The sequence below is a fragment of the Amphibalanus amphitrite genome, unplaced genomic scaffold, assembly GCF_019059575.1.
Source record: "Amphibalanus amphitrite isolate SeventyFive unplaced genomic scaffold, NRLGWU_Aamphi_draft 000092F_arrow, whole genome shotgun sequence".
Classification (NCBI taxonomy): domain Eukaryota; kingdom Metazoa; phylum Arthropoda; class Thecostraca; order Balanomorpha; family Balanidae; genus Amphibalanus; species Amphibalanus amphitrite.
The window spans coordinates 127,308-270,956 of record NW_024881588.1 but is presented as its reverse complement, the minus strand read 5'-3'; the positions used below and the strand labels follow the sequence as shown (position 1 = coordinate 270,956).

Genomic DNA, 143,649 nt, shown 5'->3' with positions numbered 1-143,649 from the left:
AATTTGCCAAATGTCCATAAAAATGTGACCTGAGCAATGAGCATACCTAGTACTGAGGAACTGGCTCATTGGGTGGCTGGTGTGAGTCTGTGCATTTAAAGTGTTTCTTCTCTGAAGCTGCTCTGCACTGCTGTATGTCATGTTAGATGCTCAGAAAATGTGGGAAATGATTACTAAGCTACTTTAGTGCTTTGTTAATGCTCGAGACATGAACAAGTACAGATCCTGCAGGGTATGCAGCTATGAGTTAGGTGCTAGGTGAGTATGTTATGTGAATGTGCTGTTCCCTGATTGACCATAAGTATACAAACAAGCACAGGGTCACAGTTATATTCAATCTCCACATAGGTAAACATACAACAAAAACGGCCATATAGCCTAACTCCGAAGTGTCCGAACACACCACAGATAACTTAAGCCTTTGAAGGCACAAAAATGTTTTGATTAACAGGACAGGTTTACAATATATCCTCTATCCTTGGGGGATCTTGCTGCCAAGTTGAGGTATGATGACTGTACTTCAGGATTGATCAACCTTTTCTTAGCTGCACTGCTTATATACGAGAAAGACCAAATGCTTGTTTGTTTTGATTTACAGGACATGTATACAATATATCCTCTGTCCTTGGGGGATCTTGCTGCCAAGTTGAGGTACGATGACTGAACTTCAGGATTGATCAACCTTTTCTTAGCCACTGCTTATAAACGAGAAAGACCAAATGCTTGTTTGTAAACTGCGTTGAAAATTTAATGATCCACCTTCAATTCTGACATGAAGGCACAAATGAAATAGTTTCCTCTCCTTTTGGGATACAAAAAGCATTAATAAATTTTAGTGGATGGACAAGAGCAATTAGCATAGCTCAGCTTGTTTTGATGAATTACACTGACGCTTATTCGCTTCATATTTTGTAACAAACGCGCTAAAACTGCAATATAACAGCACTATATGCTTCTTGACAAAATGCAATAGTATTAAAAAATTTAGCCCTGATGGCATTCATTCTTGGTGGAAACGTAATTACAAAATATTTTGTAGTAACTATTAAATTTTGGCCGAAAACAGTGCAAGGTTTAAAAAAGAATCATTCCAATGACGGTCCATTCTTGCGGTCCTGAAATCGCCACTATTTCCGGCCTCTCCAACGCAACTCGTTGTCCAGACGTAAATATGCTTTCTGATCAATATCCACCCAAAATATTTTCAAAAGGACGCGTGTATATCACACCACGGTGAGATTTACATAATGCATCGCACTGTAGTGTAAACCTCACCCGGGTGTGATTTACACAATACACTACTCCTGTGTATATCACACCACGCGGAGTGTGATTTACACAGTGGGCCGGCAATGCGTAAATCACACCGGGGTGTGATATACACAATGTGCTCCTAGTGTGTAAATCACACCCGGGTGTCAGACCACGCAGCACCTGGGTGTGATTTACACAGTAGGCCCGGCAAATGCGTAAATCACACCTGGGTGTGATTTACACAGTAGGCCTAGCCAATCACTGGCGGATCCAGGGGGGGGCCACGGGGGCCATGGCCCCCCCCAAAGGCCTAAAGTGGCCTGTTTGGCCCCCCCCCAAAACGTAAGAAAAATTGCTAAGAAAATATACCTTGATGGAGGTTTTTAGCCACTTGGTGAAGTAAAGCTTTCCACAGCATAATATGGAAGCAATATGGTAGCAGTGAGGGTCAGTCAAAAGTTGCGCGAGTGGAGTCGACCTTCAAAAAAGACTTGTTGGCACGTGTTTATGGCGCGGTAGCTGGGAGTTGGCGGTGTTTCGCGTGGTGTGGCATCACTGGCGGATCCGGGGGGGGGGGGGGGGGCACGGGAGCCTGAGGTGCCCCTGACAGACCCGTGGTGCCCTTGGTAGGTCTGTGGTGCCCCTGGACCCTGGCAGGCCTGTGGTGCCTCTGGCGGGCCTAGGGTGCCCCTGCTAGGCTGCTGATGCCCCTGGGACCTGACAGGACTGTGGTGCCCCTGACAAGCCTAAAGTGCCCCCAACAGGCCCGTGATGCCCCCGACAGGCCCAAGGTGCCCCTGCGTGATGCCGTGATGCCTGCGAGGCCGGTGGTGCCCCTGCGAGGTCGGTGGGGCCCCTGACAGGCCCATGGTGCCCCTGCGAGGCCGGTGGTGCCCCTGCTAGACCGGTGGTGCCCCTGGCAGGCCTGTGGTGCCCCTGCTAGACCGCTGGTGCCCCTGGGCCCTGACAGGACTGTGGTGCCCCTGACAGGCCCAAGGTGCCCCTGTAAGGCCTGTGGTACACCTGCTAGGCCTCTGGTGCCCCTGACAGGCCCATGGTGCCCCTGCGAGGCCGGCGGCGCCCCTGGCAGGTCTCTGGTGTCCCTGACAGACCTGGGGTGCCCCTGACAAGCCTAGCCTGTGGGGCCCCTCACAGGCCCGTGGTGCCCTTGTTAGGCCTGTGGTGCCCCTGGCGGGCTGGTGGTGCCCCTGCTAGGCCGGTGGTGCCCCTGACAGGCCTGTGGTGCCCCCGGGCACCAAGGGGGGTCATGACCCATGTGGCCCCCCTTGGATCTGCCACTGGTACATATTCTATTGATTTGTAATGGCGTTATGGCTTATGCAATATGCAATTGCAGGCACTTGGTATCCCTCACTTATCCCTCATTGGGGGCTCTGGCGGGCTCCTGAGGGCCCACATCTATCTCCGGGAGCCCTAGACAGGCTCCTTTGGGTCCTTTCAGTCCACTATAGCATAAGAGGTCTCCATGCGAGTCCTATAAATCTGAGGACGTACCCTGACGTCTGAGGTACTCAACTGCAGCTCCAATGGTCTCTTACACTGGCGGATCCAGGGAGGGGGCATTTAGGGCCATGCCCCCTTCCCAGAGCGCTGTTCGGCGGCCGGCTAGCGCGCTAGCCCGCGCACACATACGTGCACGTTGCCCCGGCAACGGGCTATTGACCAATGAGAAGCGCGCTACGGGGGGCACAGGTATATGAAAAATCGCAGTGACGTTGCACTTTCCTCGCTTCTCATTGGTCAATAGCCCGTTGCCGGGGCAACCAGCACGTATGTGAGCGCCGGCAAGAGTACTAGCCGGCCGCCGATCAGGGCTCTGAGGCCTAAAGTGGCCCGTTTGCCCCCTCCCCCAAGCGATAATGAAGCACAGTTCAATCAGTGCCTGGCCCAGGAGCCGAGTTAGACCACCTCCCGTTTTACCACCTCCCGGCCCGCAAAGGGACCCATGCACTGACTCGAAGCGGGTTAACTGGTCGACAAAAGCAATAGTAAGTGTTTACAAAGTAATATAAAGGCATGGGTCGGGTGGGCTACCATTTATATATTTTTATTTTTAGTTAAAAAAAAATATTCATAGTGTCAGGGCTGTGACGAAAAATAAGTGGCCTAAATCCGACGAGAAAACAGGATTTGGGGGTACCCTAGGTTTGGCTCCTGCATGAGTTGGCCCCCCCCAAAACGCAAGTCTGGATCCGCCAGTGTAGCCAATGTGTAAATCTCACCAGGGTGTGATATACACTGTGTGCTCGGTAGTGGGTAAATCACACCTGGGTGTCAAACCACGCAGCACCTGGGTGAGATTTACACAGTAGGCACGGTAACAAGACACTTAACCAAACCTTAGACCTGACCTGACCTGACCTAACCTAACCTAACCTAACCTAACCTAACCTAACCTAACCTAACCTAACCTAACCTAACCTGACCTACTGATTTTTGCCTACCCGTGGATGAGGAAGAAGGTACTCGCATGAAGAGATTGCAAGCAATGGTAAGTCAAATATTTTTAGGTTAGGTGGTTGTGCATCAGGCTTCAGGCCTTCGGCCTGAAGCCAGATACACAACCACTTAACCTAAAAATATTTGACTTACCATTGCCTGTAATCTCTCCTAAGGCATTGCCTTCGGCACTGCACCGCTTCGCCACGAGCATTCAGACGTCGCTTTCCATATTGTATTGGTGCTTTTAAACTTGTCGGTCGGCAGCGAACCCACCGCTACCAAGGAAAAGCGAAAATGCGGGAAAAAGCGCCCGCACCGACGGGACTCGAACCCGCAACATTCGTATCATGGTGCAAGCACCTTCACCACTAGGCCAGGCGGTCAGCTGATTCCGAGAGAGAGGACGCCGGGAATACCGCCGGAATATTCGTAGTGCTTAGTCTGATCTGACCAATGGGCGAGCGGAGTCACTGCTCTGACCAATGGACGTTCAGCGTTGCTATGACGTCACATCGTGGTGAGATATACACACAGCTGCCCTCTCTGTGTATTCCTCACCCGGGTGTGATTTACACTACGTAGTAGATTTTGTGTATATCACACCGGGGTGGGTGTGATTTACACAAATGGCCGGTATTGTGTAAATCTCACCGTGGTGTGATATACACGGTCATCAAGGGCTCTAAGAAACAGAGCAATGATTATACCGTTTTCGACGCATTTTTTACCGGTTGAGCGGCGGCGGCCGGCCTTGAACGCGGCACCGGCGCAGTAATATTACCGTGTGCTTTATATTTGTCTAATACTCGCCATTCATCCGCTGACGGCGCGGCCGAGTGGATAAGACATCAGGCTCCTAATCCGAAGGTGGATGGTTCGCGGCCGGTCAGCGGCAAAGTTTTTCGCCCGAATTCGTCCCTAGGTAGCATTCGGCCAGCCGGCAACCGCCGAGAGGGCTGCGAATGTGCTGGCGTACCGTAAGGCATCGACTCAGCAACAAAGCATTCTTACTCTCAGATCAATATACCGAAAGCTGGCCATCTAGGGCATGAGTACTAAGTAGTGTATGGGCAGAGTAGGTATGGGCAGGGTAGGGTATGGTTAGGTGACTGGTAGGATAGGGTAGAAGTTGGGTATGGGCCGGGTAGGGTATGGGCAGGGTAGGATAATGGCAGTGTTAGAGTATGGGCAGGGCAGGGTATGGGCAGGGCAGGGTATGGGCAGTGCAGAGTATGGTTAGGTGATGGGTAGGATAGGATAGAAGTTGGGTATGGGCAGGATAGGGTATGGGCAGGTAGGGTATGGGCAGGTAGGGTATGGGCAGGGTAGGGTATGGGTAAGGACCCAAATAATACAAGTAAAACGATTTTTAACCCAGCATAATGCATCCGTAAAACCAATTTAATCAAAAGATAAAGTTATAGCGCAAAACATGCCATCTAGTACCTACTTAATTATAAGCAGGCAGTTTCCGCTAAACCACTTGGCGAGGGCGATTGCGGCGTCCACCCGGTCCTGGTTTGTATAACTATTCCATTTTTTGGAACCATTTGCTCTAATGGTACGTACCTGAAAAAGAGATTAATTGGTTTAATTTACATTGCATGTTTGCTTGAAAAATAACTTATTGATGCATTAATACTGTAAAAGCACTTCTCATTGATCCGTATAAAATGTTCATTTGATTTTAAATGCGGACAGAGAATGAGCGTGCTCGGTGATAAGTAGATAAATATTTGTATTTTGTATTTCATTTTCCTGGGTCAGAAGTGCTGGTATTTCACAAAGATATAAAGGCACGGAATGCAGCTTTTCTGAGCGAGGGTATAAGTCGCCAGGCTGAACAGCTATTCAGCTTCATGTTTGATGGCGTCAAACTCAGTCAAAATCATGACGTTTACATACGATCAAGCGCACCATTCAATACACTTACCTACCGCAAAACTCCATGCCAGTCCACTTGATAAGAGCAGTGAGCACTATCCCTTCTTCGCGCTGTCACACGCGCCCAAACATCAACCACCAAATGCCCCAACACCGGTGTGTCGTTTCGTCGCACAGCGCGCAGACTGTCACAAACGCTGCACATGATTGGCGCAGAACTGCGCATGCGCGAACAGCCGAACAAGTATGGCTAAGCTCCGGCTTTACTCCAGTTAGCCGAAGGACACAGCCAGCTTGATCAGCCCGCGCTCCGCCCAAGTTAAGCCTGTTTTGGATGCGCGGGCAGATGTCGGGCTGAGCTACTGCTATCCGCACGCGGGTTTAGCTGCGGCATGCCCCAGCTCAGCCCTAGTAAAAAATACATTGGTTTTGATCAAAGTGGGCGAACCCAAGGTAAGCCCAAGCTGCCCGACGCTTGCCACAGTTCAGCCCAAGCGAATTGCTGGCTGGGTAATTACTACGGCCCATAGGGGCACCGCCGGAGCTGTTGTTTTGCCATCGGTCCCAGGCAACTCCAGGGAGCTGCAGTACCCGGCGGCCAAAGCGGTCACCTCGTCGACTCGCAGGTCCTCTGGGATTCCGTGATGCTTTAGTGCTTCACCCACAGAAGCACGGGCATAGCAGTAGGATGTGAGGCTAGGTGTCTGTCCACCTCTTCATTCAAAGAACAACGTGTACAGCGCCTGGTCCCGCCGAAGCTCGGTATCGACCGTGACTTATTCACAACTGGCGGATCCAGGAAGCGGTATTGGACACTGCGGGGGCTTACCCCAAAAAGGTTTCTCGGAATTAATTTAAAAAACTCGGTTTTCGATTCCTTGCGCACTGCTGTGCGGTGTGATTAACCAACATTTCCTCAGAAAAGTTGTGAAGTTTTCATTTATTCTCGAAAATCGATTTCGGGCGCTGCACTGGTTGTTGGGGAAGACATTTGCCCCAAATGCCTTCCCCTGGATCCGCCAGTGGCCGTTGCCCCACTCCGAGCTTGACTAAAGACGTCTTCAAACCTCACCAGAAACCGATGGTAAGGTGAATTTAAATCCAATAACTCATCTGTCTGCCCGCCTAAATATACTACACATGGTACAGCACCCGACCCTGTCGGAGCTATGAGCCGATCGTGCAATATTTTCGGCTTTCCCCATCCCAAGCTCGATTAGAACCGTTCTCCTTCCCCACCCGATTGCTGATGTCAATTCAAATTCAATGCCTCTCTGTCTGCCCGACCATAACCCATTCATTGCACACCGTTCAGCGCCCGGCCCCGCCAGAAGTATCCTAGCGCACTGTGCAGTTGCCTCCAGCCGCGTCATCGCGAGGCCCCGCGCGGCCCATAAATGAATACATTGCGCGAATAGCCGTGTCGCCCCCCTGGTTTTGCCGGCTTTTGCGATTCCCTGTGCAGGGAGTGCGCGAGAGAGCCTTGTGTGAGAGTCGACGATTCGCGTCCGAGCCGTGATCGGGATAGGTTCTCGCCGTGGTTCTCGCCGTTGAAGGTCCGATCGGTTTGAGATCTTGGGATCTTTGGACAAGAATCTTGCTTTGGACTGTTGGAAGATTTGCACTTGTTTTTCTCGGGATTTTGCTTTCTTTGTGTTGGTTGTCTTTGGTTTCTGTGGTTACATACGGTAAGGGGGTGAGAAGGGCGTTGGCCTTCTTTCCCGATGTGTGGGACTAATGCCGTGAGGCACAGGGTGCAACATGTCGGGGACTAGGGTTAAAGGGACCCTCCCACCTTAACATTAGTTTTGAGTTGAGATAGCCAAGTTTGCGGCCAGGCTCAGAAACCACCATTTATCCTGGTCGCAACCCCCGCAGCTTTATGGTGTTCAAGAAATTTCTTCCCTTTACTTGCAGGGTGGGACCAGCGTGGTCCCTATCTCTTAACCATTACGGGAATCTGATGACGTCATCAGGCTTTCGAACGTCCGTTAAATGTTTGACTAAAACGTTTTGTAGCACGCGGTGGTATATGCTGCTTTGCGCGCAACAAATGCCGCACTTTCAAATAAAGTCGCTAGGAACAGCGGAGATCCCAAAAAGTAAACAAAAGTAAAAGTCTAATATCTTGAAAACCGGTGAATATTTTTCGATGAAATTTGGTAGATATTCGTTTTTGCTCTTTCTGAACCGAGTGACATCAATTTCATGCCAATTCATTAACTTTTTTGAAGGTGGGAGGGTCCCTTTAAGCGTCCGCGGGGGGAAGACATAACTGAGGAATTTCTGAGACGGCAAGGTAGTTTAGGGTCATATGTCAAACTTAGCCTGAAAAGTGGCAACCCTCTTCGTTCCAAGGGCTGGCCATGGGTTCAGTCTGCACTTCGAACAATTCTTGGTAGTGAGAAGGTTGAGAAAGCCAGCTTTCTAAGAGATGGTAGCCTGCTGGCTAAGACCAAACATGTTCAGCAGACTGAGAAACTGTTATCTGTAACGTCACTGATGGGTGAGGACTGTGAGGTGACACGAGAGGCCAGACTCAACACCAGTCGAGGCACTATCCATGCCTATGACCTCCAGGATCTGTCTGAGGATGATGTGGTTAAGTGGCTCGGTGTCTTCGGGGTTGTCGGGGCCAAGAGGTTCACAAGGCGTGTGGATGGCAGGACTGAACAGACTCCCACCCTCCTACTAACGTTCAACATGCCAACCTGTCCGGACAAATTACAGCTTGACTATGCTACCTATCATGTGAAGGTCCACATCCCAAACCCACTGATGTGTTACCAGTGTGGCCAGTTCGGCCATCCAGCAGCGAGATGCAGAAACCCTCAACGGTGTCTCCAGTGTGGGGAACGCCACCATGAGGGGGACTGTGAGGTCCGATGTCTGAGCTGTGGCAGCGGGGAGCACACCTGTCGCTCTCGTGACTGCCCTTTCTGGCAGAGGGAAAAGGAGATTTGTAGGATGAAGGTAACCCAGGAGATTTCCTATGCAGAGGCCAGACGTCAATACGAGGTCTCCAGTCGACCCCCAGTCCTCCATTCATATGCAGAGGTGAGCCGTGCCCCACTTCCCAGTGACGGGCCCACAGACGGTGACCTCAAGGAAAGGGTATACAAACTCGAGAAGAAAATTGATGAGCTGACCACACTTCTCACAGGAATCGCCAGCCGGATGGCTCCCCGGCAGGAGCCCGAACCGGTGCCTCCTGTCCTGGGGGACAGATCAGCTGCCCCAGAGCCAGACGACACAGACAATGATGGAGAGGACATGGAGGCTCTGCCTGCCCCGGACAAAGACAGTGACCCATTGACATGTGACGCTGGAGGTGCTGGGTCTAAGCCCGGTGTCTCTAACCAGGGAGGGAAGATTGTGCCGCCCAAGAACAGGAATGCAGTGGTAAAATCTGGGGCTTTGCCCCCTGGTTCCATCTTTTCAGACGATGACCCCGAGTGTGCCTCCCAGCCCCTCAACAGGAAGAGCAGGTCTCGAGGACCTTCCAAAGGTCGTAAAGTAAACCAAACACCTCAATCGACCCCACCTACTGGCCCAGCTCTTAAGAAGTGCTGGGAAAAGCCAGCCTAGTAACCTCACCTTTAGTAGAGCTCAACATTCTAACTGCTACGGCAGTTTGTAGCACTTTGAAGTTGCTCAAAATTATATCTGTGTCTACTATTATTTGTTGCATGCTTCATCATGCTCTGTTAGTTTTTGTACTCTAGGGGAAAGTGGGGTAAGACGGTCAAGGTAGGTAAGACGGGCACCCCCTCTGCAGACCAAACCAATAGCGCTACGAGCGAGAAAAATTAGGACCAGAATAGCCTTTCCCACTACACACCGCCATTGAAGTCTGGTGAATTTGTGTTCGGTCAATAATCTTTTATTTTGATTTCTTTAAAACACTCATTTCATTGAAAACATTCATAATGTATTGTGCAAGCTTTTGTGTGCAGCACTATAGAGTTAAAAACTGGCAATCACTTGTGGCACACTCATATGCCTCCAGTGTTCATTCACCGCGGATTTGCTTTGTCTGCATCAAATTGTCCACAGAGAAAAATCGTGCTGAACTTCTGACATTGAGTTTGGGGTAAGACGGGCAACTATGAATCCGATGGGTCTGTAATGGTAAAAATATTTTTGTTGCTGTAGGAAAAAAGAAGCATTTCTGATAAGAATATGTTCGATTCCGATACTCACAGACATGTTAGCAATATTCCTTCGGCACAGTTTATTCTCGAATAATGAATGTGAAAAACGGCTCTACATGGCTTCTGAACTAGGGCCTATATACGAGTATACGCCTTCTGCACGAATCTCGTATACTGCCATTTCCGAAGCACTTGAGACCAACGAGCGACTGTATCAATGCGGCTAATCTCGGGCATTTGCTGCGAGCTGTGCTGGTCGGTGAAAGAAGCTGGCCGTCTTGCCCTACCCATGTGACCGTCTTACCCCATGGAGTGGGGTAAGATGGGTTTTTGCAAGGTTTTGCAAAAATAGCTGCAGTTTATTTGTTGAGTCAGGTCTAAGTCTCATCTTCTGGCAAATGGAAGTAAAATGTCTGTAAAAGGTTTTCACTCAGTTTCCCGTTTCTATGATGTTTCTAACCGGCCGAAAAATGGCTCCAAAGTTAAGGTGCCCGTCTTACCCCACTTTCCCCTACAAGGTTCTGTTTAGTATAGATAAATCATTCATTGTTCATCATTCTGTTCATCAATGCTCCCCAACTGTATTCAATGCATACCCCCAAGCACCGATTTCAATTTTCCATTGGCAAGGGACGAGCGGTGGCCGGTTTGTTTTTCTACAGAGGACACGTGGCGGTGACCTTCGCCGCCCCGGTCACGTGTTTAGCCTCCGGCGGTGTGCGGTGACCCGCCGGACGGGTCGCTGCGCGGGGATTGGTTACCGAATCTGGACCGGGCGGGCCGCCTGGGGCGCTTTGTCTAGACGTCTGGTAAACAAGTGCGTCCGTACTGGACCGTGTAGGATGGACCAGCTGTTCGTTTTCACTCTTATGGAGTGGAAACCGTATGTTACGCGTATTTTCCCTTTTGTTCCGGATTTCATGGTGTGTCCCGAGCTGAATATTATTTTGCACCGGACTGGCCGAACCTCCGTTTTAGGTTGGGAACGGTTTCAGTGGAGCTTAATTGTTGTTCAAAATGTTTAAGATCATGCAATGGAATTGCCGTGGTTTGATTTCAAAATGGGCCGAGATTAAGCCACTGCTTGCGTGCGGTGATAATGACCTCATATGTTTGCAGGAAACGCATTTTCTTCCTGCAGATCGTTATGACTTTAGTTTACAAAATTATACTCTGTATAATTGTTACTCCGTCGCTGATCGCAGGCAAGGAGGTGCTTGCGTATATGTGTCTAACAACAGCCCTCATTTCCGGATAGAACTGAATACTGAACTGCAGGCTGTCGCTTGCTCGATTCGTGCTGGTGCCAGCCGTTTATGTGTTTGCTCCCTGTATTTACCCCCGACTGATCGATTGACTTTCCAGGACCTAAACGCCCTCATATCACAATTGCCCAAACCTTTTTTGATTTGCGCAGACGCAAACAGCCGACATTTCCTTTGGGGAGCAGATCGTTGCGACTCCCGAGGTAACATATGGGAGAAGGTGATACAGGATAACGCCCTCAATGTTGTGAATAATGGTTGCCCTACACGGCTAGACGAATACACTGGTCTGTGGTCCCACATCGATATTACCATCAGTTCTAGTTCGCTCGGTCCTGACTTGGATTGGCGAACTGATGATGATCTTTATTCGAGTGATCACTGTCCAATTTACATTACTTACCAATGCGCTCGAGCGAGGGAGTCAAACGAACAAACTCACATAAGGTGGAACCTGCCCAAAGCCAATTGGACAGAATTTAGTGAGAAGTGTGATATTGTTTTTGACGATGCGGAGGGACCACGGAACTGTGAGCTTATGACACAAAATATTATGAATGCAGCCCATGAAACAATACCCAAGAAATCGGGGAAAGGGAAATATAACTGTCCCTGGTGGACTGACGAATGTAAGGAGGCGATGCAGGAACGAGAACGGGCACTTAACCGTTTTCGACGTTCACGGCAATTCATGTTACTGCTCGAGTATAAACGGGCCAAGGCCAAGGCTAGACAGGTAATTAGGAAGGCTAAGAAGGACTCTTGGCAAAAACTACTGGAGCAATTTAACCATACAACTCCCGTCAATTATCTATGGGAGGTTATTCGACGTTTCACCATGAAAGAACGGTTTCAGAGGCCATTGCCTGTTCTGACAGTGAATGGCCACGTTGTCGACGATCCACTCGAAGTTGGTAATATGATGGGAAGGTTCTTCTCGGGCATTTGCTCGTCTGATAATTACCGACCAGTATTTAGAGACCACGTTTCCGAGATGACTAACCAACTGCCTGATTTCTTCTCAAACAATGATGAAGCGTACAATGCCGAATTTTCTCTCAATGAGTTACGCACGGCAATCACTAGCAGTGGTAACACGTCTGTGGGCCCGGACTTTCTGCATTACGCTTTTTTTAAACACATGTCTGAACACCAGGTTGCAGAGATACTGAAACTTATGAACCATTTATGGTGCAATGGCACCTACCCGATGGCATGGCGCCACTCCATTCTGGTACCTATACCGAAACCTGGGAAACCGAGGGACAAGGTGGAATCGTATCGTCCAATTCAGCTAACATCGTGTCTTAGCAAACTTATGGAGAGGATGATTGCAAACAGGTTGACGTGGTGCATCGAGGATCGTGACCTTCTATCGCGGTACCAGTCTGCATTTAGGAAGGGACGGTGCACAACCGACCACCTGATACGGCTGGACTCTGACGTTAGAAGAGGATTCCTTTCCAATAAATACACTCTGGCTGTTTTTCTCGACTTAAAGAACGCGTACAATCTGACATCCACCGTAGCACTCCTAACTAAACTGAATGGACTAGGTTTTAAGGGACGGATGATGAATTTTATCCGGGAATACCTTCGTGGCCGAACATTCCAAGTTAGCTGTGGTGGCTTATCAGATGTTTTTGAACAAGAGAATGGTCTTGTCCAAGGTGGCGTTCTTTCCCCAATTTTGTTCAACCTCATGATTGACGATATCTTTGCCGACCTCCCCGATGAAGTGAAATACGCCATATATGCTGACGATTGTTCCTTGTGGGTCCAAGGCCGACAGATACAGCCACTAATCACCTCCATACAGGATTCACTGGATCGCATCAGCAGGTGGGCTGACCGCTGGGGTTTCATTTTTTCCCCACCCAAATGCAGTGCAATAATATTCCGTCGTTATATGAGGGCACAAGAACTACGTGACATTCCTGCCATACGACTCTATGATCAGACTATTCCTTACCAGGAGGAAGTGAAGTTCCTGGGGGTTCTTTTGGATTCGCGATTGAATTTACATAAACACGTACAATATGTGAAAGCCAAGGCACTCCGACGTATGTCTATTCTTAAATGTCTCTCCGGTCGTAGCTGTGGCGCAGACCGTTCCACTCTCATTCGTCTGTATAAGGCCATGGTGCGACCTATTCTCGAGTATGCTTGTCATATACTTGATGGTCCAGGCAATTCCATGGTCGAAACACTTGAGAGCGTGCAAAATGCGTGTTTACGAATAGCCACAGGCGCCTTCAGGACATCCCCTGTGATTCCTATGTTAATAGAAGCGGATGTATATCCACTTCGTCTGAGACGTATGGATTTGACCCTTCGTTACTGTATGAAAGTGAGAGGAATCCATGACCATCCGTGTCACCCCCTACTGACTGGCACAGTTCGGCTACATAACGTTGACAGACAGTATATGAAGCGGATGTCTGGATTTCCTTTATACGAACGTATACAAAACATGAGTGATGAGCTTGGATTTGTAATCCCTGCAGGTATAGTTGCAAAACGCTCACGAGTTGAACCGTGGCGACGGTCATTCTGTGAAGTCCATCAACTTATACATGGAACAGGAAAGAAAGCTGACATAATTCACGTGCAAAGTGCCTTTCATGACTTTAGAACTGCGTATGCGGGTGCTTCATTTATTTATACGGACGGTTCCAAGACGTCAGACGGAGTTGGCTGCGCATATATTCACAATCATGTACGTCGACGGTATAGACTTCCAGAACAGTGTTCCATTTTCACTGCAGAGGCCTTTGCAATACTGCAGGCTCTCGCTTACATTAGAACAAATGACATCCGGCGTTCTGTTATATGTACCGATTCCTTATCTGTGGTGATGGCCATCACCAATGCGTCGTCTGATGTTCCTACAGTGATCGATATAATCGACTACATCGACCGATTAACAACATCTGGACACCATGTCTGTGTACTTTGGATCCCTGGTCACAGCAACATCGCAGGGAACGAGATAGCTGACGCTGAGGCCAAGCGGGCCATATCGTCTCCTTACACAGATGAAGTTGAGATGCATTATAAGGACTTTCTCCCTACTCTACGACGTCTATTACGTAGTCGCTTCGATGATATTTGGGCGAGTTACCGTCACACCACTACACTGAAATCGATTAAGGAAGTATCTGGCAGATGGGAAACCAGTCTTCGCTCCAACAGACGTGAGGAGGTGATACTCTGCCGCCTCCGACTTGGACATACGCGACTGACCCACTCGTACCTGTTAGAGCATAACGAAAGGCCAGAATGTGAACTGTGTGACTGCCCTATGACTGTCGAACACATCCTAGTTGAATGTCCGGAGTTTGCAGTGGAGCGATTGTCACTGATAGACATTTGCGACCGACATAGGATGACATTCGATCTTAAGTCGCTCCTCGGTAATGACCAGAGCGACATTATCGATGAATTGTTTGCCTTTCTACATCACTGCGACCTGATGCGCCGTTTGTAATGCTGTGTTCCCATGTATTACCTATTATGTTTTATGCGATTTTTGGGGACCATGTTCCCGACCTTCAGCGTATTCGCCTGATATTTCCTTTGGTTGTATTATGTTCCATAAGTTTGTTACCGCCCAATGCAGTTTACGCGATGTCCGTCGATTGACATGTAAATGACCGTAACATGTATTGCGTCCTGTCCTTGTTTGCTCGTGTGTGTTACAATGTTTCTGTCCGGTCCACTGTATGAAGGGATGAGAGTATGAGACTGAGAAAGAGGGATGTGTGTGTATGTGTGAGTTAGGGAATGAATGAAAACGACAGTAGCTGAGCTGCATGCAACGTAGTGTCTCCCTTCTTTTTCCTTTACCTGTTTAGTTCAGCCACACCACACTTAGGCGCAAGACATGAACTATGGTCGACTATACCGACCTACACACTATACTGTCAACTACTTGATGTCAGAGTTGGCCGGGGTTACGAGCTCTGCGTAGCTCAGGGTGCCTACAGAATGTGGACCGATCATGTGACTATTACACATTCAATTGGGATACTATGGTGGCCTACATGGCCCTGCTACTATGATGTTTGTGTCATGTCCCCATTCGCCTTTATCTTATTTTTCTTAACCCAGTTCTTTTTGTTTGCAGCTAGAAAACTAACACTAACACCCTCTCAACTACCTCAAGATCAACCTCACCTGTCCTTCCAGTCCTAGCAATCCTGTTCCCTATACTAGCCCCCACTGCTCTACATCAAGTCACAAGACGTGAAGGAACGACTTTACGAGGAACGACAATTCAACTGGACGTTCTGGGCCCAACGAGGCTATACGTCCTACACCACAAGTAACCACAAGTAAAGTGAGAGTCGAAGAGGTTGAGGTAGTCGGTACTCGGTAGCAAGGGAGTTTGGTAGGTAGGTATTGTAAGTGATGGATTTACTTTTTACACGCATGCTTAAGACATAAAATAAGGAGTGTGAGATTGGAAATATGCAGTTGTTGCATCAACAACACGTAGGTATAATAGGTACTGGAGTGGTAGGTACCTATAGTTTTTGGATATTTAGTTGGGTCTGGGGAACATTTGCCGAATCCAAATTAAGATCTAACTTTCGCATTGAACAAAAAATACAGACAGAAGTTTTGTCTTAAAGGGACCCTCCCACCTTCAAAAAAGTTAATGAATTGGCATGAAAGCAAATTTCATCGAAAAATATTCACCGGTTTTCAAGATATTAGACTTTTACTTTTGTTTACTTTTTGGGATCTTCGCTTTTCCTAGCGACTTTATTTGAAAGTGCGGCATTTGTTGCGCGCAAAGCAGCATATACCACCGCGTGCTACCAAACGTTTTAGTAAAAGATTTAAAATCGTTAGATCTCCGCTGACGTCACAAATTCTAAGGGGGCATACCAATGCATTAGCCCCTTAGAATCCGAAAACTGCAAGTTTGAAATTTGATATGTCCGAATTAAAGCATTTTTCGATGTTGTGAGTGCCCAAACCGGTATTTTCAGGCCATGGCCACCAATTTGGCTATCTCAACTCAAATCTAATGTTAAGGTGGGAGAGTCCCTTTAAAGGGACCCTCCCTGCTCCCACCTTCAAAAAAGTCAATGAATTGATACCTACCAAAGACCCAAAGTGGTGTCACTTTGTTCAGAAAGAGCGAAAACGAATATCTACCAAATTTCACCATTTTCACTCAGATATTCACCTGTTTTCAAGATATTAGACTTTTACTTTTGTTTAATTTTTGGGATATCCGCTGTTCCAGCGACTTTTTTGGAAGCAATAGTTTGATAGCTGAAAGTGCGGCATTTGTTGAGCTCAAAGCTGAAAGCAGCACATACCACCGCCTGCTACCAACCGTCTTAGTAAAAGACGGTTGGTCTTTTCTAATAGTTCACTTTCCTGAAATTAGTATTTTGCTATGGATTTATGTTTTTTTATGCTCAAAATGATCAGAAAATAAAACAAAACGCTTTTGTAAAAAGGATTATTTTCTATATTTTAGTATAAGAAGAACTATATTCTATATAAAATAATGTTTGACGCGGAAGCTTATTACGCGTTGACCAATCATATTGCGTAGGACAAACCCATCGGCTGTAAGCAGCATTCTGATTGGCTGACGATGACGTGACTGCATTCCTCAGCAAGGCACGCATTCCTCTGCAAGGCACTCTTTTCGGAACGAAAAATGGAATATCTTCGTCTAGGGTGATCGTTGGGCCGTAAAAGCTTCTGATTTGTGCTAGTCTCAGCGCAAGCAACAAAACTGCTATTCCAGTTTCAAACCCCATGTTAAAAGTGAACTATTTCCTTTAAAATCGTCAGATCTGTGTTTACATCGCACATTTAGAGGGGGCATCCTAATGCATTAGCCCCTCAGAATCCAAAGTGCAACAACTTTGAAATTCAATCTATATTACTATTTGAGGAGGGCGTAGTTTCTGTCTATTACGAAGGTCGCGACATGGTGCTACGTAGCGCGGGTTACAGATCACACCGTTGCACCTACCGCGCTGAAATTTGCGCAACTCATAGAACAAGTGGACAACGTGCCTTTGAGCGGTCTCGGCTCGATCGGATCGATAGCGAGCGCGTGGCGCGTGCCCAAAAAGTGCAAATTCGCGTCATAGACTTTACATGTATAAATCGGCTGGCAAAAACGGGCGAAAATGGCTAAATTTGCCCGACACGGGTCCGTTCCCCGTGCAATATCTCGGTAGCCGTGCGCCCGATCGGCACGGGGAAAACAGCATCGTGTAGAGAATCGAACGGGCTATCGAATAGTGTGCGGTGCAGGGGTGGCACGCGCCACGTGCAAGTGTGAGGGCATTTTCATTTCAAAAAGTGCCATTTTAAACGGATTTTGGATTTTATTTTATTTTCCCGTGACCATCAGACTGAGAGAGTTGAAACAACGTCAATTGCCAAGAGAAATGTACCGCCTCTCATGGAAAAATTGTGAAAAGCTAATTGATCAAAAACAATGTGGAAAAAATCGCTGAATTAAAATGGTATTTGTCCATAATGTGCCACTAAAAAGATACACGGGATTTGCTGCTTAACCTGATACGCTTGACAATTGAAAATGCTATCATTAGAAAGAGCATTCAATTCTCTCCAAGATCCAATCATCACGTTTGCATGACAAGCAACAGTATTCTTTAAAAGATAAATGTTTTAAACCTCTGCAAAACGATTTTTAGCGAAAATTATCTACGCCTTTCATTTGTCTTAAAACTACGCACCTCAATTATAAAGCACATTTGACAGATTCTGAAGTGGAAAGCATGCTTATCAGACACGGGCACCTCGATGCGGTGGATATTTTTTCCACAAACCAAAACGTTTAGCCGTCAAAAAGCAATCGACCGAAATGGATAGATAACCCAACCGACACAAGAACAACCGAACACCCGCCGATCGAAAATATCCCTTTTCGCGTTGCGGAGCACGCGGGTCACCCTAGTATTTTCTATTTGAGGCATTTCTCAATGTTGTGAGTGCTCAAACCAGTAAATGCAAGCCAGGGACCCCATTTTGGCTATCTCAACTCAAAACTAATATTAATGGGCTGTCTGAAATTTCCACGGCTCCGCATACCTGCTATAAACCTACAACTTGCCAATGTGCAACCCACAGCAAAAAATCTGTGTAAATATCTCAAGAACTGGAGAGTAGCTACTTTTCACAAATGGGTGGTACTGGTGGTAGCATGTGAGACACCTGCTATATGATTGCCGCCTGTAGCCTGTAAGTCAGTCTGAAAAGCTTGGCAGGCAGATCAGCAAGGTGTATTGGGCAGCATGAATACAGCCCCACTCCCAAATGGGAGAGCTGACTTCCAGGTAGCTCAGTTTTTGCCCTAAATGGGCCAAGCCAAACTGGCTAAGAGTACTTATTTAAGTTAGTACTATACTTATTAAGTTAGTACTAAGTAAATACTTAAGTTGGCTGCAAAATTTCCATGAAATAAGGCTTGTTTTCAAAAGGAAAAAATTCTAACAAATGTCGTTTTTGATAAGGTATTGAACATAAACCTTTGGTTACAATAGGACATCTCTGCCTTGTAACCTTATCGTGAAGTTAATTGGCATTTGTATGTTAATGGTTTGACAGCCTGTTTTTCCTTTCAGATATTTTTGCAAGTCTATCATGTTTAGCTTCAATGATACATTCACAGACTTTTTGGTAAGTACTGAACTTTGGAGTTATGAACGTGCCATCATTTTGCTTTTCTCATGTGAAAAGATGCATGGTCCTTGTGGAACCTGTTCAACTGCCACAGGAAGTTATCAACATTGTTTCAGTAGTGTGTTGACTACTGATTATATTTTTTTTTCTCCAAAAACAGAGTATCCTACCCACCAACTATGTATCTACCTGTAATAACCAGCCCTCATAGTTGAAACTTGTTGGATACTATACCAGTCCTTTGAATATGCTTCATCTTTTGTTTGTCCATCCTCTCTGACTGCCACCATTGCAAAGTCAAATAGCTACTGAAGGTTCTTACAGTGGCCACTCAGTCTGCCACCAACTGTTCCTCCCAACAGACCAGGAGATGAAGAAATGGCTCAACACTGACAGAGACAGTGCTGTATGATGTTGGGCAACAGCAGAAGGGCTCAAATAGCTATCTGGCAGTCATGCAGGACACCAAAGTGGGCTTTGTTGATTGCACACCGTACACCAGCTGCATTGCATTTAGTGTCAGCTCACTGGCAGCTGTTCACGGAGGGCTTGTGCAAGTCAGAACTACCTTCTTATCCAGTGGAATTATTTTGCAAGAGCCCGGCCAGTGACCAACGCGGAGTCAGATTCGGTATAACTATGTCAGCGACTGTGGACCCCCCCCCCCCCTGCTTGCGGTGGCGGCAGCTGGTTTTCCAGCTGTAGCACGGAATTCAGACCTGTACCAGCTGTCTGATCTAGCAGCTGACATCGGTATCGCAGACTGTTGTGGCACACGGCAGTCACGCGGTGGACGATACCTACGTCTACCGGGATTCACGCCAGAGGGAGCGCTGCCGTCCTTATGTATGGTCGGGGAGTCTGCGGAGACGACGTTAGAGAAGTTCTTTTGCGGTGGTCTCACATGTCTGCCAGTGCCGACCGGTGCAGCTTTTTCACGCTCAAAACTTAATCGGATTTAGTTTCGTCTGATTTCTAAATTCCACTGCCTGCTGTGTATTTTTATTGTTTCTCTGCTAATGAGTTGTACTCTTGTTTTCGCAGTCCGACCTGTCCGGTTGTGAAAAGGATGGAGACATTGAGGAGACGATCTTTCGGCTTGAAGCTGACTTCTCAGGAAAAGAAGGAGGGTGAGTTTTTCTTCTTTCGTTAGTTTGCCATTCTTTTTTGTTTTATTTTTAGCTACTCTTCATTGGCCAGTGATTTGTCGCTAAGTCGTAAACCTTTTTTGTGGGCCACCATTCACACCCTCTCTGTTCCGCAGAGAGAGTGACAAGCGCGCCTGTCTGGACCACGCGCTGCGACTGACCCCGCCTCCCTCCACCCCTCACACCCTCTCTGTCCCGCAGGGAGAGCGACAAGCGCGCCTGTCTGGACCACGCGCTGCGGCGGCGCGTGGCCTCCGTGGCCGAGGAGGCGCCGACCGGTCAGGCCGAGCGGCAGCTGCGCGCCGTGCTGCAGCTGTCGGTGAGGCTGGCCCGCTCCGACCGCTGCTCCCCCACCACCCCGATCGTGCTGCTCTCGGACAGCTTCGACGCGCTGCCGCTGGACGGCGCCCAGGCGCTGTTCGCCTTCGTGGAGGATAATGTGGCCACTTGGAAGGAGGAGATGTTCTTCAACGCCTGCAAGAATAACCTGCTGCGGATGTGCAATGGTGAGTGGATTTCACGTACTTGCTGTGACTGGTTGTTCTCTGTCTGACTTCAAGTCATTATATTCGTAGCCATACTGGGTCCACTGCTGTCATGAATGTATTAGCTGCGATCTCCAGGAACCGTTGGCGACTCCTCACGGTGTGTCTCTGCCGCCTGCCTTCAGATCTGTTGCGGCGCCTGTCGCGCTCACAGAACACTGTCTTCTGTGGCCGCATCCTGCTCTTCCTGGCCAAGTTCTTCCCGCTCTCGGAGCGCAGTGGCCTGAACGTCATCAGTGAGTTCAACCTGGACAACCTGACGGCGTTCGGTGACGGAGACGGCGGAGAGGATGTGGTCGAGATGACCGAGGACGGCGAGGAACCCTCGGCGCCCGCGCCGACGGCCGACGCGCCAGATGTGCCCGGGTGAGAGAGGGGGAGTAGGTGGGAGGGTGTTGGTGAAGGGCTGATCTATTTTAGAGGGAGTTGGAGAAACCGTGGTGGGATGGCCGGGTAAGGGTTATTTTTGCTTATTTGTTCAAACATTTTCTCCTCGGTCTGTGCAGTTTTCTGTTCGTGTTCTCAATTTAACCGTTCAGCTCCACGTGTGTTTTGCAGCCCGCCGCTGGACTACAACCTCTACCGCAAGTTCTGGGCGCTGCAGGACTTCTTCAGAAACCCCAACCAGTGCTACTCCAAGGTCCCCTGGAAGGCATTCAACTCGGTACGGTGCCTCCCTTAGTTTCATTAGTATTATTGTTGCCGGTTCGTACTGGTCATACGCAACACCACCATCTATAGCATGCAGGGTTCTTTCAAAATATTGTATATCGTTTTTCACTCAAACGGAAGAGTTGTGCGGTTGTCGTGAAAGCGCGAAACGGTTATGATCGAGTAGTGATTCTGAATGCTGGTTCAGTGTAAGCTTATATCATTGCATGTCTGATGCCAAATATGTGTTTGTGCATTTGCAGTACACTACAGACGTGCTGGCGGCATTCACGGGGTTCAAGCTGGATGAATCTTCTAGCTCACATCTGAGTAAGGTACGTGTAATTCTATCTAAGCACCTTCCCTGGGAATGGGGCGTTCGATTGCCGAATCAGTTATATACGGAGAGCCACGTGAAGACCTTATCGAATTCTGTTTAGTACCTATAAAATATGTTCATGCTAGCTCTGCCGTCCAAAGCCAAAACACCGTATGGGCCATTTTTTCCGAAATATGTTTTTTGATACCAGGACAATCCATTTTTGACGCTGCGTTTAGCTGTACCATTTATAGTTTTATATAGAAAATATATTTTTTATTATATCCGATAAGGTATTATGGCTTTTGTGTATAAACCACGATTTAGCTACTTGGTTCCACCAAAATGCCGGTGTGGAGTGCGATTGTGAAATTACCCAGTTGTTTCAAGTCGTCAACTCATGCCAAAACACCGTATCACAGCGATGTGGTCTTTTGGCCTTGGCGGACGCTGAACCTATGCCACTCTCATGCCACTGTTTCACGTGCGATGCGGTCTTCTGGCTTTGATTTCGAACGAAGTTTCCGACAAAACCAGTGACAAAAACACCGTATTGACTGATATGCGGTATTTTGGCATCGGTTGGTGTCGGTAACTCTCGATCACCTTGAAATGCCCTCTTTTGGCACGAATGATTCAACGTGTTTAGGAAATAAGCTACCCAATATGGAATTCATGACAAAATTGACGGCTAATAATGATAACAACATAATTTTTAGAGGAATAATATTTAAAGATGTAAGCTGTTAGAGCAATACCTGCCAGACTGTCGTGTGGGCGAAGTGGCTCAGATGGAGGCTGCTTTGAGTGCAGCCACCTCACTTCAGGCGGGCGGTCCACCTCACTTCAGGCAAGGAAGCCAGTGGCGAATATCGAAGAGAGGCCGATAGTGAGTGGCTTGACGACGGGGTGACGGTGTCAGTATGATGAAAGAGGTGATGATACATACGATTAGGTCTAGCCATGCTCCTTCGTCCCTGGGTTACGGGTCTTACTATTCAACTGAACAGTGTGGCAATGCCTGAGAACACCGGCAGCGTCAGAAAGGACTGTTATCATGTGGTGTCCGTTTGCATCGTCTGGGACGATGGATGTAGCCGGACGTTGAACTGGTGGAGGTATCTGGTATTTACTTTTTGCTTGCAACTTGGGTCTTTCACACAGTCCAAAAGTGGACGCTGATGAATGCTGTTCAGTGTTCAGTGTGCAATCGAACCACCTCACAATCCAGACTGACGCTAAAGTCGATCTAACCTGAAAACACCGGCATGGACGCCGATGTCGTAGCCGTGCCAGGTAAGTTAACCCAAAACTGAATCAGAAATCAGTTGTTTTCGGAGCATGTGAAGGCGGCCGGTGAACGCTTGAATATGCGTGGAACTCAGACTTTCATATAACTAGAAGATGGCAAAACCTGCGTTGCTTCATTTAATTATTTCTAGCGCCGTCTTTTTCTTGTAGCAAATTTGTAGAAAAACCCGATGTATGCAACAAACATTCGCCCCCTCGCCTGCCTTCAGTCTCCGACTCTCCGGCATCACACATTCTGCTCTCCCCTTTGTAGACTGTGTGAAAGTCCTAAGTTTCAAGCAAAAAAAGTGATACAGCCACGTCCAGATACCTCCACCAGTTCAACGTCCGGCTACACCCATCGTCCCAGACGATGCAAACGGACACCACATGATAACAGTCCTTTCTGACGCTGCCGGTGTTCTCAGGTATTGCCACACTGTTCAGTTGAGAAGTAAGACCCGTAACCCAGGGACGAAGGAGCATGGCTAGACCTAATCGTATGTATCATCACCTCTTTCATCATACTGACACCGTCACCCCGTCGTCAAGCCACTCACGATCGGCCTCTCTTCGATATTCGCCACTGGCTTCCTTGCCTGAAGTGAGGTGGACCGCCTGTTTGCTGCACTCACAGCAGCCTCCATCTGAGCCACTTCGCCCACACGACAGTCTGGCAGGTATTGCTGAAATGCCTTAGACCCTAAAACATTCCCCTAATAATTCGTGAGTTTTGTCGTGAACTCCATATAGACCCGCCTATTTCCTATACATGATGCAGCATCGATGATTCTGAATGCTGGCAATTGTCGATGGATCATTTCATCATGTAAACTGCATGCTTCAGCTTAACCGTAACTTGGAGGTCATCCAAGCCAAAACACCGTATTGGGGCATAAAACGCGATACGGTGTTTTTGCTTCGCGAAAAGGCACAAAATTTACATACAAACCAGGCCAAAACACCATATCGAATGCTAAGTAAAATGATAATGATTATTATGAAATTTGAATAAATGTATCAATTCTGCAAGATCAGACAATTCTAATGGTATTTTTCCTATCACGGAATGTTGATTCCTTCACATAGAAATCACACCTCAAAGTAACAAAGTTTAAAATCGTTCTCCTGTAAAATTTGAAAAACCTTGGATACTGTGTTTTGGCTTTGGACGGCAGAGCTAGTAAAATCATCTTTCAGTTTCTGTTATGTAACGATGAAATATGAGCAATAATTAACCTCTAGCGTATATTAGCGGCAGATTGCTATCGATGTAGCCATCTCGCTGACCCTGCTCCGTTCTCCCTCGGCAGCTGGAGTCGGACACCCAGGAGTACTTTGCCAAGTACCTGACGTCCCAGAAGCTGCTGCAGCTGCAGCTCAGCGACTCCATGTTCCGCCGCTTCGTGCTGGTCCAGTTCCTCATCCTGTTCCAGTACCTCGCGTCGCCGGTCAAGTTCAAAAGGTGAGACGAGGAGTGGTGGGGGACGGTGCTTGGGGCACTACGGGGTTGTAGGCTTCGGGAAACGATCGGCTCGTAATACTTATCAGCGTTACGGTGGAAGACGAAAAGATCGGAGTACGTTGCAACTTGCAATGCTATATTTAATTACACTCATAGTCCTTGTTTCTATTGTTCTGCTTTCCATCACCAGACTCTGCCAGCCAACACACGGCACATTCAATCATGTGTTTTTCCAAAGCTCAGCAGTCCGTTGTCTCTCAACTGACCCAGTCTGTCGGCTGGCTGTGTTTCAGCGAGGGTCAGGTGCTGACGGAGGCTCAGCAGACCTGGCTGCAGGAGACTCAACAGACTGTCTACAGCCTGATCGCGGAAACGCCGCCACACGGCAAACAGTTTGCTGAAACGATCCGCACCATTCTCAAGGCATGTATGCGCTTCATTTTACCACTGGCTCTAGTGATAAACGGTTTTTTGCCTTAGCGTTAATTGACCTTGAAGATGTACTATGTTTCCCAGTTTGAATGATAATGTTCATACTTCATACTACGTTAGTGACAGCCGTAACATTGCTGTTGCCTTTTGAGTGGCTATTGTCAGTCTTAAATGCCCTGGGATATTCATTCTGCGTGAATTAGGTATTGCGGGAATTCGGGCATGATTATCGAGTGTCATGTCCTTACCCCTCCTCTGCCCCCTCTCGCCTTCAGCGTGAGGAGAGCTGGAACACGTGGAAGAACGACGGCTGTCCGGCGTTCAAACCTCCCGTGGCGCCGGAGGAGAAGGCGGAACCGGCGGCGGACCGGGCTGCCGGCCGGCCCGCGCCCCGCCGCAGACAGAAACGGAAAGTCGGCGACGTGCTGAGGACCGCAGAGGCCAAGAAGAAATTCCTGATGGGACAGTGAGTGCGGGAGAATGGGGAGGGAGAGGCACTTGGTTGGGATTGGCGTGGTGCTGGTGGACTAAGAGTCTAAGAAGCTTTGAAGATTGTCTTGTTGGTTGTCTGTATACTTCAGGAAAAGCATTAAAGGTGGCGGGCATTCCGTAAGCTTGCATTTCTTTACTTATTCAAAAAAGTTGTTTTTAGTTGATGTCTGTTGTTTGGCGTACGCCCTCGGTAAATGTCATACTGGTACCATTCTGACGGGTTTCCGTCTCCATCGCCTGACAGCCCGGAGCTAACCCGTCTCTGGAACGTCTGCCCTGACAACATGGAGGCGTGCAAGTCGACCAAGCGCGACTTCCTGCCGGCGCTGGACACGTTCTTTGACGAGGCCATCACCCAGATGGACCCGGCCAGCTGCGTGGAGGAACAGTACAAGTGAATGAGGGAGAGAAATATAAGGCGCAGCGGTTATGACAATAATACAGGAGGGAGGGCTCAGAAGCCAGTGAGAATAGCGTGGAAACGTTACGATGGTATATTTATGTTTGGAAATTGAGATAATGCATTGTTACCATAAGACAGAGTAGTACAAAATACCCTACTCGTTGCCATTCATACAAAATGCACCGGGCGAAAATATACAAAAGCGCGCATACTTGGAACACACATGCTTGTTTTCATCGTTGGCTATGTCGTCTCACAGCTTGGCTTCCGACATCCCTCCTGACATCCCACTTCGTTATCTGCAGGGTGATCAACAACGGCGACTACGGGTGGCGCGCGCTGCGTCTGCTGGCGCGCCGCTCGCCGCACTTTTTTGCGGCGGCCCAGAAGATCCCCAACTCGCTGCCCGACTACTTGGACACAATCCTGAAGAAGGTGGCCAGCGACATACCGGTGGGTGCTCGGGGATGGGACAGAGTTGTATCTGGTATCGGGAGCTGTTAGGGACAGGGCCGACTGGTATCAGGTCTAGGGAAGCTGCTTCATGAACAACATAGAGCTCTAACTTAGAGGCCCGCTGCTAAAAATAGACTAACCTGAGATAGAAAGTAAAGTCCTGGCGGCTAGAATAGTGAGTGTAGCGAGGAACTCGCCACAAACCCCTGCCTTGCCCTAGAGGAGCCCGTCTTCCCTGACCCTCCGAGTCTCCTTCGTTTTTAATCCGCTGACTCTCCCCTCTCCCCGTGTGCAGAAGTTCAGCGGCAGTGCCGGCGGCCCGGGCGGTGAGCCGGCCGCTGCTGCGGCCGAGGAGGCCGTAGCGGAGGGCGGAGCGGAGGCCGAGGAGCTCCGCGCCGCAGAGGAGGCCTCTGAGGAGGCGCCGGCCGCACGCCGCGTGCACCCCGTCACCGAGGCGCTCACTCAGAAGATCGCCGCCGGTCTGGGTGCGGAGTGGGAGCGGCTGGCCTCCAAACTGGGCTTCCAGTCCGATGAGGTAAGTATCGTCCGTGGGCGGGGGAGGTGGAGAGATGGGTGGGAAGTGGAGGACGGAGAGTGGAGATGGATGGATAAATAGTGTGAAGAATTGGTGAGTCGAGGATACGGAAAGAACGAAAATATCGTTGATTTTCTTGGTTCGTGGAACTGGAGGCCATGGTGAGATATGAGGGGTAACCGATCAATTTAAGACACCCGAAAGGGCTTGCCCGTGATTTTGTACCGTGCCGAACCCCATCAGGTTGACCAGTACCACGTCTTTCTTCCCCCAGGTGGACTACTTTATCAGCGAGCAGAGCACGCCGGAGGCGCGAGCAGCGATGATGTTCCGCCAGTGGCTGGACAACGAGCGTGAGGAGGCCACGCAGGAAGAGCTGCTGTACGCCCTGGAGGCCGTCAAGCTGGACACCCGGGTGCGTCACCTGTTCGACCCGGAGGTGCGCGGAGACGAGGAGCCACCGCCGGCCGAGAGCTAGCCGAGGAACTCACCCGAGGATGACACACATTAGTGGTGGGGAGGGAAATATCCACTCAGCTAGAGGTGGTGAAATTCACCAGCTGCTGTCGGCTGTATGTTGGGTAGCCGCCAGGCAGACGCCGATGCCCACTAGCTATCGCCGTCGCCTACTAGCTAACGCCGGTAGCTGCTAGCCTATGGAGCGATACGGTACGTCATGCGATGGCTAACCATCAATAAACTGAGTTGTGCCACACGGACCATGATCCGGCCTGGCACCGGTCGAGCACGGTCAGCATGAGCCTTGAATGTGAGATACGCACCTCGTTCTGTCATGGGACTGAGGGTTTGGACTCTGGACGGCTGGGCGGCATTGGACTGAATGGACGGCTGAAAGGAGAATGCGATGCAGACCTAATGGGAGTTGACTGAACTACCGATGTTATCATAAATTGCGCTCAGTGGACTGATTCGAGAGGTGGCCTGGCCACGCTGACTGGCCAACCTGTTTGTTCATCGTAGTTTTGACATTGACTCTCACATCACTTCTCACTGTCACTATCTCACTGTCACTCTCCACGCTAGGAGCCGACTGAAATCGTCGGCTTCGAAACGCCTCACGAATTTTGTGGCACGTTTAGGTGCCGGCCTGTGCTGTGCCCCGATGTTTGCTGGATCTCGCTACAATCATCGAGCTATGAACAGGGAGTCGTTTTAAGGTTCTGTCAAGCCGTGCGTCACAATGTACAAAAATACATTTGTTGGCCTGTCTGTGATCGAAAAGTTTGGGAGTGGTATTTGTGCGTTATGGATGTGAAAATGGTTTGCTGTATCGTATTGACTGACAAGGACCATATGACACGACAATGAACTTGGTACAGCTTTAAAACGATGGTGCTACGCTACGTTCAGAAACGGGGTAGAGCGACGCTCACACCGTTTGAACTTGGTTTAGACATGGTAGACCTTGAAAATGGATGGCGTAAGCGTGGTCCTCCGTTCCGTCGTTTCCATCCTCAGGATAGTCAAATCCTTCTCTTCATCCACGCTTTGAATGGACGGGCAACTTTGTTACATCTGGGTAGCCCCACCTCAGGGGCGGGCCCGTAGCCGGGAGCGGTGATCGTCAAGAGACTTGGTTACTTGTCCTTGAGATTGGCTCAGCCCCGTCGGGTCACCAGGGTGCCCACCAAAACCAATATCTCCTAATTCCTGGCGCCCTTCCTGCTTTATCTCTGAAATGGTCTAATTAGACCCAACGAGCGTAACCCAACAGCAGGAAAGCTTTATTCTGGATTCCGGTACTTTTTCTCGCGAACGTATAAAGAAAACACTTCATATGGTAGCGAACTGAACTTCCGCTTCCAAATCATTTCGTGAGCAGAAGAGGCGCAGTTGATACGTTTGTGGCATACACAGAAAATCTGCTGGACGCGGTGTTCGAGGTGCGTATATTTTTATTTTATTTGTTTTTTTTTTCTCACTATTTTGAATTTTTACAATCATATGCACCTTCCTAATTGACCAGAGAAGATATTGATGCGCTTTTGTGTTGCTTTGGCTTGTCAAAAAGTGTTTGGAAAGGTATGCAATGTCAGTTTTAAACTCAAACTGAAGTCCGGTGTAATGCTTATGTTGTAAATTTTGTGCATATTTTCACATTAAATCAATATTTCCATTATTTATTGATGAATTTGATCACTGATGTTAGGTTCAATGCACAAAGCTCAGAGGTTATTTAACAAATTAATGGCAGCCAATCGTGGGCTGGATAAACGGCAACCGCCTGTAGTTTTGTTTTACCTACCCGATTTTGCCTTCAGCCCTCCATAATTTGTTCCCCACCATATTGTCTTGCACTTAGGGTAATTTTGATTTATTTATTGCTGAATAATGAACAGCCATAACCTGAAGTTGTCAAGTAACATAATTAAGTTGTTTTAAATTTAAAATTACTTTTACATACCTACCTGCATATCAATGTAGCAAAAGTAAAATTTCATAATCTGTTTATGAACAGAAATCAGTTGATGAGCTAAGAGATTGTCAACAGTAATACATAGATAGACAGAATAAACAGCCACAGGTAGTGTGCCAGATGATGGAACATTTCAAATAATGTTTGGGATAGGTAAAAGCAGTCAGCATTAAAGGAAAAGGGCCACCTTCGTGAAATATGAAGATATCGTTGTTTTTCATTTTGACATAATTATTTTTCATTTTCTTTTTAAAACTGGTGCCAGAAGTGCACAATTCGCGAAAAAGTATTTAAAACTATTTAACATATTGGTACTATGTTGATACTCTCTACGGCACCTACTGTATGATGGCATAGCGATGACGTCACACTCAAGCCAATCAGCGTTCAGAAGACAGACTCGTCGGATTGTGTCAGATAAGCTGATTGGTTAAAGCTGAGCTGGTTGGAGCTGATTGGTAAAAAACCAAAGCCTCGCCGCGGGTGGCTGTATTGTCGGATAAGAACGCATTCCTGGGATAAGGACGCATTCCTGGCGTATTTTCTTTTAAAATTGCCGATAACTACGAATGGAGGCCGAAATCGGCCGTAAGGAGGTAGACAGATAGGTTTTCGGACACGGGCTACAAGATGGCTATCTCAGTTTCAATCCCCATGTTAAAGGTGGCCCTTTTCCTTTTAAGTGTTTGCTAGTCAGAAACATTTTAACTTTCCATATCAATTTATTTGTATGCACACAATGCTGTAGAAGTTGGTCCTGCTTTGAAGCTGGTTTAACTTCAAAATCACCTCCTTCCCCTTGGCTTTTGTTTTGGCTAACATTGTTATGTACTACATACCTACTTAGGAGAGATATGTTACAGGTTCATGATTTTAGAATGCATTCCACATTCTCCCATGCCAATATGTGAAGCATAACCCACTGTCTCTCCACTCAGCTGCAGAATGAGCACCGTCAACTCCTCCGATCCGCGGCGTCCGGCGCGCGTGACGCGCTACAAGTCGCCACTGGCGGTGAACCCCAACTCGAGCGCCCCGGTGCCCGGCGAGGACCCCACCGCCGACTACATGAACGTCCTAGGCATGATCTTCAGCATGGTCGGCCTCATGATGCGCGTCAAGTGGTGCGCCTGGGTGGCCATCATGTGCTCCTGTGTCAGCTTCGCCAACTCGCGCATCAACGACGACACCAAGCAGATCCTGAGCAGCTTCATGCTCTCCATCTCTGCGGTGGTGATGTCGTACCTGCAGAATCCGGAGCCGATGAAGCTGCCCTGGGAGATGCTCTCGTGAGGACGTGTCTGCCCTGTCGTCCGGAAGCTTCCCCGGACGGCGGGGTTTGGGGACGGTGACTGGCGCGTGCGTTTCGTGCGGTGACATGAGAGTGGGGACTGGGGAGTGGGACTCCGTTTTGAGTGGATGCGTGCATGAAAATCGTCATCCGATTGTTCTCGTCTCTCTGCCGTAACGATCCGATCTTGTTTGAAAATGTCAGTGTCGTTTGCAGATGCTGAACGAATGACTCATTTACGTTCGACCCTAGACCAGTCGACCAGACCAGACAAGTCTCCACCTCAATTTCTTTACCAGTTATTGTCGACGTTGAACATTGGACTAGAACCCGCCTATCAAATATCTAGCGAGTGTCGTAGTGTTCTTCCATGACTTCAGCTGAATGCACCCTGGAAACGATTTTAATGGCGATTATATATTGTTAACGTGTTTATTTGTCATATGTGGCTAGTTGTTATCGGAGATAAAATTTGCACTAGATATGATTTCATGATTGTGGCATGTTTATTGTTCAGTGTTTACCGAATAGAGAAACGTCAGCTGTCATAATTGTTTTACGTTTTTTTTATGTGTTTGCATGTTTGCCTTGCGATATTCCCAAGCATTGCATTGAACGATTTATCCATACATGGTGAAATAAATATCCTCAACACTTTATTTTTATTGTCGTGTGACGACTTGAGTACTTTTTTCTCGAGTTTTCGAGATGCCTTTACGAATGGTTGACTAATCATTATAATGATTAATTTGTGTCGTAGTGATCCTAAGCTGTGGACTGAAGCCAGAGAACTGCAAACGACGAGTGCCGTCTCACACTAGGTGGCTCCTCGTTTGCGCTCGAAGCTTCCATGCCGATACGGCGGGCACTGTCCGATTGCTGGCCGTTCTCTCAGAGCCCTGGATAGACGGTATCGGTCGTACCGCCGCGGGGCCGGTACTCCAATCGGAGATAGCCCACGGCCCGTGACCCGTGGTCCGTGCTTCGTCTGTGGACGGTATGCGGCGCCACGCTCTGCGGGGTTCGGGCGTGCCGTTCACCAGCAGATGGGGCTTGTTAGTAGAACGAACACTACGAACTCTCTTGTCTGAGTAATGAGTTCCGACTACCCGCATCCAAACTCCGCTACAAACCGGTAAAAGCCGGGATCGGGCCACCTCCAACCGACGCGGCGGTGCGGTGTTTGACAAGTAGGTTTGTTTGACAAGTGACCCACCCGTCCACGATCTGGCATCTGGATAGGTATAATATATAGCATCACATGTCAACCGGGTCTGCGAACAGCTGCGGAAAGCCCTGAAAGGGCAACTTCTCTAATGTGAACATTTGTAGCTGTAAGATATTCACATTTAGATTTCCCTGAGGAATGCCGATACGGCTCCGGGCTCACAACTTGTGGTGATTGTGGTGATTGTTGATTGTGGGATTGTGGCGATTTCAGCTTCATAAGAGTACACTGGCTTCCAGCTTTCCCACGTCTGTACTCGGTGTCATGAGTCATGACCCATGCTGCCGCCTATTTTTATCTTCGTATCGCTTACGCACAAACAGCAATCCCATCCGCCCACGTTCAATCGATGTGACAATCCCCGTGACCCTTGGACCGATTAGTCCAGCCGCGCGCGGCATCGTATCCCCCGGGGTTAGCTACCAATCGCTGCCACCGGTCGGCGCGCGCAGGGCAGGAGCCAGCCTCCCTCCCCCCTCCCACCGGTAGAGGCTGGAGCGCGACGGCGCGCCGGCCGGCTGGGCTCACTGGAGGGGAGGGGAGGGGGAGCCTGGGACGCGGCCGGCCCGACCGGCCCGCGCCGGGCAGTTGCCGGCTGCCGCGTGGTGTGGTTGGTTGCGCGGTGCTGCGTGGCTGTGTGGCAGATCCCGGTGGTGAACTGAACTAGCGAATGGTTGATCCCGGGTGAGAGGAGCGTCTGAGGAGGGAGTTACCACAGCCGGTGAGTGTCGTGTCACACGGAGTTGTTCCGTAAACTGGAATGACCTTGAACTGTGGTCTGCCGGCCGGCGCTGTCTGGGGACTGGAGACGCCGGCTTTTGTGACCGACCACACTGACACTGACACAGGCGCCGGATTAGGAATGGAAAACAGGGTGTCGGTGGCGTGTGGCTACTTTTTACTTCAAGATTCCAGTTATGTTAGGCTGATTTCAGGATGCATGTTGTTGATGCTGCTACGCTACTTCAATTTGGGGATCTCGCGTTATTGTTATCACATGTGCGCCTCGCCAACGGACCACGGAAGACATTTCAGTCCCATTTGCAGTAAGTTATCTTATGTCATGTTTATTTCCTAAAATAAAAAATATAACTGCCGATATTTTATTCAGTACCTATCTAGTATTCACTGACTACTCCAGAAGTACCAGTGCATGGCGACAAAATCATTATAAAATTACGGCCATTTATAATATGAAAAATAATTATTTATGAAATAAATTGGCCTTGTCCCGCTCCCGCTCCTGATCCCGGCATTTCTGCAGCGCCTAACGGTTTTAGATGCCATCACAACTCGCCGGATATTTGGCGTCGGAGATTTGAGACTGGCCATTTTGAGCCGCCCGGGAGAAAAAGCAACGTGAGCAGAGCACACAACAGGCCTCGGTTTCGGTCTCAGATGGCAGGCAACCTCCGAGAATAGAGTCCACCTGCATTCGCTAGACCCGAGCCGGAGCCAAGACGGCGGCCGCCGCCCGGGGGCAAATCCAGGTCGCCGGGGCTAATCGATGCCTGACGCATGACACAGTGGGGTTTGCTTGCCGCCTTCCCTCGCATCGTCCGACCAGGGGCCGCACGAACGGGCAAATGGGCTGTTTGATTACGGGGAGGGGCGGGGGGAGGGCGTCGGCCTGCGCCCTGCGGCCGGCTCAATGACAGAGTGGGGAGGGGTGGCGGCGACGGGCGACTCCTGGCGCCGCTCAGGTGCACGCCCTCTGTACTCCCCACCCCCCACCCTCCCCCTCCGGCTGCACGGTGGGAAATGACGGCCCAGCGTTCCATGAATGCTGTCACCGACTGCCGCATACCGGGCTCGGGAGCAGGATCGCCCACGCAGCCGGTTTGTGGTGGTGGGCGGCTTTATTCACCGGCATGTGACCGCACCGACTCTGTCACCGTTTCCGTTTCCGTAGCAGTGACAGTTTCAGCCGCAGTGACAGTCACGGTCACAGTTGCCATTACTGTTGTCACTATTTGCTGTCACAACCATCCGGTCATCGACAGTCAAACGTCGATGTCAAAATTGCAATAATTATCACCTTTGGTTCTGTGGTCCTTTTTCGTTTACCGTCAGCGACATCTTCACTGTCACGTGCCACATGGGCTGTCAACACGGTCAGTCACCGACACCGACAGTCCGACAGTCAACACAATGACCGTCACAGTGACCGTCAGTGACCCAACACCGTTACCATGGTACATGTCACCATTGACATTATGTCGTCGTTACCATTAGGTCACCGCTGCCGTTTCAGTTTCCATTATCTTCATACGCCGTCGCCGACTCGTCAACATAGGCCATAGTCAACAGTAACACAGTTAAATTCACCGACACAAACACTCAACATGTTTACCGTCACAATCACCGCAGCCGTTACCGTCACGATGCCTGACATATCCACCGTCATATTCACCGTCGGTGAATCATAGACGGTTGCCGACGGTTTTCATCACATTCGTTGTTTCCGTCATCGACCTAATTCACTATCAGCGCCCTGTGTATATTTTTAGGCCACTGGCCGACTCAGCTGCGCATTCTCCAGCACACAGGCCGTGTTTGTTTTGAACGTCTTCTACATGTTCACACACGCAGAGCGCACGTGCCAGCGGGCTCGTGTCAGTCACCGCTGTCGACCGCCGCGGTTGGCCGGCTCTGCACGATCAGCTGACGGGCGGTTCCAGCCGGGGGCGGTGACGGCATGACGTCATATCCCGACCGCTGGAGAGGGCAGGGGAGGGGAGGGGGAAGCCGTGCGACCGCCGCTGGCCCAACACTGCTGCGGTCGCCGTACCAGGCAGCCGCCGACACGGCCCGAGACACCGACAGGCAATGGAGGTGTAAATTTGTTTTATGTTTTGCATTGCTCCTCAGCCTGTGGAAGACGAGGCCGAACTGTTGACATCGTGTTATTGTGGACCTTTTCACCTCACGATTTATTTATTTTCTTATACACATTCCTTCATCCGCATCAATACAAATTGTCACACTCACAAATCTTTTAAGTCGTGCACTAGGGTATGGAGGCCAGAGAATGATCAGTGCAAGACTGGCCCGTGTATTTTACGTGTCTTCAACTGCTACTTCTGCTAACAGCCACATCTCAATGCACCGACTGAATAATCGATAGTGCCCGCCAGCTTTCCTCTGTAAAGCTAGTTTACGAGCTCTATCGATAAATCACGCAGCTGCGGCGCATATGTCAGCGCTGGCTTCTGATCGAAGATCGTCCGGAGTATGTTTGATTTGCGCAATAAATCTAACTAACTGATTATCTAACTAACTGATGCGGCACCGTTCTTCTTACTCGCAAAACGGAACCAGGCTGTGGAATCTGCTCCTGCCAAGAGAGCATCACCATCGTCCGCAGCCCTGAGATGACCAAGTCCTTCGATCCGCCTCTCCTGCAATGTGAAGTGCAGTGTGCCCTTTACCTGCCCGTGTGCTTCTAAGCTGAATGCGGCGTCAGCGAGAAGCCTTTGAACTGTGCCATCAGGTTACTGAGAGAACAGCGACAGGTAACCCTGGCAACGGTATCGTCGGATCCCGATCTCGTCTGGAAATATGTGCGTCGTCGTCAGTGTGGGCCCGTCGTCGGTGGAGCCCTCCTTAGATCGGAGCTAGCCCGGCGGTGATTTATGTTAGTCGATTCATGAAGGAGGGCTCTCATGTGATTGGAGAAGAATCGGGATCCTGGATCTACATATGATGATTTATGGGAAATTGAGCTCTTTATTTCTCTACACATAATATTTCATTATAATAAGTGAAATGCTATTCTTTCTTGTATTTTTATTTATTTAGTCTGATGATGCACAGTTAATCCGTCTTCACCATAAGTCTTCAATGACTTATGAAACGATAGAATTGGAACCTTGTAATCTAAACACGTCAGCGCATTATTTCATCAAAGGGCACATTTCTGAAACAAACTAACCCAATAACTAGCGGCGCGAGTAAACAATGGTCTACGTTTTGACTGAACGTAGGTAAGTTTGTTTTGAAATGGAAAACTTACAATGTCGTGTCATTTATATCGTATGTTAGTGGCATCTGTTCGACAACTGGCTGAAATGCGCCGTGAAATGCAATGCTGTAGCATTGCGTGGCATATATGCCGCACATACCACACGGCACACACCATGACTGGCGACTGCACACACCTCAGTGCATGCCTGCAGTCCTGTATGATGGCGAAGCACTATAGTGTGCGTTTGAGACGGCACGAACCCCGCTGCTAAGGCTGCACATGAACCTGCAGACGTGCCTAGTGCCTACATACGTGGGTGCTACATTGAGTGCGGTCCATTGTTAAACACCCAGACAAGTGAAAGCGTTGTATTTTTGCAGCAACTACACGCATTTCTCTCAAGTTCGATAGTTCCTTACCTCGTAAAACCTTTCAGTGTCACAATCAAAAGCTCAGGTGACTACACTTTGCACCACGCTTTAGAAGCACTCTGACGCCAGAGATGGCTTTCGACGTGGTTACAAACATGCTGGTGAATTTGCACGGCTTGTGTGCAGTAGAGCGTGTGTCGAGTCAAGCATCAGTTACCAACTTGTATGCCATTACACCGAAATAACAGTAGCTCCCGGCGGTAGCACCTATACATTACATGCAGTGTAACACTGGCTGCATTTTACAGCGAGCAGCAGCGCAACTCCAGCGCTCGGGCACACCGTTTATTTACCGACACCGTATCCGTCTGGATAGGGTGCTGGTCTGGACAGGAACTGCTTACTGCAGACGGCTCCCAGTAGATCTGACTGAGCTGCCTGTCTCATGAATGCAGGAGTCCTGTGGATGAAGATAGGATGTCCGTATTCAATGCTATCAGACAGGACGTGTTTCCGGCTTCGGCATCCCAGCAGACGAATCAAGCGGGATGTTATTGGCCGATTGCGGCTGGGTATTGTTTATTGGTGGTGCAGACTGTGGGACATGTTACTTGTGGACGTCAGGTTGGTTCAGTTTTTGGAACGTTTTTTTTTTTTGGTGGGGAGGGGAGGAGAGCGATGGTCATTCTAACAATGTTTTTTTTTTTTTTGCTGCCGTCTTTGTCAGTTTGCTAATTTTACTTTTAATCTATTTTTCATAAAGATACCTTTTGCATTTCGTTAACCATCATCCCGTGAGAATTAGAAATTCCAAGGCGAAGTTGGAGACAAAGGGGCGGACCATTTTTCATTGGACGGCCTTCTCATTTGCCGAAAAAGCAAATACTGCTGACAAAATTGGCACCGTTTCAACAGTCAATTAGCTGGAGCTATTAGACCTTACGTCGCCCGTGAGGTCTAATGACAATGCCTGGGTGGTCCACTGATTCGAAGAGCTCCAAAATCGACGGCGAGTTTGTTTATATGAGTGATGGTGCAATGACTGATGAGCATGTGACTGGCGAGTGGTGACTCATATGTCTCCGGTACTGAGATAAATTTTTGATGACGTCCGTCGTTTGGTGCATTGGCACGCACAACTGCTCTGCATGCAAAACACCCTCCAGAGCATGTTGGAAATAAGAGACGCATATATAGCTCATGGTAGACGCGACTTCGCTTTTGACGCCTCAAACTCAATGTTTGACGGCTCATATCGTCAATGCAAACTAATTGAAGAATGCACGTCAAAGGTCAAGACAACAGCACCCTCGGTGAAATCACCGATGGTCAGTATGTCGCCGAAACCAGGCGCTGTCGGTTGTTGACCCTAGTTGACCTCACATAAACTGGGGAAATGTGCATCGTAACTCTCGGCGGGACATTGACTGTCATGCGATGATGGGACTCAGACTAGCGCTGCGCTCAACATGATCGTTTTGGGAAGGGGTCAATCAATTCTTCGTGGAGTTACTTTTACGCGGTAACAACTTTTGTTGAGACGGCAGGGATCAATATTCTTTTCAGTTTTCTGTTCGCACATTTTCCAATAACATTAATGCTTTAAATGTGAGTATTAGAGATGTGAATCGGATACCATCTTTTTGGTATACCGATACCAAACCGATACCGATTTGATATTTGGTATTTCAATCCGAATATGTTTCGTATTTTGTTGGTATTATAAGCCCTCACTTTTGTATAAAAGGCTGAGAAATTGGTAAAACGTTGGTATTTCCCTCATGTTTGCAAGTTGGTTCGGTTTCGGTATTTCCTAACGGTCTTGGCTGGCATTTGCTTTGGTATCGGTATTCCGATTTTTTTTTGTAATTGACATCACTAGTGAGTATATCTTAGGTCATAAGTCAGAACATCAATACTTTTAATTCCAGTTCAGCGTGTGATCTGATTTGATTTCGGCTGATGAAAGTATTTATTGGTGGACAAAGGGCTTGAAGGGCTTCAGCGGTCTTCAAAGATCTATAGTCCAGTCTTCAAAAGTTTGCACGTTACAGTGCGGCAGCTTTTACTTGTGATGACTGCTTCGTGATCGAGGAACTTGAAACTTTTCTGCACTTTTAATCGCGGCGTTTTGCACCGCAAAGCTACACGGTATGTGAATTAGCCATTTACATTGGCACTTCCGCCGCTCGTTTCTGGCAGCCGTGCGGGATGCTCTGACCTTCTCTCTCCTCCGGGGCGGGGGCGGGGGCGGGGGCGGCGGTCACCGCCAACGGCCACGGTGACCGATTGTGACTGATTGCTGGTAAGAGGGCGAGCCTGCAGGGTATTTGTGTATAGCGGCGAATGGATTGATGAAGCGTCTGCACCTCTGCCGACGGCGGCGGAACGGATCGGTAGTCAGAACGTTGGTCGGCCGACCGTGGCATCGGATTATACATGGGGAACATGTATCTGGAATGGCCCTGACAACGAGAATGACCTGTTGAATGAACCGTTTACTTGGTAGATTCCGTAACAAAAGCTTAAATTAGGAAAACAGTTTGGAATGTGACGATTGGAAGGTAGGTATATCCTACGCTGTAACATATTTTAGGCTGCGTGGTTGACATTTTTATGTCGATAAGATTTATGTGAAATGGATATCCGAAAAGTAAAAAGGCAATCAAAATATACAGCGCTGATTTTTTTGCGTTTAGCGAGTATTTTAGCCTGTGAATTTGGTAAAGTAGTGCTCCTGTTGTATTGAATTATATTGCCGCCGCTAGATGGCACTAAAGTTAGCGCCTGAAGTTAGCCTGCGCCGCAAAGCCCTTACTCTTGGCTTGCGTATGGCCGCGCGCTCGGGGATTCGGCGATAAGCTAAAACGTTATTCGTCATTGCTAGATGATACGCTTAAAATGCTCTGGCAGATATTCGATAAGTAATAAGCTGCTTATTTTTACATTTGTTTTAGCGTTTGTTTTAGCTGAAAGCTTCAGTTCGGGCCTTCTTGACTGTGAGAGATATCAATCAGGCTACTGAAGAAATTGTTCGAACTACACATTTGTTTTTGAGCTCTGCTAAAGGTTACACTAGACATTCCTCTAGGACTAATACTAACTCTATAGTAATCTGTTTAGATATGTGTTAAAGACGCGTAGGAATCCGCCGCTGATCTTGATCTTTTTTTTTTTGCTCCGCGAGTTTTTTTTCGTTATCCTTTACCACACAGGATGAGACTTTTTGGACGAGCGTGCACCTCGACTCGGGTCTGTTTGCTGTCATTCTGGCCGCTCGGCGACCCTGCAGCGACAGCCAGCTGTCCTCTCTCCCACTGTTTATATCGGGCTGACCACTCACACGGTTTGCCTGTGATGACGTCACTCGTCTGGCGATGTTGGCCGGGCGGTACAGCTGCTGTCGTTAAGCTGAGACACAAGTATGTTTTATCCATTACAGGTATTCATTTTACTTATTATTTGACGGAACTGAGCCTAGAAAATCCCATCCGCACTCCACTACATACACACTTGTCATTTAGCATACAAGTATTCTGTATTCTGTATTTATTAGATCGCCAACAGGCCCATCGCCCTTTTACTGACGAAGTCAGTTACACACAAGCAATACACAAGATGACAGTACCTACATAAGAATAAACGTAAGAAAATGTGATAAATACGGTAAATTTATAATCGGCAGGAGTATATAGTTATTGAGTACAAGATAAAATCACAGGAACAGTAGACATAAAATCGGTTCATGAGAAAGAACTACCTATGACTAAGGAGTAAGAGGTCACACTATGACTAATAGGTAAGAAGTCTCATAGACGGTACCTACATACAAGATCGATAAAAGTAAAGCACGTGAGTATGATGTAAAAGATCACATGAAAGTGCCTTGCGTAATTGTGAAGCCGATAGCGCGTGTTTTAAATGAGTATGAACTACCAGTAAAGAAGTCGGTGGTCGGGTCATGGAGCAAGAATGAGTTGCATGCAGCTGGGATCCTGACAAACAAACATCGTTGCACAGTGTTCACTCGCGCGCGCGGTGTGTTCCACAGAACCGTGCTCCTCGTCCTCCGTGCCGGTACGGCAAGACCGAACGCACCGACTAACACATCATTGTCCAGCTTCCCACGATGAATGTGGAATAAAAACATGATATCGTACTGTATGAATCTGGACTTGATGGAGCGCACTTTAAAATGTGAGAGTAAAACCAAGTAGTCCAGGTGCCGGTCAGCATCAGCTCGTACACCACAAGTGAGGCGTCCCTCGTCAGACCGTGTCGGGGAACTAGCACAATCCAGCTCGAAGCGGTTCCTGGCCGAAGTGAGTGGTTCACACAGATGCCAAGTCAACACCCTAATATATTTGTTTTACATTATAACTCGCTATTTTGACCATCCCTCAGCTGCGCAATCAGTACTCTCATTCTGTGCCCTGCTTTAGTTTTTGCACAGATTACAGTAGTACTACTGTTATCTGTGGTTTTCGGTTGTTACAGGACGCTTATTAGCGATTCTTTGGTAGGTGTCACGCACAAATTTCGTAAATCGTGGGATGGGTACAAACAAAAATACAGTATGATCATTTATTTGAAGGGAATATTTCCACGTTTTCGATTTAAGCCCTTACGTGCGCACATTCTACTTTCTGGCAACTTAATCATCTGCTTGTGGCAACTAACCTGTAAATATTGTGTATTACGTTTGTTTTGGAAGCGGTGTTACCTACCACAGAGAAGAAGCGGTGTTACCTACCAAAGAGAAATACCAGGCCTCAGGGTTTTCATAACAAGGTATTATGTTACATCCAAGCAAAGCAAACTTGAACGGTTGGGGTGCGAGGCGCTTGAATATATTGCCAGACAAATCATAGACGTTTTTGGTGCCGTCACTTAAACAATTTTAACACATTTACAAATTAAATTAGGCGTCTTTGTCTCGACTCTTAAAAATAGAAGGATAAATAGTTTGGCTTTCTGAATTATAACCGTCCCAATTTTAACTGAATAAGGTGATGCCTTTTATTTTTAAATGTGTAACAACGAAAGAAAGCCCGTTCGATGTGTTAGCGCAAATATCCATGTGACAGACAACTGTAGGTAATAAAAGTATTTATCCGTGAATCCAACAAACCGTATAGGACGTCAGTTACCTGTCGGTAAGGAACAATGACGAACATTTGAAAAGGACCACAGATCACATTTACAAATTAAATTAGGCGCGCTATCATGCCATTACCTTCCTGCATTGCTCACCCTGTTGGGGCTTTGTCGTATGACGTCATCATTATATGACGTATGATGCCATTGAATGTATAACGTCACCTATGACGTCACCTCTGACTGTGGTTGCGCACAGCGCCCTCTCGCGTACCGTCGCACGGAGAGCGTCTCCATTATCGGTCAGCTGTTATGTCGCCCGGCGCGAGCCAGTTCACCGCACGTCGCGACAGCGGCCGGCCCAGTTCGGCTGTGACGTGGCGCCGCACACATACAGCCTCACACAGCCGTGCATACACACACAGGTGCGCCAGTGAGGCGGGCGACCTTCCCCTGAGAGGCACGTGTCGAGCGGCGACGGCACTTGGCAGCGAGCCGCCCCTGTCGCGACGCCGTCGACGGTGCCGTGTGCGGCGACCCGACGACGGTGGCGACGAGGATACTGTGGATTCTGAGACTGTGAAGGTGGTGCGAGCAGTGACGGTTACTTGAGCGGTGGCAGTGGTGGGAGTAAGTGAGGACACTACGAAAGACGGCGTTTTAATGTTGTGACGGTGGGGAATTTTGTGCAGTAGCCGCGATATCACGGTAACTAGCCACGTTTTAGAATGAAGCGATAGCGACTGAAAAGGTGATTGTGGTCGATCATAAGGTGGAAGCAGCAGCGAAACAAGTGGGAGAATATTTGGTGAAATAGGTGGTGGAAGAGGAACACTTTATTCGAGCGCGGTACCCCAAAGTTGAACATTGTGAAACAAACAGGCAGGGGTGGCAGGGCACTTATCAGTGACTTGCTATCAGGATATGAACTCGGCCGTCTCCCTCGCCCTCCCTCTCGCTCAGTGCTGAAGCTGTGTGCCAACTGTGTGCTGTGAACGTGCTGTGTATCGGGGACAGAAACATCACCAGAGCACAAGTGTTGGTGAGGCGTGTATCCTGACTCAGGGATTTTTATTGGCGAGGCAGCGAGGCTTGTATCTTCACCCAGACTGGTGAAGCGTGGATGATCCGGCTCACCGTTCAGGGATATTCAATTTTGAATTGACAACCAACAAGTGTGGTGAATAAGTGAATGCGATTTTTCTGAAGCATAAGTGACGGGCGTGGCATACAGCCGTAAGTGACGCTAATGTGACAGTCGTTGGCATGACTTGGCACCCACCTGTTCACAATTACAAGCCCTCTGCCACAATCAAGTGGTGAGCGGTATCCCGCTTTGCGCCGGAAGTGAAGACACCTCAGAGATGATGGCTCACCAGCGTCTGCAGGAGCTAGACGAGGACTGGAGGAGTGACGGCAGGCCCAGCCTGACCTCGGAGACAGACATGCTGACCGCGGACGCCGACGGCGCCGAGCTGACCTCGGCAGTAGACTGGATATCTCAGAAGGGACGCTCCGCCCCGACCTCGCGGGGAGGGGGACCCGAGAGTCGCGCCTCATCCACCAGAAATCGACACGCGTCCGGGCTGTCGACCGGCATGCAGTCGCGACTGGGCAGTCTGCGGCGAGGAGTGGCCTCTGTTCGACGAAGGTGAGGGTTGGCGTGATGGAAACTTCCACACTGTACCGAAGAGAGGAGGAATGTGTGTTTACTATCGGACTGCCCTTCTAAATCTCCAAAGACCTTGGCTAACACTAAACATTGTCCTTAACAAGTAAATATTTTACCAGTCTCACTCTATTACAGTTATTTTATTTATTTCTATTTCATTGCCATGGTGTCATCAAATCACGAGCATGGTCATAGTATAGGATTGAGAGCTGCGTCTTTTCATTTACTGTGACGGCTAGTACCTATCTCATCGCTATAACATGGTGAGATAGGACGCATATACGAAGTTTTAATGGCCCCGTGCCCTGGTATATATCAAATCCCTATCATCAAAGGTAGCATTCATTGGAGACCTGAGACGTCTGCCAAAGCAGCTAGTGTCAGCGATCGAAGGAGATAGCGCGTTTATTTACTCACACTTATGTGACGAATGACGACAGGATAGTTTTCAATGAAAAAGATATAGGTACGAGTACACGATAGAATGAAATGGTTTACATGTGCTGTTTGTTGGAGCCCGTTGCCATATTACAAGCGTGACTCTACATAGGCTTGGAATACATGGTGTCCGCCGCATGCAATGTAAGAATCTTGCATGCAACTGTTCCAAGATATAGCTATCCTTTGATACGGTGTAGGACGAGTTTTGCTACTGTATAAATAGTCGCCAGACGGTCAATGGATAAGCTTTGTTTGAATCTGATCACATTTTGAAGCGCTGCGTGTTTGCATTACTGCTGATAAGATTGAAATTAAGAGCTACCTTAAAAAGTGATTGCCCCTTGCGCAGTCCTTAATTATGTTCCTATTTTCCTACAATCTTCTTATCTCCGATATTTTCCTCCCAAACGCACTGCTGGCTCCACCCCACCCGCCAGAGCGTATAGACACAATCGATTGTCACCCGCGACCCGTCCGCTGTGCGTGTGTGTGCGTGTGCATGTGCGTGTGCCCCAGGACATCTGGGAATCCTAGCCGAGAAATGGAAGAAAGTACGTACCTTATATGAACCTGGTGGATGATTCCATAATGCCTCGCTGCTTCTAAAACGTTATATGCTTTTGCTCCTTTGAAATTAATTGCTGATAGCGATTAAAATGAATAAAAAGTAAAAACCATGTGATTGAGATAGTCACTTTGAAATTTTATAAATGAAAGTAAGCGATCGACCTAAATACTGCTATTTATGTCCAAAGTTGAGTCACTGAAGTATTTTCTTCACAAGCCTTTGATGTTCAAATTCTATGTTCAAATTTACAAAGTCATTGGGAGGAAGCCATAAGTTGCTCAGGTCGATGGCTATGTCCCTGGATTAATTCAGCTCGGCGTCTCGCATGTCACCATCAGTGTCGTCCTAAATAATGGACATCAAAACACAGCATGCTCTTTGCAACTCCTCGTGCATGTTTTTACTATTTATTGGCAGCCTTTGTATTATAAGATGAAAGCGTTCCGAAATGACAAAAATGATGTGCAATGGTTTTCGTCACCTATGCTTCGAATCCCGAATGCGTTTAATTTCTTTTTTTTCCTATCTCCATAACTCACTGGCGCTTGTGTGTCTACATTTTTCTTTATCTGGTCACAGACATCATAACTCGCTGATTGGCAAATTTCTGGTATGCTGAGCTGCGACCATTGGGCCAGAGCTCAAAGACAGGTCCTATCGTGACTAGATTCGGGGTTGAAACTGCAGAGCTGAGCTGCGGTGGGGTTCGGGCCGGGGCTGGGAACTGCGGCCGAGCTGCGGATGGGGTCGGGCCGAGGCTGTGATCGGTGCTGGTCTCGGGTTGGGCTTGGGTCGGGGTGAGACTGGAGCTGGAGCTAGAGCTGGGGCTGGGTTGTGATTGGGGGTGAGACTGGACTGGGGCTCCGCCCGGACTAGGCGTAGGCTGGGACTCCGTACCAGCGGGGCTCGGTTTGGGACTCTGAGCCGCGGCCGAACCCGCTCCCCCGTGACACCCGATCCGGCTCGGCTCGCCAGGAGGGCCTCCGACGGGCGATCGAACCACGGCGCCCGCTGAGCGCGGCCCGACCGCAGCCCGCTGAGCGCGGCCCGACCGCAGCCCGCCGCTCCCAGCTGCCGGAGCGGGTCGCCGCTTCGTGCCAGTGCAGCTCCTGGTTGCCAAAGCAGCCATCGCTGGTGTACTTATCTGTTGCCGGTTCAGTTCTTTGTCAGTGAAAATCCCTGTGTTCAGCTCAGTTCTTTCGTTAGAGGCCTTGTTCGCTGCATGCTGTCGTTGCAGCTCTGTTTACTGACGCCTTGGGTGTCAGGACAGCTATCTGCAGTTATTGCAGTCATCTGTAGGTATCTGCTGTTATTGCATTTATCTGCAGCTATCTGCTCCTGTTGCAGCTTTCTGACGGCACTCGGGCCGCTGGCTTTCCACTTATAGATGCTGTATCACTGATAGCAATGGAATTGTGCAACATAAATGCATATGCCAATAAAAATAAAAGTGCACAAAGACAAGCAAATACGTTTATGGGTAAAGCAGCTCCACAAAGTCCCTCGACACATCCGGTGTCACTGGCCAATCCCGTGACTGGACACACTTCCCTGATAGAATACGGCGGCTCTGCACTTGCAGTGCCGCTGTGACTGGGCGCCCCACGGGAGTCGGCCTCAGCCATTAGAGGTCACGCAGGGGGTGCAGAACACCGGCACAGCGTACCCAGCCCCGACACATTCTGCCGACATAATGTGCAAAGCCGCCACGATGAATTTCTGGCAATGCTATTTCATGCATGCAAATGGATTGCGATTAGTGTCGCTGAAGCACAGATCGCTTAGTTCCGCTTTGAGGAGTGTCGTTAGGAAGCCAGCGTACCCGGATGTTGTCTTTGGGTCCAGCTATTTTTGTTTTCATTGCACAATAAGCACGTGTTCCACCACAGTTGTCTGTGATTCCACGCATGAGTGCTGAGTGAGTAAAAGTATGTTTTTGGTAATCCTCTAAAATAAACAAGATTTTAAAATGACTGCTCTCAGTTTTGCTGTAATCTAGGTAAATGCTTTGAGAGGACCACGTTCAGTCCAACGCATGGCGCAAAAACTGACCCACAAAGTCTCAAAGGAAGTTGCCCCAGTTCGCGCTCTTCAGTGACCGTGTCAGTTGTGTCCGGAGCGGCCATTCTGAGGGGCGGTGCTCCGGGCTGGTGTGTTAGCACTTCCGAGTGCTGTCTGCGTCTGAATGACGGGCGTGTCGCCCGTATCGACCCTGATGAGCGTCATCGCGCTGGGCGACTCGGCTGGTTGGCTCGGAGCGAGCTGCAGTGGCTGGCCGGCGCCCACATACCCACCCACAGGACATCCGCTCACTCGCCTCAGTTTAGTCAAAGCAGCAGGAACCCTCTCGCGTTAGAGTGAATGTCAAACTTATAAAATATAACGAGCATTGGAATGCTGGCACGTGGTTAAATCGGCTCAGTCACAGTATTTCGTTTTTATATTTTTTATGCTGGGAGCTCATGTGTTCATGTCTCGCCCATAATCGGCACTATTTTGTACCGTGTCGCTTATCGGGATTACTTACCCCGCAAAGACGCTACCTTCTTCAGGTCATAACGGTGTTTCTCCAAGCACAGTATAACTGCCGCATTTATTGCCACCAATCAACGGCATTGTGGTATGTTTTATGCATGACAGACGGGTAAATGCTGATCCACATATAAATGGGTTAGGCTACTCACTGACAGTTGTCTTCCAAGGATAAGGAAGTATAGTGGTGTCATGAGAATTATGTCCAGGTATTGCTTTTGAAGCGAGTCTGCTTAGCACGCGGTCTTTGCGGCTTGCAACTTATTAGCCCATGTGGAAGCTTGTACCCGCCAATTGATCACCAAGTATGCGTTTGAACTTTGCCTAATGATTCTTACCTGGACGTCTTTGTCTAGTAAATTGCTCCTCGGTACCCCTCAAGTGACATTGATGGATTTGGTCTCCTTGAAACCCAAACAATAGGCATTCATCCGTAGTTAAACTCGCTGCTCCTTGCACACTAACGTCTTTTCCCGTCCCAACTGAAGATAGTTAGTGCCCGGTAGCTGAAGAGCAGGATGTTTGACTGGTTTATCTGACTCTGGTTTCGTTTCTGGTTTCAGAGTGGGCCACCTAAGAGCAGGCACCATGGCTGGCGAGGGCGTTTGCTGGTGTCTCGTCCGAATCCTTTTACCATTGGGCTTCATCATAGGTAAGTCCAACTGCCTAAAATCCAACCTCAGCATAGGCAAGGCAAGTTCAACGTATGGCTGCATCTCTATTTTACAATAGCGTCCCGAGATGTCGTCACTGTCAGTAGTCAGCGCCTGCAGCTATGCTGCGCCGCAATGCAAGCTTATATTCTTCACGTTAGATGTCGCTAATAGTAGGCGCCTGAAGTTATGCTGTTCCGCAATACACGATAATGCGCGCAGTGAGTAAATACCGTTACAATTGAGTTTTGAATTTTGATCGAACATTTTTTATTATAATGAAGTGGTTTTTGGAATTGGTTACTGAAGCCTTTTCACATAAACTCTTGGAAATTCCTCGTACCTTGTGCATTTCTTGTACATACCTGCTGTAAACGCAGCAACGCTCCATGAATTATACCCATGGGCCATGAAATCAAAGTTATTAAAACAAAAAGGCGTGGAAGCACATAAAATAACATATTTTTACTGTTTTAATTATCACACTTCTCATAGCTCCACACCAGATTCAGGTAGGCGCGTGCCTGATGATCTCATTTCATCCAGGCCCTTACAACTCTGCCAATACCTTACTTCCGGCTATCTGCCCCAGGGCAGGGGAGGGGCAGTGTTGCCTTTAGTGCGGACATCCCGGCGGGTGAGTCGGTCGTTTTCGGGCGCCGACCGCAGAGGGCCTGATTGGCCGCCACACGGTCCCCAGGTGGGCCCGCCATACATTCTCATATAATGAGAGCGCGGAAGTTGGCGCATCGATTCGCCCGGCGCCGCGCTGTGGAGTCAGGTTATTGGTCCACTGGCGCCGCGGCGGCGGGGGAGGGCTGATCTGCCGAGTAGGGGGCATAGGGGCTGTCAGCATCGCTGCAGGCCGTGTGGACGCCGAACAGCGGGAGGTTTGTCTTCGGGCGGCGGACTGTTTTCAATCGGTCATTGGGCATTCATGGTTTGCTAGCGAACGATAACGCGAAGACTGTTTGGTCAAGGGTTTTGGACAATTTGCGAGTGAATGAATGCTTTTCGTTGAGGTGTATGACGTGGTATCCGTATGGCTTTACTCCGCCACGTTTGTATGACTTATAAAGGATGATTACCCATCATAATGTAATAGCTGCCTTGTGTTCTGATGTCTATCGATATTATGACTGGTCAACAATTTCCAGGCTAATGGTACTCTGTTAGTTCCGGGACCTGGACCCATTTATTTGTGGGCTCCTTTTGGTATTTTTGTGCGTTTTTTATTGAAAGATTTTTTTAGCTCGAATATTTGAATGGACGGATTGACTGGTCCGGAGCTCACGCTAGGCGGCTAAGCAGAGCTTGTTGCGTAGACTCGCACATCAACCGTTCGATCACGTAATTTCGGGTAACGGGGGGATTTAGATGCCAAAGTTTAAAGGGACTGTCCCACCTTCAAAAAATTGCTTTGATATACTGTTCTTGTGTTGCAAGACATAGATTATGGGCCCCTTTACACGAAATTGGCAAACATTCGGCCCATAGTTGGCTAATTGTTTAAAAATTCCAATTTAAAGCTTTTGGATCGATTACGTCATATGATTGTTTTTTTATCGGGCAAAGTTTTTTTCCTAGCTGCCAAATCGGTGGCACAAAGTTTTGTTACGCTTCTGCCGCGAATAGTACAAACATTGCGCATAAACTCAGGAAATTGGTAAACATGTTCAATGTTCATGGAAAGGATTGAAATGAATTTTGGAAAATTGAAGCTTGAACTTTGTCCAGAAGAAGGTCGCAAACTGCAAAGAATATCAACAAGGCCTTATTTATCATTTTTAAAAAGTTATAGAATGCTCCTTAATAAGCAAAAGCAAGATATTGATGTTTGATTATTGATGCTGCCCACAATGTCTTGGGCACATGGATGATGGAAGTGAGCTCAACTTCAATAATCAGACCTAAGAATCACAATGGATATAGCCATGAGCCAGACTGCAAAGTGGGGCAATTTTGTCTAGATTATGTCAGTGCGGACTCCTTCGTCTGGTGCGGATTTAAGTGTGGTGCGGTGCGGATTTGGTCTAGTGTGGTGCGGATGTAGTGTAGCGGGGTGCGAATTTGGCTTGCTGTGGTGCAGATGTGTAGCATTGTGGGGATTTGAGGTCAGTGCAGATTTTGACTGGCCATTTTGGGGTTTGGTGCATTTTTTGTGTTCTCTCAGGCCTCAGCCCCCTTTGGTGTGAATTTTCGGGCTCTGTTTGAAGGGTTTGTGTCAATTTTGAGCTTGGGAGTTGGGCCAGTGCTCCTTGGCGACCTGCGAGCCATACTCTGCAGTACTGGCCTGGGCCCATGAGCAAAGTAATATAATATAGTCTGTTCAAGATTCAGTATAATAAGTCTGCAAAACACATTCCAGCATTTGTAATTGAAGCAGAATGAATTGTAGTGAACTGCATTTGTATTTTTGTTGTGTCTGTGAAAAATAATAAATATACCTACCTATTGGAAAAATTGTGGCCTTTCAGCACATTTGGCAGAGTTGTGTGACTCTGATTTAGTGGCTCAGGTGGAACGCAACGAGCTGCGGAACAAGCTTGAATAGCATTTTGCCTCAGGGCTATCTGCCAGAAACATTTCATCTGCATAAATTTGCCTACAGGCAAGTCTGACAAATTTGTGGATTAACTGGGGTCCTTGTAAGCCTGCATATTAAATTCTAGCCCACCAGCTCAGCCCTATTCTCAGTTTCAGCATTCAGCATGATAAGTGATAACAGTTCTGATCAAGTTCTGATTGTCACCACTGAGACACCAATGGAGTCCTCTGAAATTTTGCCTTTCTATTAGATTATTTGTAAGAGTTTCAGCTACCTTTACATTGACCAAACGTTTCACTCTCAAAGATCTGCGACCCACCCCACTCGTCCAGTAGGATGCCTGGCGCGCAAACAGTCCAGCAGTGAGCTGCCAGCCGGTGCGCAGGGCAGCAGCAGGCGGCGGCAGCAACAGCAACTAGTGAACATGTCTTGGACTGCAGCCACGACATGATCTAGGCCTATTCAATTTGTCCATGTACAAGTACCACAGCTCATGCCCGAGGTCGCGCAAGTCAGGGAACTGACCACCTCCAGCCCAGGCGTGGTTCACTGACTCAAGACATTTCAACTGACCAGTCAGAGTTCATGTTTTGCAACTTTTATCCAAGTTATTTGTAATTGTAATATTCTAAACTGAATTTTAGGCATGACTTCATTTTTCAAGAGCTACACAGAACACGCCTTCCCTGTACAGCACGTCTATTGTCCTAACATTAGTCAAATAGTTGCAAGAAGCGACTTGAATGCGGAACCTGCCTGTTTTGAAGCCCCGTTGTCTGTTGGGTGACACTGCACAGAGGTAAGGATGGGGTGTGATTTTGCTGCTGTTTGTCAGGTGCAATATGTGTGTCAATGATCACAAAGTAGTTACTCTTAAAGGTTTAAAAAATGCACAGCATGGCCTAACAAGGCACATTACCTAGGTTTTGACAAGCAGCGCAGCGACTGTGGTACAAAGGCCCAGTCCCATGCTCATGTTAGTAGCTGGATCTGCTCCCAGGAAACAAAGGTAAAACACTATTGACAGCTTTAAGATGAAATCTGCAGGAAAACTAAGCCATCTATAAAATCTAACATAAGCTTAAAAGCACAACAGAGCATTTCTTATTCAACATGCAGCACTTCCGCTTTCATCCGCCATCAGCAACTCAGTTCAAAGAATGATACATTACATCACTAAAATTTATTTCAAAACACCTCTGCATGGTGTTTACACAAACAACAGTTCTTTACTAGGCATGGTCGACCTCAGGCCACCCACACTTCAGCATACAGGGTATTATCAATGTTTAACGGCTCAAGGTTAGTCGTCTTGGATGCTCAGAAATAAAAAGGTGAACATTCATCGTCTCTTCCTTAGTTGTCACCATCAATAGATTGTGGACTTCTCAGAGCATGTCTTGATTATGGAGTTGAAAGTTGAAACAGCAGTGAGCAAATCATTTATCATTTTGATACTATGATTAATTTTAGAGAGTTGCACACTTGAACTTGACACCTGCCATTGATAAGTTCATGGCTCTTGCATTCTTCAGTCACATTTAGGACGGCCTCTTAACTATTTAAATACAAAAATAAAAATACTACAAGAATTAGAAGACTATTAGAATTAGTTTGGCATATCAATTTATTTCTCCACCCGGAACGAATGGGCGCTGTTCAAGGAGGCGTTGTTATTTTTCAAGGTTTCGATAAAAACAAGTCGACAGATACAGAAACTTCGGAAAAGGCGGAAACGTCACAGGTTTTAAGTGCCAATACCAATACATTGTGGCACTTATTTGCACAGATGTCAAAATCAAACACAAATTTCTTTGCGATGAAGTAATTGCTGGAGAAACGGTTTTCACGGCTCTGATTTTCAAAGAACGCCCATCAAGATGGCTATCTCAACTCAATTCTAATGTTAAGGTGGGACAGTCCCTTTAACGTGCCTTTTAAAGCCGGACACGGCCTGTCCCACTCCATTGACTTCAACCGGCTGCGGTCGCTCCCACCAACCGCAGACTATCCCCGTCAGGAGTCTCAAATATCGAGCGCCAGAGAGACTCGATCCCGGGCTCTCACTACCGGGAGTCCAGCGCTCTAAGGAATTGTACCACTGTATTAATTGTTATTGATTACAATGCACATTCTAAGACTTTTTGGCTGTTGGGAACAAATTGTGGTTGTAACAGGTGTTATCCGTACATTTTAAGTATTTTTTATCAATAAAGACGGCTACAAATCACGATGCTAAGCTGTTTTGCCGTCATTATGTTGCTATGCTAGGAGAGTGGATTGGTGTAGGTGAGGCGTCCGTCAGCTTAGCTGCTACATATGATGTGCCCTATAAATATTTATGTTCTGGCGGTGGACACTCAAGGTGTAACTTTAGTGCCTTCTGTAAACTCACCAAGTTAATCTGAAGTTGGTTCAATCCACTGACAGCCGCGGGGGGGGGGGGCATGGGCTCATGTCCTCTCCCAGACACATGGGCACGACCGACAAGTCTCCTTCAAGACCCAATTTTTAACATTAACCCTATGACATTGCATGGAACGAAATAGTAGACCGACATCATCTCTTCCCTGCTCTCCCCTCTTTTCAGCCGTGGCTGAGGCTGCCATTGGCTCACACACTCTTCTCCTCAGCTCCCGCTCATCCTTAGCGATGTGTCGCCCTACCATTGGTTTGTCATCAATTTGGATTTGGCACCAACTCAGCAGCGGGAAGGGTCAATGCATATATGCACTGCGCCGGGTCTTTGGCCCAGTTTTTATGGATTGTGCCGCTTGCCGACAGGCCTCAGCGTTCGCCACTCGTTGGCGGCGGGCCAGAGGGCTTGTGAGGTTAATGTCACTGCCTGGCCGGGGTGATGGGGTGCTGACTGTTATTCCTCTGTTCGGGTAGGGTGGGTCGGTGGTGTCGCCTGTCGTAGCTGGATTTGAGTCGGTCCCTGGTCGTTCGGGAATGTCAAAAAGTCAGAGAAGGATTTATTTATGTTGGCGATGTTGGTAAAGGTAAACTAAACCATTAATCAGCTTCAAACAGTGTGACGCTGTCCCATCAGCTGAGATAAACGAAATTTCAGGTTTCTTTCAAACCTTTATTAATGCCTACCTGCTTCAGGGTAAAAGGGTTCTTAAATTCTTTCTTTCTTTCTGACACACTGCGGGGCGGCCATGTTTCATGTTTGTTCTACATTTATTATAACAAATGAACGCTAACAACAACTTCTCATCATTTTAAGCATGATTGAATAATTACAACATTTAGCACAATTCACAAACCCTCCTCGCTCTATTTCCGTTTTGGACGGCAGTCCTGCCTCCCACTCGCCCCCGGTCACCCTCACTGAAAGAAAAAAATACCACCCTAGTTAGTTTTTGGGTGGTGGTCATATTTTGAACAGCCTTTTACTTATGGTAAACCAGTTTACGATCCAAATACTAGGCCCAATATCAAAGGAATACTATGCAACTACCAATGCTCATCAAAATACCATGGTCTTAGTACGGTAATATTTTTTCATCATACTACCTTGAAACTAAAGCATAACTAATAAGAAACCAAAGCTCTACTAACGCTAGTATTATCCTGGTACCGCCTACTAAGAAAAATACCACCCTAGTTAGTTTTCGAGTGGTGGTCATATTTTGAACAGCCTCTTACCTATGGTAAACTAACTTACGACCCAAATACTAGGCCTAATATGAATGTAAAACCATGTGAATACCAATGCCAGTAAAAATTACCATGGTATTAACACGGTAACTATATGTCGTCATACCATGCCCAAAAACCCACGTGATACTAGCACGAAACTAGGACTTTACTATCGTTAGCTACTCCCTGGTAATGCTTACTAATGACTTATCATGGTAAAACCATCCTTTTGTCATCTGGATACCAGCTTTGCTTTGCTGGCCAACCATCGTAAAACAATAGTTTACTATGTGACATTTATTGTGATATTACCAGTCGGTTAACAGGATCTTACTAGTCATCAACCAGCATGCTTCATATGCTGTGCTTTAGCCTATCCATGCCAAATTTGTTTATCATTACGACAGCCACTTACTGATGCACAACAGCATGCATGACAGTATCTACCTAGCAGTCGACAAAGCAGCTCTTCACTTTTCCAAAGCATCTACCTAGTAACCTACATGAAATATTTCACACATAAAAAGCATTTGGCCACAAACAAAGTTACGTCTGCACATAACCAAACAACGCGCATGAACAACAATTATTACAGTTCACTTTATCATCACAATGCAATCGGTCTCTTTTCACACAATCGTTGAATGTCGCCCTTCCAGCGATTTATCACGCAACACCTTCTCCAAGGGCATTGGTAGCCATATACCGAAGGTTCGAACTTCGAAAGCCAGCTCTGGAAAAGAGCAGGCATTGATATAAGATAAACCAATGGAAAGATTGATTGTGTGTGCTGCAGTGACACTCTATCTCCTACCCCTCCCACCTTGACTCGCAGTGTCCCGTGACCTAGCTCCCAGTTTGATGAAACAAGGATTTAAGATAAGTTGTTTTAAAAAAATGGCAGCATCTAATAGAACAGGGGATTTGTAGGGTGAGGAATTTAGCAAATTTGGGACATTAGGCCAGAGGCTGGTTCAGGTAAAATGCCCTATAATGAATTAATTGCCATGAGGTGCAGTGTTGAGTGTTGGCAATAATTCAAAAATTCTACTCTTAACCAGCGCCCCACTGGGGTATGTTCTGTAACGCACTCCACTGGGGGAGGCGGGGGCTATTTATAGAACCCCCCCCCCCCCCGCTCCAACTCCGAAACTACTGGGCCGATTGTCAAAACTGAAACGGCGTCTGATAGCCCTGGAAAAACTGTCGAGCAAAACCTAATTTTATTGACCTCGAGATCACCGTTGACGTCACAGGTCAGATCAAAATAAAAATTAGCAACGTTTTGGCTTGTTAACCCTCCCCCGTATAGGGGGGGGGGGGTCGAACGGACTCCCCCTCGGTTTTTCGCGAATACCTCGCGTAAAAAGCGGCCGACCGCAACGAAGCTTTCAGTACCCTCGAGTTATAATCAATTTTACACCTACCCTAAAAAATGTAATGGCCCTGACTAATGACCTTTGACCTGTGACCTACTTTTCGAGACCATGTTTGGCCGGAATCGCGATTCGGCGTATGTCGGCTCGCATTTGCCGCGCGTTTGCAGTCCTTTCGTGGTTTCAAGCGTTCAAACATGGGATATGATGCTGCTCCCATGCATTAGGGTGGATGTCAAGGTCACCAGAAGGTCAGGTCAGTTCATTGACCTTTGATGACCTCGGTTTACTTTTTCGAGTTTTATCAGCATCTTTCTAGGCTAGTTTTTTTAGCTGATTTCGAATTTAACAACCATATATGAACATTTACGAAGTAGTTTTGGTGCCTTCGTAACATGTTACGAAGCTGTCAGAGGCGGTTGCCACCTAGTGCACCTACTACGAATACCCGGCAAAACCCTTACTGGTTGACCTGACCTGACCTGACCCGACCTGGCCTAAATGCATGAAGACATCATCTATGATCATAGCTAACATGATATTCGTGATCAGTTCCCTAAAAAACCCAATAGTAGCCACGTTTTACGACGTTCTAACAGGTCCCAGTTTTCCCCACTTTTGGGTCATTGACCTGACCTGGAAGGTCAACCGATGACCTAGGACCGACGACCTAGGATAAAATTGGGTACCATCGGCTTTCTCTCGTCACGGGCAGCACGCTCGTTTTTTCCGCGAAGCTCTAGCTCAATCAGGGGCGAAACGGCAAGGAGGGGGTTCAACGGACCCCCCCTTAAACGTTCGTGGCTGAAAAACACCAATACGGGCGAGGGTTAACCCCCACCCTACTGTGGGGAGGGCTATTCATAGCCCCTCTCGTGTTTACGCAATATCTTTAAAACCGCTGGACGTATCAAAACAAAGCTTTTAGGACCTTCGGCTGCATCAATTTATTTGACACCTTGTGCACTAATAAAATTTTCGTAGCTACTATAGATCGGCCGGAAATGACGCCAGAGTGACATCATGTTCGGCCGATTTTGATGCAAAGCATTGAACAACGGTAATCGCTCTCAAGATCTGAGTTTTAACCCGGCAAGCGGTGGGCCTCCCGGCTACCTTCCGCGCGGTGGGAGGGGGGGGGGATTTTTGACCCCCCCCCCCCCGAATCTCCGAAGCTACTATGACGGATCGGTAAAATTTAAATGGCGTTCGATAGCCTTGTTAAATTTGTCGAGGGAACTTCAATTTCATTGACCTCGGGGTCACCGATGACATCACAGGCCAAGTCAAAGATAAAATGTTTCACCGTTCACGGGTCTTTTAAGGAATGCGCTGCAACATCGAGTAAAGGGCATTTTGTCAAAAATCAGCGATAGGGCGTGAGTTGCCTATTATACGAGCATATGTTGCTATTGGAGGTCACTGATAATACCAGGTCCGATCACCAAGGGTCAGCACATGAACCTATCTTTACTAAGTAGGGTTGTGCGATGCATGTTTTATGGCCAATTTTTCATATTCGCCTCAATGGTGTTGGTTATAAGACCATCAGGGACGGTTTTTTGGTCACTTTCTGGTGGAGGTCAGGTCAATGTCAGGTCAAAAAGGTCAAATTTCAGGTCAAAGTTGATAGTTTCGCATAAAATTGGTATTGATTCGATGCCACTCGTCACGGCGAGTCTAATGGTGGTCTTTGTTTTGCGCTTTGTGGTCTAGAATTGCCAAAATCGAGTTTGAAAATTTGACGTCATTAATTTTGAACAGTTTTTTTTTGTTATAACTTGGCAAAAAGGAGTTATCGATCTAATACTTGGAATGTGAATAGAAGTCCATAGTGGCTATTACATATATTCCGTTTGTTTCGAAAATCGAAAAACTTTTGGGATTTTTTGGCTATTATATCTATTTCTTTTTATTTTTGGGGTCAACTTCAAAAACAAAATCGAGAGAACAGTATAGTAGCCCTGGTAATTCTACACATTTCATGTCTTGAACATTTTTATGCATAATCAAATTTATAGACCTGACAGCTCTTCCCGCGAAGCTTTTTTTTTGGTCGACAATGGCAGAAATGACGTCACTCCGACGTAGCGGTCAACTTATCATAGCCTTTGGAAAAAAAATTTGGTCACAATGTGCAAAAGGGTACTGAAAGTTTGGTGAAGATCGGCGCAGCGGTTCTGGAGATATATCGAAAAAAAAACTAAAGATGGATGCAAAAAATGCCCCCCCCCACCGCCTTGAGGGTTAAGCTAGATCCTTTTTTTTTGCATGGGTGGACTCTACAGGGCTACCAAACTGATTTCGGACTTTCGAAATGTTGAATATTTTGAAAATTATAAATATAAAAACTCAGAAATTGTATTTTTTATTTTTTTACATATACGTTTCTGAATGAAAAAAGCAGAATATGACCACGTTTCCATGGGCATCACTGATCCGGATCAGTAAAAATGGATTAGCTAATCCAGTATAGTTAGACAATATATGAAAATGAAAATAAGGGATTAACTGATTATATAAGCCTAATCCACTTGGAATTATATCATGTAACGAAGAGTTCGAGAAATATAATACGATTTAAGTTTGCTGATCCGGATCAGTGATGCCCATGGAAACGGGGTCTATATGTGTTTGAACACATATGCGTTGAATATATGTGAACTTCATCTGACAAACACCTTTTTTGTTGAAAAATGTCAACTTCAAAATTTGACCATTTTTGACCTAAAGTGACCTGACCTGACCTCAGCTATATTCAGCTAAAATGGCCTAAACTGACACATACAACACTGATTTCGATATATATGGCCTACATGAACCATAAAACATGTCTCACGTCACCGATGCACGATATAAAGCTTTCGTGACCTGGGATGAGATGGCCTTGACCTGAAAAATTCGAAGTACAAGTTCGGTACCCTCAGGTTATGTTACGCATATATTCACGAGTGTGCAAACAAAAAATGAGCCTGATCTGATTTGTTGGCCGGCGCCCAGAGTGCCAAGACGCTGATATTTTTACTTTGACCTGACCTGTGACGTCATCGATGACCTCGAGGTCAATGACATTAGGCTTCGCTCAACAATATTTCCAGGGCTACCAGGGGCCGTTTGAATTTTGACAATCGGCCCAGTAGTTTCGGAGTTAGGAGCCCCCCCCCCCCACTGTAACGTGCTGTAACGTGCTGTGGGGCGCGTTAGAGCACATACCCCAGTGAGGCGTGGGTTAACAAATAAAAAAACACGTTGATTTCCGACGCTGGGAAATGCCCGCAATGATACCCACCCCACCACCCTCCCCCTACCCGGTCCAACAGGGTCTCAAGGAAATTCAACAACATGAACCGAAACAAAGGCTGCGATCTTTGCTGGAAATGGCACTCGTGAGATAAGTATTATTATGCTGAAGATACAACGACTTACTTGTTATTTCCGAGTATCCTCCACCGTCAGCTACGCTAACCACCCACACAATCACCGTTCAAATATTTAAAACCACGGAGCACCTTCACAACGCCGGCGCGCGGCCGGAACTGACATGGCGGCGCCGCTGCAGCAGAGTCAGACGCACGTGGATTGTTAGTAAGGGTGTAGTGTTGTCATGGTGTTGCCATGGTATACCTTACCATAGCAGCAGAAGCACACCCAGGGAACTGTTGCAAGAAATTTCTGGCCTTTCGTCCATAAAACTATTAATTGCTCAGGGTCTCAGCTAGTCCTTGGATGACGCTCCTTCCAACATATCAAAAATTGGCAAACACCTCTATGGAAAGGAGGAGACTTGATCGCCGAATTCACCTGCTGGATCCGCCCGTGGAAAGGTTGATTTTACTATGGTAGGGAATATTAGCTTACGAGGGTATCTACTAGCCTCAGGTGGTTACCACCTTGTAAACTGGGGTACAAAACCACCCCTGATAAACGTAACCATGGTAATATCAACATGTCAAGGCAGGATAGTATTCAGCACCATAGTAGGCTGGTAGTAATATGATGGTAGGCTGATGGTAAAATTTACCAAAGCTAGTAACTTAGTAAATTGATGGTAAAAACTTTTTTCAGTGCTGCCTGTGTGTTGTCCTAATGGGAACTCAGCCAGCGTGGCTGGACCTGTCAGAGGCCTGATTAATTATCCAGGAGGATGTGTCACGAGACGGGGACATGACTGTGCGGATTGACCTGTGGAGGAATTGATCCTCGGCAGCATGCAATGATGTGTGCTTCTGTGGGTAGCATTAGCTCAATCATAGATATGTTTGAAATATCTGTGGAATGGAAGTTTCGAATATCTATACGAGTACGTTCGTTCAAACGTACTACTCGTACGTTTGGAATGGGTGAATAAATTTCTGAATCCGTACATGCACTGAGATAAGGCTACCTGAAATGGAGTTGGCAGTTAGAGAAACTCTGAATCAAGCGATTATCGATAGTTGTTACCTAGTTGATCTTAAATTTGAATAACCAAAAACGGTTCTTCATCCGCTCGCTGCAGTCTCTGCCAGTATTATCCGGTCGTCCCATACACTCCGTCAGCGCCTGGTCCACTGCGGGCCCGCATCTAATGTGCGCGCGTGTATGTGTGCGCGTGTGCCGGCGGGTGTTTGCTCGGCCTGATTTGCTATGACAGTCGGCCGAGCACCGGTCATTGACGGGTCCCCCCCCCCTCCGTCACCCCCCCCCCTGTCATCCGCGGTCGGTGGCGGGCTGTTGTGCCGCTCGGTCTTATTGGCATGTGAGTGGGTGGGCGGCACGGCTAACCGTTTATATGCACTCACATAGTGGGTATGAACAGTGCAACTGATTGCTGGGGTAAACGTATGACACCAGCTTACATCAAATGTAGGCAACGGATTCGGATTTTCGTAGGACGTCAAAAGGATAACGTTTACATACAAGTATAACTGTATAGGTACACCTCATTCTTTCCAACCAACCATCAAAGAATCTCGCTCAGGCTTCATATTTTTCCTCGATTCTAGGTATCTCTGGCATGTAGGTATGTATTCACGGCCTCTGTCTTCCTACGCCACTGACCTCGATCGACCGGCCACAGTCAAGCTTACAGACTGCGGTGTTCTGAGATTTGGCCTGCCTGCAGCCGTCTTAGCTCAGAGGAAACAACTAGGGACTGACCGCATTGCGGCGACATAGCTGATCAATGACTGAACTGCTGGTAGAGGGAATGCTGCTCTCCGTCCATTTATAATTTATATACAAACACCGCTTGATAAAACCATCGTCTTTCTTCTGACTTTTTGGTTACAAGTGCCTATTATAATTAGGTATACCTACTCAGTTGTTTGTTCTTGCTTGGCAATGCTGTAACTTATCTAAAAACGTCTTTGTATTGCAGTGCTTTGTGTGCGACAATCGGAATGATGACGTGGCTTTTCGTTCTACGGCTTTCTGATTTATCGCACTACCTATCTAGCTACTCCTTTGTCGCTGCCTTTATCGTCCCTTTATATAGCACCATACAATACAATTAGGTATATGAATCACGCTGTAAATAATAGATGATTTCTTGCGATGTCAGCTGAATTATTTGGATGTTTTCCCTCTGAAATACGATCAGTAGGTATCGTAGTTAAGATATGATCCCTGCATTCTGCAATGCGGTGCCTATATCACTACGTTCCTATTTAATAGACAGGCTCTATCGATCATTGATTTAGGATGCCCAGTTTAAAGCTGGTTTTGATATGCATGATCCCTTATCTATGTAACTCGCATTAGCAGCTCAGCTAGGAGTGTTCAGAAAAGAGTCGCCAAGATGTGATTTTTTTTTGTGTAGTGTGACGTCACTCCACGCCTGACATCAGACTGCAGTCGGACGTCACCACCTCTCTGCAGGTTTAGTGTGACATCACTCTGTTCCCTCGGCAGGCTGCAATAAGCCGTTTTTCTCTCTGCGGGCTATTGTGTGACGTCACCGTTTCCCTGTCGGCAGGCTGCAGTCTCCAGTTTGACGTCATCTCACTGGTGTATCTGGCTCTACTGCTGGCCTGTCCGGTGGTGCCGGCTCCGACCCGGCGCTCCTGGCAGGGTGAGTTCTCTGCTCTGTGTACTGCTCCCTGTGCTCCCAATGCACTGCTCCCAGTGTATTGCTCTCAGTTCCTCCTTCCCCCAGCTCTCCCAGCCCACTGCTCCCAGGCCCCTTTATCCATGGTGCCTACATTCACTGTCGCATACCATGCAGTGATAACCAAGTGATAGCACCTGTCCTCCTTTCGCCACTACCCACACACACGAACGAGGTGTGCTGGCTTAGGCGGTGATGTCTGAATCCCCTGCAGGGCCCTGTGTTGAAGTCTGTGGCACGATTGCTGCCTATCGCCGGCCTTCAGTCAGCCAACCGTCATCGGTTGGCGCGGACGCCAACTTCCCGCTATCCACTCACTGTTTGCCCGGCTTAGCGAGTTTGTTTTACGATCGCTGCGAGACCCTAAGTGGCGCGCCTGGTCGCAAAGGTAAACAAGATGCTTAGGGCGGCCGGGTCCTGCTTTTGGCACCGCCGCTGGTGTGCCGACTTTGAGACCAATCGGCGGATAGTGATGGTTGATAATATTCTAACTTGCTGAAACCAAGCTTACTATGAATCTGGGAACAATGTTGGCACATGATAAGATGTGACACGATACTCGACCTTTGGCGCTCGGGGCGTTCTGACAATATTTTTTTTTATTATAAATTTAGTCCGAACCTTTTGATGGGAAGGATTCACAAGGACAGAGCCACCGCTAAGCGAAGCTTGTTGCGATGACCCTGCCCTCTACCCTCCGATCGCGCAATTCCGATTCTATGGCAGAATTTAGAGTCCAAAGTTTAACGTGCGCACAAAGCCGCGCACGGCCGGTCCCCTCGCTGACTTCGCCTGGCTACGGCCTGCCACCAACCGCAACCATACCTGTCAGGAGGCCCATAAATGTCGGGCGCCCGTCGCGCTTCGAACCCGGACTGTCATAACCGGGAACGCGTGCTCTCACCACGCGGAGTCCAACGCTCTAACCAACTGAGCTACGGGACCGGCTCATAGTATTTGCTCCCTTCCTGATGCATTTTGTTGCAGGTCCTCTAGGCATCTACCTGAAGATATGTCTGGCGCTCACGCTGTTGGCCATTCTGCCCCTGGTGTGCTTCCAAATAGCGCTGTTCGCCATGCCACCATACGGACACATACTGCAGTTCTGTGAGTATGGTCTGCTCGGCATTGAAGTTTGCCATGAAGTGGCGATGTGCCAAAGTTCATGATGACTAGTTAGATTGCCTTCGCTGAACGAAACTTGAACAACTTTGCTTTTGTTTCCTAGTTCCTGGTGGTAACTTTGAATCTTATGTTAATTGATGTGGGCAACTCTCGTTTTATTGTGTAGTTTTCATAGTCAAAAACATCTTCTCACCAAATATTTAATGTTGGCCGCCGTTCGCCCAGCTAACGTCCGTCGTTCTACACTGTGTGACCCGTGACCTGACCAGTGACCTCTTCCCTCCGACACCGCTCCCCAGGCGACCCTCCCGAGCCGCTGCTGCGTCAGCTGGGCCTCATACGACTGGACGAGGTCTCCATCCTGGCCGGCGTGTTCTACTTCGCCTCCAAGCTGGTGCCGTTCGTCATTACGCTGGTCACCTTCAGGTAATTCGTGCACGTGCAGTCCTTCTTTGAATTGATGCGGTCGAAATGCGACGATTTGTGAAAAAGGTGATGATGAAATATTTTGCGGCATATTTTATGCCTTGTCATGACCATCAAGTTTTTGCATCATGCTTTCGAAAGATCGAGCAAATGTTATTAAAGTCCGGTCTAGCTGATTTATCGATATGACTCGGTTGGAAGTCTCTTCTTTCGATAGATCCACGAAAAAAGGAAAGTCCGCCGAAATGGAGTCGCTTATGGTTGCACTGATGAGCCCAGACTGGCCTTGTGACGAATCCTGTGAATTGTTTACTTAGCGGTATTGAGCGACAGAGGTATGTACATGTCTTCTCTGTGAGTGTTAGCTGCCCTCAATGGAACAGTCACACACGGACCTTGGATGGTGATGGAACGTTAACACTGACCGGCCTAGCGACCGGTAACATCTGGTTCTGTGATGGGTGGCATGCTTCGGAAGTCAATGAACTTGACAGGCATGAGACAGTCTGCGTCTGCTTGGTGCCATGTGCGTTGACTGGCCCATACAGATGTTCGCTACTGTAGCAATGTCTGAGATATTATTTGCTATCGTTTTTTTTTTTATTAAATTCCCCGTGATTATATAGCCTCTAGTTTGATAGGGATTTATCGTTGCGCATGTGCTATTTATTCCGATCGTCAGTCAGGATACCCGTCATGACCTTTGAGGTAGTCTGACCTGACATGATCTGACCTTTTCTGACCTTGCCCCCAGGGAGTGTCGTGACCTGTCGCGCGATGCGGACGTACCAGAGACGAACGCGATCGGGGGCGGCACCTCACCCCTGATCCAAAACACGCGGGAGCAGCTACAAAAGGACGGGCTCAAATACTGCTTCGGTAAGACGCGGTCTCGTGTTGGAATTAGACGATGTCAAATCGTTTGGTGAAGGGTCATATGGGACGGAAAGATGTGTTTTGCACAATGTAGAAAGTCATTGTAAGGCCACACTTTCAAGCTTTACTTCGTTTCGTGATGGCGTACGCATCGTTCTTTCTTCTTCTTCAGAGAATGCAATGCGTCGCTCTTTCATAATGCCAGCATCACGTGCCACTTGAGTCGGAAATAGTGCCATCATAAAATCCTTGCAATCTACCAGAATATCACCTCATATCAGGCTTCCCGACTCTGCCAGCCTCAAGCACGGTTGCCTGTGCTCGAACTCGACACTCTGGGGCGCCATATTATAGTGCCGCTTTTGGCTTGTGATGGAGGACAGTCATGAATTCACACCGAGATAGCGTCAGCTGTGTCCGCTTTAGCCACCCACCTCAGGAGGATAGTGTGATGAATCCCATAAGCAGCGGACTGCTGACCGATGATATTCATGCAACGTTGTACCATAGTGTAATAAATAACACTACAACACTATGTTATTTATTACACTATGGCTCTACGTAAGTTGCATAGTAAGGACGGTCATCAGTATTAGCTATTGTTACATGCATACATAGAGCGACAACGGATAATTACCTACGTTGTTTCTCGTTAGCACTGTGATGTATTTTAGACCTTTGTGTGCCATCTTCACCTTAACCCGCGCCCCGTTGGGCTCTGCCGAGCAACGCGCCCTGTTGGGGGGGGGGGGGGCATTTTGCCCCCCCCTAAGATCTCGAGAACCACGCAACCTAGCGACAAGCGGCAAACGGTGTTGGATAGCCCTATCAGGGAACTACCTTGTGACCCAATTTTATTGACCTAGGTCAAACCGATGACGTCACAGGTCAGGTCAAAGGTCCAATTTTCACCGTTTACAGGCATTTCAAGAAATGCGTTGTAAAATCGAGTAAAATGCATTTTATTGAAAATCATCGATGGAGAAATGTTCTTCAAACACATATTTTGCTATTTGAGGTCACTGATACCAGGTCAGGTCACAGAGGTCAGGTCACTGGGGGGTCACAATATGAAAGTGTCGTGTGATACATGTTTTATGGTCCATTTTACATGACAAGTGCGATTATGTGGGTCAGGCAGCCTTTGGGGCCAGCTTAGGTCACGTTTTGGTCAAGGTCAGGTCAAGGTCAGGTCAAGGTCAGGGCAAATTAGGTCAAATTTCAAAGTTGATATTTTTGCATAAAATGGGTATCAAATCGATGCAGCTCGTCACGGGGAGTTCAATGGTGGTCTTTTATTTGCCGTACGAGGTCTAGAATCGCTAAAAATTAAGTTCAAAAATTTGACGTCATCATTTTTGAACAGTTTTTTTCGCTATAACTTGGCCAAAAAACGAGATATCGATCTGAAATTTGGTATGTATATGGAAGAGCGCAGGGACTATCACATATATTCCGGTTTTTTCGAAATTCGAAAAAAATTGGATTTTTTTTTTAGTTTTTCTAAAAAAAATCATTTTTTGAATTTTTCTGAGTCAAAAACCCAAAATTTTGAAAATCCGAGATAACAGTTTTGTAGCGCCGCTTTTTGTCTACTAGACCATATAAAGAACTTTGAAATTGCTTGATAACTGTAGATTTGGTGAGCGTTTCAAGATTGCATGTTTTTTGCTCATTTTTGCTCGAACATGACCTCAGTTTGACCTCAATAACTCCTGACCTAAGGTGACCTTAGACTTGAAATATGGTGTGAAGGTGTCAAATTGATGCCCGGGAAGGTACTGAAAATTTGGCGGCGCTTCGCGCCGCCGTTTTCTTGTTATTCAGGAAAAACAACAGGGGGCCAAAATGGCACCCTCCCAACGGGGCGAGGGTTAAAATGCATGTAGTTTGAGGTCTTTCTAAACTCCTAAATCTTCCCTGACTCACACTGGCCCCTCTCTGACCCCCCCCCCCTGTGTGCAGTGACGGCGCTGACGTTCCTGGCGCTGGCCGGCGCCGCCGTTATCCGTCCCTCGGTGACGTCGGCCGTCTACCTGCTGACGCTCATGGCGGCGATGACGTGGTGGGCGTGTCTGCGCCCGCTGGGCCGGCCGTTCGGCGTCATCTGCCGCCTGCTGATGGCGTACACGGCGCTGCACGTGACGGCCCTGTATGTGTATCAGTTCCAGTGGCCGCAGCAGTACTTTGACCACACCAGCCTGGCGGCCAGGTGAGGGAGGGAACGGGACGGGGCGGTACAACCCATTTGAACATTCGGGTAAGATTTATTTAAAAAACGAGGAGATAAGGTTATAAGATGATCTTTAATAGCGGAAACGAAAAATAATATCGTGATGGACATAACTTTGCTCGACTTCGTCCTTTTCCCACCGTTGGTTACTGTCTTCCTATTGTGCCTTGTCATTGTTTGTTTCGTATTTCGTAAGACTGTTTTATCGTATGGTTTCTGTGTCATGCCTGAATCAAATTGTGTTCAGCGTTGTATCACCGGCTGTATTCTGTCCTACACACAGACTGGCTGGTCTGGTTCAGATCAAAGTGGCGAACTGCACGGGCGATCCTCGGGACACTGTGTTCGCCGACACCACGTGGGACGTCTACATCTACCCGCTGGTCATCTACGCACTCTACTACATGCTCGCCTTCGAGTCGCGCATTCTGGGAAATCTAAGGGTGAGTGATGGTTTAGACGGGTTACAGGGATTTGAGTTACGAGCTCGGCACCGGTTCTGCCATGGTTTCCACTTGGTCACGATAGGTGACATGTTTTGTTGAGCACAGAGGTTTTGCTATTACAGTATTCCCTGATGGGAATTTGAGTTTGCTTGCCATCACATCAGATTTTGTAGTTTCATTTGTGTGATTATTCAACATATTTAGCATAGCCTGCAAGTAATAGTAAATCATGCCTTGATGACCATTTGCACTGCCCACATCGTGTGAATATCACGTATTTATCGCTCCAAGTTTGCTGTGTTTGATCACTCTTTTGTCGTATCTCTGCACACGCGTTTACCACTTGTTTACACCATAAGCACGAGTTTAGATGACGCAGTTTATTTGATGCATTATATGAGTTGTACTGCACCACTCCTGCAATCCAACTCTGGCTCCTGTGACGAAGCAGCCGTTTTCTACATTTGTCGTAGGTTGAGCAGCTGACCGTAACCGTCAAGGACCTCATTGAGGTAAACCGTGTTCTCTGCCGCTGTACGGTTTCTGTCTCTCTCGCTCTCCAGCGCTCGTCCCTGAGTGATCGCTGGACCTGCCGCCTGGGTGTAGGTCACTGGCGCGCGCTTGGCTGACGCCTCCGGTCCGGCATGCCCCGTATGTCCGTATTCACTATCGCCAGCTTGGCAAAATCAGGCGAACATCACGAGTTCACCTCTTCAGAAAGAACATGTCACATTCGAGTCCTCTTCCTAGTTCTATGAATTTGTAAAAACGGCTTAATCTTCTCGTGTGATTGCTCAGCCTCAAGAATGTGAGATTTCCCGCAGGCAAATAGTCTTGTATGAGAATTTAATTAGGTCGTGAACACGGGCACAAATGCTTTTTTCTTCTGCCATCCGATATTTGCTGATGAGTTTGATCTGTCATAACTCTCGACTCTGAAACTCTACTCTGAGCAACTGCGATGTCTTCCACTGTTTGACGTTCTCTGTTACTAACAGATTGAAAATGGCAAATCGCATGCTTGCACTAGATTAAGACATTTTCTCATATGAGGAAGCGAGATACCTAACTTTATTGGTATAGCTCGAGAAATAATCATTGTGATGCTCAGCGTCAACAGGCTACATCAGTAGAGTTACAGGCATCATATGCCCTCACACATTTATGAGGTGTGTATGGACTTGAGCTGCGGTTTGAGATGAATGAATCAAATGCAGGCTCTCAAACGTTCCCAGTTGGTATTCCCTACAGTTAGCTGTTGTACCGGGCTCTTCGTCTCATATGTATCTTTTCAGGGTTGAGTTTTATTTAAAAGAAAAGAAAAGAAAACGGACTGAACAGCGAACACCTTTTTTAATGTAAGCTTGTACACAATTGTAACTGAACAGAGTTAAATCAAGTCTATCAAATTTTATTGCCAGAACACCATCACCGCCGTGCCCTCACACGATGACCGGCGCCCAACCACTCCCTCACGCACGGCCGCTATTCGCTCCCTCACTCTGGGAGGCTCCGCGCTGACCCGCCGCCCTGGCAGGACCCGCGTCTCCTGGAGGCCGTGCTCGACGTGCCCTTCAAGAGGGTCAGCCGCTCCCTGCGCCGCACGTTCAGACGAAAGCCGGGCCGCCAAGCGGTCACAGTAAGCCCCCCTGTTGAACCCCGTGCCCTCCGGTGGATGTTAGTGGTGGCGCTCAGAATGCAGATTAATAGTCGCCAGGCCGGCTCAGTTTCAGTTGGTCGTATTTTTGTTTGCCGTGTATTCTTAGAAGTAGCAAGGAAGTGCTGCTTTTTTACTTTGCTTGGTTTTATTTACCCATTTTTCGTTTGAAGCTATGTTGGATATTTAGGGGAATTGTGTTGCCGCTATCAATAATATATGACTGACTAAGCAACCTACTACAAACTGAGATAGTTTGGGAGCTTGGAAAATAAATAACCAAAACTTGTGAGTTTTTTTTTTGTTCTAATTTTGTTTCTGACGAATTGAGAATCTGTTTTGCTCTTGCCTTCGCATGCGCTCATTGATTTGTGTCTTTTCCAGTAATAAGCATGTTGCGGATGCTTTAAAGTCCCGTGGCTGGTTTATAGCGATTAAAGAAAGATAATCTCACATTTTATCTTATTTTTACCTACAAGCCAATAGCCGAAAACAGAGAGGGTACCTATGGCGAAATTAGTTACGACTTATGCTGTCATAAGCTGTCTATTATGTAGCAATTGCATACCTATTGCTTGCTACAAAGTTCAAATTGAACGGTAGGTCAAACATCCCCTTACTTATTCACATCGGACACAGCACACCTATTTGTTGGAAATTTAATAGCTAAATCTCCTGGACCCCTCAACCTCGCTACATGCAGAGGCATGCTACATTTGAGTGCAATCTAATGACGGGACAGATCCACGTACAAATAGAGAATTTAAGGTACCGAAAAAATAGTTTTCCTTTGTGCGGCAAAGCAAGCGGAAAATTGGATGATAACTGTGCCCAAGGCAGCATATACCACTGTGCCTATCTCTGCACTTAAAAAATAATTACCGTTTCATTCTAACGGGCACGGCCGCGTTATATGATTAGAATGCAATAAATCATTGGATTGAAATGATACAATACAAAATTAACTTAGTTTACAACTAAAGCTGGGAAGCAGATCTACCAATTGTAGCCTGCTGATAACTACAATCATTTAAACTAATTATTCTCACTGTAGTCCTGTCCGAACATTGCTCGTTCTGTGATATAATTTGTGTTTTGTGGAGCTGTATTCTATTTTGTTTCTGTGCTGGTCAACGTTCCGTGGTGAAAAGACATCCTAAACGTACACATCTTTTTTTAACCCGTTAAACAATGTTTCCATTGAAATGTTAAACTGAAATCAAGTTCTCAAATGTTTGGTGGGTCATTTTTGGGTGCAGAATTTAGTTACCTATACTTCTAATATTGTCCATAAAAGGTTATGGATAGGTATATTTGTTTTCCGTTACTGCAGATGTATTGTTCAGTTCAATGCCCATGTATTCTTTACATGGGGCAATGCTACCGTGATAATGTAACTTCGGTTTCGTGTCTGCGCAAGACAGCTTTACCTATATTTCGATTGATGGTGTGGTTTCTTCCTGTAGCGTTTCTTTGACTAACGTTCCTCTGCATTTGTCACCTCATATGTTGTAGTCTGCAGTGTTTTCCTCTAACGTTCTGACTTCATTATCACTCACTCTTCTTTGTCTCTTTGTTACAGCTCTTGGTTCGTTTAACCCTTTAGATTAGAATGACAAACTTACATGGGCTCGCCTTTCACCAGTGTTTCCTGCAATCACACACTTGTGGCTTCGGTGTAATCTTCTCTACTCTTTTAGGATACTGGTTATGGTTCTAACTCGCACTTCCATCACGACCTTCCTAATTCATCTGATATCCATGGTCTGCCATGCTCTGGCCTGACCTGACCTGACCTTATCTGACCTGACCTGCCCTCATTTGACCTGCGCCGACAGTGCGGCACTCGAGCCGGGACGACAGTCCACTCTATTCGCGCGTTTGATCGACAAGTAGCGTATTCAGACACAAAAGAGACGTTCCAAGTGAGTTAGTCGCACAGCTCCGCTGGAGCTTTATGGCCGAGTAGCGGGGAGGCCGCGCTGCAATGGATGCATCCAGGAGCGTAGTGTCTGTCTTGGGGCGGCCTGGGAGGCGGTAGACATTTCGCTGTTGGTACGGGCCGCCTCTGTCGTACGAATCAGTGGTGCCTCTGCATGGTATGTGAGTGTAGACTGTAGAGATGTAGCTTTTGACGGTGCACGCAATGGTGAAGTGATTGACAAGTGAACAGACTTCTGGTTACTCGATCACTTTGTAAATAAGTTGAGTAGTTGTAAGAATGACTGAAATTAAATGTATGAATCTGACATGTTGATGCCATCGATGCATCTAAAATGTGATGATTTAATCGGCGCGCAATGCCGCGGCGTGGACTGTGCGGCGTGGACTGTTTGCCCCGAGACCCCGTTCCCGCCCCGACTGACCTGACCGGACCTGGCGTCTCCTGCCACCGCATGCGTGCTGTGCTTAGATCGCGGGCCAGGGGACCGCGCCGCGAGCCGTGACGTCATCCCACGACCGAACGCCCGTATGTACTGCACGGCGCACGCTGCCACGGCCGCCTCGCACGCAGTCCTGCACTGAACACACGGGCACCTCTCCTCAGTGGAGTGGCACACTGTCCGCCCCGCGGCCAGCCTCGCCTGAGTACCATCCCGCTAGTGACAATTACCGGGGTTACATGAGCAAGTAAATGCGTATCAGGAACGGATTTTCCTATTCGCTCACCATTGTAGTCCGTTTGTAATGCGTATTAACTCTGCTCATGTAACCCCGAGCTTTGTCTGGGTGGCTCTGTCTGCCCCGTGTCCATTGGCTGTTGTTAGCCGGCCAGGGATGCCTCGGGGCCCGTCGGTCAAGTTCGCACCCCGCTTGTACCCGCGCCACCGAAAAGCCTGCTTGCTGTCCTGTTCAGTGGTGGAGGATGGGTTTTTGAATGCGGTAATTTGTAACGGTGGTGGAAAATGAACTCGGGGTAAGTGACGTAATGTTTCTTCTTTCAATGCTGTCCTCTCTTTTGCATCGAGTATTGTGGCGACTGAAGGGTATCTAACGGCGTTTAGTCTTGTCACAAACATCCTTGTCGAATCAGCGGTCTTCCAGTGGCTTAAAGGGTAGGGGAGAGCGGGGCCAGTTGAACCACTTTTTATATATTGACATGCACAGCGAGATCTAGTTTTCATATCGAAAAATGCACAATGCCATGAAAAAATATGCTCTTTTGGCTTTATTTTAAGATATGTAAAATTATGTTTCAAACATATTTTGCTGCCAAACGCATGCTTATAAAACAGCTCTACGCCCGTTTCAAATGACCCCGATGCGAGGGTCAATTGAACCAGCCCATGGGGTCAATTGCACCTATCCTTAACAATGGGATGTTTTCCTCTTTAAGGCCATTTTCTTAAGGAGATATTTTGTCCGGCTTACTTTTCCAAATGCTACATTCAATAGGTCGTTGGAAAGCTAAAAGTGCAAAGTTCCTCATAATAGGTGACATAAAGTACATAGACTATGGTAAAATGGGCGGATGAGGAAAATGAGAAATATCTCAGGCTATAGTGTGCTTTCAAGCAAAAGGCTGGAGAAAAAGGGGTAAAAAATTGAGCTCTATTAAACTACTATTTCAGTTTAAAAGCTCATTTCAAAGGTGGACTATTTCCTTTGAAATGAGTTCACCTTCACAGCCCCTGAACAATAACCATTGCAAAGGTCACCGGGGTCCATTGAAACGGCCTGTGGCCCTGTTTCAACTGACCCTCAGAGAAGCGTTTCAATTGACCCCATCCGCTCCCGCCATCTCGCACGCGCCGTAAAGCACATGTCAAACGAGCTGGAGGGACGGCATCATGCTGAATGAAGGGCCAAATAAGGTGTTATTCCGGAGCCAGGAGTTCTTCTTTCAGCAAACAAAGGCATATGAGATATCACAAAATATTCATGAAAACGATTTCTCCCAAACGCCCCTCAAAAACACAAAAACAAGTGTCAAATCAAAATTACCGTCCGTTTGCCGCCCAAACGCCGTTGACAAATGAAGTGGTCGAGCGCGGATGCGCACTGGTGTCGGCAACGCCATATGTTGCATACTGTTGAAAATAAAGCCATGTTTCATCTGACCCCGTGTTTCAACTGGCCCCGCTCTCCCCTAGTGGACAGTGGTGACAGTGCTTGCGTCGTATGTTTGCATTAGCTTCCGTTATGCTCGTTGTTCATCAGTTTGTATATGGTTTATGCGATCGGTGCATGCTATTTGTGTCGTCTTGCAGTCGATGCACTTTTGCGCGTGATTTTGCATTGCAAGTCATCCAATCCACCTTTTTCCTGGCGCAAGTCGAGATCCAATTACCTGCTGGCTGTTCCGAAAACCAGTCGTTCTGTTCTTGTGCACTGTGCAATGTGCATCGCTTACGTCACACTTTAAAGCTCGCACTCGCTACAGAGCTTTTGCTACAAGCTCATCGACTGTTTGTAGGTTAACTAACATGGGGGAGTACTCAGTTGTTAGTTTTCGCGTATATATGTACTGCTTTATGTGCATAGCTAGGTACTGAATAAAAACTGTATTGATTTAATGCGCAAAGGCCAAAGCGTCAATCAATAATCATGCCATGTTTGTGACTGATAAAAATTTGACAAAACATAAACACTTCTTTAATCTTTAACTGCCTCTAATAATTGTAAATAATCCGCGTATTAATCTACATTTTTCAATTTTTAACCCTTGTTTGGTAACTGACATTGTGGTACACGAATCGATCAACATTGCTAACCATTGAAAACATTCTAGGCTACCGCTATCTGAACTATCACTTATCAGTTGCTGTGCTGGTCACTAGATGTCAGCACGGACGCGCTGACCGCTGTGTCTCGTTTGTCGTCAGCTGGTGGAGGCCGACAGTCTCGGAGCGCGCTATCAGGCCGTCGGCGATGGCTCCTGCCCAGGTATGGCTGGAGCTCAATATTTGGGGTGCCATGTTATTTTTTTCTGAGCTTTCAGGAGGCTTGAATTGTTTGTATTACATTGGCTTCAATAAAACAAGTTGGCTGACCAGCAGTGAATACTGGCTTCGTTTGATGCATTTAGTATCACTGTCAGAACTGTGCTGAGTGCAGATGTGAATGAACTGAACGAGATTATTTACTTCATCTCAACTTTTATAGGCCTGCTCACTGTTGGCTTTGGAAAAAGTCCTGTATTTCTTTCACAACAAGCTAGCACCGACAACTAACCAGCTGCCGTCCCGTCGTCAGATGACGCCACCGAGGAGCCGGCTGAGACTCGGCTCCGACGGGAGCGCTGGCAGAAATTCTCCGCCACCGTGTACACTGTGTGGCGCAGCCTGGCGCGCGCCTCCTTCCTCGCCACCTATGTGGTCATGATGGTACGTATGGGCCACTTCCTCGTTACTTTGTGATCATCATGATGGTAGGTTTAATACCAGTTTCGCCGATAGTCTGGTCATGGATGAAGGCGAACCTTGTAGGAGGTTCTTTCATCCATGGTCTGGTGCGTTCGCATCGTTCTTGCACTACTCATGGACCTTTTCTACGCATGGTCCGATTAGTTTCGACAGCTATCACTTCTCGTTTGCGAACTTCAAAAAAATATCATTTTCGGCTGCACTTCTCGATCAACACCACGATTTTACGCTTCACAGACCCACCATTCAACTCTCTTTCTCTATTTTCTCAAGTACTGGTCGATCAAGTAGGTACTTGGGGGTACTTGGGTAGTGTACCAAAGTCACACTCCCCACATTCCACCACTGACGCTCCCCTTTCTCTCTGCCCCAGTACTGGTCGATCAAGTACCACAGCTACCTGACCTTCGTGTTCCTGCTGTGGGCACTGGTCGTGGCCGTTATCAAGAACCAGCGGAAGGTGATGCACCGCTCCTCGCCGTTCCTGGTGACGTACGCCCAGCTGCTGGTGCTGCTGCAGTTCGTCTACTGCCTCGACCTTACCGACCAGGAGCTGCCCGTCAAAATCAACAACTTCGACCTGCGAGACGTGGTCTACAAGCCGGCCTCCTTCCCCTGCGAGACGCTGTCTCTGCAGGTAGGCCGATTGGAAACCGAGTAATGGCGAGTTTCCGAAATAATTCAAAGCTGACGGCCAACTGTTTTGTCTTGTGTCCATTCACAGCCCATAGATGTTATGGCGGTTTTGGTTGTTTCTCTGACCCACGCTGCTCACCGCTCCTCAGCTGGTGTTTACCACCATCTTCTGGCTCACGCTGCGGCAGTACCTTCAGGAGGAGCGGGAGCGTCACAACGACCTCCACCTGACACCCAGACGTGAGTCCAGGCGATCAGAATGACTCGAGTGTAGAACTCTGGTGGTGTTGGTAATGTCACGATGGGCTACCCCACATACAACCTTGTTGAGATGTGCCTGAGCCCTGAGTTGTCAATTAATTCTGAAAGTTGTCTAGCTATGGACGAAATTACATTTTTCATTGAAATGGTCGTCGGCTTATGATGGTATCAACTGTTTGCAGCCTTCTCTTTCTACGCTTTTCGGTGCCTTTTCCTAGCACAAATGGCACATATAATGCCTGTTATCTTCAATACTGCTAACACCATGCTTTTCCGCCGCCAGGCCGTCTCTCGCTCGACGACGGCCTCCTGAAGCGCTGGGGCGTCGTCCTCTTCAAGGGCATCGTCCGGCTCTGGATCGTCGTGGTCGCCATCATGCTCTTCGTCTACGGCATCGGCGAGGAGCGCGTCGTCATCATACAAATCTTCTACATGGCTTTCTTCCTCTTCTTCATATCCATGTTCCAGGTACCTACTTCGCTCATCTTTGACATTCTAATTTTCATGACTTGCTGAGTGTTTGTGTTTTGAACGAGTCGCATGTTGCAGGTTTTGCTCAATGTGTAAAACAATTTAGCACTAGAAAAAATACGAGTGTAATTTCATAAATCACTTATGATTCATTTTAGTAGCTTACCACATATCATGAAATATCATGACAAGGAGCATCTGTTGACATTTTACCTATTTCTGTTTCCCCAGATATCGTTCCGGGTATGGCGCCGCCTTCTGTACGGATTCACGATGACGCTCATCCTGTACCAGATGCTAGTGCTCGTCACCATTTACCTCTATCAGTTCAAACACATTCACGAGTGGATCACCGACTTGGGCATATCGCAGCAGTGGCAGCGCGACCTGGGCCTGGAGGTGTACCAGACGGGGAGGTAAGCTGCGGCGGGGATGGCTCCGAGGGAAGGCCCCAATTTATCGTCACATCCTGTATGACAATGAATCTTGTATGGAACAAGCTAGTTAGTTAAATGCATTTCTACTTTCTAGTCTTAACTCTTATTGACCATTGTTACGCCAGCAGCTCAAATATGTCCTGCAATAACGCTTGGAAACATGGTTCACTGACATATGCCGTATTTATTAACTCTTCTTTACAGATTGTTTATCAAGCTGCTGTTCCCGACGCTGTTCATGATTGTGTGCGTGGTCTATATCCAACACATCCACAAGGACTTCATGGCACTCACCGACGAGGAGCGCTACCACAGGTTAGTGTGACCTGATATAACCTCGTTTGGCTCTAGGTGACAGTTTCATGTGTGATTGTTACGAGCACGCTATTCTAATATTAACGATTTGATACCATACTGATCGCCAACACCCTGTTAGGTTATGGAGCCAAGCGTTAAGTGTTTTCCTTGCTAGTGAAATTAATGCGCCACCATGAAACATATGCTCGTGTTATTCCTTATGACTGTGGCTTTGGATTTACATGCCAAGTCTGCCCTCCTCCTGCAGACGCCCGGAGCCGGCCGGCGCGCCCGCCTCTCAGCCCGCCTCGGCCGCCGCCTCTCCCGCCGGCTCGCCGACCGGAGAGCCGCCCGACTCTCCCTCGCCGGTGCCCGTGTTCAGCCCCTCGGCGGACACCATCAACAACACCGTGGACACCGTGGACACGGCGGATACCGCGGACACGGACCGGACAGCGGACACGGTGCAGCTGGCGGGCGCGGCGCCCGTGGCAGAGCCGGAGGAGGAGGAGATGGGCGTCCTGCCCGGTGGACTGCTGGAGGTGCCCACCACCGAGCATGGCCCGGCACTGGACGAGACCAGCAGCCTCAGAGAGATGAAAGGTGCGTGGGGTAGCCCTTCTGTGGGACTGCCTCCGGGAGATGAAAGGTGGACGAGGATGCCGTTTTGTTTGACTGTCTCAGGGAGATTGAAGGTGCCTTTTTTTTGTCAAGGGTATCGGAGGGTGAGAGATGGATGTAAGGATATTGCATAAGGGTATCGGAGGATGAGAGATGGGTGCATGGATATTAAAAAAACATCATATGGAAGATGAAGTAAGGTAGTGTGCGAGCGGTGTGGAGTGTGGCTCTAAAATTTGAATGCATTCATGGCTACTGGATTGTCGATCTCATCAGTTGATGCTGAACACATTTTGTTCTGTCAGGCTGGCTGTTCCACTACTGCGCCCGGGCGTGGAACCTGGCCTTGGCGCTGCTGGACAAGCTGCTCTGGGTGTTCTGCCGGCTGATGGAGATCCACGGCATGAAGGTCAACATGTTCGCCATCACCATGGTCACCGTCTTTGATGTAAGTGACTCGGGTGGTGACTGCTCCAAGATGGCCATGGGTGACAATCGTAGGTGCTACAGTCTGCCTGGTTAGTTATTGCAGTGTGGCTAGCTTTGTACTGAAGTGGCCAGTAAGACCGATGATAACGATTTCTGGTCCTGTTTGGACTGATATAGCGTGATCGGGACATGTCGTATTATGATATGTGAATATTATGTTGCTACCTGCCTTGGAGCGATGTAGCAAACGACGATGTCAATTGGCTTTTCAACCGGTGTTAAACCAGCTTTCTCTGAATCCGCCCTTCCATTCGGCCGTTCCAACTTGAAATGTTACAAACTGAGACGTTGTGCTCCGTCGCCAGGTGTGTGCGGTCCACTTCTGCCTGCTGCTGCTGGTGTGCGTGGCCCTGCTGCTGGAGAGCCGCGGTCAGAAGGTGTGCTGTGACCTGGCCATCTGCTGGGTCAGCCTGCTGCTGCTGCTGCGCATGATCTACCAGATGGACGTCATCCCAGGGGACCTGTGGACCGTCAACTGCACGGTGCGTAGCAGAAAAAAGTTTCATGTTAGTGAGCTCGCAACGTTCACAAAGGAGGCGAGGAGTAGAATACTGGGTGATAATTTACTCACCACTTCTTTGCGGCGCTAATTTATCTTCCTTGCTTTCTGCATATCGGCGAAGGAGAAGTGTGCCTCATTTGCCCGTGATCGCCTTTTTATTTGTGTTTCTGTCCGTTACAGTTTTCGATGCCCCACCTGACACCGGCGAAGGGAGCAGCGGCCCCGGCGGCGGCTCTCCTCCTGAACACCACTCACAACACCACCGTTCACGGCCTGGTGTGGTTCGGTCTGCAGAAGATGGACAGCCTGCCGCAGTACGTCACCGGATACATCGGTACGTTATATCGCCGAACGGCTGACGAAACACAGCGACTTTTCTGGGAAATTTGCAAGGGAACGCGGATTTTAAATTATCCTTATAAGATTAATCTACGTGGGAATGATAATTTAACATCCACGTCGTGGATGTTAAATTATCATTCTAATTTTAATCTAATTTCATTTGATAATTCTGCCTTGCGACAGTGGTCACTGCTTTTTATGATGCATTAACATCTCCGGTATGTAATACTTCTCGAATATTAGAACTGATGCTGGTCAGTTATGGAGAGTCTGTGAATGCAGCTCCTTTCCTTACAATCTGACTACATCTTCACCCCCCCCCCCCCCGTCCAGGCGTCATCCTGGTGCTGACTCTGCACAAGTCGGTGTCGGTGCGCGCCCTGTACCGCTCTCTGCGGGACGGACACGCCCCCACCGAGGGAGTGTTCTTTGCCGGCGTGGGCCGCGCCCACTCGGACCGGGGCCTCCTCGAGATGACCAAGTACCTCGTCAACTACTGCTTCTACAAGTTCGGCGTCGAGGTAAGCTATCAACCCCAGGGTGTTAGGTGTTCAGCCAAGTGCGTGAACAAACTGTTAAAATATTTTCCTTCTAGTGTATAGTGAACGTGCCTGGCGTACCGACTGTTGGGCTGTCCTTGTTGTCTGCCACGATAAGGAGCATGGTGGAGCTATTTTTGAATGTTATTTTGCTGGCTCATCTGAAGATATTTTAACCCGCGCACCGACGGGGGGGGCGGATATCCGCCCCCCCTGAGGTTTTTCGCGGATAGCGGGAAAACCGCGGCGCGTAGCGCCGCGAAATTTGGTATGACTATTCTCTCATCAATTTTACACATGTTGTGCAAGTTTGAACCTCCTAACTTTTAAGGTCAGGTCACCAGGTCACTTTGAATGACCCAACCTCAAGTCACTTTTTTGCAACTTTGTCACCGTGCCAGAGCTACAGTAGATGTCGGAGGCCTTTGAAAGTCGCAGGATGTTATTAGGTCATTAGGGGAGAGTGGGGCACATTCGTGCAAAAAATGGATAAATCCATATATCTGTTCGTCGGTTAGTGCAATGGCAAAATTGTTGATTGTAGTATGGAAAGGAACTATTGCAGATATTTTTCCTCTTTAAAAGTTATCCTCTAAAGTTATCGCTTCTATTAGAAAAAATGACTTTTAATAACTCTGAACTTTTGCACGAAACTGCCCCACCTATGGGGCACATTCGTGCAAGGGGTGGGGCACTTCCGTGCACCCTGCAAAGTTCGAGGAATTACCGGGCATTGCCAAAAATTTATCAACAGAAATTGGCAGGGGGTCCTTTCACTTGATTCCTTTCGACAAGAATGCATTGCACAACATATGTAGAAAGAATGGGCTGGCCAACAAGAATGTGCCAGCCGCCGGCCATTGACCCGCCTCGTGACCTTTCCAAGGACACCTGAACTACTTGTCACGACGTCGCAAGCAGCCGAGACTGAGTCAGGCGTCACTACTACAGATAAAGTCATAAATCGCAAAAACGAAAAAAAATATGGAGGAATGTGCCCCTAGGCAGTGCGTACACGAACCTGCTCCACAACGTTATTTGTAAAATATTTCAAAATTTCTTATTGAAAAAAATGACAGTTTTTCAACAAACTAGTTTGCAGCAGTTCCGTGAATGAAGTGAGCTTCTTTGCTCTCAATTTTGAAAAGTTAACCCACATTTCCGAGTCAGGATCACGAAAATGGTTGATATGAGAAAAGTTTGGAAAGCGCACGGATATTACAAATTTGCGTTTTTATCCAGCATGACCGCAGGTACAGTGTTGTCTTCTACAGTGAGCGAAGGGCGGCAATGATAGACATATTTTCATAATTTACCTTTAGCTCGTGCAGTCACTCGTCTTCCCATAAACTGCAAAAAACGAATGTGCCCCATGCACGAATGTGCCCCACTCTCCCCTAGTAGCTACAATTTGTATATCTCGGAATTTTGATGTCGGTGACCTAAGGTCAGGTCAATTTCGCGACCTCCCCATTATAAGTCAATGGGGGAAAAATCAACTCCCTGTTTTTACCACTAAAACGGGCCCCATATACCATACATGACTTCACATACGATCAACCTTCACTACCTTGAGGTCTGTTTTGCTGTTGGGCAGCTGTAAGGTCATGTGACGTCATCAAAGGTCACCAAAGGTTTTTTGACAATAACTCCTTACAGGAACAAGATACAGCCGCGCGGATGGTCTCATTGTGTTCAGCTCGTCAAGACGCATTGAATGATATACATGATGACCTCGAGGTCACGTGACCTGAGGTCAACCTTTGACCTTGACCTTTCGAGGTCAACATATATATCATTCGATGCGGATTGACGAGAGGATCACGATGATGCCCTTAGTTTGTTCCTATCTCGACTACTTCGAAAGTTATTCGAGAAAAACCCTCTCCATATCTAGCGCCGCCATTTTGACTTTTTCGACCCCTGTGACGTCATCTTTGACCTGACCTGAAAATGACCTTAGTAAAAATTGTAGACCTTGTCCGTGCGTATCCGATGCCGTTTACCGCTTGTCGCTATCTTGCTTCGTTCTCGAGATCTCAGGGGGGGGGGGCGGTCATCCGCCCCCCCCCCCGTCGGTACTAAGTTGGCGCAGACCCCCGTCGGTGCGCGGGTTAAGAATATTTTAATTCCACTTGCAATATTCTCTCGCCACCTGTTCATCTCGACTCGCTTACCCGTCTCCTCTGCGCTGCTCTCTCCCGCAGATCACTCTGATCGCCCTGGTGATCCTGGTCGGCGTGCGGCTGGACGTGGTCTCGGTGCTGTACGCCCTGTGGCTGTGCGGCCTGTTCAGCCTCCGGCGGCCGGCGCTGGCCCGCGTCTGGCCAGTGTTTGTGGTGTTCGCTGCAGTGCTGACCCCGCTACAGTACCTGCTGGCGCTCGGACTGCCCGCCGGACTCTGCTACGGTAGGGATGGGCTGGGGCATTTTCAACTACAAATACAGCTCTTTGATTTATGAAGTGCTACTAAGGCAGTTGGAATGCTTACACTGCCACAGAAGAAAATACAGAAGATTGAACTGCATTTGTCTTTTCAGACGTTGATATACATACAGCCGGTGAGTCTTACTTTTGGAGTGTTGTTGTGTCTCAAGCGTGTTGTGTGGTTCTTGATGGTTCACTGAACACGTGTGCTATTTCAGAGTATCCGTACGCGTCTGTAATGAACCCTGAGCTGAGACAGTGGCTCTACCTTCCCGACTACAAGGATCCGCCCGTAGCGCAAAAACTCGTGGGTAAGTCGGAAATGATATTCTTACCCGTGATAAAGTCTCTAAAACTCACGGTAAAGTTTCGACTATAAACATCCACCAGTAACGCGAGAACTAATCGTAAGTTGAATATGCGTTTCAGTTAAATTCATGTTAAGTGTTAACCCTATCGTCGATAATGGCTATTTCTAAACACTTGCATCTAATTTCGTGCAATTTAACTCTTCTTTTTTCATTCTTAGCACGCATTTTCTTGTACAATTACCACATTACGACCACTTAATGTACCTTGTTCAATGAACAATGTCTGTGAAAAGTTCATCACCCCTCAGCCCTTTCTCTAACATTCTCCCCTGGCTGCGCACAGCGGACTTTTTCCTGCTGCTGCTGGCGTGCTGTCAGCGGCGCGTGTTCAGCCGAGAGGAGTGTGAGCAGGTGCGACAGCTGGCCGGCAGCAACCGGCAGATCGACGAGCAGAAGCTCAGCAGCGGTTACGTCATCGGCGTGCCCGATTACATCACCAGGAAGGGGTACGTGCCGCTAGGATCTTGATAATGTCCTTATTGGGACATAATCATAATTGGACTTCCCACTTGGGAAGGGACATGTGGATGGGGTCATGTGCATTGCCTCTAGAAAGAATTTGTCCCGCTGGGGTTATGAGAAAATCGGAGTTGATAGGGTTTCTTTTCCTTATCGATTCTGGTGCCACCTTTTCACATCACCGATTTATTCAAACAGTGAGATGCCGTGGATAATGTACGCTGCTAGTTAACTCGTGTACTGTGTGTTGTGCGCGTCCACATCTGACACCACATCACCCTGCTGCCCGCCCTCGCCTGCAGGACGTACCTGGACGTGCTGAAGCGCGTGGTGTTCTTCTCGTCCTACTGGCTGACGCTGGCCGTCGTCTTCCTGGCGGGTATCAACCGCATCACGCTGCTGTCGCTGCTCTACGTGGCCAGCGCCTTCATCTTCCTCTGGAAGGGCACCGACTACTACCTGCTGCCCTTCAGGGACATCAGGAAGAGGTCAGAGGCGCAAAAGGTGTTCTCTGTTGCTTAACAATTCAACGGCTTTTTGTGGGCGATGGTGAGGTCTGCCTCTGTAAATGCTTCGCAAGTATCACTTGTTTCATATGAACATCATTCAATGAGGTTTTTAATCTTATTGTTGAGATAACTGAAACATAGCTGGTAAAAATCCGACTTCTGTTTTCTCAAGTATTGCGAGTCATTACTCACCGTTTTTATCCCGTACTACGATAAGACTCATCGCTTTGGTGCTTGACGGACTGCCACCCTCCTCTAACACAGGTGGATCCTGCTGCTGACCTACTGCGTGGTGGTGATCACACTCAAGTGCTCCATCTTCCAAATCATGGGCTGCGTCTTCCTGCCGTTCTTCATTGACCACGCGTGCTGGTTTGTTCAGCTGATGGGTATCGGTTGTCTGCAGCGGCTGGAGCCCGGCCTGAGACCCATCAGCGAGCCAGGTATGCACGTTTTTTTTTATATTTACCTGCTCCGGCAGTGACAGCACGCATTGGATGCATCCCATATCGTGACAAATCTAGATGTGTGGGATGGATTTACTTCGTTTGGTTTCATACTGTATGCAAGTTTAATGTACCATCCCTTTTCGAATAGGACTGTGATTCCCAAACGCGTGATGCCGTTTTACGGCCCAGTTGAAAGAAATAGTCCCGCTCTGCTAACCATTGCCAATCATGTGTTTTTCTTCTTTTCGTCAAAGTCTGTCACCTCTCCTCCGCCCGTGTTTCTCAGCCTCGTCGTCCGAGTGTCCGGTGCCTCACTCGGAGGCGGGCCTGCTCTGGGACGGCATCGTGTTCGCCTGTCTGCTGCTCCAGCTGCGCTTCTTCTCCAGCCACTACTTCCAGCACCTGGTGCTGGAGACGCGCGCACAGCAGATGCTGGCCAGCAGGTGGGAGACCATGGTGGTGATCCGGTGGTGCCAGAGGTTACCCGCAATATTGGTGTTATGGTCGTAAACGACTTGATTATGTTGTTGAATAGGTATGCATCAAAATAGGGCCGTTTATTGATATCTTTATTGATGTTATTGTGTGTCTTTATGATAACTTGATAGCTTTTGGTCAATCATCAACTTTCAAAAAGTCTGGGATGCTCATTTTGGAAAATTTTGTAACTACGAATCTGTTGTAAATCATTTCGTAAAAGTTTTCTCTTGAGTTTTAATTTGTGATGTGCGTACTTCAGCGGGGCGGAGATGATTGAGCGTGAGCGAAAGAAGAAGATCGAGAAGCGGCAGGCCGAGGAGGAAAAGGCGATGGCCGACATTCGTCGTAAGATGGAGCGGATCAAGGAACAACGCATTCAGAAACATCGCCAGAAGTACGACAACCACTACCAAGGTAGGAAAATGGGGACGGGGGCGGGCACTCCACTGGGAGGGGCGGGATTAACCTCTTTTTGTAATTCGCGCAGGTTTTGCGGTTAAGTCTGTTTGGATTTCACGATTAGGGAAGGTTAATGGACTCGCGTATATGAACGGGAAAAGATGTCTTTTTGGTAACTTTTATGGAGTAACAAGCTTTACATTTTTTTTTCGTTTTGCTGAGAATGCCTGTTTATTTTTGTTCCGAACCACACTAACACCTTTGACGAGATTCATTTTCATTGGCATGTGTTTTTTCTTATTTACAAATTCACAACTTTGTACCGGGTTTGCGTTTAACTTTTCACGTACTTTTGAGGATTGCATAGGGTTATTGGCGCTCGATGTCCCCTCTTTGTGTTCCTTTCACTGTTCTCTCTGCCCCGTTCGTCGTGGCTCACTAACATTCGTCGCTGTACCGCTGGTCCTTTGTGGAGGAGGTACGAAGCGTCTACGTTTTATTTAATCTATTGGGAACAGGGCTTTCCCTTCAGCACCGCGCACACTAACGCCGTGTTGGGGGTCTCAGTGTGGTGGTGTTGGCTATGCATGTGATACTGAGTTTGAAGTGTTTAACCCTAACCAGTGATCTGACCCACTGTTGATGATTTTTTGGGATCTACGATTGACACCTGTCTGAACCAGGCAGGAGCGATGACCGCTGATTTTACTATTGTTGGTTTGACGATTGATGTGAGCTACTATCTCGGTATTTATTCAGGCTTCCCTGGTGCCTCGCCTGGATGATATCCTATGACCACTTTTTAGACTCCTCTCTTGTTTTACTCTCATTTCTGTGTGTTAATCATTCCATGACAAACGGATCTGAGGGCGTCTTTTAAGCATTTCGATATAGTTATTCGAACGTTTCCATTGTTTTCTTTTCCTCTACTGATGTCTTTACGTCCGCATGATACCATCCATATTATTTCGTTCGGTGTTATTTCATGTTTTTTATATGCCGATACCGTGCACATTACGCAGCGTATACTTCAGAAGACATCCGAAGAAAAACACGGGGCTGATAGGCTGCATATGGTTTAGTTTTGGTTCGGATGATTTTCGTTTCAAGATTGACCTCTGTTGGATGCAGGTTTTTCTGTTTTGCTTTTATTCCGTTAGTAACGATCCAATTTTATCCTGAAGTCCTCGTCATGCCATCTTGTAGAACGGTCGGTGGCATGATTTCGTCTGATCCTAGCTATGCCTCAATTTGTATTATCCACATTTTTACTGGGCCGCTGCTAGCCCTTGGCCGGCTCCTTTCATTTTCTTTTGATGAGCACAAACTACCTATCTGATAAATTCCGTTCGGTTTGATCCCTCAATTCTGATATCTGTGCAGGCCTGAATAATCCGTCTGTTGTTCGAGCTGCCTCTGCAAAATTGTCCCGAGAGCTGAGGCTTGTTTTTTTTTTTTTTAGTAGTGAAACACATTTTTTTTATTTATTGAAAGCAAACTTTCGATCACCTAATCACATGCCATTCAGTCCTTTTCACTTTTTTGTCCACTGATAACATTTCCTGTAGCATTTTAATCTTGCACCAGCTCAAACATTTCCCCAGCCCGAGCCCACCACCCTCCCGGTCTCTCTCCGCCCACCGACCTCCCACTAACTACCTTGGCTCGCCCCGAACCGACCCCGGAACGGCAGCCGGCACCGACTCTCTGGTCTCCACTCCGCTCAACTCTCTGGCCACGGGCCGGGTGTGGGGCGAGCGCAGTCCGCGGCTGTCCCTGAACCCGCCCACGGCCGGAACGCCGTCCTCCACGGCGCCCACCTTCTCCCTGGACGGCTTCATGGAGGCGTCGACGTCGGTTGCGCACGGCCTGCCGACGGCCAGCGAGGCCTCGTCGGTCTCGTCGACGCCGGCGCCGCCGCTCGAGCCGCCGCCGCCGGCGCTGATCGGATACGGTAGCGCTGCGCGAGATATTCGGAGGGGTCCAGCAGGGGTGACGGGGAGTGGCGGGCTGGCCAAGGTGATGGAATGGTAAAAAGATAAATCTAATCGTTATTCATTCAACTTCCAAAGTTTCTAAGCAATTTATACCAGGTTAAGATGTAATGCATACGAATATATTTTTCGCTCTTGGTCAAAGAAAAAAAATAGATCGAATCGAGTTTCACTTTTTGCGCTTCATCATGTACGCCAGGCCGGCTCTGCCCACGCCCACTGTCCCTTATAAAAGCATGGTGTCGTGAGTCGTCCCTGTTAAATCTACTTTGTTGTGGTGATCGATAATAAGCCGTTTTGCGGCATCGTTAAACGGTTCTGTATATTGCTGTTCGTCCGTCCAACTCTACAGTAGTAGTTCTTTCCTGTCTCCTTATTTCTTGTACGACGAGAAGCGTCTTGTATGGACGCTTGGTCGGCTTTCGTTCAAGCTGTTGAAACGTGTTGTGGACATGGAACATCGAATGTGTAACAGGTAACTTGTTGCACGTGGATATCAAGTATGGTGGGCATCTAGGAGTCAGCTATATTACTGTCGCCGATGGATCTTTTACGATCCGTGCAATGATTTTAACTAGCCAGCGATGGACAATGGATAGCTATGCGACTTATTCCCCAGAAGAATCTTAGCTCATCGCTCATTTGCTGTCATTTGTTTCCGCTGTATACCAGTTATGTTCAGGTTATGCCCAAGATTCTGGTATGCCGTTGTGTGCCAACATAAACTGCACACACGGTATGTGTTGGTTCTCGAAATTGGCTTACACGTACCCTCGTTTTATTAGGCTGCGTGACACTGGCTTTAGGGACGATGTGGGTTGAAGTGTAGGAAGGCTGCGTTGTTTAGGGGAAAGTGACAGGCTCATATGCCTGTATTTGGTTCCATCTTCCTTCACATCCCGTTTTCTATACATATAAGCAAACCTTTTATTTGGAATGTGATACGTGGACACATTTACGCCCATGGGGCTGTCCTGGCCTGTCTGTACCTACTCTCAGGCCCGTACAATAGCTTAAAAACTACTTGCAACTGTTATTGTTCCAAATGAAGCCCGTAGGTTTAATCAAATCTCAGTTTAACTGTGTGATTCGCTTTGACTATTGGTGCTAAAGGGTTTAGATTACTCCACTAAGCCCAGAATTCTTTCTGGTGGTTGGCGATGACGCCGCGGGAATCTTTGTGTGTTTCGTGTTTGTGTCTCTGCGTGCTTGCTATGAACTCGCGCTGCTTTTAGTGTTACCGCGTCTGCCGCTGATTAACTAGTTGTTGCTCATCGATTGATTTTTAAGCTGCTGACAACATACATATTCTGTAATAAATTACCAGGGTCCGCTAATTAGTCGTCTACCTTCCGTGATAACAGGATATGTCGTGATGTCCTAAATGTCCGTATCGTATCACGGACGCCTTCTGTGTCTAATTGCATGTTTTCATTGTCCGTCTTAAATCCTTGATCGATTATTTTGGTAAACGTATCAGCATCCGTATTCCGTATGTATACTGCTCCATCCAATATTGTGAATGGGTGTTAAACATTTTTAACCGGTTGAGAATTATGTGCTTAAACTTAAGACTCTTGAGACCAAAATTATTGCTGAGTTACCTGGCAAACATATTGGACAATTGTGTATCCCCAACATTCACCACCCAGCTCTGTGCTCGCACCGCTTTGTGTCATTCGCTATGTGTCGCTTGCTGCACTAACAACTCGCCTCCCCTCTCCCTTCTCTCTCTCTCTCTCTCTCTCTCTCTCTCTCTCTCTCTCTCTCTCTCTCTCTCTCTCTCTCTCTCTCTCTCTCTTTCTCTCTTTCTCTCTCTCTCTCTCTCTCTCTCTCTCTCTCTCTCTCTCTCTCTCTCTCTCTCTCTCTCTCTCTCTCTCTCCGCGTGGTCTCTGGGGCGCGGGACGTCCCAGTGATCCACTCGTGTGCCGCTGAAGACCTGGAGCTGGACCTGGAACGCGAGCTGGAGGAGCCGCCCCCGGAGCTGGCGCCGCCCTCGGACGACACCAGCAGAGAGATCTCGCCCGGACAGGTTAGATTAACGAGAGATCTCGCCAGGGCAGGTTAGATTTACGAGGGATCTCGCCAGAGCAGGTTAGTTATTAAATTATTGCTGATATTGCCGATGTAAAAGTTGGTTCCAGTAACCCGAGTACGTTCTGAAAGAGTTTACAGGTGCTAAGTTTGATGTTTCATCTGTGTCCAGTCGTAAGTCAAAACACTTACGTTGCCTATGCGCAGCGCATGTAATGCCGCGTAATGTTTCACTGTTATTGTACCGCCCATGTTTGTTTTACACCTGAACTAACGCGCACATCTCCCCTCAGCTTCTCCTGTCGGGAATCATGAAGGACTTCAGTTCAGCGGCCGAGGACGCGAGGAAGGCACGCAGACGGTCGGGAGAGGAGCAGCTCTCTGCCCTGGGAGGAGAGAGCAGAGGAGGCGGCGTCCGGCGGCGCGGCACTCTGCAGAGAGCTAAATCACAGCACGCTCCCGTTGTGAGTATGGTGTGGTAGGAGCGACGGCAGGGAGGCTTACTAGGATGTTTGGAGAAGGTAGGCAGGCTGGTGTTGTTAATGTTTGGGTTCCATTGACGGTGTATCAAATGTAATAGGTAGGTGAGCGAGATAGGTATACAGGGAAGTACACATTACATTAGTAGCACATTCGACCCCATACCCCGCCGCTAGCAGCGGCAGAGCTCCCCTCAGGTCCGGATTATGACCTCCCTGCCCCATCTGACCCCTCTCTCTACCCTTTGCCCCCTCCAGCGCCAGGGCTCGCCGCGGGCCCGGCTGACGCGACTACACAGCGACCCAGCTCCGCGCACCCACTCGCTACCCATCTCGTCGCTGGCGACACTCCAGTCTCAGGACTCTCAGGACGACGACGACGCGCCAGTGGCGCCACACGACGGACGCGATACGAACTACTCGGACAGCAGCGAGGAAGAGGAGGGAGCCGGACAGAAAGGTGAGTGCGGGGATGCGGGGTCGTTTGTTGAAAATGTCACGGTGCTGAGATATTTGGTAAGTTACCCAACTATTTGGTTGCTTCGCTGTTCAGTCGAAACGCCTTTCCTGTTTTTACTTAGCTGCTTAGTGCTTATTGTACAGCTCGTGCTTGAAGCTCAAATGTTTCTCAAGCTATCTCATGGTTTTCGCTTGGATTTGTCCTCATTGATGCTGATCAAAACCTTCCATCCGCAATTTCTTTCCTCAGGACTCGCCCAACCTCATCCTTGATCATCCACCCCGTTTCGGACTGACGGTCACTTCCTCGCCAATCCAACAAGTGAGTTCAGCTCTAACAAGAGCTTGTCCCTTCAAGCTGGCCCGCATGTGCGTGGCTGAGTGGCCTAAGCTCTGGCCTCTCGGGCGTGCTAGTTCTGGCCTCTGGGCAAAAGAGGAGGCCTCTGGGCATCTCGTGGCCTAAGTTCTGAGCTGGTCCATGAGAACCAGCTCAGCCGGGTCGGTGCACCAGCTACTGGCTATATGAGCATCTAACCCGCTGTGTTGTGCTGATATGAGCTATTAGCATTATCATATGCCGTCCTTCAGTGCCTTTATACTTTTTTTAAGAGTTTTCCGACATAAGTAAGTAGGAGTAGGTGGGCTATTTCTGCTAGATGTCTTGCTAACCCCTGTCATGCTCATATGCTCCAGCACTGGCCTCTCTGCTGCGTCGCACCATCCTGGGTCTGAAGTCGGCCGGCAACTTCCTACTCGAGTTCATGGCCAGCATTCTGATCGCGCTCACCGTGAAGCTGAACAACGTGTCAGCAGACTACCGCTACATCGCCAAGAAGCTCTCCAAGCAGAAGCGGCGGCTCAAGGTAGGGACCGCTGAAAAGACGTCCGAGGCATCGTGCTCACTAACTAATAATCAGCTCGCGAAATGGCCAACAATTATGTGCAGCTGTACTTATCCTTGAAACATCACTGGGTTGTCTCTCTCGTGTCATTAATTAGTTATTGATTGTTTTGGCCCATGTTTTTAGATATTGTAAAAAATTATTTTTTACCGTTCAGTCGGCGTACACTCGTAGCAACTATTTGGTCGGCCTTTTGTCTTTTGGCATATCAAGGAAGGTTCCCTTCACCTACCTTTCGTTGTCACTCTCCTAACGACCGTCTATCTCTCTTTGTAATCCGTCCGTGACTGTCCGTGCTTTCAGGAGTCGTAGGAGCGCCCTAGCGAGTCATCCCCGCTGGCCCCGCCCTCTGGTGGTGGGGGCGGGGGCGGCCGGCCGGCGGTGGCGGACCCCGGGGGTGGGGGCGATACTCCGCTCCTCTACCTGACCCCAGAGGACACCCCGCGACTGACCGATCCGACCAGGAAAACCGGCACAGAGTATGTCTGAGGCCTTTGCAGTGGATAATGTTTTACTTGTCAGGGCGATCCACTACACTGGCATGGGGACGATTCGTTTTGATGCGGCATGCTCTTGAAGCTCATACGCCTTACGTTGCACTTAACTGAGAGTCATCTTTCTTTGCTGGCCAAGCCTTGCTCGATGTTCAACATTTCGTTGCATCATTAATCATTATTCATTATGCCTTGCGACCATCTCCGACCTCCTCCGTCCGGCAGACCCATCAGTGACGGCTCAGAGGACGTGGAGGAGGGCGTCAGACAGTCGGTCTCGGAGGACCTGAGCACGGCCAGCGCGCGCCAGATCCTCGAACAGCTGGCCGTAGCCCTCTGGTACGCCGTGGTCAGCCGGTCCGAGATGGTCGCCTACATCGTGGTCTTTATTAATCAGGTTAGTGGCGAGATGGAAACACCGAGTCATTGAATGGGTCGGTTGTGTTTGTCATTGTGGTGCGAAAGCTGTCTTGCTTACTATGTTATATTTGGTTTCGAAAGCTTAATTTTCTCTGCCATGTCCCGGAAATAAGTCAACTGAAAGGTTTATTGGGCTATCAGTTAATATTTCGACCACTGTTTTCAATTGGTTGTTAAATTGTTACGAGTAATCGGCACTGTGTTTGTTTTGTGTGTGTGCGGTTCACCCCTGTCTTTTCCCTTCTATTGACGCTCGTTTTGTACCTACGTTCTCTCCGCCAGATGGTGTCTGCGTCGATCCTGTCGCTGCCACTACCAATGATGGTGTTCTTCTGGGGCAGTCTTTCCGTGCCGCGGCCCAGCAAGACGTTCTGGGTCACCATGATCGCCTACACCGAGGTGGGCTTAGCCAATCTGCCGTTTTCGGATCCACTTGATCCCATGGTATTTTTCATTGTTGTTTTCTTCAAGGTCAAAACTTAATGGTGCCAGACCTCCATGGCACCCGTGCTATAGTTCGGTTGCATCTTCTTTGATGTGCATACACGCGCTGTTTTTTTTTGTGATTTCAGCGACATCGCAATATTATTTACGAGTCCCCATTACTCTTTACAAATTGCGGTATATTCAACGCACTTTGGGCTTTCATTGTCGTGCCGATGAATTATTGACAGAAGCCACAGTGTCAACCCCTGCAATGTCCTGCCACCAACCCCTCTGTATTATAACCACTACCGGCTCCTGTTTCAGACAATCATCATCATCAAGTACATGTTCCAATTCGCCTTCTTCCCGTGGAATCAGGTGGAGAAGCTGAACGCCCCGTTCTGGCCGCCTCGAATCCTGGGCATTGAGCGGAAAGACCAGTATGCCGTCTACGACCTAGTTCTGCTGCTCATCATTTTCTTCCATAGGTAAGCTTTGATATCTCTTCCTATCTTCACGCTGGCAGTTGCATTTTTATTTCATACCTATGATGACTTGAGGACTACTAGGCACGACATATGCTCATTTCTTTCTTTCGCTCCCTCTTTCTGTATCCTTGTGTGGGAAGTGCGATCGCGCGATAACCGCATTGCAGGCTGCAGCTGCTGTGAAACCCTTGACAATGCAGGTAGTTTTGCAGGGCTATTATTGGACGGAGGGTACTCAATGCTTCCTCATATATTTAGGCACATAAGCTTATTACGGTATGTCTAAATGCGCCGTATGTTGAGACTTGAGAGCCTAAGTAGTTATATCACCCTAAAGACACAAAGCACGAATTCTGCAACAAATCTGCAACAAATCTTCATTCTCATCATCTCAGCGCCCATCCCACCAGTATGACATAACGCCTCACTCCCGTCCCAGACTCTCCCTTTATCACCTCCATTCCCTTCCCCTTCGACAGGGTGGTGATGAAGACACTCGGCCTGTGGAAGGACGTGGATGACGCCGCTGAGCTGGAGACCCCGCCGGTGGTCCCGCCTGCCGACCACCTGGGCGCCACGCGACTCACCGTGGCAGAACGTAGCCGAGCCGTGGCGCGCAAAGCCAAGGGCGAGCTCATGGAGGGGTGAGTCGCCAAGGGTGAGGTAGGGGAGGGTTGGGGTCTGGGGAGACGGTAGAGCTGATGGAAGGAACCGTGCTATCTATTTATTTCAAAGAAACAGATATAGATAGGTGAAGTTCGTAGGATTTATCTAATTCCAAAACGAGTTCGACTAATTAAATGGCATAGTTCTGGCTTCTGACCTACCGGAATATTTTCTACTGGAACCGAGTACACCTACTAGAGATGTCAATCAGATACTAACTTTTTGGCATACCGATACCAAACCGATACCAACTTGGTATTTGGTATTTCAATCGTAACGTGTTTGGTATTTTGTTGGTATCGTGAACCCCCACTAATGTATAAGAGGTTAAGAAATCGGTAAAAAGTTGGTATTTCCCTCATTTTCCCAAGTTGGTTTGGTTTCGGTATTTGCCCATAGTTTTGGTTGGTATTTGGTTTGGTATCGGTATTCCGATTTTCCGTAATTGACATCACTAACACCTACTTTGCAAGTATTCGTGCCACTCTCACTTTATATGGGTACAAGTTACTTGTCAAACGAACTGGTGTCGTAAGAGAAATGCCTGGCTCAGTTCCGTTTGATTCAGATAGATGCATTGGTCTAGAGACAGGAAGCGTAGCTCAACGAAGTGTTTGTCCCATTTGCTTTTAACGCCGAGAACGAAGTAACAATGAACTGAGGTCAGCAGTTTGAAAATACAGTTATTTTTTGAATATGTGAGGATAGCTATTCCGTAATCTCGCCTTTCCTATTTATCTAGGCTGTCAAAGCATGCCACTAAGTATCTTGTAATTGACCAACAAAGGCGTAGCGAGAAGTAATGTAGCGGGAAAACGGCTTAACCTATTATACTTGGCTAGTTTCTAAATGTATTTACTGTGTACTGATTAGAGTCAAACTGATCGGGAAGATTGCCGCTACCGGTTAGGTAAGGAGAATTCCAAGAGTCCAGTTTTTGACGGGATCGATCCGAAAAATATAATGCTGTTTGTCTTGACCAGCTAAGGCTGGTGTAACTTGTTTGCAACCATATTTATTGAAGACTTAAACCGCAATCTGCCCATGTTATAATCCGTGGTGTTGTCAATATCTCCGTGATAGATTTCATTGGCTATAATCGGATTATTTTCAGCTTCAAGTTTTACGTGTCTGCTGTGGGCGAGTTTTTCAAGTCCCTCCTCTCCAACTCTGGCAAAGAGAAGGTGGATGTATACGCCTACATGTTCATCTGCGACTTCATCAACATATTCGTGGTGTTCCTCGGCTTCTCGTCGTTTGGCGTGAGTGTCTTTGAAACTTCTCAAAGTTCGTGCAATATTGCTCGAGAAGGCATTGAAGGCGAGCATGTTAACTGGCGTCCTTACTGTTGTCTGGAAGAGCTCACCTTATCGAGAAGCTCGTGCAAAACCATGTTAATTTCCGTCTGCGTAATACCTTAGCCTCCGACCTTTGAGATCTGACCCGGCGCCCTCCGCCCACAGCCGCCGCAGGGAGGCAGCGGCGACGACATCTCGTCGGTGGTGGAGGAGAACCGGGTGCCCATCCCCTTCCTCATCATCCTGTCGCTCAACTTCCTTCTGATCCTGGTCGACCGGGCGCTGTATCTGAGGAAGACGGCCCTGTGGAAGCTCGTGTTCCAGTATGTGTTGGTCGTTGTGGTACACGGGTGGCTGTTCTTCGTCCTGCCGGCGATGACAGACAGGTAGGTATTGATTTGATGACAAGGGTAAATGTTTGATTTTTCGACTGGGCTTGCGACCGATGGGTGCAGGATTGGTGTGGTTCGTTTTACTTCTTTCCGGACGTGTTTACTTGGTCTACTTTGATGGTTCATTTCAAAGCCTACAAGTGCTTGATTATTTTCCGGGGGCGTGAAATGACCATTGCTGTCGTCGCGCCCTTAAGCCCCAATAAGCAAGCAAAACAAGTAATTGAGTTAATGGTTTCGATGGAATAACATCTTGAATAACTGTTGCAAGATGTGAACATAAACGATCACGTCTTACAATGTCATCTAATATTCTTTGGCTGCTGCAACTACCTTGTCCTTGTTTCAATAGTTTTTTCTTTTAATTTAGGCGCCAGCTATTGTTCCGGTGATACGACTTGTAGATATCTGTAATTAGTGTAAATTTCCATTGTCTCGAGTGATTTCCATTCTTATATTTTACGTTATCTATGTCTAACCGTGTCGCCAACCACTTCTGTCGCAGGGAGTTCGACCAGGCGGTGGCACCGCGTGTCTGGTACATGATCAAGTGCATCTACCTGCTGTTCTCGGCGTACCAGATTCGCTCCGGCTACCCCACCCGAATACTGGGCAACTTCCTCACCAAGCAGTATACGTTCTTCAACAAAATGGCCTTCAGAGGGTAAGGGAAGACTGGAGCATGACAGAATTGACTGGATGAATAATAATTTTCGTTATGCTGGATGTGATTGATTTAAACTTAAAACTTCGTACAAGCTGACAAGCTTCCTTGTATCCCGACAGATTCATGCTTATTCCGTTCCTGTACGAACTGCGCGCTCTCATGGACTGGATGTGGACGAAAACCTCTCTGGACATCTTCAACTGGCTCAAAATGGAGGACATCTACGCGCACATCTTCCTGATCAAGTGTCAGCGCGTGCAGGAGGGGACGCAGGTTTACGTGAGCGGGGAGCCGCGTCGCACCACTGAGAAATGTGTGTTCGGCGGCGGCTGGCTGCTGCTGATCGTGGCTGTCATATTCGCTCCGCTGGTGCTGTTCGCGCTGAGTAACGCGGTCGGCCTGCCCAACGTGCCGTATGAGGTTACCATGGAGATCGGAGTCGGCGCCTACGAGCCCATCTTCCGGATGACGGCCGAACAGAACTCGATCTTGCGGTAAGTGTGTGAAGGGGAGGAGTTTAGGGTGGATAACTGCGTAATCCTGAGAGGATGTTAATTGGGTGTGATCATCAAAATCGTGCTTAAATCTGCTGGGGACACCCCATGGGTACGTACTCGTAGTACTTACGTCGTACACCCACCCTTTTAACGATTGGTTCGGTGTAAGACAAGCAGTCGCTATTTTCCATTTCATCTCAATTCTGCCCTTTATACTCGCCATTTCACTATTTCCATCGTTGGCTCTGAAATTCGACGATAAACCCTTCTGCTCGCATACGACGAAAGACAACGAACCTTACGTAAACGCTAGGCTTTCATTCCTTCAGCATTCATCCCATGCCTGAATAAATGTGCGACATTTTTCCATCTTACAGCATCACGGAGAAGGACCTGGACGACATCAGCTTCCACTACCGCAGCGACCGGCGCGCTCTGGGCTTCCTCGCCGACTACGATCATACAGACGTAAACGTCATTCAGCTGAGCGGCAAGTCGACGGCGGTCTGGGCCATCTCACCGCCCTCGCAGGTACGTCCGGCACGGCTCTCTCTCTCTCTCTCTCTCTCTCTCTCTCTCTCTCTCTCTCTCTCTCTTCATCTTCCACTTTTACTTGCTCACTTGCGTGCTCGTTCGCTTTCTTGCTGTTTCCCTTTGCTCGATCATGACTTAGCATACTTTATCATACCCTTGTTATGCCCGTCGCTACTCTACATGTGTAGGTAACCTAAAACGCTTAATCCGCAATTCGTCGCTACTTTGAGCTGTTGTGACTGACAGCTTTGTGGTCTGTCAAAGACTCTGGTAATCGTCACTTAAGAGTTGAGCCGATGCGAAGCTGTGTACGGTTTGGTTATTTCCTTTTCTGGCATTAACTGCACAGAAGGTTTCAACAGATGCAAAACATAATTCCGCTTGTTTCTAGTTATATAACCAAATGCATGCACGCTTGGCTCATGTCAAGCAACAAAGCTACTAATTGCTTTTTGCATTTTACATTGCTTGCTCCATGGATTAGCTGTATCGTATTACTTGTTCATGAGGATATCAATTCTTCTCCCACGCATTCCCTGCCGCCGCAACAATGCACTGCACAGTGCACATCTGGTCTCCGTACCGGCCACAAGTACTCACATTTCCCACAGACATCAGCTGACTGGGTTTGGCTTATCTCTCCATGACTGTATCGGCGCTAGGTGCATATCGTGCTTATATAATCATGCACGCAACGTTTCGTGGCCGAAGCGAGGGAAAATCTCACATTTGTCTGGGTTGGTACGCTGTCGCACCTGTTGGTATGTTTATTTGTGGCTATTTTCATGGTTTTAAGGCACAGCGTTGCCGTGTCAGTTTTTTTTTTGTGCCCAGCTTTATCTCTTTACTTGTGATTTGACCATTTCTGCGAAAATTGGCCATTTGCAATTTGTTGTTACCTGCCACATATCTTGAAATTTCCATTTTCATACCAAGCACGGCTGCCATCTTACATCTTCTTACCGGCTGATCTCTTATTTGATATGACGACTTTCTTTTAGAGATTATCTTCTTGTTGAATTCACGCCAAAGGTTGCAATGCTGCCGTATTTTTAAATCAATCTAAGATACTGCGAGGAAAATCGGCATTGATTAACGTAAATGTTATGTGCAAAATATACGTTATTTACATTGACTTGATTACATTGATATTACATTGATTTACATTGATACATTGACCGAGGTCCCCCAGATTTGAAATCGCCTACACCCATGTAGCGCAAAGTGCATTTATAATGTAATCTTTTTATCGGTGTCGGTGACACTGGGCGGATCACTTCGCAGAGCCACATGTTTAATGTAGGTACCATATGCGGTATGATTGCATTATATATGAATGTATCTGTTTGCATAGTTGTGGTTCATAGATTGACCTTAACGTGACCTCAAACCGTGATCCACAGCCATAAAGGGTTTCATCACGTTCCACGCGGAACTCACCTTTCACGGCAATGATCAAAGTCGCTCTCCGGAAACCAAATGTCGTTTTCCGTAAAGGTCTCTCAAATGTTCGGTAAAGGTTTTTGAAGCTGTGCGAAAGGTCTTGTAAATGTTAGCGTCCAACGTGAATTGCGGCAAAGGCAACCCATCCTGCTCAGTGGTCTGTGGTCGGTGGTAGTGCGCAGTGCCGTGGCCAACTCGTCTCCGCCGGGCGCCGATTCTGTTGTGCTCGAGACGTACATACTCTAGACGTGCTCTAGATGTGCTCTAGGTATGCCCAGGGATGCTGTCGCAGCCTGATATGCCCTTTGATCTGTTGTGTGTGACCTGATCTGTGATGTGTTCTGTGATGGGATCTGTGGAGTTTTGTAGTGTGCTTTTTTACTGTCTCTGACGCGCGTGCTTTATGTATGTTGTGTTCATTGTAACGTGCTCACTCTAAGTATTGTCCCCGGCTTCATAGTGGCTCTGTGGTGTATTTTGAGTTATACTCTGTGACATTGATAGTAGCTAGTGTGTTCCGTGGCGTTTGCTGTGATATGATATGTGAGCTGTGTTTGGGGGATGGATGCAGCTCTGCACTGCTCGGACGCTTGCTCTGGCGTCAGTTGTGAGGCGGCCTAGATCAGAAAATGTCACCAGCGGACGTTGTCGGCGCGGTCTTGGGCCGGTGACAGGCACAGAAAACGGGAACAGGATCTGTCGCCCACAGACATTACTGCAGCTCTCTATTATTGGGGCCGTGCCTGTTAAACGAGCTTTTAGAGTGTCTGGTTGATGACTGGGCGCTGCTCATTCACTCACTCATTCGCTCACTCACTCACTCACTCACTCACTCACTCAATCATTCACTCATTCACTCACTCATTTGCACACTCACCTGTACCACTCACACACTCACTTACCCACTCACTCACTCACTCACTCACTCACTCACTCACTCACTCACTCACTCACTCACTCACTCACTCACTCACCCACTCACTCACTCACTCACTCACTCACTCACTCACTCACTCACTCACTCACTCACTCACTCACTCACTCACTCACTCACCCACCCACCCAGTCACTCACTCACTCACTCACTCACTCACTCACTCACTCACTCACTCACTCACTCACTCACTCACTCACTCACTCACTCACTCACTCACTCACTCACTCACTCACCCACCCACTCACTCACTCACTCACTCACTCACTCACTCACTCACTCACTCACCCACCCACCCAGTCACTCACTCACTCACTCACTCACTCACTCACTCACTCACTCACTCACTCACTCACTCACCCACTCACTCACTCACTCAGCTATAGCCATTCTGTCGACCATATACGACCGGCCGTGCATTGACAGCCAACTGATGGTTCGAACCACACCGTGTCCCTCCTGTTTCCAGACTCGTCTCATCGAGGACCTCATGGGCAACGACACGGTGACTCTGAAGCTGGCCTGGAATGTGAAGAGACTCTCCAACTCAGCGGCCGTCTCTACCGACTCACTTGACTCCAGAAAGATACCGCTGCCGGCCTATACAAGTGAGTCAATACATGGGGACTCATTCGCTGAGGGGGAGTTGCAGGCTGGGAGAGTTGGGCTTGGTAGTCGAGCGGATAAGCGTTTGTGCAGTGTTCGGGGCGCATTTTTTAGGCATGAAAGCATACTTTACTGGTGCTCAAGCTCGTGTTCTAAGTAAAACTGAATGATGTGTCATTAAACAGTCTGCAATACGAAAATAAGCACTGTTTTGTGGAATATGTATGCTTGCATGCGTCGAACGGGAATGGTATGTGTTGTTTTCAATCGCAGATGGCACTTATTGAGATTAGCGAGGCCTAGCGTTTGGGCCAACTGAAAAACTATTTACCATAATGCTGGCAGATGTTACGTGTTCGAAAGCCCTACATTCCTTTGTCAAAACCGTATAAAGTTATCACTTATCTTGCATGCACTGTCTGTTTATCGTTGTGATCAGGGTTCACGAGGGTCTGTAGTTTTGGGATGCTCTGGATTTGATATGTTGGTGATTTTATCTGCAATATTCTATTGGATTAGGGTTCGGCAAGACAGACTGACACCATATTTTCCCGTTGTTTTTTATGCTTACACATAACGAACTTACGGGGCTATGAAACTTCAAGCCACGTGTAACTTTAATTCTGATGTTTTGTTATCTATGCTTGCCTATCAACTTGTTACGCTGAAATTTTATGTTTTTGTTTCATTTTAAGACTGAAATATCGTTGTTTCCTTCGTTTCTTTTCGGCTGTCCTCTGTGAACACTCGGCCGTCGACTGAAATGACGCCACGTCTGGGAGCCGCTGCCCAAGGTCATCCCCTGCTGTATGGCCTGTTCACATGGGCAGATTGGCACCGTCTTCCCAGGGGTGGCACCTGACCGCAGACGAATTTCGGCCCCGGCCATTGGCTCCTGAATGTTGCTGTCATGTCCTATTATCAGACCTCAACATGAGTTGGGAAAATCCTAAGCCGACTAGCGGTCTGAGATCGCGGAAATCGATGAAATAAGCCATCAAATTGAGAATTCTGAGAATTGTTTACCAGTTAATTTACTCAGTCGTAAAAATTGCAACTAAGTGACAACAGGAAGGCTGCTTTATTCGTACAATTCATGCAACCATACCATTGGCATGAGTATGCAAGTGCCCAGCTGTGCGGTGAACCGTTTCTTTTTTTTCAGGAACGTTGGATCGGTAACATTACATACATTGAACAAAATTTGACAGACATTAATGTATTTATCAGTGTTTGTCTAAAAATATTTATTTTATTGCGGCTTTTGGGATAATACGTTTCTATTCATGACCGAGTAAAACTGTGTTGCAATTGAAATTTCCACATGTTCTACACCTGTCTTTATGCTTCAAGACTTACATAACAGACAAAATACAAGTTATCCGCGCTATCCATTTTTAAGTGATTGGCTAGGTAACTGTTTTACTCCGTGCAGTCTGACAACGCATCACCTGGTATGTTGTGTTGTGATGTTTTACAAACCGTGATGTGCTGTGACGGTTGTCGTATAAATTGTGCTATGTGCCCTAGTGAAAAAGTCCTATAGGATTCCTGTAGGATCGTCCTCCATGGATCATGAAGGATTAGTCCTGTATGATTCTTGTGCGAAATTGTTACAAGGATTCATGTAGGACTCCTTCAGGATATCCTACAGGATGTCGTGCAGGAATCCTATAGGATGTCCTACATGAATCCAATAGGATGTCCTACAGGAATCCTATAGGATGCCCTACAGGAATCCCATAAGATGTCCTACAGAAATCCTGTAGGATGTCCTACAGAAATCATGTAGGATGTCCTACAGGAATCCTGTAGGATGTCCTACAGGAATCCTGTATGATGTCCCACAAGAATCATATAGGATGTCCTACAGGAATCCTATAGGATGTCCTACATGAATCCTATAGGATGTCCTACAGGAATCCTATAGGATATCCTACATGAATCCTATAGGATGTCCTACAGGAATCCTATAGGTTGTCCTACATGCGTTCATACAGGGATGCTATAGCAAGTCCCACATGCCGTCATACAGGAATCCTACATAATGCCCTACAGGTGCTCTACATGAAACCTACATGTTGTTATACAGGGTGTCCTACAATACGTATGTCTCACGGATATCAGTCAGTAGCTGAACCAGCCATTCTGCGTGAGCACTTAGCACCCCACTTCAATGACGTAATCACAGTCAGCTATCGGCTTCAACAAAATTCGTAGACTGCCAAATGTATTCCACATAATGCCCATTTTACACTTGGAGGTCACCGTCGGACTAGTTAGGTACATTGCCGGCTCAGGTGCCGGGCGCGTCGCAGTCCTGCGCTGCAGGAGCTTCGTTTCGTCGTTGACTTTCGCTCTGCAGATGACACGCAGTTCCGATTTCTTTAGTTTAAGTTTCCTGTGAAAAAAGATGAAAAAGATGACTCATTCAGATTTAACACCCGTACAACTTTCCCCATCACTAGGGTACAATATAGATACATACAACCACGATGTTTGTAATATTTTTTTTTATTTTTAACAGCCCATTCCTGATGCGAACCGAGTAATTTAAGCGTGCAGTTAAACTTACCGATCATCTCGTTCAGCTTCACTTGGTCCATCGCAGGCCGCGCTGCAACCTCGGCCCCGTTGGCGTTGCTGCGGCCTTAATATTGGCTTCCTGTTCTACTTGCCGCGTGAAATGAAACGGGCCTGTTTTCACGTCGGTGCTTCTGTGTTCCTTCTCATTTTACGTGTGAGTGTGGTTTACTTTGAACGAGTTTGTAGATGACTTTAAAACATGTAAAAATGATTATTTCAGTAAAATAGCGTATAATGTCAAACATTTTGAAGAGAAATTGTCTGGCATTGCGCCGCTTTAGTACCTCATATGTACGTCTAGCCATGAGGACAATGCTCAAAGTTAACAGCTCAAACAGGAGTATTATACCCCCCCCCCCCCCCCCCCAGCACAACATTACATTACTGATCATCCAGCGGTTTGGATGGAAATGTGATGGTATTTTAGGTGGTCAACTTGATTGAAGTGTGGTCCTGTCTGGAAAATATTATGATAGTAGATGTTTCAAATAATTAAAGCAAACCTGTGGTTGTCCAGTATGTTCACTTCACGTGCACACCGCACCAAACCTCTCGCCAGACTGACCCCTCTCCGCCGGAATGCGGTAAGGGGGACGCGGCCGCTCGGACAGACCCCCACAGCGAGACGCGCCACCGCCGGCCCGGGACGGCCGAGGGGCTCACCCCCGCCGGACCCGGCACAGACCCCCCACAGCGAGACGCTATGCCCGCCAGGCCGGGGCGTCCGAGAGCGCCGCCCCGCCGCGCCGGCGGGGCCGCGACCGGCAGCGGCGCGGCTGTGCGGAGGACCGTCTCGCAGCGGTCCGGCGCTACCCGTTAACGAACATTTAACAAACGTTATCTTCCGTTAACCACAGCACCGCACAGACTCTGCTCGAACGTTACATTGGCTGATGATCAGCCGGCCGCCCCTCTCACGTTATGTCCATTTCGTACGCCTGAGTAGCAGATCCGCGGTCGACGCGTTCATCTTACATGATAATGCCTAAGTGGACAGGGCATATTTCTATAAGCTTTTATGAAAGGTTCTCCAGGGCCCTTGAGGAAAAAATCCTTTAAGGTACTGCGAAGGAAAGTCGAACAGTGTCCTGCAGGACCATGAGTCGTACCTATAGGATTCTGCACTCAGTATCCTACAGGATCATAAACGACAGAAACCTATAGAATCCTGCTGGACAAAATCCTACAGGATTGGGTCATACAGGAGAAATCCTACAGGATCCTGTAGGAATAAAATCATGTACGACTTCATATTAGAGGATCCTGTAGGACATCGGTGTGGGATTCAAATGTCCTTCATGAAAATCCTATAGGATTCTTCAATCCTTCAGAGAAATCCTTAAAATCCTACAGGATCCTGTAGGAGTTCAAGGACTTCAATGCAGTCCTACAGGACTTTTTTACTAGGGTGTGCTGAATGGCGCTGTGCTGTATGCGCTGGCCAGCTGTGCTGCGGCTGAGCTGTGCTGTGCGGTGATGCTCGTTGTGATGTTTGTGCTGAATTGTGCTGTGCTGTATGACCCACAGAGAACAATGTGCGGAACCCGATCCGCCAGCAGCTGGCTGCCATGCTGCGTGGAGACATACCCGGCGCTAACGTGTCCATCCCGCACATGTTCCCAAAGTTCATCCGAGTCACCAACCAGGTGAGTTTCGGGCTATCAGGGACGTGACATAAACCAGGTGAGGCTAGGAATATCAGGGTCAGGCGAGACTTGTTACCAGGGTCATATGAGTTTCGGGCTGTCGGGGCCAGGTGAGACACGGTCTACTTGGGTCAGGTGATAATCGGGCTACCAGGTTCAGGTAAGGCTGGGGCTATCAGAGTCACAAGTAGGTGAGACTGACTCGAGACTGCGCCTGGCAGGGCAGGGATAGGTGACGATAGAAGCCGGTCGCCGAGAAGCGCAGCCCGAGCTAATGTTCAACAGGCGTCGTCAACCACATAAATAACAAATCACTTTATTTAGAGAGGTTCAGGCTGCAAACCATCATCGGCTGCCTTAGCTTACTTTCTAATTAAAAGTGCATTTATTTCTAAATGTTCACGTGTTTATTCTTTTCATATTCATTTCATCCTATGCTATTATGCATAGCAAATGTTTCATTTAATATTAAAGGAGCCACATCCACTTGGTTGAATTAATTACAGCATTTGAAACCGCTCTCTGGCTGAACATTTTCCGCATAATGCTACCTCCTTATTGCAGATCCTACTAGAAGGGATTGTTGCCTTTCATCTCTTAGCAAGCTCGGGGATGGATTAGTGAGTGTCATTGTCATTTGATTCGGATAGGTCGGTGAACTTGCTTTTCTCGATAGTATTTTTGTTGTAGTGTGTGGGAGGCTCTTGTCCAGCTGTATTTTAGTGCCGATCATATCTTGTATTGCCAGGTGTAGGTATATGTCCTGCCGATTAGGTATGCGATCGGGACTCTTAAGTTGTCGACTTCAGCAGAGGAATTTTACAGCTGTGCGGTTCCTTGTACCTACCAGACGACGGCTCAGTAACTTTTTTAGGAAACTGGGAAGATCGGAATGGCAAGAAGACAGTTCAGATCTGCTCTGACAGTCCATAATATGATTGATGGGAAACTGACAACTAATCCGTCACAAAAAGGTGTATAAGATATTTGCTTTGTTTGTTTGAATTTGAGGCCTTTTTGAGGCGTGATCCCTCCGTTCCTTTCTTAATCTGTTCGGTTGGGATATATTTAAGATTTTCATGACTCAAAAGTAAACGAACTTTGATCATTTTTTTTTTTTTGTTAGAATTTCTTGGGTGGACGTATGGATAAGAACGATTTAGCAACGCTCTACATTTTTTTCGATTGTTTCAAGCAACAAGTGACGCTGCCTTCCCTGGTTGTGTCAGATGAACATCACTAGCTGCCGCTTTTGAGACTTGGAGGGGAGGGCAGCCGCAAAATTAATTGGTAACTATTCTGATAGGCATGTATTTATTTCCCATGCACTGGGGGAGGGCACCTCTAATATCATCGCGCGGCATGCATGGCGTCATCCCTCGTTTTCATCTTCATTCTTTTTTTGCAAACCATTTGATGGTTGCTTTGGGATTGTTCCGAGCGTCACCTTCTCTCCGCCCTATCCTTTCACGCCCCGTCCGATCGTGCGGCGGCGTTGGACGGCCATCTTGGGTCTGCTCGGAGCCGCCGGAACATACCGGCGAGGGGCGGGGCCAACCGCCGCCCTCCGTCGGCCCGGCCGCCGCCCATTGGCGGAGGGCAGGCTCCAGGGAGCTGCGTGGGAGTCACACACCGCCGCCTGCCAGCGACGCGTGATCTCCTTTCATCTGCCTGTCTGTCTGTCTGTCTGTCTGTCTGTCTGTCTGTCTGTCTGTCTGTCTGTCTTGATCTCCTTTCTCCTTTCATCGGTCTGTTTGTCTGTCTGTCTGTCTGTCTGTCTGTCTGTCTGTCTGCCTCTCTCTCTCTCTCTCTCTCTCTCTCTCTCTCTCTCTCTCTCTCTCTCTCTTCCTTCTGACTCACTCATTCACTCTCTCACTCGTTTCCCTTTCTCTCTTCTCTTTTTTTCTGTTCTCTTCCTTCTCGTTTTCCTCAATCCTTCGTTCTTTTTCTTTTATTTCCTCTCTTTTACCTCTCTTCTCATTTCCTCTATGCACGCCAGCATTGCCCATTATTTTTTTATTTTTTTGTGAAGTCCTACACAGGCTACACAGCTTCCGTCCTCGTGTACCTTATGGATCTCTCGGCGTCTCGGCCGGCTGAAGACGAGGGATATGTTCCGCCGAACCGCGACAATGTGCTTCTCGAAGTTTCACAGAGCGGTTTTCAGGCGCATGCTCATAGACGACCTTGAAAACCTGCAAAGCAAAGGTCTTTGTACCCATGACATCACGAGAAGGCTTATACGTTCAGTCGTGATGTCCACACCGTGTTCCGTCGTGTTTTTGAAACTTAAACAACATTCGTATTTGCCTGACAAGCTAACCGTTAGTGCTTCCTGTTGTCTCTGTCAGCAAGATGCAGCTCGTCATGCCGCATTACCACGGTGCCGAAGGAGATTTTTGTTTTTTGAACATTGTAGCTGTTGCGTGGGCGTCTATATACCGGTTCCGGTTTTCCGCGAAACTCGTCCTGCGACGTGGAAGATGATAAACCCAAGCTCATATGAGATGCCCAGCGACCATGGCAACAGGATTCAATCGTTGTCGTTATGTCTCCTGTGCCACAGCTTCGCTAAAAATGCGAAGCATCGATATGAATTCGAATCGACGCAAATCCAAATATCATTTATTCCCATGTGGGTCATGTCCAAATTACGTCAGTGAAGTACGATGATCGCAAAGTGCCAAAAATGTTTTTATTCTGTTGTGAGGAACACCAGAGTAATGAGACCTTACGTAATTTACACTAATGGCACCGTAAGGTGTTTTTTAGTCGACTAGATCTGAAAAGTCCGATCAAATAGCGCGCTGTCATGTAGAAGCCCCTGGAGTGCCCGTTCGTTGGCGATATCTGTCTCACACTACCGCTATCAGCAGACGCACCATTCTCTAATGAGCTCCGAACCGTACTCTCTTTGTCCTCTGACTCGGATTTCACATTCGTTTTGCCGATAAGGGTACGCCAGACTGCTGGTCTTGTAACGCGATGTCGAAAAAGGTGACTTTATATCGCTCGATCGAAAAGATCAGCTCCGTAAGGACGACGAACTCTACATGTGCGCTGCCTGTTAGTGCCGACTTGTCGTGACGCATCATCTAGTTACGTCGTTTTATTTTATTTTTGTAGCGATCGTTTTTCGTTTTTTCACTGAATTCCTGTTTGCCTTCTCATTTTCGGAGAAGTTGAATGCGGATGCTGATTTATATTGATTCCTAACTTATTTTACCAGAATGGTGTGTACTATGTAGGCATAACGTTTCATAATACATTGAATCATTTGCTGTTGTCGCCTTTGAAAATATCAGGATGTGGGCGTAGCCGATACGATATTTGCATTTTACACTTAACCACTGATATCTGGACTGATATATCTGGGTATCTGGGCCACTGATAATCGGACTTAGTGATTCCAATGTGAGCTCTGACTACAGTATTGTTCAGTGAATAGTTGGGGCAAGGTGTCTCGGATGACAATAATCGAACGCGTTTTGGATTACGCGATTCTCCTGTACCTTTATACATATTCTATACCTCTACATATAAAGCTATTCGTGCGTAGTCACACTGGCGGATCCAGGGGGGGGCGGCAGGGGCTAAAGCCCCCCCCATTCGAAACTCGACAGGGGCGGCGATATAAATTAGCCCTCCCCCCCCCCAAATGCACCGGGATTGGTCATTGAAATGATTGATGGCTGGTAAGTTCCAGCCTTCGATACTGAAGTTCCCTTTAGAAACTCCTTTCCGCTGTTAAGTTGGTAGCAATTTGGCAGTTATTCGAGGATGGAAAAGTGGCGCCCAACTGACTTTCAGCGTCGGAGATTTATCCTAGGTAAACTTTTTTGGGACACCCTGTACAGTTGTGACAGATTGCAGGTGTAAAACGACCATCGACGCAAATGCTTACTGTCAGTAAAATTGGAAGTGGGAAATAGCTCTTAATAAATGGGGATGAGAGTGCAAAGTAATTTTCATTTGGATGTCAGTTCGCACCCAAATCGACCAATTTTGGGATACTGCTGTGACCTGGACTGGAAGGTCAACCAATGACCAAGAACCCTAAAATCGGGTACCATCGGCTTCCTTTCGCTACTCACGGGCGACACGCTTGTTTTTTTCCGCGAAGCTCTAGCTTGATCAGGGGCCGAACGGCAGGGGTGTCCAACCGACACCTCCTGGCCCGCGTAGGCTGCGCCAAGCACCGACCCGGAGTGGGCTAACTGGTCAACAAAAGCAATTTTAAGTGTTTTTAAAGTACCGGGTGTCCCAGAAAAAAGTACCAAATTTAAATTAAAAGTACAAAGAAATATATGCGCGTGACATGTAAAATTTTAACGTCAATCGAAAGCGAGGTCATGGCGAGGTTCATGGAAATTGTGTTGTATGGCACGAGCGCTCTGTCAGTCATGAATCCGTTTAATACTGAACAAAAAACCAAAATAGTCGAATTTTATCTCAAACACGGATCAGCCGTTTTAACACAAAGGCAGTATCGCAGACATTTTAAGGTCCGAGAAGCTCCAACGATAAAGACCACACAGCGTCTGACTGAGAAGTTTCTGGCAGAAGGGTTCATTAGAAACCAGAATGCCGGAAACAGTGGTGGGAAAAAAAAACATCTCGCAGCCAGGAGGCCATACGGAAGGTCGCAGAGCAGGTTGGTCAGACGCCGAAAGTGTCGGTGCGGCGCCTGGCGTCTAGGATGGGTCTCAGTAAAGCCCTTGTTACACTGCCGAATTTTGGTACACGAATGTGCACGAATATGCAAGTCATCCTATGTCGCGGACCGATTCGGGATCTTTCTTCCACGGTCTTGGCATTTCGGAGACCAGTCGGTGCCCACTGCGCGACTTTTACGGTTCGTCACGACCGCCACGAATATTTCATGAAAAATGAAAATTTCGTGGCCGTTCGCCGAACTTATAATAAACGAACATGATCGCCAAACACTCGCCGAGTCACCGCCGACATGTCGCTACGTGCGCCGACTTGTTGCCAAGGTATCGCCGACTATTCGCAACAGCTTCGCCATTCATTCGCGATGTTCGCCGAATCATGGATCAGCTTCGACCCGCGCACGATTAGGGGGGCCCCCCACCCGTTGTCTGCAAATCGGGCTCTGTCGGCGAACTGTTCGCCTCTGTCGGTGAACTGTTCGCCGATTTCCTACACGACGTGATTCGGCGACAGGGTCGTGGCCAAAATTCGGCAGTGTAACACGGCCTTAAGTCCTCCACTCACCAGGATTCTCAAGAAGGATCTGGCCTTATCTGCCTTTAAGCTTAAAGTGTCTCAAAAGCTGCTTGCTGCGGATTTTGAGCAGAGGGAACAATTTTGCAAATGGTTTTTGGAAAAGTGCACAAACAACCCAAACTTCTTGTCTTGTGTTTGGTGGTCTGATGAGGCCCATTTTCATCCGAACGGGCAAGTAAACCGCCAAAATTACAGGTTTTGGGCGGAACGGCCACCAGAGGAAGTTCTCGAGGCTCCGCTGCATTCCCCAAAGGTGACTGTGTGGTGCGCGTTGAGCACACAGGGAATCATTGGCCCATTCTTTTTTGAAAATGGTGCTGGCGAGACGGTCACTGTCAATTCCCGGCGCTACCTTACCATGCTTGAACGGCTTTTGCGGGCACTCACAGGGAGGTGTGCGGACACCCTGAACTAGCAGTGGCTGCAGCAAGATGGCGCAACGGCGCACACATCACGCGCCAACTTGGCCTGGCTGCACGAGTGTCTAGAGGGGCGTGTCATCTCCCGACGGGCCGCGGTGACCTGGCCGCCGCGCCCCTCGACTTTTACCTGTGGGGTTATCTGAAAAGTGTGATGTATCAGGAGGCACCAGAAGACCTAGCGACACTGAAACGGGCGATTCGCGCGGCCATTCGCGCGATTCCACCTTCCGCATGTGCTCGGGTCGCAGAGGAAGCCAGGTGCAGGGCGGAGCGGTGCCTGGCCCAAGAAGGCAGGCACTTCGAACATGTGCCGGTGTGAGTGACAGGAAGGAGTGGCATGGTCCATTTGCAGTGCAGATAAATCTCCATGGAACTGGCTCGCTTTTGATATGCGTTTAAAGCATTCGTGCCGAATAACAAAAAATATATTGTCTAAACAAATGTGGTACTTTTTTCTGGGACACCCTGTAATACCAAGGCACGGGTCGGGTCCGGGTGGGCTACCATTTCGATATTTTTTATTTAATTTTTTATTAAAAAAAAATCGTTTCAGGGCTGTGACGAAACATAAGTGGCCTAAATCGAACGAGAAAACAGGATTTGGGGGGTACCCTAGGTTTGGCTCCTGGCATGAGTTGCCCCTCCCCAAAACGCAGGTCTGGATCCGCCAGTGCGTAGTCAAAGCAACTGGCTGCTATTTTGCGGGGATACCAGTGTATGTACGTACGGCTTGCGTTTCAATTGGATAGGTACATTTATATTGTGATCGTTCAACCATGTTCAACAAAGATGACAGTCAGTCGACCTTGCGCGGGTCGTTTGTCTAGACGGATTTTAAGTTTTTCCGCGGCAATGGCTTTATTTTAATAAATATATATTGAAATTATTTCAGTGCGTCGTGTATGTTGTGGAAGGATTAATAGTGATCATACAACATGTTCTCTGAGCTCTTTTATCGATGCGCGCTGTTGGAAATGGTTGTATTGACATGCATATGCCATCAATGAACACCAGCACCCATTATTGCGGTTAGTCAGACAGATAAAAAGAAATGTAGGATAGATGTTTAGTTTCATTAGTTTAATTATTTCAGCCTTTACTTGCGCTTGAGATAGCAAATGACTGTTGCACACTAATAGAGATATAGTTAGACGGAACAAAAAAACGTACTTTTAAAGTTACTTTTTCCACTCACGCCCGCCCCATAATGAGGCAACTGCGTTCTCAGATTATGATCGCACCGCATACTTCGCTCTGAACACTGGGATTTCAGAACCCCTAATCCCAATTAGCCAATATGGTGATCCCGCGAGGCCATCGTGGGTCCTGTGAGTTATTATTAGCCTCAGTGAATGGGAGTTAGGCTGTCCACCGTTATATATAGATAACTAAATTTAGCATACTACGTCCGATTTTCGGAGGTAAGTATCATGTGGTCAGTTGAGCTTCATTGGCATTGGCAGTCCTTGGTGAGCCCAAAGAGATTGCAGGGATCTCTCAGACGCATGCCTGAGAGATGCAGCATAACTGCTTTAGACATGCAGCATGCACTTAAAAATGTCTCGTCTTTTAAGAAGAGTTGCGGATTCTCATTTTTTATTTTTTTTTCTCTCTCTCTCTCTTTTAAAAGAACAGTTGCATTGAGACCATATGGTCCTCTAAAACAATGTCCCCGCGGACGACGGCCCATTAGGAATCAGACTAGTATAGCGTCCCTGCTTTCTCTGCAATCCGACCAATGAAAGTCGTCAGAGTAGCGATACGGCACCTTGATAGAACGGCACCTTGATATAACTGACTGATGACCGGTGGTTTGACGACAACTTGGATGAGAAAATGGTTTCATTTTTGTGGAACAAACGTGAAACTAGGACTGGAAGAAACTGGAAGAATGAGCTTATATAGGTAGCTCAAACAAATAGGGACAAGTATAGGACAAATTTGCATCATAGGCGAATCCGATATACAGTATCGGACACTGCGGGGGGATATCCCCAAAGAGTCAAAATCAAAAAGTCCTTAGAGTTCGATTCCTTGCGCATTGCTGGGCGGTTTAAAACAAATTTCCTAATATAAGTTTGATTAGTTTTCATTCTATTCTTTCAAAAGCGGCAAAGTTCCGTCGATTTCGAGTGCTGCGGGAGAGGCGGTTGACCCCAAATTTTGGGCCCGCTAGCATATTGTATTTATTTTCCTTCTCTAGTATTGCCTACATTCAATGAAAGATGATCGATGTGAAATTGTAGCATTTTACGAGTGGGTAGGTATGACACCGTGTAACAGGCCGTCGACGGTGACCTGTTGAGTGTTGAGGTCACGGATGCCCTTTGACCTAACCCAGGCCACGCCCTGTGAGCAGACGTCACGCCCATTCACTGGCGGATCCAGGGGATTTGGGACAAATGGCCCCTGCGCCACCTGAAATCGACGAAAGCTTACAGTTTTGCCAGAATAAAAAGAAAAGTAAACAATTTTTTCAGGAAAAATATGTTTTAAGCTGAATAGCAGTGCGTAAGGAATCGAAATCCGAGACGTTTATGGTATTTGGAGAAAATGTTTGGGGTATGCCTTCCCTCCCCCGCAGCGTCCAAGGCCGCCTTTCTGGCTCCGCCACTGGGCGCACGCGGTTAAATCATGCCCGTTCATGAGGGCATTCTAAAGTTATATAACACTCTTACTAAGATTATTAGTAAGATTATTAGACTGATGGTGTGTGGTAAACGAGAAAGGGAACCAGTTTTCAATACCGTCTTCACGATCTTTGTCTTGAATAGAACGGCCTAGGACAACTCGATCTTGCTGAGAATTGCGCGACTTATATTGCCGTCTTCATATTTCTCTCATTTGTGAGTTTTGGGTCACAAATAGCTCTGATGTATGTGATCAGGGAAATGGCCACTGCAGTGCTTTCTTTTTGCCAGAGGTCCAGGATTAGGTTTTGTGATGATTTTATGCTTGCCACCTTTGCCTGACTGCAGGACAAAGTTGGCAGGGTGCAGCAAAGACCACTTTGGCAAAATGTTTCCCTGACCCGTCTAGTTGCTTGCAGGCGTTGGTTTGCAGAATGTGTCTAGTTCATTTGCTTCGGCTCGCTCCCTGAGCAGCCACGCCCCTTGGGGTTTCCGCTTTCCAATATCCAGTTGGCTGTGGTAGGGGTTGTTTGAACTCTCTCGTAAGGATCGCGTATATACAGGAAACCAGCAGGTGTCGTTCGAAAATTCGCGGAGCACAGGTTAAGAAAGTTGACATGTATTATCATCAAATGACATATTCATATGCAGCTGTGGACCAAAAGGGCAGTGAACCAGCAAATTCTTTTGATCTTCCCATTGTGAGGTGTCTTAACTGAGACCCCTCTACTGATCAACTGCGATGATCAACTGCGAATCGCGGTGACTTGTGATTCTCGCTAGCACTTTTCATTAAGATTTCGTGAAGTCATAGTTCTTCTCAAAGGCAATCTTCTTCTCTGTATGTTGTATATTGAAAGTCGTGTGCCCAAAAGTGCACGAACTGCCCGTGACACATTAATGTGCAATGGGGTTGGGAACTCGATTTTTTAAGAATGCATGAAAATGATCAAACTATTTTCACAGAATTTATGGTGCATACCATTGCCTCATAAAATCAATAAGCTGAGAGAAATGGGGGAAGAAAGATAGGAAACTTGTTTTGAAAAGTTCTTGAAAAAAGATGCTCTTGATGCTGTTACGTCACATGTCACCTTCTGCGGTTGACAAATAATGGCCCATCTGGCGCACCACAGATTACATGTTATATCAATGGGTGAAAGATGTTGTTTGCTTCACTCTGCCATTCGCGCTGTTTTTACCTTTAAATTATGCTAAAACATTTACGGATGAAATGTTCAGTGTCAATAATTGATGTGTCTGCCGTGTACTATATTCCCACTTAACATGAGCGCGTGATAAACATTTTATGTACCTCGAATTTTCAAATGATAAAGATGATTAGTCGGAGGATGCTGAAAAGCAAAAGCTCATTCCAATATTTAGACTACTTTACGATTAAAATGTTTACATTCCTGTCATCTTATTGATCATTTATTTGTTCTTTTTTATGAAAATAACTTATGAGATGAAATAAATAAGTTATTTTCTATAATAAATATAATAATATATATTATATATATATAATAAATATATATATAATAATAATATATATATATAATAATAATATATATAAATAATATATATATAATAATAAATATATATAATAAATAATAATAATAAAATAACTATGAGAACCGAGGTAATTTCTATCTACCGTGCCTTAAGTTACCAGCAACAACAATCTATCTACGCCCTACGGTGGCAAGGTAGACTGTGAAAGAAGCGTAAAATGGATTCTAAACAATTATTTTGTGATATACTGAAGGGCAAAGTGCAGAGAAGAGCGTACAAGTCCTGTTTTGTGCCAGGCTGTTGCAGTAGCACTTATGAAACTCCGAAAACGATCTTCGTTCATGTCCCGAACAACATTACCCTGAGGAGATGGTCGTCTGCAATAGCAGGAAGAGCTGATGCAAGTACTTTGAAATCCACTATCAAGTCGGTGCTATTGTTGTAATGATCACTGTGAGGTGAGATATTTTGTGCAAGGGCTGAGTGTAATGCCCAGGAAATGACCTCCATTCGCCCCCTGAGCGGTCAGGGTTATAAAATTTGAGTGGATGGCGGTCCGTTTGGGGTTCAGATGTCAATTGTATTTTGTTACTGTCAAACAATACATGTTATGCTGGCAGCGAATGTGTGTAACGTCGTTTTTCGAAACAGAAGTTAGAACTGTAACGGCAGAGTGCTTGCTGGTCTCATCGTAAGTATTGTAAGTGTTGTAAGCAAAAGCATTGTCAATATTGTAAGTATTGTGAGCATTGATGTATGGTAGATATCACCTCACATGATCTCGGCTCAGATAACCCTCTCCGGTGTCCCTGTCAGTAAATGGCACCTGGATCATTACAGATAAGATAATTTGTCATAATTCTTAAAGAATTGGGTGGTTTTGACTCGTTTACTCGAGGTGCAGGTCGCATTTCAATACTTTTCCATAGGCTTGCAATGTAAAGGTCACGACTCTGACCTAACCTCAGGTCACAGATCAAAAATTCTGAGATATACAAACGACACATACTGCAGGTACTGTTTTGAAGACTCTCACCAGTGGCGCAGCCAGGGGGGGGGGGTCAGAAGGTCAGCTGGCCCCCCCGAAATTTCTGTCAGGGGCCCGCTCGAGAGAGAGAGAGAGAGAGAGAGAGAGAGAGAGAGAGAGAGAGAGAGAGAGAGAGAGAGAGAGAGAGAGAGAGAGAGAGAGAGAGAGAGACGGGGCCCGGGCCCCGGGTGGATGGGGCCCAGGCCCCCGGGAGATTGGGCCCGGGCCCCCTGGTGGATGGGACCCGGGCCCCCTTGGATGGGTCCGGGCCCCCCGGGTGGGTAGGGCCCGGGCCCCGGTGGATGGGGCCCTGGCCCCCCGTTGGATGGGTCCGGGCCCCCTGGGTGGATGGGGCCCGGGCCCCCTGGGTGGATGGGGCCCGGGCCCCTTGGGTGGATGGGGCCCAAGCCCCCGGGAGTACAGACCCCGGGCCCCCGGGTGGATAGGGCCCGGGCCCCCGGGTAGACGGGGCCCGGACTCGGAGCCCAGGTGGACGTGGCCCGGGCCCCCGTTGGGATAGGGCCCGGGCCCTCGGGTGAATGGGGCCCGGGTCCCGGGTGGATGGGGCCGGGTCCCCGGGAGAACGGGGCCCGGGCCCCCAGTGGATGGGTCCGGCCCCAAGCCCCTGGGAGTACGGACCCCGGGCCCCGAGTGGACGGGGCCCGGGCCCCCGGGAGAACGGGGCCCGGACTCGGAGCCCAGGTGGACGTGGCCCGGGCCCTCGGGTGAATGGGGCCCGGGCCCCCGGGTGGATTGGACCCGGGCCCCCGGGAGAACGGGGCCCGGGCCCCTGGTGGACGGGCCCCGGAGCCCCGGGTGGACGGAGCCCGGGTCCTCGGGTGGACGGGGCCCGGGCCCTCGGGTGGACGGGGCCCGGGCTCTCTGATGGACGGGCCCCGGAGCCCCGGGTAGACGGGGCATCTCAATTAAGCATCTTCCCTACAAAGACTTCAGAAATGAGATCAAAGAGCTCATGTGCATGAACAAACCTCCTCTTTACTACTCTTATGGCACCACGACACTTAACACAATGCATACAAGAATACGACTTAATATGACGATACTAAACGAACATAAGTACAAAATACAAAAGACAGATAATCCTAAATGTTCATGTGGCAATTCCCAAGAAAACGTAACACGTTTAATATAATTATTTGACAGATGTGTAAAAATGCAAGTGTCAGCAAGGCCGTTCCGTCGCTCATTACGTTGTAAAAAACACTTTAACTCCCGACGTTTCGCTGTTTACTGATCTTGGACATGCCATTTTTAATTGTCTAACGTATCAGGTTGTGCAGCAAAACCCGTGTAATTAAGTAAGTCATGAACAAATACCATTTTCTTCAGTGATTTGTTCCACATTGTTTTTGATCAATTACCTTTTCACAAATTTTCCTTGAGAGGCGGTACATTTCTCTTGCCAACAGGCGTTGTTTGAACCCGCTCCGTCTGACAGTCACCCGAAATTAGCATTAAGTCCAAAATCCGTCCGAAAGGTCAATTTTTCAAGCATAAGTGCCCTCACGGGTGCACGTGGCGCGTGCCATCCCTGCACCGCTCACCATGCGATAGCCCGTTCGATCCTCATATACGATACTGTGTAGTGATGTCAATTACAGAAAATCGGAATACCGATACCAAACCAAATACCAACCAAAACCATGGGGAAATACCGAAACCAAACCAACTTGGGAACATGAGAGAAATACCAACTTTTTACCGATTTCTTAGCCTCTTATGCATTAGTGAGGATTCATGATACCAACAAAATACCAAACACATTAGGATTGAAATACCAAATACTAAGTTGGTATCGGTTTGGTATCGGTATACCAAAAAGTTGGTATCCGATTGACATCTCTAATACTGTGTTCCCCATGCCGATCGGACCCACGGTTACCGAGATACTGCACGGGGACCGGACCCGTGTCGGGCAAATTTAGCCATTTTCGCCCAATTTTGCAAGCCGATTTATACATGTAAAGTCTATGACGCGACTTCGCACTTTTTGAGCACGCGCCATGTGCTCACCACCGGCCCGATCGAGCTGAGACCCCTCACAGGCACGTTCCCCATCCTTGTTCTATAAGTTGCGCAAAGTTTAGCGCACTATGTAGGTGCAACGGTCTGGCCTGTATCTACCCCGGGATAAGTAACACCATGCCGGAACCACGGTAACAGACAGAATCTACGTCACCACATCACCACACCACAACAAACCTGGCCCAAGGCAATACATGACCCATGTGAGCGCGAACCCTCGGCGGCTCAGGCCATTTTGCGTCCTTCGACGGCACAAGGGAGGGAGGTTACGACCCCTTCCTCGCGTTTGGCCCATGGTCGAGCTAGAGCTTCGCGGAAAAAAACGAGCGTGTTGCCCGTGACGAGAGGAAGCCGATAATACCCAATTCCAAGGTCCTAGGTCATTGGTCGACCTTCCAGGTCAGGTCAATGACCCAAATGTCGGGAAAATCGGGACCTGTTAGAACGTCGTAAAATGTGGCTGCTATAGGGTATTTGTCGGGGTGCTGATCACGAATATTATGTTAGTTTTGATCACAGATGACGTCTTTATGCATTTCGGCCAGGTCGGGTCAGGTCAGGCCATGTCAACCAGTAGGGGTCCTGCCGGGTATTCGTAGTACCTACGTGTCAACCGCCTCTGACAGCTTCGTAACATGTTACGAAGGCACCAAAACTACTTCTGAAATGTTCAAATGGTTGCTAAAATCGAATTCAGCTTTAAAAAAAACTAGCCTAGAAACATGCATTACTTGAAAAAGTGTACCGAGGTCATCATAAGTCAATGACCTGACCTGACCTGACCTTCAGGTGACATTGACATCACCCTTATGCATGGGAGCAACATCAAATCACATGTTTGAACAATTGAAACCACGAAAGGACTGCAAACGCGCGGCTAATGCGAGCCGGCATACGCCGAACCGCGATTCTGGCCAAACATGGTCTCGGAAAGTAGGTCAAAGGTCATTTGGGTCAGGGTCATGAAATATCTAGGGTAGGTAGGTAAATCTTGTCCGACAGAAGCAGGCAACAGTTCCGATTGCATATATGCTATGCATATTGCGGAAGGGGCACTTTTCGGCCTCGAAAGATACAAATTCATACGTCATAGTAACATATTTCTGTTGTGGTCAATTTGCGTAAAAATTGAACACCGGGTGATTACCGAGCTATTGCTCTATCCAAATTTTCTGATTCATACTCGCTCAGGGTTATCGTGCAGGTAAAGGGGCCCGCTCAGCAGATTGTGTATGAAATATGGAGAGATTCTGAAAAATAAGTGGGGGGCCCGCACACTAGGGGGCCCGCTTTGGAGGCGATGACCCCCCCGAAACGAAATCCTGGCTGCGCCACTGAGAGGAAATAACTTCTTGAAAAACTCAAGCTCTGACGTGTTTGCAAACTTTTCTGAGATGGGGTCAACAAACCCGCTCTGGTTACCTGACCTGACCTGACCCGGCATTTTTTTTTTTTTTGCTGAGATGTGCGCAATGAGCATTTAGGAAAAGTCACCAAATATGAGCTGAATGTCTCGCAGCGTTTGGCAATTGTACAAGAAAATCCTGAAAGGTCTCCCCGTCCGAAATAGGGTTAATGTGTATATGAAGAGTTGCAGATGCCAAACATACCCAGATCTAAGACTGCAGTTCCCAGCGCCGCTGCAACGTTTTTAAAACAAACATACATAGGACATACAAACATGTTTATTTGCATCTGTTTTGGATAATAGGAACTCATGGCGCCATCACCCGCGATAACTGTTAGGATTTGAGATATATTTTTATTTAGGCCATTAGTTTGGCTGTAATGTTTATTAATATTAGTTGGGCGGAGTTTAGTAGTTTTTTATTTAACTTGTGGTATGTTGTGCTGATTGCGGGTTGTTCAAACCTTTCAAATGTAAGGACCTTATTGAACTCAACCCTACCCCTACACTACCCTACATACGACTGGACGCTTTCCAAGCCCACAAGCATCACGACGCCGAGATGGAATGCAGCCGAGGAATCACCCTCGCCATCTGCTCTAGAGCTAATCGTGTGGGGCGGCGTGTGGGGCGCCGCTTAGCCTATGGGGGTGCACTTCTAGTGGATGGGGGACGGGGGTGCACCTGCACTCCTTTCATATGGAAAGTTACTTCCCTGATTACAGCTCCCCGTATTGCACCTAATGAGGGAACGGCCAGCAAACGAAGGAACTATTTCTGGATGACAGGCGAATAACCGCTCACGCAAGGAGCGGAGCTCCGCCCCGTCCAAAGTGGCCAACAAAGCAGAGACAGAGGCAGCATCACATCTTCCATCAAAGAACTGGTTTCTGGCTTGGAAGATGAGCTCCATCTTTGCATCCGAGTCGGTGCTGTCAGGAATCAGCTGGTCTAATGGAGTGAGAGTAGTGAGACGACTAGCTATTGTATCAGAGCTGCCTGGTCTTCGTAGCATTTGCACCGATTCTTCTCGATCGGACTCTGAATTCTGTCCCTCCTGCGTATTACTTGAGGCATTGCTATGTAGCTAAGTCTTTGGCAGAGTTTCATTATCCATGCTTTGCAAACAGTGCCATAACAACACAGTTAATTAATCACCAAGCTTCTTTGCAAGTTCCAATACAGTTGAATCGCACGCGATTTGAGTGCAAAAATCAAGAAAAGTGCCAACTTGTTCCCGTAAAATATTTTGAATATTGACCTAAAAAAATGAGTAATTTCCAGATAAAATAACAGCGAAATCAGTTTTCGCTTGCCAATAAAACTCACAGATATTGAAGCTCCATTATTAAAGGAACATTTTAGTATATGCCATTCTTGATAAAACTTCTTAGCCACGCAATACCAGCGCAAAATAAAGAGACACTGAAAACACGACCAATCACTCCGATTTACCATAGGAAAATACATAGAAAATGTATGTCTCAACTGCGCCAAATATACAGACAGTTATATACCTACATGTGACGTCATGGTTAGCCCGACCAATCAGAAGCAAGTCGTTTTCAGCCACAAATAATTAATTTCTGAACTAACTAGGCATTTTTTAACAAAGTGATTTTAAATTAAATCATTAAAAATTCTGAGCTTTTTTATTTTACCAAAACATACAGAGCATGCAGATAGGTCCCAACCCTATTGAAGATCAGAGAGTGTTTGTGGATATTAAAATTCGAATTTTGAATCTGAGGTTATTGTATTGTTTTGTACCTTGATTGTTGCTTCGGCAATATAAATGAATTTGTCAAAGTTGTCTAAGTCCTCGTTTTGTAACACCATGTTTATTTGTATTTTGCACAGCTGTATCTGCTGCATTCGTGCCAGTTACATTAGACCCTCGCGGGCCCGGGGGGGGGGCGTTTTTCGCCCCCCCCCCCCCCTGGCGAATATTTGCGATAGCTCCCGAACGCTTAGGGATAGGAAAGCGAAACTTTCAGTACCTTTTCTCCCATCAATTTAACATCTTCTGAAGTAAAAAATTTGGACCTAGCCCCCTTGATGACGTCACAAGGTCCATTTTTCTAGACCCCTGCACGGCAAACTTCGGCGTCACAGACGCAAACTTCAAATAGCTGCTAAAAATAGGGTTTTAGAGATAAAGACAAATTACGAGCACGGTTGTGTAGCGTTTGACCTAGAGAAAAATAGAAAAATAGTTTTGGTGACCTGAGGTCAGAGGTCAGGTCAACGACCCCGAAATGTGGTTTTAGTTTTTCGCAAATAACTTCGACAAAAATGGTCCTAGAGCTACGGCAATGGTACCATCGCATTCGCCTCGTCAAGCCGCGTCGAATGATATATATTTTGTTCGGAAAAGGTCAAGTTTTATGTTGACCTCATGTGACCTCGAATGACCTCTGGTTGACCTTGACACATGAAAGGTCGTTTATTATGGATTTGTACCCGCTGATCACGAATCTGGCATCTATTTTCCTCTAAGCCTTCATTTAGAGCTTCCGGATGGCAAAATTGTCTTATTTATTATTACTAACTTGAATTAGTGAAATAGCCTCTAGCAGGGATACTCTTCAGTGACCTTGACCTTTGAGAAGCCTTGTATCGTAAGACGAACCACAAATAGGGAACTGATAAGCCTCAAAACATTTCAAAACATTTTTAAAGTTAGCGCGCAAGATGTGCAAAAAAGTGCCAAGTTTGAGGTCAATTTTGAGCGTGACCTTGACCTTGACCTTTGATTTTGAGCACATTTTCGGAATCCTCATATACTCTTCTTTCGTTTGACTCCCGATTTTGCCAGTTTGATGCCGCTTGCCGTCCTCTAGAAGGCTCACTTTGAGATCACTACACATGTGCCGGTTTTTGCCTTTGACCTTGACCTCTGACCTTGAAAATTGACCTGAGGTCAAAAATTTTAGGTGCTTTAGAATCGTCTCGTAAGGACCTTTCGTTTGGTATCGCTTTTGTTTCCGTAGCTCCCTTATTTACGGAGTTAGACAGGGGGGGGCGAAAAACGCCCCCCCCCCGGGCTGCGGTGGTTGGGATTACCCCCCGGGCCCGGCCGGGTTAACAAACTAGGCTAGATTAGCAGTGAGTGCTCAGTGGAGCCTTCTCTCAAACAAGGTCGTCAGCTAAATGATCGTTGACAGGCCACGCTTGCTAAGCTCGATTGCCTGTAAATATGAGAGGTATTTTTGTAGTTCAGTGAGATGCGGTCACACTTACAATCAGATAGCGTATCGATCATCCCGAATTCCTCCTGTGGAGCCCGTTTTGCAGAGCTTGGCCAGGCGCACTGCGGCCTAATCGGTTACCAGGTGCAGTGGTGAAAGCCGGTTACGAGCTCAATCGGCGATTGCCGGTTACAGATAAGTCGATGGCTTTTTGTCAGCCATGTCTTGCAACTATATTATTACGCACTAATAGTAAAATCGAAGGTGACATGCATCGGATTGGCTTCTGCTTTGTGCTGATCGGATTGAAGATTCATCGTCCATCTCATCTATCGTCTATCGTCTATCGAAACTCAGTGGTAACAGATACAATTAGAAATGGTCGCTTCACGTTGCGTTAGGCTATACAATGAGCAGACATACAATTTGGGATGAATTGAATGGCGCATTAGTTGACGCCTGACCGTGGCGCAGGAAGAGCTATGACGTCACCCGTTGTCGTCATCAGTGAGACATGTGCCGGTCGGCGGGCGACATCCCATGCCGTGGGACGGTCCGAGCGCCCCTGCCATGACCGGTCTGGGAGAGAACCGGTCGGCCCGGTGGACGTCGCGACCAGCGGCTATTTTTGGCCAGATTAGCGCTCCAAACCGGCTTGGAGCACCAGCATCACGATTATTCAAGGCTCTGTGGCTGAAAATAGCATCGAAAAATCCAATCCTGTCTTATAACGAGAATGCGCGAACTAAAATTAGAAGCGGGTGTACAAGCATCATTAATCACTTTGAAGCTTTGTGCAGAGAGCGGTTTGACAAGTCAGTTTTGGGCCATCGGATGCGCATCGGCATCACCTGCCTACGGCGCAGGAGCAGTGTCGAGACTCATGCACTGCGCAGTGATCCAGGGTTTTGCGTCCTTTTTCCTAACTGGGGCTCGTGGTGTAATGCGCATTGCGTATTATTAACCCGCGCCCCGTAGGGCTACCGGCGGACCCTACCACCCGTAGGGGGGGGGGGCCGTTTCGGCCCCCCCCCCTAAGATCTCGGAAAGTTACCGGCCGATTTTCAAAATTCAAACGGCGTTTGATAGCCCTACCCGGGAACTACCTTGTGACCAAATTTCATTGACCTAGGTCAAACCGATGACGTCACAGGTCAGGTCAAAGGTCAGATTCAAAGGTCAAAGGTTTCCGGGGAGGCTACCGCTCCGCTGCACCAATCAGCGTGAGCCATAGTACTCCACCGAGTTCCACTGACCCGGCCTGACCTTGTGTCTGGTCAGCATGACGGGCCGCCGCTGCTCCGGCCGGCCTGGCTGGGGAGGGGCGGTGGCCGGCCGTGGTCGGAGGGAGCGGCGGTACCGCGGCGGCCGGAGCGGGCCGTGCGCGGCCGCTGTCACGGAGAACCGGACGGGCGATATGGCCCAATACGGACGGCACGGAGCGGCCGGCACGGGCGCGGCACGCGGGCCGGGCGCCGGGTACAGGAGAGACGGCACCGCACCTGCCGCGCCGGCGACTCCAGACCGCTCGCCGGAGATGGGACGGCGGCGGGTCTGGTAACGGCCGCGGGTCCCGCCGTCGCCGGCTCTGATGGTTCGGAGACGGCTACCCGCTGCCTCCTGACGCCGCCGCGCCTGACGGTCGGCGAGACCCGCCAGTTCGGGCGACGGCTGCAGACTTCAGCATCACACTATGCTATTGGACACATTAACGCGCGCTCGCTGGCGCCCCGACTGAATGAGGTGTGTCATCTACTAGAGAGTGAGAGACTGCAGGTGCTCTGTATTTCGGAGAGCTGGCTGACGGATGATGTTCTCGACGGCGTTCTCCTCGTGCCTGGCTACCGGATTCACAGATGCGACCGATCTGAAGGCCGTCGAGGCGGTGGCGTCGCTATCATTGTCTCCGAGGATCTCCGGGTGGCGCGACTGCACGACTCCAGCGACGGCGACACCGGCGTGGAGGCTCTGTGGCTGTCAGTCGGTGGTGCCGGCCGAGCTCAGGTTGTGGTCGGCGCCATCTACCGGCCACCGGGGGCGCTGACAGCCCGACTGCGTGATGTTCTGCGCGGACAGTTTGAGATGGCGCTCGCAGCGGGGAAGCCTGTATATATTCTCGGTGATTTTAATGTCAACCTTTTAGCCGGTGATTCAGCTGACTCTGTTCATTTTAACTCGCTTTTGCGTGATCTTAATATGTCTCAACTTATTACTGATCCGACACACCCACACCCAGTGCCCTCGCTTCTAGATCTAGTCATAACAAACGTCTCTTCTACCGACATGCAGGTCTCTGTCATGCCCCATCTCATTGCAGATCATTTCCCCATCGTCATTAGGCCCTTAGCTCCTAGACAGCGTCGTCCTCCTGTTAGCGTTAGCTCGCGCGCGTGGCATCGTGTTAACTGGCAAGCATTTTCTACCGATCTTTTAAAAGCCAACTGGGGACCCTTTTACACTGCCGCTGACGTAAACGAGAAACTTGCGATTTTTGTACGTATATGGAACTCGGTAGCCGATGTGCATTGTCCTGTAGTGCAGAGAACCATGCGGCGTCCTGCCTGTCCCTGGCTGAGGGATGAGTTGGTCCGAGCGGCCATGGCGGAGCGGGACGAGGCGCGGCGAGCGTGGGCCGTCACACGCTCAGTTACTGATCATGACGTTTATAGGCGGCTCCGGAACCGAGCGAAGCTAGTTCTGTCTCGTGCGCGCAGGTCCTACATAACAGAGTCTTTACACTGTGATGCGAAACATTTTTGGAATAGACTTAAGCGATTTGGTGCTAACCTATCTGCGAGAGGCTCTGCAGGCGCACAGCCACTAGACCGTGATGTGCTGAGCGCCGACCAGCTCAACGAGTATTTTGCCGGTGTCGGCGCTCGTGTGGCAGCTGAGGCCGCGCGGGCCGCGCAGGGGACCGAGACCCCCGCTGCCGGCCCGCGGCCTCCCAGGGTATGTGCGAGCGCCTTCGCCCCTCAATGCATAACGCTGCCAGACCTGATTCTGACCATCAGCCGGCTAAGTGCGTCGAGGGCTGTTGGGGTTGATGGCATTCCGATCGCTGCGATCAGAAGCTGTCTCCCTGCAGTCGGTCCGCCCATCCTTTAACTAATCAACTCATCCATATCCACCCTTACCTTCCCTGACGCATGGAAAGCTGCCATCGTCACACCAATCCACAAATCCGGTGACCCCAACCAGCCTGGCAACTACCGCCCCATATCCATCCTCCCATCTCTCTCCAAAATCCTTGAAAAGGTTGTGTGCTCTCAGCTCACCTCCTACCTCATCACTAACCACATCCTCTCCCCATCCCAGTATGCCTACCGCCCATCCCACTCCACTGAAGATGCCATACTCGACGTTGTCGAATGGGCGGCTCGCAGGGTCGACGGTGGTGACGTTGCCGCGGTGACGTCAGTCGACCTGAGCAAGGCATTCGACAGTGTCGACCACTCGATGCTTCTGAACAAGCTCGAGTGGTATGGCATCTCATCCCGCTGGTTCAGCAGCTACCTCTCTGGCCGTTCCCAACTCATCCGCTCCTCAACGGCCCTCCCACTCTCCCACGGTGTTCCCCAGGGGTCCATCGTGGGTCCCATCCTCTTCCTCATCTTCGTCAACGACCTTACCTGCTTCCTCCCCCATGGCCGACTCATATCCTACGCGGATGACACCCAAATCCTGGACTCAGCACCCTCCAATCCCACTGGCATCCAAGTGCTGAAGTCCCGGGCCGAGGAGAACATTCAGCAACTTCAACGCTGGTTTAGCTTAAACAGTTTAAAAATGAATGGAGAGAAGACCTGCTTCACTCTTCTTGGCACTCAAAATTCAGTTGATAAAGTCAAAAACTTCACCCTTAACGTAGATGATGCAACTATTCGGCCAACAAAACACATCAAGGTGCTGGGTGTTCTCCTCGACCAAACCCTGAGCTGGGAGCCACATATATCCTCTATCGTTCGGCGGTCAAATGGAATCCTTATATCACTGTTCAAAATTCGCCATCACCTCTCCCCTGACATCCTTAAAATCCTCGTTCAAACCCACGTTTTCCCCCACCTCCAGTACTGCTCGTCAGTCTGGGGTGGTGCCTCCAAATCCCGCCTGCACCGGCTGCAGAGGACCATCCATCTCGCTGTACGGCTCGTCTCTGGTCTCCGCAAATTCGACCACATCACCCCCGCCCTCGGCGCGCTCGGCTGGCCCGGCATTGGTGAGGTCATCGCACGCCGTGACGCGGTGAACGTGCAACGCGCCTTGTACGCCGCCGGCGCCCCCGACTCGCTGCGGTCCATGTTTCGCCCGCGTGCCGCCGTCTCCAATAGAGTCACGCGGGCCACGGCTGCGGGCGCAGCTGTGCTCGACCTGCCGCGGGTTCGACTGGCGGCGACCAGGCGGCTGTTTTCGTATAGAGCCGCCGCTGCATGGAACGGCCTGCCGCCGGAGGTGAAGGCGACTGGTTCCAGGAGACAGCTGGTGCAGCACTTTAGATAGAGACTGACAAGTGACATGACTGATTTTAGATATTTTATGTATGCTTTTGCGGGTGTTGCTTTATATTGACGTGTATATTGTATGTATGTATATGTGTGTGTGTGGGTGTGTGTACCTATCATGTATTGAATGGGCCGTAATAGCCACTTGTGGACAAGCCCTAAATAAACGAAACGAAACGAAACGAAGATTTTCACCGTTCACAGGCAATTCAAGAAATGTGCTGTGAAATCGAGTAAATTGGTAATTTATTGAAAACCATCGATGGTATATTGTTCGTCAAACACATACTTTGCTACCTGAGGTCACTGATACCAGGTCAGGTCACAGCGAGGTCAGGTCACCGGGGGTCACAATATGAATGTGTCGTGTGATACATGTTTTATGGTCCATTTTACATGACAAATGTGATTATGTGGGTTAGGCAGCCTTTGGGGCCAGCCTAGGTCACGTTTTGGTGAAGGTCAGGTCAAGGTCAGGTCAAATTAGGTCAAATTTCAAAGTTGATATTTTTGCATAAAATGGGTATCCATTCGATGCAGCTCGTCACGGGGAGTCTAATGGTGGTCTTTGTTTTGCTCTACGAGTTCTAGAATTGCCAAAAATTGAGTTTGAAAATTTGACGTCATCATTTTTGAACAGTTTTTTCGCTATTTCTTGGCCAAAAAACGAGGTATCGATCTGAAATTTGGTATGTAGATAGAAGACGGTAGGTACTATCACATATATTCCGGTTTTTTCGAAACTCAAAAAACTTTTTGGATTTTTTGGCTAATATATCCAAAAAAATGCTTTTTTGATTTTTGGGGATCAAAACTCAAAAATTTCAAAAATCCGAGATAGCAGTTTTGTAGCCCTGTCAATTCTACACCTTTTATGTCTTGATCATTTTTCTGTATCTTCGAAGCTGTAGGCCTGACAGGTCTTCTCGCGAAGGTCTTTTTTCGGTCGAAAATGACAGAACATGACGTCACTCTGACGTCATTTGTGGCCAACCTATCACAGCCTCTGGAAAAATTTTTGGTCACAATGTGTAAAATTGATGCCCGGAGGGGTCCTGAAAGTTTGGTGGCGATATCTCCAGCCGTTTAGGAGATATCGACCGAAAAGGACAGGGGGGGCCGTTTCGGCCCCCCCCCCCTACGGGGCGCGGGTTAAAGGGACCATCCCACCTTAACATTAGTTTTGAGTTGAGATAGCCAAGTTTGCGGCCAGGCTCAGAAACCACCATTTATCCTGGTCGCAACCCCCGCAGGTTTATGGTGTTCAAGAAATTTCTTCCCTTTACTTGCAGGGTGGGACCAGCGTAGTCCCTATCTCTTAACCATTAGCGGTTTTTTGATGACGTCAGCAGTCATTTCAACGCCCGCCATTCCTTGAACCCGAGTTTTGCTGACCTTGAGCTCCCTTTTTTATCAACGTGAAATCCGTCGTCGGCGCTGAGAAAGCCTATTGCGTTTCATTTTAATTTGAATATTAGAAGATACCCACCACTGGAACTTGGACTGATATTATACCAAGGCCGAAGATGATCAAGCTGCCTGCTATATCTGGAGCTTGGTGTTCAACTTCAACATGGAATAAAAAACAAAATATCAAAGCAAACTGGATATGGTACTGCAAGTTAAAGTCCAAAGAAATTTGAAGAGCTGACAATTGACATTAATTCTTTTCCTGCAAGGTTTCCATATGGAGATCACACCATGAAGAAATATTTTTGATGTTAACAGTTGAAAGGGGATTGATCTTCCAGTTTTGACGAAAGACGCTGCTGACTGTCTGGAAAAGGATGTCGGCATGAGGTGCAATTGTGCTTGTGAAGTGGTTATAACTGGTCTTTTCACAGTATTAAATTAAATGTGCCATTGCAGCCAAGTGTGTTATCATGTAAGGTAAAATCAAAACTACAATGTTGGTTTTACGAGCATTGAGAAGGCTGGTAGGTAACACCTGCCTGTGCTCGTAAATCATGCTGCCAAAGTATTGTAAATTAATTTTATCATACACTTTTGTTGTCCAGAATGGTTGCACTATTGTTTGGTATCATATTATTCCATGTAAATATGGTAGTGTAAAGTCCGACCAACATGTTACCAGATTTGAAGCTGTTACGTTACCTAAGTACCTGTTTTTTACTGGCGTGGTGAATGTCACCTGGATTTTGTTTTGAGGTGCAGACCTTGTAACTCTGACTGCATGGGTTTGAAACTATTATCTATTCTGTTTTTACTGGCCTGGTGAATGGCGACTGATGTTCGTGGATGGCACTGAAACAAATTTTGAGTGTCATGTACAGTGTTTTAATACAATGCTGAGGGCTGAAAGTTGTCTTGTTTAGAGTGGTGAAAGTTCAGGATATGCCAGCCACCATGGTGGGTCAGAGTTAATGTGTTGCAGTCAGTTCGGCTTCGGCAAGCACATGGATGGGCATACGCATCAAGACCTGCTCTGCCATACTTTCAGCCAATTTTACCTAGGTAAGTCTTTTCTTTTTTTCTGCCAAAAGCTATGACATTGTGAATTTCAGTGCTGTGGCCTGTGTGTAGCTTTCAGGAAAGCAATTCTTAATAAAGCTCTGATAAAGTGCAAAATCAGCAATGCAGCCCTCTATTACATTTTCTACAACATCTTACTTGTTCCTTGCATGGAGAGAAAAATGCAATGTTATGAATTCGTTTATTCACATAATTTGACAAGCATGCAGTTACCTGCTACTATCACTGCACAAAACAGAGCAGAAAACATCAGTTGATCAAACACAAGACACAACAGAAGTTTACAACATGGGGCTGCCGAACCTGCTTCCTCCCACCACAGTTGATGCCATTTCCTAGCCTGGCTTGATGTGAGCACTGAATAGCTGCTTTGTCTAATTACAGCTCACTACCATTCAACTTAAACTACTATCTTTAAAGTAAGAGTGAGAGCGTTCAGTGTTCATAGCAGCTCGACAGACGACAGACAACAAACATCTTGACAAACCAACCAGTATTTGATTTGGCTAATGATTTATGTGCTTGTTGTATCATGGCCAAACTACTTTAACAGCAATAATCCCTGTTTCATCTTGATCTTGCTTTTATTTCCATTTGAACTCAGATCTTGAAACAATCATCTGAAGTGATATCATATACTGGCTTCTGTTTCTCTTGAAAGAAAGTTAAAACAACAATGATAAACTAAGGCAGGAGATGTGAGTTGTGGCAGTAGATTTTTGATTCAACATAAGTCAACCTTATATTGCTAGAGACCTCTGTGACAGACAAACAAATATTTATAGTTTTTTGATAGTTTGGATTCTTGGCTTGATTTAGCAGATCAGCTGTGAACCTTGACTTTGAAATCACATAAATGTCATGGTACCCGAACGAATCCTCGCATGACATTTCTTCGTAGCACAATTTTTCGTCCGCATTTCTTCGTCTACAAATCTTCGTCGGTGCATTTATTTGTCCCTCAATGCTTACTTTTGCATATAGGTATTTGCGTTGAAAAAGAAATGCGAGCCGATTTTCATATACCCTGATGCGAAACAAAGTAATGCGATACGAATAGGTAAATGCCCTGACGAAGATTTGCAGACGAAGAATTGTGATACGAAGAAATGCTATAAGAAGAATTGTCCTGGAATCCTTTATTGGCCATCATATATTGACCTTGATAAGATAAACGCATCATTCGCGCAATATTTGTCGCACTTTGATACTAAACTATTGCTTCCAAATGCCGACGTAAAGAAGACCTTCACGTGACGTCATAGAAACAGCGGAGTTCCCAAAAAGTAAACAAAAATAAAAGTCTTATTATCTCGAAAACGGGTGAATATTTTCCGGTAAAATTTGGTAGATGTTCATTTTCGCTCTTTGTGATTCACGCTACATCACTTTTATGCCAGTTCATTAACTTTTTTGAAGGTGGGAGGGTCCCTTTAATGATGCCTGTTTTTCTTTAGATAGTCGAGAAGTCGTCTTTAGATAGTTGCCGGATGGTTCTGATGAAAGGGGTTGAACTTAAATTACAATTCATTTTCATTTTCTATGTGGACTGCTTATTGATTGCCCCCTCTTTCGAAAAATGGAAGGATATGCGGTGACCTGGGTGTGCCGTAAATCCCCTTGACGACATTAAAGGCTGCTTCTCCTACTAACAGCATGCCAGCAATACAGTGACAATGGCCATATTTTACGTTTATTCAAGGCTTATGTCAACTCTATTACAACCTTTAGCTGTCCCAGAATCCCTGAACATGGCGTTGATAATGCCGGCCGCTCGGTTTATGATCGTTCGCCCTGTCTTCTCGGTCCTTTCGGTCTCTGGGACTGGGAGGAGTCTCTCTCGGGTGATGTCTTCTTCCCTGTCCAGTGGCGCTCGGGTTGTAATAGATTCGCCGGGCCGATCATGATCAGCCGGGACCGGTTTTTCCCAGCACAGGAGCCGCTGCGGTGTCAGCGGCGAGGGTTTGTCGGTGGCGGCACTGGTTCGTAACTGCTGTGGACGGGGAACACGGCTGTGGCTCGGCCAAATTTAGGTGGTGCTTGTCCCCTAGCTCATGATAGGTACTTGTCCCCTAGCTGTGCACAGACCAAATTGATAACGGTCCTGAAGGTATGAATGCCGGTTCAGTCATTGCCAACAGTCATCAGCACGGTTTCATTCGAACTCTTCTGGACCGAATGTGTCTGCGCTGTGAAGGCCAGCGCTGTCAAATGTCAGTGTCACTTGGTGACATGAGGCCTTCGTCAGTGGCATCTGTCAAAAGCTGCAGCAGGACAACGCTGCAAGGATCCAACGAGATCTCGCAAAAGCCATCTGCGCTCATTGCATATTTGCCACATAACAATGGAATTTCAACAATGGAATTTCATTAAATAGATTTACCTACAGGGTGTTTCACTAAAAGTGTCAAAAAGTAAAGGCTTATTAAAGATATATAAAATATGCAAAGCACGTGGTTGCGCACGTGGCTTTGTTGCAAATTTTTGGACATTTATGCTTAAGCCATTTAAGATATATTTTACACTCATACGGAGCGAGGGCAGGAGGCCAAAGTTACTAGTCGTTTTTTTTTTTCCTTATACAGAACAAGAAAAGGTTCTGTAAACACCGCAACAGGAGCGGTGGATTACACTTACATTTGGTGCTATCAGAAACAATGAAACCGTACGCTGACTTTTCAGGAAACGTTTCACTCTCTCACCTTGCTACGATCCAGATTATAAAAGTTTCAAATGGCTCCTTGAGAGGTTTAAAAGGGTTCCTTTGATGCCGGTTCCAGTCCAAAAAAAGGCGGGTCGCCCCCACCTCTCGGCGGAAATCGTTGAAAAGGTCAGGGTCTTTTTTAGGGCCTTTTAAGATAACAAGAAGCTTATTTCAGCATCAGAAATGGCCAAGCCCTTACAAGTTATCAAAAACAACCACTGTAACGGCTGTAGCCACCAAGGACTGGCTGGAACAGAAGTTCTCGGGCCGAATAATCAGCTGCCTCACCGCCCGCCCCTGGCCAGCGCGAAGCCCCGATCTGTCACCGCTTTACTTCTGGTTTTGGTCAGTAGCGTCAGTAGCTCTCGCAGAGCTGAGGAAGACTCAAGTCGCATCACTTCGGGAGCTGAAGAGCACAATGCAAGGCTTTGCCGACAGTCTGGATGCTGAAGATGAAAACGGGCTGTGAGGCACCTCCGGACACGTGCCGAAACGGTGCATCAAAAGAAGGGGCGGATATGTGGAATATGTTTGAGTGACGGTGATATCATTTTTATATATCCGAATGTCCAACAATCGCGGATGAAATTATGTGCAAATGTCCTTAGAAAACATTGTTATTATGTGCATTAGGACCTTTTACTTTTTGACACTTTTAGTGAAACACCCTATTAGGTAATAATAGTGTTACCATGACTTTATTTATTTAGTATAGTTTAATTTTTTACTTACCTGTCCTATTGACAGTTGTTGCTGCACAGATCGGTTTTTCATGGCCTTCGTCCATATGCTTATGTTTTCTATTTCATGTCATACTCTACAAAGTACAGACTAAAGAAACTTGTTCAAATGGAACTTGGGTGTACTTTCTCTAATATTTTCTTTGGGCCTGGCACTTCGGTTGGTTGTGTGACCTTTATACCGTGCAGAGTGCTGCCAAGTGGAACGAACTGGGATCAAATAGATGTCGATTAGTGTCTCATTCTGTCCACGTGTCGGGTTGTGTGGCATACCTTCAAAACTCATTGCAGGGGCCATTTTGTGGTGTTCTCGCTTCCACGTAACTCATGTCACTCTGAGACCAGACTCCAGTCCAGTTTGGTCTGCAGGTCAGCCCGGTCTCTAAGGACCAATGGTCTCTGAGGGCCAATGTATGACGCCTTTTGTGCCGTCCCAGGCCCCTGTGTAACGCTCGCTGTGTGTTCTCTGTCATCAGGGTAAGGCGGGGCTGGCCTCTGAGCTCACGGAGCCCACGCGCTCCGACCCCGACTCGGCCTGGCGCGCCCTGAACCTCACTCTGATGAGGGACAACGAGACCGAAGTCGAGTGGTGGGAGGTAGGTGCACACGATCGACCCAGAACGTAAACGCGCACTCGCATTAGTGGTGGTGCCATGCTGTATATACTGTTACAATATACACAGCAGACGAATGGATCTTACAAGCTCCAGACCAATTTTCTGGTGGTAGGTCTGCGGTCTCACGGCCGCGCTAATTTACCGTGTCACGACCGTTGCTATGTTTAGACTAGAGGAAAATCGGTGTCGCCGCTTGCGCTTATCTCTAGGAGATCGAATGCTGTCAGCGGGAGTGATCGCGCCACGCCCATGACAGACGCCTGGTGATTGCGTAGGCGATTTTGGCACGTATCTTACCTTACTGGAGGTGAAATGTCCTTTTCCGTCACGACCGTTTTCCTTATTATTAAAGGGTTAGAACTCCCACAGCCAGCGATGCCTTTAGTGATAATTATTTCTGGACAAGATTAAATTAAGAAGTAGAATGCCACCCATGTGACATTTCAATCGGCAGTGTAACTACCTTGGCCTGGTGCTGCATGTTATGCAGCTTATATATTATAAATATATACGAGTGTATATTTATTATTATAAACGCGCGCGCGCGTGCGCGTGTGCCTTGACTCCTGACCACCCGTGGTTCGTACCACCGTTCTACTGTTCTCTGACCAAGGCGTTCTCTGTATGTGTGCAGGTCCAGGAGGACTGCAGGGACAACCTGTACCGGTGGCTGCCCTATGCCACCTGCAGTCTTCTGGTGATGGTCAGCTTCAGTCAGCGCTCGTTTCCCAGCACGCTGACCTACATCACCGGAGCGGGGTAGGTCACGGGTCATGACGTCATCATCGGTAGGTCACCGGAGCGGGGTAGGTCACGCAGCATGACGTCATCATCGGTAGGTCCTGGGGCAGGGTAGGTCACGGGTCATAACGTCATCATCGGTAGGTCACGGGTGTATCACCGGAATAGGGTAGGTCAGGGCCATACGACGTCATACGTCACCAAGTCACTGGTTATGACAACACCCGCGTAGTACCTCACCGTAGCAGACCAGTCGCGTACGGGGTCCGCCGACCGCGCGATATGAAGTAGAAGAGCATGCTAAGTCACGGAAGTCACCCGTAGATCAGAATGCTGGTTGAAGGAAAGATGCAGCCTGTGATACCTCCGATACGGCCATGGTTTTGGCAAGTGCTGGGCATATATCGTAGATCAGACGGACAGGGACCCTGCAAAGTCAATATTCATTGGTATGAATCAGAGGTGAGTTATACATGAGACGAACGTAGACCAGAGAGTCATGTAGTACGACCTTGCGTGGTCTGTGTCCGGCCCGGAGAATGGGGAGCTGGGTGATCGCGGACGCCGGTCAGGTTGTACCGGACGGTGCTGCACTACTCCGAGTGGGACCGTGAAATTCCAATGAGCCACGCTGAGGTAACGATGGGCTACGAGACAAGTGCCGGTGGGTGAGAATGTTTTACACTTCCTTTGGAAGAGGGTGGGACCAATGGCTGGGTCAGCGGGAGGCGGCTGGACAGTGGACATTTTGTTGCTAGTAAAAGCCCGTGGTAACTCAACGACAATGGAATATTCATGGAAAGGAAGGCCCAGTGTGAACAGAACAGAATACCCACACAAGTTCAGCTTGCCAAGAACTTTTTTTGGCGCAGCGTGACTACCACGTCAACACTATGGTGGTAACACTAACTATGTACACAAGTGCAATTGCACAAGCTGGTGACACTGCATGTAACACTTTGATGGTGGCATGATTGCGCTAGCTCAGCGCGCGCGCGCGCGCGCGCGAGAGAGAGAGAGAGAGAGAGAGAGAGAGAGAGAGAGAGAGAGAGAGAGAGAGAGAGGGCAAGTTAACGACGCTTCACCTCTCCCTCTCCCAGCTGACAGCTCTGTCAGACAGCGTCCCCCCCCGTCATCCTGCCACTGTCAGGTCCTGTCGTGACAGCCGCACGACTGCACCCCTACCCCTACCCCTTACCCCCTACCCCTTACCCCTACCCCTTACCCCTACCCACTCCACCCCCTGCTGCCTCTGACAGGCCGAAGAACTGCCGATTTATTCAACCATTAGGATATGCTCCGTGTTTGTATGATATCGTCATTCCGTTATGCCGTTGAGATAAGAAAATTGGAAATGTCATAAATATTTGAGAACTAGATAAGAAAAATTGAAATGTAATAAGTGTTTGAATACCAGGGGCATTCCACGATAGATCGACCAAAATTTTATCAGATTTACACCCGACCATTTTTGATTTTGATGAAATCTTGTCTACAGGGTTCTCTTATGCCCTGAAGTCAATGGTGACAACGCCAGACCCCTACGGTCAGCGGTTTAGGAGATATAGCCCCGGGCATTTTGACGAGGTCACTCTGCAGAGTGATTTTTGAAGTGCTATATCTCCTAAAGGAATGAAGGAAATGCATTAAACCTTTGCATCGTTGTGATCGTGGTGAAATGGGCAATTAATTGGCCATCTCGGATTTTCAAAAAAATGATTTTGATTTTTAGCTGTGACGTCATCAATTTTTAAACTTTCTGGCTACCCCCCTAGTACATTAAAATTTGCCATTATTTTTGCTCAGAAATAAAGTTCCGTCAATTTCCTTTCGACTGGGAAAAAACAAAAATGGTAATCTTTCTACAAATATTTTATTTTATTTTTTGAAAATCGCACTACAAACTCTGATTTACAGAATCGGGTTATTAAGCAATATAAGACACATCTGCGAGGACCAGTTACTTCCAAAAAGAGGTTATCTGGGTTTCGGCATATATGTAGGGAAATACAGAATGTTAACCCTCGCCGGACCTATTAGTTTTCTACATACGCCCCGGCCGAGGGGGGTGGGGCGGGTACGACCCCCCTCGCCGTTTCGCCCCTGGTGGAGCTAGCGCGTCGCGGAAAAAACGAGCGTGTGCGCCGTTACGAGACGCAGAGATTGGTACCCGATTTTAAGGTCCTAGGTCAACCGGTGACCTCTGAGGTCAGGTCAAGTGCCCAAAGGTACGGTTCAGTTTTTGGTGAATAACTTCGCGGAAAATGGCCGCAGAGCCGCGATTTTGGCAGCATCGTGTTCGCCTCGCTCAGGCGCGTCAAATGATATACTTTTTGTTCGGGTCAGGTCAACTTGGGGTGTTGACCTCAGGTCAAGGTCAGGTCAGCACCCTAAGGTCACGAAGTTGGTCTAAAGGGGTCATGTCGCATATCATTCGATTCGGCAGGTCTTCCTGAGTCCATTGGTGGCTTTCCCGGCTCGCTAGCTCAATTTGATCAAGAGTTATTGACGAAAAACTAATATGACCTTGATGACGTCATAAATGACGTCACGAAAGGTCAACATTGCAAAAGTGACGCATCTAACCTTGCAAGGAGTGCATCAAATCACGATTCTGTGTGCTTGAGATAGTTGGAGATCGTTTCCGGCGCCAGAATAGCAGTTTGGATTTTTCCCCATTGACTTATATTTCGTGACCTCACCTAATGGTGAGGTCACGAAAATGACCTGACCTCATATGACCTTTAGGAAAAATCCGAGATATACAAGTTGTGAGACTCATAATGGATACTAGATCCTGCAAGTTTCATTTCCCTGTGACGTCTCCTCTGGCAGTGAGGGCGTTGCGAAGTTGCGACATCTGAAGACCGTGCAGAGGTTCACTTATGACGTCATAGGTCAGTGACCTGACCTGACCCAAAAATGCGGTTGGTGTCAAAAGATGCGGCTTGGATCAAAGGTCAGGTATGCCAAGTTTCAGCTCTCTACCGCCGGCGTGTTCGGAGCTATCGCGAAAAAACCCTATGGGGGGGGGGGGGGGCGGCACCCGCCCCCTCCCCTCGGCCGGCGAGGGTTAAATTAAAATATCTTACGCTTTGTTCCAGTTGCGAAAAATATTCAAGAAAATATTATTTAGGTGTTTCATAAATCCAGTCCTTCCACTGTCCGTGCCAGCTGCACCTATTTGTCGTTTCAGAGCAAATGTATGCAAATTTCATATTACAGAGTTGTTTTCAAAAAATAAAATAAAATATTTGTAGAAAGATTACCATTTTTATTTTTTGACAGTCAAAAGAACATTGACCGATCTATATTTCTGAGCAAAAATAATGACAAATTTTAATGTACTAGGGGGGTAGCCAGAAAATTTAAAAATTGATGACGTCACAGCTAAAAATCAAAATAACTTTTTTGGAAATCCGAGATAGCCAATAAATTGCTCATTTCACCGCCATCACAACGATGTACAGGTTTAATCCATTTCCTTCATTACTTTAGGAGATATAGCACCTCAAAAATCACTCTGCAGAGTGACCTCGTCAAAATGCCCGGGGCTATATCTCCTAAACCGCTGACCGTAGGGGCCTGGCGTTGTCACCATTGACTTCAGGGCATAGGAGAACCCTATAGACAAGATTTCATCAAAATCAAAAATGGTCGGGTGTTAGGCCTTGGTCGATCTATCGTGGAATGCCCCACCAGTATCTTGGTGAGAGGTGAGCGGGAAATATGGCGATGACTCCTGATCTGACGTGACTAGGCTTTAAGTATGATTTATAGCCCACTATACACGGTTGCACAACACTGAACTAAATTGATGTAGCAATCAAATTTAATTACTTGTGCGGATCATGTGGTAGAGTTACCCCAGGCAAACGTGTTTTGCAAGCTATTATCGATTGTTCCTGTTCGGTGATGACTAGCTCATGTTACTTCGTTCCGCTTTTGAGCGCGGTCATTTACCTTTCCATATTTGTTTGAAGACCAGCTGTTAAGTTGGGCCTATCGTATTGCCGTAAAAACTGCGCTTCAAATAGCTGGGTTGATATGCGTGTCCCTAGACGAAATTGTACGGAAACTCTACGTCAATTTTCGAAATGGCTTGATAGTGAACTGTTGTTAAAGAATTTGCCTATCAAATATGAGATTTCCCGTTTATAGATTTACACAATTATCGAGGAAAAGATCATTCGAAATTTAAACCATTGCATGTCCCTTCTTTTGTTGGGGAAATTTCTGGAGCCGGTTATTGTCTGTACGACTGGCCCACGAAAACAGGATCTCTTGCAATCGGCTGTCGTGATACGGTACTTACCGGTAACAGCGGGCCGAATTAAGAAACGGCGCTCCCCGTGCCGCTGATGAACGGATCCTGCTGATCAGGGATGCGGAGCCGGAGCCGGAGCCGGAGCCGGAGCCGCCGGAGCCGGCATATTTTGCCCGGAGCCGGAGCCGGAGCCGGAGCCGTGAAACAATATAGCCCGGAGCCGGAGCCGGAGCCGGAGCCGTCAAAAAAGGGGGCGACTCCGGTTCCTTTTCTTAAGAGGAAACAATTATTTACCTAATTCGGTTTGACAGTACAAGGCGTAAAACAATGTGGTATTCAAAATAGCCTTGTTATACAAATACAGAAGCAACGTGTACCAATCCCATCGCCTTTTTTCTTCCACCCGTATTTAATTGATCGCCTAGGGGATGTACTGAGTAGAAGCCGGAGTCGGAGCCGCCGGAGCCGGAGCCACCGGAGCCGGATCATTTTACTCGGAGCCGGAGCCGGAGCCGGAGCCGCCATGACATTTCACCCGGAGCCGGAGCCGGAGCCGGAGCCGATTTTTTCTCCGGAGCCGGAGCCGGAGCCGGAGCCGTCTGAAATTTCCACGGCTCCGCATCCCTGCTGCTGATGATGCTCTGAGTGTAAACGAACTTTTAGTTAGTTTCTTCTTTTGCTCTTCAGGGATCGCTTTTAATTCATATAGCCACTTTAACCAAAACTGATTTGATGTTAGGACCCCTTTTTGGAAATGTTAGCGATTAGAGAAGCTCTCACTAGACAACAGTTTCATCGGGTATGTACATTTTGAATCTGGCTAACCAGTAACCGCTACTAAGAAATACAATTCCGTTTTCAAAAGCTAACCAAAGCTCATCACCTCCTGGCGTTTGTTGGTGGGTCTTTAGCCAGTGGCCATTCCCGTCTGGTCAAATGACCTGGGGTCGCATAGCCCGGGGCTATTTCCTTCCGGTCCTATAGTGCGGAGCGTCTCCTGACCGGTCAGCTGTTTGATGAGCCAGCTGTTCATCTGCAGTGTCAGCGCGCCGCGTCTCTGACGTCACATATGCCGTCCGACGCACGTCACGAACGGTTCGCGACGGCCACGTGACGAGGTGACCCGGCCGTGACGCGCGAGGTGACCTGACCGTGACAGGCGCTGTCGGCTAGTCGTGACGCACGCCGTTAACCGCGCCTTGGCCGTTACGTAAAGGATGGTCCTAGCGACGGCCAAAGGGTGACCGGAGGCGCGACGCCTGCTGACAGTTCGAACACCAGGCATGTTTACCCCTAGCAGTGTTGCATGGCTAGTGTCAAATCCCCGCGGGTGCGCACGAAGGTTATGGCTGCAGCCGGTCTGTCGGGTCGACCCCGCTTTGGTCGACCCCAGGTCGCTTAGAGCGGCGAGACTGACTCTTCAACTCGTCCCACATCTAACGGGATGAACCGGATATCGGCGGAGCTCTGCAGCTTTCGCATCTTATATCCTTTATGGTGCGGCCGGCTATCCCCGGTAAAAGGCGAGAAGAGTCATTCATTTTCCGCCCGGTCGACCGTCTCACGTGAAAAACCCAGCGTGGGTGGCCGTAACACGCGATGGCCGGGGTATTCATATTAATATTCATATAAGTATTTGCAACTTACCGATTAACTCGGGGGTTTTCAAGCTTCATACAGATGTGAGGTCAGCAATCATACGTGCTTAATTTCACATGGGTCTTAGCAAAAACGGCGAAAACACTAGCAAGTGTCTCCGGCTCAATCATGCGCCGTACTTTAGGACGAGCTACAGAGCGTGGTGCTTTATGAGCTCGCTGTAGCTTTAAGCCAGCCGAGGACCCCCAGCAGCTCCGACACGTGATTGGTACTGCTTTGATGGAAAAGGAATACACAATGGGACGCTTGCAAGGAAATTCGTAACATACAGGAATACGCAATGGGACGCTTACAAGGAAATTCGTCAGTGTGCACGATTCCTGAGCGGATATCCAAAGCGGCTGTATTTGACATAGTAGTTCGTTACATGCATCAGTCATCAGACAATATTCCCATATGAAAATGTGGGCATCAGGTGGGCTTGCGGTAAAAACCAGCCATTGTGTCATAGGACTCAGTGCTCTGCAACATGCATTGCAGTGCACTGCAATATGCGCGTTGTCAATTAGTGAAGAATATATGCGGGATGCTTCCGAAATGATATCAGTCGGTTGTTGGTGGACGCTGACTCATATGAGCGCTGATAGGTATGTTAACCCGCGCCCCACTGGGGGGGGGGGGGGGGCTATTCATAGCCCCTCCTCCCGTTTTCTGCAATAACTTCTAAACCGCTTGACGTACGTATCGCCGCCAAACTTTCAGTACCTTCGGCTGCATCAATTTGACACCTTGTTTCAAAATTTGAACTTCGTATCTATCTTAGGTTGGCCGGAAATGACGTCAGAGTGACGTCATGTTGGGCCGATTTCGACGCAAAACATTGAACCACGGGAATCGCTCCCAACAGTTCAGTCTTTGAGCTAGATCAAAGTTCTTTGCACGAGAGGACTCGGAGTGGACTGAGCTATCAAACTGCTATCTCGAATTTTCAAAATTTTGAAAACTTCCGAAAATGATATATATATTTAAGTTCAAAATTTTTATTTTTATCTTTTTCAAAAACTTTTTGATTTTTCGAAAAAAAAACGGAATATTTATGATAGAACACATGCTTAGAACTTACTCTAGCGTGTTTTAGCCAAATATCTTCAAAAATGGCCAAATTATACGCGTTACAGCAAAAATTTCACAATTTTATTTTTTTCAAATCAATTTTTCTGTACGAATTGACATCGTACACCAATATAAATAGCACCATCGTGCTCCTGAGCTCAAACTGCATCCGATAGTCATGTTTTTTGTTGAAAATTTTCAACTATGAAATTTTACCTTTTTTGACCTGAAAGTGACCTGACCTCAGCTATATTCAGATGAAAATGGCCTCAAATGACACAGGCGACACCGAATTCGAAATCTATGGCCCAAATGGACCATAAAACATGTGTCACGTGACCGATTTATGACATAAGATTTCCGTGACCTAGGATGATCTGACCCTGACCTGAAAATCAAAGTACCTACAAGTTCCGTACCCTCAGGGTATCTAAAGCATCTGTTAACGAGTGTGTAAACCAAAAATCAGCCTGATCTGACTTGTAAGACGGCAGCCAGAGCCCCCCTCCCCCCCCCCCCAGTGGGGCGTGTTATACACAGACACCAGTGGGGCGCGGGTTAACTTTTCCCGTAAATCGTATAGTATCGCGCCGTATCTGTATTATATATCGCATCGTGACTGTGAGTCTGGATACGAATAATGGTTTAGTTACGGAATTTCTGAATTTTTGCACTAAACAGGGGCTGTAGATTTATCATTTATCTCGGTATATCATGCACGATATATGATACACACTTCTTATCAGTTCCAACGGTGCCGATTGAGGAAAACAATTCACTTTGATACATCAACGTTATACGTCTTGTGCAATGTCTCGGTGACCCCATCGTACCCATGTTCTAAATTTGGCATCAGTGAGTACGTGTTTTATGTCACATGTCGGCTAAAAATAGAGACGTCCTTTGCTGGGCACGCGGCACGGATGTGTTTTGATTTGGTAGCTGCTGCACTTCATCTTTGTAATGATACTCTGAACCAGATTCTGACTTCCAGTTCTTAAACGCTGACTTGTAAATAAGCTGAATGTTTTCTAGACGTTGATGGCACCTGTATAGATGCCAGAATGCAACGACCGGATCAATCATATACACTCTGACGGGGTCATTAGGTACATGACGCTCGACTATATGGCCGGCATACCCTCGCAACAGGGTTTGCCGCATGAGTGACCTAGCAGCTGCTTTTGAATTGTAAACCAGCCTATAAATAGCTCCCGGCACTCCCTCTGTTTATATTCGCTTCACATATATCCACTCGAAGGGCTATTTTTATCCGCCTGAAATCCATGAATGTCTGGCAGTTGTATCCATGTTGCAATCACGGACGCGCGATGGCAGATGCAGGATGGTTTATCAGATGGGCCACACCTGTTTTGTCCGGTCGGAGCGCTCCAGACATCCGTACCCCTACCCCCGACCGGTTCAGACATAGATAGGTAAGCCTGCTCAGGGCTCAGTGTAGCGCCTCGCTCATCTCCATTCGCTCCGCCGTGCCGTGAGCGTCGCTCTCATGTGACGTCGCTCTCATGTATGACGTCGCTCTCATGGGTGACGTCATGGCGCGTGCCAGCTAAGCGGTTCGTCACGCGTCATCAGTAAGTGACGCCCGTTAGATGACGCGCCGAGTATCCGGTGACGCCGGGGTCTCTGATGACGTCTGCCGGCGCGGCGTGTGCGAGGGGCCGGGCGGTACGGCGGGGTCCGCGGCGGCCGTCTCCGCTTACAGGAAGGGGCTCCGGCTCTCAATGCGCCCGGATACGATGGCGTTGTCTGCGGCGTGACGTGGCCAGGAGGAACTTGAGCACGGAATTTCACACCTTCGAGCCACACCTTTCTTTGGCGGATGGGAGAGGTTGAATGACAGTTCACAAAAGTTATACACTGCCGGCATGGATAGCGTCGTTACACGAACATAACAACAGTGAAAAACGTATTCTACACAGCGTCTGAGATATATATGTTTTATTAAGCATGCATTTTGCACAGCAAGCTGTAACCAGCCGCCCAAACTACATGTTCATTCTCTCAGCGTGTTCTTAGTTTGATGATTTTGCGCTCGTCCGGTTGTTTATGAAAGTCGAGTATACCAAAGGTGGATATGCCAAAGGGTAGATTCGAACAGGATTCCGCTGATGGGACTGTTCTGACTACCGACTACCGGCGTTCACGACCATCTGTGTCTAGTGAGCCGGACTTCTCAGAGCCTGGTTCACACCGAGCCATGCCGTCATATCGCCGGTGATATGTCTCATATCAAAAAACGCAGATAGATCATCGGTCTCGCCGATACTCACATGCGATCCTCTCCCCGATGTCCCTAATTCTTACTCCACTTTCTTCCGAAAACGCCTTTTTATGTTTCTTTCCCCTTTCAGTATTTACATACGTGTATGTTGATTGTGTACTGCATGAGACGAAGCGTGATAATTTACCTGCAGATGAGTGAGTCTTGTTACGCTAACCTCGCCCACCGTCATAACCGCTGACCGGTCTCTCTTCTGTGCCCGCAGCATCATCGGTTCATACACCACCTTCGTGCTGGTCATCGGCCGCCTGTGCCGGACCCCGTTCGTTGACATCTCCTACCATATAATGTTCGACGAACTGCCCTACGTGGATCGAATACTGCAGGTTAGTTTATAGTTGCAGTGTCTACGGGGCTAGGATTCATGGACTGAATTCTGCAAGTCAGCAAGGTCATTCGCTCATCCCCCTCCCGCCCTACCCATCCGGGCCAACCTGTGCCCGGCCTCCCAGCATATGTACATATGCTGTCGGGCCGGGCCGCCGCGCCTGCCTGTCACACGGATCATGTGCCAGCATGGTGGGCGGCTCGCTTGACGGGTCGGTGGTCAGGGGTAGCCTCACCGAGGTGCGAGGTGGCGGGGGCAGAGGCCGGGGCGGAAACAGTCGTTCCTGCTTATGAATCTAGGTTGGATGCAAATCGTGCATGGAAGGATAAGTGTGGCCGTATAGTACGCATGTTTTGCAGCTTTTATAGTGTCTGTTTTTTTTTTGTTTTTTTTTTTAGAAACGGAGTACGATGTAATGACACCGATAGGAGCTGAAAGTTAAAGATGGGTCCATATGCTGTGGATATAAAGCTGTGGGTATGTGACATGTGTGATGTTGCCTGAGTGATATGTGAAATAGAAATGTGTTCATAAAAAGGTCATACGTCACGGGCCGAGTTCGAATTCCGCTCGTGCACCGTAGCCTGACGAGGATTGCAATTTACATTTGTCTTTTCCTGTGTCGTTGCTTTAATGTCCGAATGCACTTTTATAGATACCTTTGTTCTTGATAACCATAAAAGCAGCAACAGTTGCCCAATGACGGATACAGTCTGTTATTTGTTGTCCTCGTCTATTGTCTTCGGCGAATTAGCATAAAGCGGGGTGCGCTTGAGCATAAAAGTAGTGAAGTCTGCTTCCATGCATCTTTGATGTTTGTCTTGAGAGCTTTTTTTGTGAAATTTTCAGCATAATTTTTCGCACTTGAAAGATAAATATCAGAATCTTGTGGTGAGAGCGAAGTTGACAGCTGATCTTTTTTCTTTCTTTCTTTTTTTTTTGCTGTAAAATGTCGCGACTGATTTGGGAGGTCACAAACGCTCCTAGAATAACAGCTTGTCTTCTGTGCGCATGCCTCTGTTCTCTTTCGTCACATGCACGCTCTTTGTGATTTTCAGATATGCGAGGATATATACTTAGTACGAGAAAGAGGCAACTTGGCACTGGAAGAGGAACTATTCGCGAAGTTAATATTCCTCTACCGGTCGCCTGAGATGATGATAAAGTACACAGAACCTCCGAGAGAAGATAGTCATAGCCAATAAACTGTCATCGTTCGACTGGTGTAAACTACAAACAGTGCTGGTGACATGACACTTCCTTGCGATAGTCCTGTTTCTGTTTTGGCTCAGGATGACTGGTGTGGAGGATAATGATTGGAAAGTGAACCACTAGCCGCGGCTCTGTGCTCGCATAGGGGCAGTCTGTCAACCCTGGTGCACTGCTCGAATCGGAATGACCTGCCAAAGAGTGCTCTGTCCCGCTAGAGTTGGTCATGTTTGAGTGGTGTGCCAACCTCGGTGCTCTGCTCGCACTGCGGCGATCTACCAGCCGAAGCGTTCTGCTCGAATTGAAGCTTTCTGCCAACGGTTGCGCTCGTTTCGACGTGTGGCGAGTGGAAACGGCCCGAAGGCCGGACGACTAGGACGAGCCGACCCCGAGCGCGCCTGTCAGGCCGGTGTGGGCGTGGGCGCTCCCCGGGCGTTGGCAGGTGGGCCGCCGGCTACCGACGGGCGCCTGACTGTTTTACTTGCCAGCCTTACTTGTGGACCGTTTTTGAGGAGTCTGTACGTTTTGAACGATCCTGCTGAAAATGGTAAAGAAGCAGAGGTGAGTTCTAGTGGATGTGTATATCGTTGAACGGAAAGTGTAGGACGTAGGTGTACTTTATATTGTAATCGGGGCTGGTACGACAGGTTCGTTCGCATGACTGTTTACATAGCTGAACGAAGAGCTTTTTGAACCTATTTATGCGCAGGTGTGAGACAGTGTCCTAAGTAAACCTGGTAGAAGTAATAATCTGATCGTAAGTGGTTGAATTGTAATGACGACATGTTTGCTAAAAACTATCAATCTTGTCGGTGTGGTCGGTCCAGCGCCAATAATGAATCCACGGCGGTTTTATGTTGTCTTTCATTGAATTCCTGCGTTTCGCTGCATTGTCTGAGTTGCTGATTTATGCTCAGCTGTTGTCGAGTGTCGAATGCTACAGGTCGCTCGAGAGGTCGTTTGATACGATTTTGATGTGCCTACTGATGTGCTGGTCGGCGGCTGGTGACTGCCAAACTGTGCTGGTGCCACTGCGGACGGCAGACTGTCTTTAGCCGTGCTACAACACCTCTCCCTCGTCCGCGGCTGCTGTGTGTAGCTGGGCCGTCCGACTTGTGCCACCTGCGCGGGTTTATCGCGCCTCTGACGGCCACCGCCGCGCACACTGCGTCTCTGGCGGTCCCGTGACGGCACCTCGGCTCCATATTCCGCGGTGGGCTCGTCGTGAGCTCGAGCGCACGTGCGCGCGGCGTGTCGAACCCCTGTCGCCGCGGCCCGGAGTGGGGCCGATTGCAGTTCGTTGCTCCGTACGCACCGGTACGTACGGCTGTCAGTGCGGCGCGTGTCTCAGCGGTGGTGCGAGGTTTCTGCGAACTCACCGCTCCTGTGCGACCTGATGTGGGCGCGACCTGTGTCAGCGCCGTGTGCAGCTCCATCAAATACAAGGAGATGTTTGAGCGTGAGTGTTTGAAGCATTGAATTCGAGTAAAACAGCCTGCAACATTTTTTTTAATTTCTGGGGGCTTATTTCTCACAGCTGGTAATTGGCATCATTTGAGCTAGTTTCGCGTAATGTATAAGTGCATATCGTAAAAAAAATGAATTGCTGGGTCTCAAGTAGGTACACATCTGACACCAATCATCTTTTTACTCACCAGGCTCCGAAACTCGCACCACCTGCCGCCAACTATTCTACACCCTGTGCGCTCACTCTGCCCATTCCATCCTTATATCTATTCGTTCAGCTCTCAGTTGAACTTCTATGGGCATCTGGCGACCCTGGCTGGCCCCACGAGGCACCGAGCGACGGAACGGTGACAGGCTACCGCCGACTGTCACCGTGACAAGTTACCGCGCACTGTCACCGTCGTGACTGCGCGGCTGACAGTCGTGGGGAGGGGAGGGGTGCTGTCAGCCGGACGCCCCGGACTTCGGGGGGGGGGGACGACTCTTTGACAGCCCACAACTCAATGGGGATGGAACTTCGGTACAGACCGAGTACTTCGTTGTTTGCAAGCCAGTGTATACACATTATGCAGGTTGATTTAACAAATGAAAACAAAAGTAATCATTTATCAAAAGCTTATCAGTAGGTATGCCATGATTCTTTGCAACCATGTTGCTAATTTTCCTTTGGCAAACATAAGCAACCTTAATAATGATGGTTAAAAGTGTTTTTCCCGACCTTGTGTTCGTCATTTGGACGAGTGAAAAATTTCACTTGATTTCACAGCTTGTAATTCACGGCTGCATGGTGTGGTGTGTTTCAGCCTTGTTATTTGCAAAGTTGTTTTTCTACTGCGTCGTAACGGCGTAGCGTTTCATAGGTTTTTGTTCGTAGTGCCCCTCGAGCCATGATACCTGTTACTAGGTCTACTTGGTCTAGTTACTATTATA

General features: G+C 47.9%; 3 protein-coding genes across 4 annotated transcripts; all 3 read left to right on the top strand.

The window, feature by feature from the left end:
* The first annotated feature begins 18,010 nt into the window (after window positions 1-18,010).
* LOC122380141 (THO complex subunit 1-like) lies at window positions 18,011-27,680 on the top strand. Its single transcript, XM_043362992.1, has 14 exons — window positions 18,011-18,030; window positions 18,652-18,706; window positions 19,754-19,839; window positions 20,059-20,363; window positions 20,528-20,768; window positions 20,961-21,066; window positions 21,317-21,388; window positions 23,976-24,127; window positions 24,421-24,550; window positions 24,835-25,025; window positions 25,296-25,445; window positions 25,760-25,907; window positions 26,206-26,445; window positions 26,720-27,680. Exons 2-14 carry the CDS (start codon window positions 18,671-18,673, stop codon window positions 26,921-26,923), a joined length of 2,061 nt encoding a protein of 686 aa, XP_043218927.1. The 5' UTR covers window positions 18,011-18,030; window positions 18,652-18,670; the 3' UTR covers window positions 26,924-27,680.
* A 579-nt stretch (window positions 27,681-28,259) lies between these two features.
* On the top strand, window positions 28,260-30,832 carry LOC122380140 (PAT complex subunit Asterix-like). Of its 2 annotated transcripts, none has more exons than XM_043362990.1 (2): window positions 28,260-28,349; window positions 29,821-30,832. In XM_043362990.1, the coding sequence occupies exon 2, from the start codon at window positions 29,828-29,830 to the stop codon at window positions 30,173-30,175; it is 348 nt and encodes a 115-aa protein (XP_043218925.1). In that variant the 5' UTR covers window positions 28,260-28,349; window positions 29,821-29,827; the 3' UTR covers window positions 30,176-30,832. The 2 variants fall into 2 exon arrangements, with proteins under 2 accessions (XP_043218925.1, XP_043218926.1); XM_043362991.1 differs by having other exon boundaries at window positions 28,337-28,488.
* A 10,335-nt stretch (window positions 30,833-41,167) lies between these two features.
* Window positions 41,168-142,710, top strand: LOC122380130 (piezo-type mechanosensitive ion channel component-like). Its single transcript, XM_043362970.1, has 48 exons — window positions 41,168-42,487; window positions 46,613-46,701; window positions 60,231-60,326; window positions 61,350-61,469; window positions 61,787-61,913; window positions 62,668-62,792; window positions 64,755-65,001; window positions 65,306-65,465; window positions 67,006-67,107; window positions 71,952-72,012; window positions 72,322-72,452; window positions 72,865-73,128; window positions 73,277-73,367; window positions 73,672-73,856; window positions 74,091-74,275; window positions 74,501-74,611; window positions 74,862-75,196; window positions 75,520-75,662; window positions 76,009-76,185; window positions 76,386-76,539; window positions 76,881-77,068; window positions 79,294-79,495; window positions 79,732-79,824; window positions 80,168-80,330; window positions 80,646-80,831; window positions 81,117-81,295; window positions 81,588-81,744; window positions 82,041-82,195; window positions 86,112-86,206; window positions 86,502-86,672; window positions 86,946-87,147; window positions 87,840-88,009; window positions 88,361-88,527; window positions 88,768-88,939; window positions 89,245-89,361; window positions 89,713-89,876; window positions 90,356-90,520; window positions 91,657-91,804; window positions 92,006-92,226; window positions 92,738-92,896; window positions 93,019-93,393; window positions 93,774-93,927; window positions 96,777-96,915; window positions 101,027-101,145; window positions 129,550-129,669; window positions 130,325-130,449; window positions 139,921-140,041; window positions 141,102-142,710. The coding sequence occupies exons 1-48, from the start codon at window positions 42,201-42,203 to the stop codon at window positions 141,246-141,248; spliced, it is 7,764 nt and encodes a 2,587-aa protein (XP_043218905.1). The 5' UTR covers window positions 41,168-42,200; the 3' UTR covers window positions 141,249-142,710.
* The last annotated feature ends 939 nt before the right edge of the window (window positions 142,711-143,649 follow it).

Excerpts from the sequence above, each read along its gene's own strand:
- LOC122380141 (XM_043362992.1), top strand. The coding sequence starts at position 18,671 with ATGTTTAGCTTCAATGATACATTCACAGACTTTTTG. Across the intron at positions 24,128-24,420 it reads TCGCCGGTCAAGTTCAAAAG|CGAGGGTCAGGTGCTGACGG; the intron begins GTGAGACGAGGA and ends GCTGTGTTTCAG. Across the intron at positions 25,446-25,759 it reads TGCGTGGAGGAACAGTACAA|GGTGATCAACAACGGCGACT; the intron begins GTGAATGAGGGA and ends CGTTATCTGCAG.
- LOC122380140 (XM_043362990.1), top strand. The coding sequence starts at position 29,828 with ATGAGCACCGTCAACTCCTCCGATCCGCGGCGTCCGGCGCGCGTGACG.
- LOC122380130 (XM_043362970.1), top strand. The coding sequence starts at position 42,201 with ATGATGGCTCACCAGCGTCTGCAGGAGCTAGACGAGGACTGGAGGAGT. Across the intron at positions 61,914-62,667 it reads ATTACGCTGGTCACCTTCAG|GGAGTGTCGTGACCTGTCGC; the intron begins GTAATTCGTGCA and ends CCTTGCCCCCAG. Across the intron at positions 65,466-67,005 it reads GCATTCTGGGAAATCTAAGG|GACCCGCGTCTCCTGGAGGC; the intron begins GTGAGTGATGGT and ends CCGCCCTGGCAG.